General features: G+C 41.5%; 3 protein-coding genes and 1 long non-coding RNA gene across 4 annotated transcripts; 2 read left to right on the plus strand and 2 right to left on the minus strand.

Annotated features, from left to right (window-relative positions):
* Positions 1–1,131: 1,131 nt before the first annotated feature.
* Positions 1,132–24,844, plus strand: CCDC152 (coiled-coil domain containing 152; the record flags this gene model as incomplete). Its single annotated transcript, XM_082650225.1, has 8 exons — positions 1,132–1,218; positions 2,943–3,048; positions 9,775–9,843; positions 13,922–13,986; positions 17,388–17,490; positions 22,110–22,237; positions 24,024–24,107; positions 24,695–24,844. 8 exons carry the CDS (start codon positions 1,132–1,134, stop codon positions 24,842–24,844), a joined length of 792 nt encoding a protein of 263 aa, XP_082506351.1.
* Positions 24,845–24,956: 112 nt separating this feature from the next.
* Positions 24,957–34,405, minus strand: SELENOP (selenoprotein P). The gene is given in 7 exon segments (XM_082650224.1): positions 24,957–26,035; positions 26,037–26,044; positions 26,047–26,383; positions 28,089–28,206; positions 29,827–30,039; positions 30,779–30,994; positions 34,247–34,405. Coding segments are annotated over 6 exon segments (1,074 nt in total). The 5' UTR covers positions 30,982–30,994; positions 34,247–34,405; the 3' UTR covers positions 24,957–25,840.
* Positions 34,406–37,964: 3,559 nt separating this feature from the next.
* On the minus strand, positions 37,965–65,798 carry LOC309820909. The gene is made up of 3 exons (XR_014296560.1): positions 65,721–65,798; positions 65,374–65,464; positions 37,965–39,604 (listed from the first exon to the last, which is right to left on the minus strand). It is a non-coding gene; the product is annotated as an uncharacterized lncRNA (long non-coding RNA).
* A 61,695-nt stretch (positions 65,799–127,493) lies between these two features.
* On the plus strand, positions 127,494–128,003 carry LOC309819809 (annexin-2 receptor-like; the record flags this gene model as incomplete). Its single annotated transcript, XM_082650287.1, has 1 exon — positions 127,494–128,003. One exon carries the CDS (start codon positions 127,494–127,496, stop codon positions 128,001–128,003), a length of 510 nt encoding a protein of 169 aa, XP_082506413.1.
* Between the last annotated feature and the right edge of the window lie 16,176 nt (positions 128,004–144,179).

The following is a 144,179-nucleotide window of genomic DNA, read 5'->3' on the forward strand; positions in this document are numbered from 1 at the left end:
CCTAACTAAATGAGTTTACCTCTGGAATTCTGCAGAATTTCTTGTGATTGGTTCCATAGAACTAAAACTGAAACTCATTCTTCACTTCAACATTAGTTGGCTATATCCCAAAGTATTCTTATACAAAATAAGAGAATAGAAATACTTAGCAATTGCTTTGAGCATATTAATTTCCTTATGTCCTTTATTTACCAAACAGGTTACCATACAAAATATGAAAAATATTCAATAATTGTATTGTCTACTCAGGCTGCTATAACAAAATACTATAGGCTGAGTGGCTTAAACAAGAGAAATTTATTTTCTCACAGTTCTGGAAGCTGGGAAGTCCAAAATTAAGGTGCCAGCAGGCTTGATACCTCACAAGGGCTCTCTCCTTGGGTTTCAGACAACCACCATCTCACTGTGTGCTCACAAGGCCTATCCTCAGTGTGAACATGTGGAGAGAAAACAAGAGCACTCTCTCTCTTCCTCTTCTTATAAGGCCACAGTCCTATTAGATTAGGGCCCCACCTTTATGACTTCATTCCTTAATTATCCTTAATTAACCTGAATTATCTCCTAAAGATTCTATCTCCAAATACAGTCACACTGGAGTTTAGAGCGTCAACATAAGAATTTTGGAGGTGACACAGTTCAATTCCTAGCAACAGGCAGACTACCAAGAAATGCAGCAAAAAATATTTGTGGCATGATAATTAAATATTATAAACATCTTAAATTGAGAACACCTATATTTAAAAGTCATGCATCAGATTTAGTAATGCATCAGATTTTAAGTACAGCCATACTGATGGCAAAGAGATGAGAGTTGAACAGTGGCATAATTTGTTTTTTGTGTAATAGGGACAAATAATTTCTACATATGCACATATCATTGCACTAATTTTAGATTGGTTTAGAGAAAACTTGGCTGGTGTGGGTGTGGAGAGGAGTGGAGAAACCTTAATTCATTTGACCATGGTTAATACTGGGGGTATAATAAAAATTCTCTGAGTGCAATGGAGCTCAAGTAGGTACCCCATGAGTGGAGTACAGAAACTTTAGTATTTGAGCTATTACCACTATTATATGCTTTGTATATTGTTTGTTTGTTTGTTTTAACACTATCTACTCTTCATTAGTTTAGATATGAATCAAAGCAGTGAAGGATGTATGAAAAAGATTAGCAACGTGAATATTGACAAACTTATAAATGACTTCTCACAGATAGAAAAGGTATGTAATGATATCAAACAGTTGTAGAATATAAGGAAAAGTGGAACAGATTTTGCCAATGGAGGGAGTTGGGAAGAAAAAAAATGTACAAAAAAATAAGCAAGGTAAAAATAATGGAAATGCATTTTGCTAAGCCCCTCTCTCTCATTTTTAAAATCTGTATTTAAAACATGTGGTTTTGGCTCGTTTATACTAATATATCAACATGTTTGTGGGGCAAGGGAATTAATAATTGATACACTTTTGCTAAACTTAAAGGGGAAATACGTGTGTAAGTACCCAGGATGTCCATAAATTCAAGAATGGTTTAGTAAGAATTGAAGTAGACTCAATCCTCAATCTCTTGCCATTATGACTAACTCTTAATTTTTTAGTCTTTCCTATTTTATTTGTTCCCTTTTTCTTCTCTTTTGCCTAAAAGCAGACTTGATTAAAATCCCCCTCCCCAACTCTGGACAAATTACATGGTAGACCATACCCACAAGTATATATTAGGCTTTTTCTCTCCTCCTGTGTCTGGGAGAGGAGTAGGAATAGCTGTTGAGAAATGTAGATGGATAAATTAAAGACTTGGGAGGTGGATTTGTGAAACAGGAATAGGAGCGGGAATAATACCTACTTCTATTTTCTCTCCTTTTCTTATCATCCTTCTCTATTCCTTCTTTTCCTCTGTACAATTTAGTATTGCCATAATGCAAGAATTTTCGTGACAATGGGTATTTTGAGATAACATGAGCTTTTTTTTCAACGATGAACCTGGGTTTTCTTAACCAAGTGATTCTGACCAAAGTAAGAGAGAAAGAGAAGGAAATAAGCACTTTGGTGGGAGAAGAATTTGTACAAAGTATTTGAAGATTAATTTGGAATTAGCTCTTATATTCTTAGACATTTTAAATAAGAAATATTGTTCATTTTTTGATGTTATAATGGTACTGTCCTTGTATTTTTGAGTCATCTCTTAGAGATGCATATAAATGATAATATTTATGGATGGAACAATATAATGTCAAGGAGTTGCTTTGAGATAAATTCAAAAGTGGTGAGACTAGGATTGGGTAAAGGTATAGATGATACAGGACAGGTCATGAATTGATGATTTTTGAAGGTGCTTGAAGGATACATGGCAGCTATTTCACTATTCACAAAGATATCAAAGAGATATGTTGAAGAATATTTATTCATTGTCTATAATAGCAAAAAGTGGGAACAGCACAAATCTTCCTCAGTAGGGAACTATTTAAATAAATTATATTCATGAATGAAACAATGCAGCTGTTAAAAAGAATGAGGCAGACCTTTATGTGCTTATGTGACATCATCTCCAAGAAAATAGTACTAAGTGGAACATCCAAGGTACAGAACAGAGTAAATACGACCCTTTCCTATAGTTGTATAGTCACAAAATATTTTGGAAATATTTATAAGGAATTGTTAATCGAAGGACTGGAGGTTGAATAGTTGGAAAGAAGGAGGTTCAAATTAGATCATATTTTTACTTTTTATAACTTTTCATAAGTGTTCATCTGTTTTAACTTTTTATCATCTTACTCTTTAAATTAAAGATAAATTAGAAAGTTGGCTTATTCAAGAATATATGCCAGGCTTAATTATTAGACTCTCAGGTATTAAATGGTTTGTATTTTCATTAGTCTTCATATCTTTAGGTAAAAAATCAAAAGAGCAGCATTGATTTAGTGGTAATATGTATTCTGTTTCTTCTATAGAGGATGATAGAAAACAGTGGAAAGAACAATATATTGGATATGCAGTTGGAAAAAGCTAACTGTTTATTGAAAGCAATGCAAACAAAGGAGGTCGCAATTAAAGAAGGTTAGTTCTCTGCTGCCTATAGAAATAGTAATTCTAATGAGTGTGCTTTTTGCTGTAACAGTGATTTTACATTTGTAAAATATTTTAAATTCACATAGAACTTTCCAGACTATCATTTCATTTTATCCTTAATATAAACCTGAAAGACAGATAGGACTGGTATTACTATTCCACCTTGGTAATGAAGAAACATGAACAAAAGAAGGTAATCTGGGGCTTCCCTGGTGGCGCAGTGGTTGAGAGTCTGCCTGCCGATGCAGGGGATGCGGGTTCGTGCCCCAGTCCGGGAGGATCCCACATGCTGCGGAGCGGCTGGGCCCATGAGCCATGGCTGCTGAGCCTGCGCGTCCAGAGCCTGTGCTCCGCAAGGGGAGAGGCCACAACAGTGAGAGGCCCGCGTACCGCAAAAAAAAAAAAAAAAAAGAAGGTAATCTGTCTGAGTCCAGTCAGCTAAGAAATGGCTAATCCAGGGACTTCCCTGGATTTGGCGGTACAGTGGTTAAGACTTCGCCTTCCAACGCAGGGGATGCAGGTTCAATCCCTGGTCGGGGAGCTAAGATCCCACATGCCTCGCAGCCAAAAAACCAAAAACATAAAACGGAAGCAATATTGTAACAAATTCAATAGACTTTTTAAAAAATGCTCTACATTAAAAAATCTTAAAAAAAAAGAAATGGCAAATCCAAGGCTCAGTCCAGGTCTTCAAACACATGGAAAAAGTACAGTTGAATTCCTGCCTCACAATTACACCAGAAGAAATGTGAGATGGGTCAAAAATTTTAGTGTTAAAAATGGGCTGTCCTAGTCTGAAGCTCTCCCCTCACTTCTTGGACGTCCACGCCATGCGCTCAACTGAGCTCCCAGCAGCTGCCATCCACACTGCCTCTCCTTGCCCTACACCTTCTCTGTGCACCCATCAGCCCTCAGGGAGCCTGGGAGCCTGGGCACCCAGCCTGGCACGGTGCTACTCATTGAGAAAGCGGCATTTCTCTGGGGCACAAAGGTCTGAGACTGCACTCAGATGAACCAGCTGCAGTGGCAACTTTGCCCCAGGCCTGGTAGTGCTGGGCTTCCCATGCAACCAGTTCCAGGCATCAGGAGAACACCAAGTACCAAGAGAGCCTGAATTCCCTCAAGCTCATCAGAGATGGTCACGCTTTTCCAGAAGTGTGTGATGAATGGCACGCAGATGCACCTGCTTTACGTCTTCCTGTGGAAGGCCTTGCCCTAGCCCGCTGACAACCGCTGTTTTCAACAGAGTCCAAGTTCATCACCTGGGCTCTGTGTGCTGCAACGCTGTTGCCTGGAAGTTAGAGAAGTTCCCCAAAGATGCGTCTGTGCCCAGCATGGAAGCCCTGCTGTCCCAGGAGCCCAGCTGTGCCTAGGGCTCCCCTCCTACCTCTGCTGCTTGCCAGTCACAGTGGTGTCCTGTGGGGGGGGGTCTCGTCCATAAGGTATTTCCTCTACACCTGCGTGCAGAAGCCACCTGATAACCAGGAAGATTCCCCTAGACGGATGCTAGTCCTGTCCATCCCAGCCTTCCCTTTGCCAGACCGAGGGTCCTTACTAATAAAGAGCTGGGCATCAGAAAAAGAAAAAAGAAGAAGAAGCTGTATACATATAATTCCTCACTACGTCAACTGAGAGGGCATAAAGTCAGTAGGAACAAACGAACCTAGCACCAAGATCTTGGTTTCTAATACCGTCTTATAATAAAAGGAACCAGGGCTCCTTGAAGAAATGGTTGATTCTAAGACTGGGGCAAGAAATATATAAGATGAGTCTAAAGCATCTTGTAGTACCAGAAAATAAGAAAGTGCTCAAAAAGAAAATAAAAACTCCACAATGATAGGGGTATGTTAAAGGGATAAAGGACCCAGGTGAAAAAGTTCTCAATGACCAAAGCTGGAATGATTTGAGCAACAAAATAGATAAAGTAGTATTGGATTATAACTCAAAGTATATAATAAATATCCATGAGTACATACTGATAAAAATAAATGATTAAATAAATAAATGGGGATGAAGAGATAAATCTCTGCAGAATTCCAAACAACTTATGTAAGTGACTTGGCCTCAAGGAAGTATATCATAACACCCCACTCATCAGGTGCGGGCTGTGTATAGTGACTTTCTTCACTATAGGGAAACATACAGAATGGAAAAGGAGGTGGTGGAGAGTAACTATATAGTGGAAAAATCTGACATACACGACCTAAGGCAAGTAATCAAGGTCAACGTGGTGTAATGTTGATAGTATATACCTTTGCTATGATGTGATGAAGATGGCACTCTACCTCTATGTTCTTCCCCCCCATAACCTCCTCGAATCATGAGATAAGCATCAGACAGATTCACATAGAGGGACATGCTACAGAATACCTGGCCAGTACTCTGCAAAACTGTTAAGGTCATCAAAAACAAGAAAACTCTGAGAATCTATCACAGCAAAGAGGACCCAAGGAAGACATGACATCTAAATGTAATGTGGGGCTTCCCTGGTGGCACAGTGGTTGAGAGTCCGCCTGCCGATGCCGGGGAACACATGTTCGTGCCCCGGTCCGGGAGGATCCCACATGCCGCAGAGCGGCTGGGCCCATGAGCCATGGCTGCTGAGCCTGCGCGTCCGGAGCCTGTGCTCCGCAATGGGAGAGGCCACAACAGTAAGCGGCCCGCGTATGGCAAAATAAATAAATAAACAAATGTAATGTGGTATTGTGGATGGAATCGTAGAACAGAAAAAGGACATTAGGTAAAAATTAAGAAATCAGAATAAAGCATAGATTTTAGTTAATAATAGTGTATCAACATTGGTTCATTAATTATAGCAAATATACTGTACTAAAGTAAGATGTTAATAATAGGGGAAACCAGGTATAGAATATTTGGCAACTCTCTGTAATATCTTCCCAATTTTTCTGTATATCTAAAACTGTTCTAAAAAATAAAGTTAATTAAAGGTCAAAAAATGAAGCCACAAAAAAAAAAAACTAGAAGAGAATATAGGGGGTTTTGTTTTTATGTTTTTAAAAACTGAGAAAGCCTTTCCAAGAGTGACATCTACCAGTGGATATCTGGTTAAATAAATTATGGTATGTTTATTTAACGAAATACTATGTAACTGATAAAAAAATGAACTACCTTTATATGATATAACATAATCTCCCACATATAGTAAATGAAAACAACAATGTACACAACAGTATATTATCATTTTTATAAAAATGTATCTTAATGCACACACAAACACCCTCTCCCCTATATGTTTGTATATCTCTGGAAAGCTAAACAATGGCCCGGTAACAGTGCTTGCTTTGATGGGAAGGAAACTGGCTAGTTTTGGGGCAGAGATTGGCGAGATAGTCACTTTTCACTAAACTTGTGTTTCATGTGTATGTATTACTTGAAATACATAATCAAATACTTCTTTAAAATCCAGTTATACTTATTCTAAATCTAATGGCCTTTTTGCTGAATAATACGCAGTAGAAGTGAAAGAACAAGTGAGAATGATACCTTAGAAAGCAAAATGTGTACTAATTCACTTAGAGAGGAAGAACAAACTACATATAATGATTGGACTTGTTCAACAATAAAGAATGATATCTTGATATTTTATTTTCTTCACTTGATACCAGATAAACAATGTCTTTGCCAGCTCAAGATGGTATAATATTGATATTGAGGATCATATACTATTAAAAAAAAAAACCTTTTCATACATAATTGTATTTAATATTTACAACTGCTTTATGAAATAGATATTAATGCCCAAATTGCTTGTTAATGATAGAGCCTAAATGTGACCTCAAAATAATCACTGATTTACTAAATTATACAGTATAAGCAGTAGCTTAATATTCTGAGCTCTAGTTTTTAAGAATTGGATAGGATAGTATACTTCAAATTACACTGTAAAGTCCAACAGAAATGATAATGCAGGTAAAGATTTGCAAAGAGAATTAAAAGCTATTATTCTAAAATAATGAATGGTATTCTATTGATACCTTTTGAAGAATTCCTTATTGAGCCAGTTTCCTTTGTTTTTTTTTTAAAAAAAAAAAAGGTGTGTTGAGAGAGCCACCTTGTGTTCTAAATTTGAAAATACACATTTTGGGAACATTCAGTATACTTTCAGTTTCAGGGCTCTGTTTTCAATTTGCTGATTACTGAGGTACCATATTTCATAAATGCTGGATTCATGCTTTTAAAGGCACAAAGACAAGTGATGGCAGGATCTATGCCTCCATTTTTAATTGTAGCAGCTAATACAATACCATACATGAAGTAGGTAATGTCAGTTGTCACTTAACCATCATTCTATTACTGAGAAACAGAAAGAGAAAAAAAATGGATGATGGTGGGAACTTTGTCTGAGCTGGTGGTGGGGAAGGTAGAGGGGGAATGGGGAGGAGTAGAACCTTATACTTGCATAAAGATTTTAACTTCTACAAAATACTTTCATTTCTATTAGTGTAGTTGAAAAAAGTACATGGAGACTGAGTGCAAGACCTCTAACTGAAAGGTGAAGTTTTGAATTCTCCCCTCACAGTACTGGTTCTTTCAGTTAGTTAATAAATACAAAAACTATTGAACACCTATGAAATAGTTACCACTTTAGAAGCAAGGAATATCAAAATAAATATCTTTACCTGAAAGAGTTCACTATCTAGTGGGAGAAACCACAAATAACTAAAATGTAATGTGAACAATGGAGAAAAGCAATATATACAAATTGTTATGGGACACAGGAGAGAAATAGTAACAATAACAATGTTGAATATTTGTGAGTGAATTTAGAAAGTATATTTTTTCATTTGTTTGTCAGAACAGTCTAATATATGAGAATAGTAGCTTACCCAGTGTGTCATAGCTACAAAGTAAAGAAAACTCTAATCTGGTTCCTCTGATTCCAAATTTCATGGTTTCATCAGCATATCCTACAATTCCTGAGGAAGTACTGAATTAAGAGCACAGGATTTGAAATGCGAAAAACCTATGTTCAAAACTAGACCTTCCATATACTGTGGAATCTTTGTTAAGTAACCAGACATCTATGGGTGACTTCCTCCCTTTGCAAAATCACAGTAATTATACCAACTTCTCAGTATCAGATGGAATACTGATTATGATGTTTATAATGTACTTAGTGTAATGCCTGGCAGGGTAAACATTCAATAATAGTACTTTATTATACCTAGACAATTTTTATTGTTAGACACAAATGTGGTATTTAATATTTAACCATCAAAACAGATACCCAACTAAAATAGAAACTAGTCAGTGTGTCACACTAATGCATAGTGCCTGAATATCGGCCGTGGGCCTCTAAAACAAAAAGAAAGAGCATAAGGTTCCATATTTATTAGCTGTTAAGCCAAGCACATAAGAATGAAATTGCCCCAATCTTTCTTTTTAAAAATATTGTTATTCTTTATGAAGTTTTCATCATTATATATTTAGCTAGTATAATTATAAACTTAAACTAGTACAACCTGGGTTTCTCAAATTTATAGTAAAAATGTGATAGCAATAACTATCACAGAGTCTGTCTCTGGCTCTGTTCTTGCCCCCTTTCCAGGGCCTCCCACCTACTCAAATTACTCTGAAGAAGTGGTCTTGCGCTGGTCTTCTTGGTGGTAGTAAAGTAGTTAGAATCATTGACTTTGGTGCTGGACTGCTGGAGCTGATGTTGTAGCTCTACCATCTACTATTTATAACTTTGGATAATTTGCTAAACTTCTGCGTATCAATTTCCTCATATGTAAAATGAGGCAAATACTAGGACCAATGTCATAAGGTTAAGAGGGTTAAATGATTTAATATTGGCAAAGCACTTTGAATATCAATACAATATTATTTTCACACCACAGTTTCTCCACTTATTCCTTTCTTACTATGATATTGCCTGTCAATCAATCAATGACTTAACAAATATTTATGGAAAGACTATTATGGACCACAACTGTTCTAAGTACTAAGGAGAAATAGTAAAAAAGAAAATAGTCCCTGCTATCCTGGAGCTTACAGCCAAGTGGACTGATTAAAGTTACAGAAGTTGCTACCATCAGCTGTTGCTGGTGATAACCAAGGGTATACTGAAAGCTTATATGCACATGTCAGGGCACTAATGCTTGCAAAGGAGGTTCCATCTCCCATTATGCAAGAAGACATTGGCACCAAAGTTGCTGATGCCTTGTAACTCAGCACACTGAGTTTTTACTTTTATTGCTACTCCCTTGCTCTAGGACTCAGGCAAAGAGGACAGGTTAGAGAACAGTGAGGAAGAAAAGCATTATTTTCTCCCAAATGACACCTCATCAGCTCTATTTTCGAACAGAACTTAATGTTCCTTGACTCTCTTTCCTTAGAATGTTCTTTTATGGAAAATTCACTTGGATACACACCTCATAGTTCTCCAGACATGTCCAAATGTGCCTTACTTCTAGGGCAGATGTTGCTAAGTCACATGGTGGGGAATCCCTACATACTGGGTTTATCGTGCCTTAGAAAACTCATTACTAAATCCTGGAGTGCATTTGACTTAAAGAGTGCTTAAAGAGTGATTAAAAGGTATTTATTATATAATTTATTTTGAGATATCTGGTTGCTTTATTAGGTCTCATAATTGTCAATTAAATATTATTTTAAGTGTCTCAACTTTGAGATAATAATTCCAAAATGAAAGCAAATAATATTCAAATATATTTATCTTTTATGTTTTAGAATGTGCTACTCTTCATAATATGATAAAAGGGCTACAACAGACCATTGAATATCAACATAATTTGAAAGGTAAGTTAGAAAAAAAAGTAAAATCTAAAAAAATAAGATATATTTAAGCACCTTTAAGAATAGAGAGTTTTCATAAACAAAACGAAAAGACAACCCTCAGAATGGGAGGAAATATTTGCAAATGAAGCAACTGACAAAGGATTAATCTCCAAAATTTACAAGCAGCTCGTGCAGCTCAATATCAAAAAAATAAACAACCCAATCCAAAAATGGGCAGAAGACCTAAAAAGACATTTCTCCAAAGAAGATATACAGATTGCCAACAAACACATGAAAGAATGCTCAACATCACTAATCATTAGAGAAATGCAAATCAAAACTACGAGGTATCACCTCACACATGATCAGAGTGGCCATCATCAAAATATCTACAAACAATAAATGCTGGAGAGGGTGTGGAGAAAAGGGAACACTCTTGCACTGTTGGTGGGAATGTAAATTGATACAGCCACTATGGAGAACAGTATGGAGGTTCCTTAAAAAACTAAAAACAGAACTACCATACGACCCAGCAATCCCACTACTGGGCATATACCCTGAGAAAACCATAAATCAAAAAGAGTCATGGGGGGGTTCCCTGATGGCACAGTGGTTGGGAGTCCGCCTGCCGATGCAGGGGACGCGGGTTCGTGCCCCAGTCCAGGAAGATCCCACATGCCACAGAGCGGCTGGGCCCGTGAGCCATGGCCGCTGAGCCTGCGCATCCGGAGCCTGTGCTCCGCAACGGGAGAAGCCACAGTAGTGAGAGGCCCACGTACCGCAAAAAAATAAAAATAACATCATTATCTACATGGAAAATCTAAAATATTCAACAAAAAAAAACCTTCTAGAACTAAGTGATTACAGCAAGGTTGAGCTATACAAGATTAATATACAAAGGTCAATTGTTTTCCTATATACTAGCAATGAACAAGTGGAATTTGAAATTTAAAACACAGTATTTGGGGCTTCCCTGGTGGTGCAGTGGTTAAGAATCCGCCTGCCAGTGCAGGGGACATGGGTTCAAGCCCTGGTCTGGAAAGATCCCACATACCACGGAGCAACTAAGCCCATGCACTGCAACTACTGAGCCTGTGCTCTAGAGGCTCTGAGCCACAACTACTGAAACCTGCGCACCTAGAGTCCATGCTCTGCAACAAGAGAAGCCACCGCAATGAGAAGCCCGCACACCACAACGAAGAGCAGCCCCCGCTCGCCGCAACTAGAGAAAGCCCACACACAGCAACGAAAACCCAACACAGCCAAAAATAAATAAATAAATTGTTTTAAATTAAAAATTAAAAATAAAACACGATACTATTTACATTAGCACCTCCCAAAATGAAATACTTAGGTATAAATCTAACAAAATATGTATAAGATATATATAAGAAAAACTACAAAACTTTGATACAGTAAGTCAAAGGAGAACTAAATGAAGAGAAAGTCCATGTTCATGGAAAGGAAGATTCAATATTGTCGAGATGTCAGTTCTTTCCAACTTGTTCTATAGATTCAAAGTGATCCCAATCAATATCCCAGCAAGTTACTTTGTGAATATGACAGAGTGTGGATAATACAGAACTTGGAATTATTGTTATCCAGGTCTAATGTCTCATTCAGTCCTGTCACTGATCCCAGTTGGGCACTGAACTCAAGTCCTGACCTCTATCTCATACTGATTCCCAGTTCCAGTCCTGGCTCCAATCCTACTTCTGGCCTAATTTTAGCTCTGAACACCTTTAATATCTGGCTCAGGTAGAGATCCTGACTCTATTTTGAACTCTCACCACGCACTATACCAGGATTGGCTCTTTCCTGATCTAAGTATATCTGATTTTCCTAAAAACACCTAGAGGTTAACAAGAGAGAATACAGAAAACTGTGAAGCACCACTCCTTCTCCATCATCCTTCATCAAGAGAAACATTTTGGTTATATACAAAAAATGTCAATTATGATAGGTGTGAAACAGTAGGACAAATTAAAGATGCAAAACTACATTTTAATTAATTTCATTTTTTCTTATTTAAGTTTTACATGGAAAGGCATTATATAAATACAACTGTGGTTCTTAATAATGTTGCTGAAAGCTAAAACCTCCCTTTCTTTCTAGCTTAGGATATCACTCATCTTCTCTTTTGACAGTAGTTTTGTTTCCCTCACCCATTCTGCAATACAAACTATACTAATCCTCAAATACAGATCAATCCAACCATACACTGTATTACTTACATTGCTACAGCTACTGAAGGCTATTGGTGAAAAATCATACACTGCAGACTACTGAAGGCTATTGGTGAAAAATCATACACTGCAGACTCCTTTTAATTTTTGAGTCCCAGTATCACTTATACCCTTAATTTATCTTGGCTTTTTAAATTTTCATCCTTTAAGCCCCCAACTTCAAATGTTTCTTTCTCTTTCAACCTACTTTACTTTCTATATCACAGAAAAAATTGAAAGCTGTCAGGTATAAACTACCTCATTTCCTGTCATCTACCATCCCTGCTTCCCACTGCACTTCCTCCAATGTATTCATACACAGGCATATCCTTCCTTCCTTCCTCATTAGCTTAGGAAAAAGAAAATCCTTCTTCTTATCCAAAGTTTATTTCTCTGCATGGGTTTAACTTTCATCTCTCTTCACCTCTCTCTTCTGGGATATTGCATCTTCAGTTGTCTCTTCTTTTCTCTCTTTCATTTCCCTCTTTCTATTGGCCATTCTTCTCAGCACTTAAACAACTCAGATCTCTCCCACCTTTTCAACAAACAAGACAAAGTTTTCTTGACTTTGGGTTTATTCCCTCCAATTACCCTCACTCCTTCCTTTTACAATCCAATCTCAAGGGAATAGTCTGCACTCACTCTCTCCATTTCCTTACCTTCACCTAGTCTTCAACTTAGAACAATTGAACATCTCCCAAAGTTTTCAGATTCAAAGTTCTTTCATTTTATCTTTTACTGCATTTATTGCCATTGATTATAACCCCCTTAAACTCTCTTTTCTTAGTAACACCCTCACCTGCGTCTCTGGACACTTCTTCTTAGTCTTCTTTATAGGATAGTCTTCCTTTGGCCACCTCTAAATGTTTCTCAGCCTACAAGAAAGATTCTTCTGGATACCTCAGGCATTTCAAATTTGGTGTGGTAAAGATCTAGATTCATCACTTCACTCGTAAAAATCTTCCTCTTTTAATTTTTCCCAAACCAATGAACAGTTTTCAACCACTCAAATCAGAAAACTAGAAGGCAAACATTCCCTTTTCTCTTTTGCCTCTGCTATCCAATCGGTCACTAAGTCTCCTGTTAATTCTATCATCTAAATAGTTATCTTTATTCTCCTTTTGTCTCCTACTGCCAGTGACCTAATTTAGGCTCCTGTTATTTCTTACTTGATCACTTGTTACTGATATCCATTCCTCTGGGGTCAACCCCCACCCCCATTCATCCTCTGCACTGCCGGATAATCTTTTTAACATGTAACTAATCATTTCACTTCACTGTTCAAAATTCTTTCATGATTCTGTAACCTATAAAATAAAATTCGAAGTTATTCATATAGAATATGTCTACCTCCTATTAGGCTACATCTCCAACCTATTTAACACATTCTCCTTAAAATTTACATTCCAACAATACTGTATTTGAATTGTAATTTTCCCAAATGTGCTATATTCACTCAAGCCCAAAGTCTTCTGTGCAGTTTTCTGTATCTGGAACACATTCCTCCAACTTATCATTTAAGTCTCAGCTCAAGTGGTTCCTCTTCTACAAATCCTTTCCTGACTTCAAGCTGACCTAAGCTTTTCTTCCACAGCTCCCCGCCATATTTCAGACACACTGCCATTACAGAGCAATTATCATAGCATATCATAACTGTTTACACATCTGTCTCGCCACTAGGCTGTAAGTTCTTTGAGGAGAAATAATTTTTTTGTTTCAACATTCCCAATGTCATGCACAGAGCCTGGTGTGTAGTTGATGCTGTATGCATGTGTTGAATACATACATGAATGGAAACTTGAAATGTTAAACATATTCCCATATTAATTTAAAAGTTCTATATATTAGGATATTCACTGATGTTTTTTACACAGGTGAAAATGAACAACTAAAAAGAAATGCTGATCTTATGAAAGAAAAGTTAAAAACTCATGAACAGGTGAGTTTGTGTGTCTTCATATTCAATCAGATCCCTGTGGAGCATTGTCTTTCCAAATTAGAAAAAATAAAGTAGTTTTTTTCATTAATAAAGACAGCCAAGGGCTTCCCTGGTGGCGCAGTGGTTGAGAGTCTGCCTGCCGATGCAGGGGACTCGGGTTCTTGCCCCGGTCTGGGAAGATCCCACATGCCGTGGAGCAGCTGGGCCCATGGGCTGTGGCCGCTGAGCCTGCGCGTCCGGAGCCTGTGCTTCGCAACGGGAGAGGCCTCAACAGTGAGAGGCCCGCGTACCGCCAAAAAAAAAAAAAGACAGCCAAAATTTTTAGAGTAAATATATATGGGAGTGCCAGACTTTTTACTATAGAATATACTCAATTAGCACTTTAAAACATTTTTATAATAAAGTGAATGTGTTCAATATTTATGATTTGAGTAATTTATTGCAATTTTATTGTACCGTCTAAATGAAGACAGCATTTTATGTGGATCACCAATTAATTTTCTCCCAAGGGCCAACATACCCTCTGCTATGTTTTCTTCTCTCCTATAAGAGCAGTGCCATGATGGCAATTATAGAACATAAAACACAGTACCTAGAACATAAAAGGTCCTCAGTAAATGTAAGCTCCCACCCCTCTGCCCTGTGGGAAGTTTATTATGCTAATTTTTTCTCATCTTCTAAGAGCCAACATGTCAAACTCTGGCAGACCTAAGATTTCCAAAACTCAACTTGGATCTGTATCCAGCTTAGAACTTCAACTTGAAGGATCATCTCTATTTCAATCTGGTTCTTCACTTGGGGAGCCTTTGAAGAAATACAGGCTAATTCTGTAACCCTTCCAGGGCTTCTGGGTAATACTCAGGAGTAATGAATGGCATCCGACTGTGCTCTTGGAAAATTTAGCTTCTCATCACCAATTTTGAAATAATTTAAATATCTCTGGATTATATCCCATCCTTTATTTTTCCTTTCCTCTGTTTCCTTTATTTTTCCATCATTTTCATATCTTGCCTCTAGAGTTCAACAATAAATGTGAAGTCAGGGTGTAACTGGGACAGAGTGAAAGGAGGAAAATTTTTGCCTCTTTTCTCTTCTAAAATGTCATCATAGAATACTGCTTTATCTAGAATACTATGAATTTTCAGAGGGATGGGAATTACAGAGAAAAATGCCATGATCCAAGATTCTGAACTTATTAATCGCTGTCCAAAGCAAACTAAAGATCACCTCAATCCAATGAAAATTCTCTAGTACAAAACCTCCAGGCACATCCAAAACATATGGAGAACCACTCCCTAGAAACAAACTTAGGAGTTACTTAACGGCCATATTTATGGAATATGTTAAGAATTATTAAGTTTTATAAGAACAAAAATATAACCAGAAGCTGTCCCTTGGAATTTAAAGTTCCCAGAAAGCAAATGAAAAGAAGGCAACTAAGAATAACTTGTTGGAACTTTGTCCTCTTAAAAAGAAGAAAGGATTGGACTCCTTGGGGCTGGCACAGGCTAAACTAGGGGAGAAGAACCTAATTAGATACAGCCTGGCCCCAGCCCAGACATTTAGGATAGGCTTATGCCTCAAGGCTGCAGTGAAAATCCTGGGTCTTACCAAATTAATGGGAACATTTCAGGTGGCAAAGTCAATGGGGAAAAGATACATAGATTTGTCTCTTGTGGTTTCCCAGGGCAGCAACTGCTTAATGCAACCATCTGAGTCAGGAGAAGTTTATGAAAGGCACTCTATAGTTGCCCATGTAGAAATCTAGATACAAACATAGGAAAAATAGCAGTTTATGAGAGTCACCCCTTTAGTCATCTGCCCAGCTTTAATCAAAGGCAATGGTTGGATATGTTCAGCCATTCCTCCAAGTTGCCTGGCAAAAAAACATAGCCCAAGTAGGACTCCTGACTATATCCCCTTGAATTTTTGATAATCTAGAGGAGCTATTCACTGGGTCTAGGCTAAGAACCTCTGACTTAATTCTTATTTGCCCTCTCATTCATTCAAAAAATATATATCAAGGGATATACACTAGGAGTTAGGAATACAACAGTGAGTAAAAACAAAGTCCCTGCTTTTAGGGTGTTTAGAGATTTTTCTGGGCCTCTTGCCTTGATCGTTGTCTCTTTCTTACTATCCCACCTCACTTTTATTCTTCCTGCTTTCCTTTTCTCCTGCCTGTAAGTGGTTTCTCTATGTAGAAACATACCTCTGGAAAAATTGTAAATTTTATCTTTGGAGGATTTCTCTCTCAACACCTCTCTCAATGCCACTCTCCGTATTAGCATAATAAATAACTTCTATGCTTCAGCAACCTAAGAAACTAACCTCAGGAGGCTGTTGAGCACTTCTCAAACCCCAAATTCATCCTTCTTTAGCCTCCCCATAAAAGTAACCCTTACCATAGGTAATGCTTAACCTCCTTCTGGGAATTAGGAATGTTTATATAATTTTCAGAAACAGAAATTCAGCCCACATTCAAAGGGATTCATCCTACATTAGGGTAAGCGCACAGACCATCAAACAGTGCCTAAAGTTGGCTTTAAAATATAGCTTTGGCGCTTTTTTGACATATTTTAATGCTGTCATGGCATTTATTCATACAATTAAACAAAATATTTTGAGCATCTATGATATGCTCTGAACATAGTGATGAGAATTCAGAGGCAAAGATAAAAAATCATTGTCTCTAGGGCTTCCCTGGTGGCGCAGTGGTTGAGAGTCCGCCTGCCGATGCAGGGGACACGAGTTCGTGCCCCAGTCTGGGAAGATCCCACATGCCGCGGAGAGGCTGGGCCCGTGAGCCATGGCCGCTGAGCCTGCGCGTCCGGAGGCTGTGCTCCGCAACGGGAGAGGCCACAACAGTGAGAGGCCCGCGTACCGAAAAAAAAAAAGGGGGGGGGGGGCTTCCCTGGTGGCGCTGTGGTTGAGAGTCTGCCTGCCGATGCAGGGCACACGGGTTCGAGCCCTGATCTGGGAAGATCCCACATGCCGCGGAGCAACTAAGCCCGTGCGCCACAACTACTGAGCCTGCATGTCTGGAGCCTGTGCACCGCAACAAGAGAGGCCGCGATAGTGAGAGGCCCATGCACCGCGATGAAGAGTGGCCCCCGCTTGCCACAACTAGAGAAAGCCCTCGCACAGAAACGAAGACCCAACACAGCCATAAATAAATAAATTTAAAAAAAAAATCATTGTCTCTAGATGGTCTCTATCTACTTGGACCAGAAATTGGTCCTTCTCAAAGCTGAGCATTCAAACAATGAACAATATCTTTCCCCTCTAGATATGATTATATACCAAAAATTAATATAAACTGAAAATTTCATCTTTCTAATTAATCAAAAGTTGTCTACACATACTCAAATTGAAGGATGAATGTATATTTTAATCTTTAGGAATATAAGAATAGTATTGCCAAACTTATGAGTGAAATGAAAATCAAAGAGGAGGGACATAAGACAGAAATAACAAAACTTTATCAAGATATGCAGAAAAAAGGTAAGTTTTAAAATTTACTGAATTCTAAGATACCATAAAACAATTTACACAGATATATAAACTTTTTTCAGTAATTGCCAGTATTCTGAATAAACATTGCCTTGACACATTTGAATTTAGTTTTTGTTCCTTTATATATATTTATGTGATATAAATTATAACACTTAGAAATTGGACTCATGGAGTTTGCACTTAACATTATTTAATGTGAAATAGTTAATATCATTGTAAAATTAATATAAAATGTATAGTTAACTTTGATATTTATATACTCAGCATATTGAATATAATTTCACTAATGAAATATTCTTCCTTCAGCAAAGTCTCATGAAATTATGTTGAGAGTTAACTGGTTTCATAAAGGTATTTAAAACTTTCTTAATGAGCCTAGATGCACACCGTATGCAAAAATTAACTTGGAATGTATGGTAAGTCTGAATGTAAACCTACATCTATAAGACAAGTAGAAGAAAGCATAGAAGATAATCTTTGTGACCCTGAGTTAGCCACAATTTCTTAGAAAGAAACAAAAAGTACAAAAAATAAAGAAAAAAAGTTCTAAATTGAACTTCTTCAAAACTATTAACTTCTGTCCTTCAACACTGTTAAGAAAATGAAAAGACAGGCCACAGACAGGGAGATAATACTTACAAATGCATAGCTGATTATGTCCAAAATCTATGAAGAACTCTTACAACTCAATAAGAAGTGAAACAACCCAGTAAGGAAATGGGCAAAATATTTGGACACTTCCCCAGAGAAATACGGATGAAAAGTAAGCACATGAAAACACACTCAACATAATTGGTTAGTAGGGAAATGCAAATTAAAACCACAATGAGATACCACATTGCACCTCTTAGAACTGCTAAAATCTTCTATAAAACTATCAATACCAAGTGTTGGTGAGGATGTGGAGCTATTGGAGCCCTCATACATTACTAGTGGGACTACAAAATTATAGTCATTTTAGAAAAGAGTTTTGCAGTTTCTTTGGGTTCTCTGAGAAGCAGATGCCTAGACAGAATTAGACATTCAAGAGGTTTGTTAAGGCAGACATTTGTGAGGGTAGATAGGGAGGGAACTGGGGGAGACGGGGTTAGCCGTGGGTTTATGATACAGGTCTAACCTCTGTGAAGAAGAGAAGAAAGGAAGGTGTGTTGGGCAGAAGTCTTAGACTGTGACACACTTATATGAAAGTTTCAGCAAAGTTGGGCCAAATTTGCCCATCAACCAAGTTCAGCAACTCTCAGGAACAAGTCTGCCTTAGTGTCCCTGCCAAGTTCAGTCACTGGCTAGGAGCAGCTCTTGGGAATCATGAGCTCAGCATAAACATGGTCATGAGGACAATGAGCCAATTATGTTCCCTGAAGCTGGAGATCTGAAAGATGCATTTTCATGGCCACAACTGTCCCCTCCTTATACTACACATACCTACTTCTCCATAGGAGTTCAGGTAGCAGGTTCTCCATGGTTCTTGTGGATGTTTCTTCCTCAGGAGAAACCTACAAGAGGGATTGTTGAAATGTTCTTCCTCCTAGGGACCTAACCGTGTCTTTTCAGCCAGCGGGTTCTAGACCAAAAACGTGGTTCAGACTGGGGAACCGAGCAAAGGATAATAATTTTTAACTGGGGCATGTACCCTCAGCCTCCTGTTCCTCCATTTGGATTCTTTTGTACTAGGTGTTAAGCAGCTTGGTTGCTCATCTATTAACTAACTCTACAACTGTCGAAAATCACGCCCCTTTGGCCGCTCTCTGACCTTCCTGCTCATTATGATAATTGTGGCCTCCTGGGTTTTGGCAGTTAAGCACCATCATCTGGCTTCTACAGCTTGGTGGGGGAGGGGGGACACCATCCGCATAGATATTAATGAGCCCAACTTTATACCCACCTCTTCTGTCAGCCCAAGCTTGCAGATGAGAGCAACCATTGAACTTCTTGGTGGTGCTGGTTTTTCTCTCACCAGCACATTCCTTGTGGTCTTGGTTAATAGTGTGTCTTCTGGGCCCTCCTAAGGAACATGATCTTTTGCTGAGTTATCTTGCCTCACATAACATATCCACTCAAGCATGCCAACTTTCGAGAACCTCCTTATGCCTTTCTCTACTATCTGCCAGGGCATCTCAGGTATTCCCACTTCACTCAGCTTTGGCCAGGGCTTTCTCTAGAGGTCTAAGGCTACTCTAACAGAGTTTGTCCCATATCCTAGGTCCTTGCTAGGGTATTATGTCCCCTGTCCCTAAAGAGTATATATCTTCAAGTCAATGAATTCTTGCTTACCTAGTCTTACTTTCAGTCTTCTTCTATCCAGCACCCTCAAAGTCTGTTCTCAAGGGTATTCACATGGCTCTTTCCAATACAACCTAGCTAATTCTTGCGGCTCTCTGGGGTATAATCACTTTCCCCCCTTATCAGCCCCAGCACTCCCCCAACCAGGTTATACTGCACTTTAACCCTAGTTATTGGCCTAGCAGCCAAAAGAGGAGGGAAGGGCATCTTCTGAGAGGAGCCTCTGCAGCATCTTTCATCAGCTAGGTTAGTGCTAGTTCTTAACAGGAAAAAGTAGGTCTGCAATTTCCGAGCATTTAGGGGAGTTGTCACAGCCAGCATCCTCACAGGTGTTTATCCAGATGTTCCTGTCCTATTTTTCAGGATCTTAGGTGTTCCCAACTAGGACCCTGATTTAGCATAGCAGACCTGTTTTGGCTGAACATTTCAACATCTCTGGAGTTCTGCAACTTTAATGATTAGATTTTCTGTTGCTCAGCTCTACCTGCTCTTCCACTAGAGTTGGTGAGAGTCTGTTTGTAAGCTACCAAAGAGTCCCTCTGGCTCTCACACCTAGTCTTTTTGTTTTGTTTTGTTTTCCTTTTCTCTTTTTTTTTTTTGAGTTTTATTTTTTTTATACAGCAGGTTCTTATTAGTTACCTATTTTATACATATTAGTGTATATATGTCAATCCCAATCTCCCAATTCATCCCACCACCACCATCCCCCCGCCTTGGTGTCCATACGTTTGTTCTTTACATGTGTCTCTATTTCTGCCTTGCAAACCCATTCATCTGTACCATTTTTCTAGATTCCACATATATGCATTAATATACGATATTTGTTTTTCTCTTTCTTTTTTTCTTTTTTTTTTTTGCGGTACACGGGCCTCTCACTGTTGTGGCCTCTCCCGTTGTGGAGCACAGGCTCTGGACGTGCAGGCTCAGCGGCCATGGCTCACGGGCCCAGCTGCTCTGTGGCATGTGGGATCTTCCCGGACCGGGGCACGAACCCGTGTCCCCTGCATCGGCAGGCAGACTCTCAACCACTGTGCCACCAGGGAAGCCCTGTTTTTCTCTTTCTGACTTACTTTACTCTTTACTCTAGACAGTCTCTAGGTCCATCCACGTCTCTGCAAATGCCCCAATTTCATTCCTTTTTATGACTGAGTAATATACCATTGTATATATGTACCACATCTTCTCTATCCATTTGTCTGTCAGTGGGCATTTAGGTTGCTTCCATGACCTGGCTATTGTAAATAGTGCTGCAATGAACACTGGGGTGCATGTGTCTTTTTGAATTATGGTTTTCTCTGGGTATATGCCCAGTAGTGGGATTGCTGGGTCATATGGTAGTTCTATTTTAGTGTTTTAGGACCCTCTATACTGTTCTCCATAGTGGCTGTATCAATTTACATTCCCACCAACAGTGCAAGAGGGTTCACTTTTCTCCACACCCTCTCCAGCATTTATTGTTTGTAGATTTTCTGATGATGCTCATTCTAACCAGTGTGAGGTGATAGCTCATTGTAGTTATGATTTGCATTTCTCTAATAATTAGCCACACCTATTCTTTAAATCGTTAAATTCTTGTTAACAGCTGTTTCTCATTATCCCTCAGTAGGATGTCAATTTAATTTAGCAGTAACTCTCCAACTCTACTGTCTTTGTGGGCATTGTTTCCCTCTATCTTTCAAATGCCTGAACTATTACACCTGCAAGGCATTCACCTCCACCAGGACATTTCCCCCAGATTACTTCTGGTAAAATCTTCAGCAATCAGACCCCCGTTGTGTACTAGGAACTACCAGTACTCCATATACCACTAATGATGGCTTCCTCGTTTCTTACAAAGCAGTAAGTGCCCCATCATACCTGTTTTCTTGTGCTAGCTCAGGTCCTCCAAGGAGCCGACAAGATGGGAGTAGACAGTCAAAGAAATTTATTGGACAAAATGCTTATGAAGGGAAATGGTGAGGGAGCCAGAAAAAGCTGATGTAGTTCTAGTCATCCTGTAATTTGAGGCCTTCTATAACTAGGAACCCAGGATGTGTCCCTCTTTAACCATTAAATCTCCTATTTATTCTCTAGGCATTTAGAGAATATTATTCTCTAGATATTTAAGAGTACAAATTATTCATTCAAAAGCATTCAATGGGCAACCTTTGCGTCGCAAGCATTTTTCAGGGGCTTGTGAAAAATATATAAAAGCTACCCTGCATGTAAACAGTTTCTAAAATACATGTTTTTATTAATAAATTCCACTTTCTTGTAGATTGTTTAAAATTCAAAAAAAATCTTTTAAGATTTTTGAAATGTTAAGATGAATTTATGTTTTTATGCAGTTGAATTAAGTGAAGAAAAGAATAAAGAACTGATAGAGAAAAAGGAGGTGGAAATCTCAGAGTTAAATGCAAAGTTAAGAACTCAAGAAAAGGAAAAACAAAGTGAAATAATCAAACTACAGCTAGAGGTAAGTGTTTAAGGCTCTGCTAGATTTGAGGATGCATCCCTTAGTCTAGGCCATACTTTGGTTATTTGTCATCAGAGTGAGATAAATTTCAGGATTAGAAACAACCCTGTGAGAGGGCTTCACACATGCTCATTCTTCATCCATCACATGCAATGCTTAAACCTGGTACAGACAACTGTTAGCAACACTGCCTTTCAGCACTTGGCCTCAAGGTGGGACTCTTCAGTCATTCAAAAGGTCCTGGTTTCCAGAGAGGGTATTTTCCTCTGACAGCAGAGACAGATAACTCATATTACCTGCATTTTACAGCTGAGTCTATGCAGCCTTTCTAGGACTACCATTCCAGCTGTGGGGAGAGTGTTTCTAATCCTAAACATTACTCTCTCCTCAGCAGAAATTGTGGAACCCTGGTGAACTAACTGGAAATTTCTTTTTCTTTATTTAAAATAAAAAGAGACTAATTTGTTCCCAATAAATATGTAGAAATATAGAGGCAGACAAACCAGATTTTTTTAAAGGGACTTTAAATAGGGCATCTCAAAGGCTGAGGTTCCGGTTCTTGGGTCAAAAGCCTTCTCAGTTGGTTGTTTAATCAGATGTCAGAATCTCAAAGACATTGATATTTTGACAATATATTTGCCCTCTACATTTTTGTCTAGATCCTTCTAATCTCCCTTTCCATCATTCTTCCCTCAGCTTGACTCCCACTTTACCTTACGTTGTTAGAATTCACCTACTTAGTTAAGATAACCTAGTTTTCATGTTCTTTAAAGTTTGGTATCCTGAGGTGCTTGGTGAGATACAGTGTTGAAGATTCTACAATTATTGAGCAAAAGGGGACTGATGTTGACTTTCGAGGCTCTTTGATGCTGTTCCTGCCTTCTGGTCAAGTGTACCCACAAACCACAGTGAGGGATGGATGGCCATCTGATATAAAATAGACTGTGTTTCAAGATTGGCCATCAACTTCTAATCCACTGATTGGGAATGTGCATTTTGTTTGCCATCCTGGCCCTGTCACTGGTCTAGCCCAAGTTTGTTGTTTGATATACAGAACTCTTTGCTATTTATCTTCATTATAACTATAATCCATTTCTCTCCCCAAACCAGAACACAATCTCACAGAGTTTATTCTTAGTTCACAGTGAGGCTACATTAAATTCAACCTGAAGGAAAAATTATAATGGAAGATTTTGCAAAAAATATGACTGTAACAATGGCCCATGAGAATTTTTTTAACCCAATTCACTTTAATGCCAAACCAGCAAGAGTTCAAACTAAATCAATAAAATCATATCCAAATTCTACTATTTAGCCTCAAAGTTTCTGCAGAAGGGTGTATGTTTTTCTCCCATGACTGTTGATTATACTACATATTCTTTACAAAGTACACTCATAGTAACATGAAAATATTTTTATGTATCTTTAAGTTAACTAGATTCTCAACCCTAATTAACTAGATTCTTAATCCTCCATGATAGAATCAACAGATGTCTTGAGAAAAAAATGATGCTGACCCCACCCCAGAATTTCTAAGGTAGTGTCCAGGTATTTGGTTCTTTAAAAAATCTCCCCAGGTAATTTTAAAATGCAGCCAGGGTTAATCTTGTTTGGGTATTCCTTATTCTCTCTTAAAGACTTTTCTATCTTCTGTTATACAGTGAATACACTTGAATTACAGATTATATGTCTAAGGATACAATGGATTATACTTATATTTATAGAAACATTTGTTTCTAATTGTTTAACTAGAATGTTCTCAACTTTCTTTTTAAACTTGATTCAGTTTGATGCCAAACTAGCAAGAGTTCAAACTAAATCAAAATCATATCCAGATTCTACTGTTTTGCCACACAGTATCTACAGAAGGGTATGTGAGTTTTTCTTGCACAGCTGTTGCTTAAAAAAATTAATTCTCTTAGTGTGTTTTCATAAAGGTTATATTTACTAACAACATACTTAACAGTTTTCCTTAAAATATATCATAAAGATATTAGATTTTTAATAATCTTTATAAGTCTCTTTCAATTTAAACTAGTAAATCTTAGTAGTAAATTAAAACATTAGAGAAGTCCTCTGACTCTTTGGACCATCTAAGGAATTCCATAATGTACTTTGAACTAAGGCTGATTTACTATTCTGAAGTTATTTAGGTACTCAGATACAGATTACTTCTTGTTCAACTCCTTTATTTATGGTTTATAATTTCAAGCTAAATAGGGAGAATGGAACAAACTAAAACAAATGGTGCTAATGTGTGTTTTTGTATCCTTGTACCAGTTTTACCCCATTAAATCCCACAAAAGCAAAATTATAGACCTTTCAAAATATGGTATCTTTTTTAATACCTACTTCTACTTAAACCAGAAGCATAGTTTTTGCTGTTGTTCTGTTGTTCCTTGTACTTAATCTTATTACTTATGAACTGCAATAACAAAATTTTTCTGCTCTCTTTAGAAGCTTCAGCATCTTCAAGAAGAAAAAAACAAGGAGATTGCAGTTCTTCGTAATACCATTCACGATTTAGAGCAACGCCTCTCTGTTAGCAAAGATTCTCAATTTAAACTTGCTGGCAAAGATTCTTACTTTAAGCGTAGACGGTTTTGAGTATGGAAGTAAATTCATTAGTTGCTATTTAATTTCTTTAAAAGCAATTGAAAATTCACTTCTATTGTCAATATAACATACTAAGTAATTACAATGAAAACAAAAAGACAGCTTTAAACTTCATTGAGTTTATTTAAACAAATGCACACTTTTGCCAATCGTGTTCTGCATTCTTGCTCAATAGTATCAGCCATAAAAAAGTTCAGGTTTATAGGACTTAGTTTACCTATTGAACCATCATTGACTATGGAAATACTTTCTAAGCAATCAAGAGATGGACAACATTCTTTTATCATTTCCCATCTATCTTTCAAGACTGGCAATCTTAAATTTTAAAGAGTACGATACAATGCTAGACAAAGAAAGCAAGATATAAAGACTTCATTCATATGTGATAGTAAAAATCAAGATATGAGTCTTGGATGTAAAAAAAGTATAAATGGATATCTAAAATGTAATCATAGCAAAATATTCATGTATGAGTACTTCTGGATCTGAAAAGACAGAAATCACTTCTTTCTTTAAAGGTTTAATTTGTTAAAAACGTAAGATTAAAAAGACAAAGATAATATTGTTTGAGAAATAAGTAAAGAAAAAAATGGAAAACATGTCTTTGTTGTTCTTCCTCCATTCTAAGTTGCCAACTATCCAACAGAAACCCCTAGGTCATAGTTTATGTTTCTGTTCTCATGAATGCAAGTAGAATGCTGGAGAAAGAAAAAGAAAAACATATGAACCAAATGCTGCAACCACCTTTCAGCTGCCCTGTAATAAAGATATGGTTGGGGGTAAACATTTTTTGACTTAAATTTTAAAATGTGGAAGCCAATTTCTCCATGTGTACACAAATCCAATTCCTATTTTTGGATCACTATTAATTAGGTAGCTTATAAAAATGCTGGAGATATAATTGTCTAGACTGACTTAGGCAGTACATCCGATTGTAAATGTTTAATCTGAAGGTCATTTTCACATTTCTGCCTTCTTCTCTCAGCTTCATTTGGTGCTGGCTTCTGTAGGCTTGAGCTGCTGACTTGCGTGGCAGGCAGCTGGAGGCAAACGTCACTGTCAAGATTCAGTGACGTGCTCCTCCGCCAGAAGGCCCTGTCAGCTACATAAAGAGGGGAGGTTGTCTTTACACTGTCAGGTGACTGCAGACCCTGTTTTTTCAAATATCAGATGTCGGCAGTGTCATCATCAGCTACTCAGAGCTGATTCTGAATCTTTGGGAAATTTTCAGAGTAACTGATTTATGCATCCACTTCGTCAGAGCTTCTTTTGTGGAAAAGAAAGTTGTAATGCATCTCAGTTCTCTGAGTGACCCTGTCTTTGGTGACCCCTGTGCCTATGGTGGCGATGAAGACCTGAAGGAGGGGGATGCTCAGGGTTATCTGGTGCTTCTGGTTTTGGATACTCTGAAAGATGACCGTTCTCAAGATGGTGATGGTGATGGTGATGGTGATGGGGCTGTGGAGCCTCGGTTGTTTTTTCCACAGTAGCCAAAGATACATTTTTACAGAAGTCTTCATATTCCAGTGTCTGGAATAAATTTATAAATCACTTACCAGCAAATTTATAGATTTAGCAGGAATGCGTGAAAAAATGATTTTTAAAGGTAACATATAAGAAATTCAAACACTCACTAAGTGATATGATTTGGTATTTTGAAGGTTTTGAAAAGTTATAAATTCCACTGGATTTTAGCATACAACTAATAAATGGTACATTTTTTGGTTGTTTCTGAATTACTTTTGAGAACTTAATAGTGTTTTATTAAAAACAAACAATTTGATATACGTATTGGTTCCAAAAAACCAATTATTATATTTCATTGATTCTACAATGTATTTTTTTCACATTTTAATATCTTTAAAATTAGAATGCATCCTACTAGTGATAGTTTTATAGTATTGTATCCTACTCTAACTGACAGCAGTTTTTAATAACACATAAATAATGTGTCATATAATTGGTGGCATCTAGGATGCAATGAAATAGAAAAACTCCAATTTGATTTGACATATCAGATAATACGATATATTATTTCTATTTACAGATGTTTGTAAACTTTACACATGTTATGAGAATTGTTTCTACCTTTGTTTCAATATACCTAGGTATATTTACAACTATTAGGCATTTGTGAAAATGCAGAATGCTGAAAAAAAAGTCCCAAAAAATGAGGAATCAATATTGCTAACATTCATTAAGCACTTAGTATAAGTTAGACATTGAGTTAATACTTTATTTGCATTACTTCAGTCTCCTCATCTGTAAAAGCAGTAAAATAACCCTCACGGTATTATTATGAAGATTAAAATGTGAAAAATGACATAACTAGAGTAATTAAACTGTTGAGCTTCTTAACAACTTAAGTGATTCATTAAAATCTGCATGGCTTTCTTTAGAGTTGGGAAAAATATAAAGGAAGCAGAGCTTCCTTTATTTTAGAAATAAAAATTCAAGATTATTTTTAAACCTGAGTTCGAATTTTGCCCACTTGCTCTGTCAAGGAAACACTGGAATTATTTTCCTTCTCAGTTTGAGAGGAAAAGAAGTTTAGTTAATACAAGTTAAAATCAATTCCTTGAGTATCTTTTTTATAAACCACTTGTAAATATAGTGTCTCTCATGACAAGGAATAAATATTCTCATGGTTGTTAAGAGAGAAATATCAGTAATGAGTAAAAAAGTTATTCCATTGTGAAATAAATGCAGTAATTCCAAGTGCACTGTGTAAGGGCTTCACAGAAAAGCTGACAGTTTTTTTTTTTTTTTTTTTTTAAAGCTGACAGTTTTACATTCTTGGTAAATTAAGTAGTTATCTGGGCCCCAATTCCACTTCAGGTAATGCCATGCATAATCTTTGCTATCACTATGCTCTTATATGAGCACATTCAGAATATTGCAATAATGTATTTTATGTTGGCTGAATTCTTTAAGTACTTATATTCATGCAATAGCATTCGGTGGTAATTGAAATACGTAATCTACGTTGATTTTTTTGTTTTCTAAACTTCTTCTAGATAAAAGCAGCAATATGGATCTTGAAAAGACGTTTTAAAGTATATGTTACATAAAAGGAAGCATATGTAGTTATATTAATAAAAATTACTGTTGTAGTTTATTTTTAGTACACCAACAGAAACATTGACTAGCTAATTAGTCATGAAACACTAACTTACTTAAATAGTTCTTAAAAGATTTCCTCTTTTCTCCACGTAAAAATAATTGAGAAAAATACCTTGAGAGAGCAGTTTCCACATTTACTTTCACAGTAAACAGACTTAATGGAGTCTTCTACATATGAGAAAGTTAGGAAGGAATAAGGCAAACCAAGATGATATACAAGGCGGCCACATCTGAAAAAAATAACAAAGTCATTACAATATTTTCTGTATCATGATCATACTCATGCACCATCTGGGATAGGTACTGTAGGTTCAATGGTCTTATAACTAAGACCCTTTCATAACTTCAGTAAATTTCCTTGAATGGGGTCTCAAACAACCTCCCTGGCACTGTATACCAGGTCAGGTCATGACAAGACTATAGTGAGTCTGATTTTGAAATGTGAAATAGATATGTCACAAGAAATAATGTCAAAACTATGCAATCTAGTTATTGTGACTTGGTCAAATACAATTTTGTAATTGACTTGTAAATTCTATCAATGCTCAAACCACTGACATCATAAATTGGGCTCTGCAAATCACACGATCCTTTCATAACTGCTAAAGCAGCACAAATTCCACACAATAAGAAACCACAGCATAACAAAAAGATCCTCAAGTCTTGGCCAGTAGCCCACTGATTTAAAAAAATATCTGATGCAACAAAAATTTCAGTACAGTGAAAGAAATGGAAATACAACGCCTGGCATTTTCAGAAATAGTGGAGTTGAAATGTTCTTCTTACCCCTATTTTACCCTGTATATACAATTTTATATGACTATCAAAGGGTTATACTTTGCAACAGAATAAGAAGTTTGCAATCCTAAAAGAATGACATGTAATATTAAAAATATTTAAAGTAAGACCAAGTAGGTCTTAGGCCTTGGCAGAGTCTGGCTTACCATTCCTGAAGAGCCAAAAAAAAAAACCAGCACCAACTAGAAATGTTGGTGATGTCAAATTTATTTATTTATTTATGTATTTTTTGGCTGCATTGGGTCTTTGTTGCTGAGCGCGGGCTTTCTCTAGTTGCGACCAGTGGGGGCTACTCTTCCTTGTGGTGCTCAGGCTTCTCATTGCGGTGGCTTCTCTTGTTGCAGAGCACAGGCTCTAGGCACGCAGGCTCAGTAGTTGTGGGTCGTGGGCTCTAGAGCGCAGGCTCAGTAGTTGTGGCACACGGGCTTAGTTGCTCCGCGGCACGTGGGATCTTCCCGGACCAGGGCTCGAACCCATGTCCCCTGCACTGGCAGGCAGATTCTTAACCACTGCACCACCAAGGAAGTCCCAGTGATATCAAATAATGTATGCGTTGAGGTTCCTTGAAAATACAAACGTTTTACTCATTCATGGAATGAAAAGCAGATTCATGCCGATTATACCTAAATAATTAACATATTTTATAGTTCAGAAATGCAGGCATGTAAACTTAAAATTTAGTAATTAGATTAGAGATAAGCAAGTGGCCTGCAAAGTATGGTTATTCATCTGCAAAATTTTTAAGTTAGAATTGTATGTGAGGTACAAATTGATTCTTTTTTTAATTTAATCAGAATGCTAATTTACAGGGGAAAAAAGTATAGTCAATTTTCTTTATTTCCCTACTGGAGTGGTGAATTCCCTTGTGTGAAAAGAAGTCATTTCAAAAATACTAAAACCAAACATTTGAACGGGCTCACTTTGAAACTGAGTATTTGGTAATAAAAGCAGATGTGTTATTTTAAATTACTTATTAAATTAAATACAAAGCAGGTATCTTTTAATTGGGGGGGTGGGTGTGTATGCATATATGTATACATGTGTGTACACACCTGTCATATATGAGGAAGTCATCTTTATTTCCATTTAAGAGAGTCCAGACATCTGTTTGGTTTTCTTCTTGTTGGTAAACAGGAATATGTTCTGAAACCTTATTTTTAAGATGCACATAGCTTAATCGAGAAGAGATTCCTTGATGATTAACAACAACATAAGAGATGTTCGAATATCCTTCTTTCTCCAGTTTTACTCGCAGGTCTTCCAATCTAAAATATTTGGAAAAAATACAAAAAAAGGAATAATTTCATTTAATTTTATTTTAGTGACTACTCCCTTTTTCCTCACTCTATTTTCCTAAATGAAACTCTTGTTATTTTTTACTTAACTCATACCTCTTTTTTGCATTGTTTTAGAAGACTAAAACTTTTGTTTTTCTAATTATTTATTGAGCACTTATGCTCAGTTAAAACAATATGCTAAGCGCTTGCACAAACATCAGCTCATTTAGTCCGCAAATTAATGCTGTGAAGGGTATATTTTTAAGCCATCTCGCAGTTACAGAGAATTGTACCCAATAAATATTTGGCAAATAACCCAAAAAATATATATTTATAAATTTGTTAAATGACTCAAGACCTTTGGTGGCAAGTCTAGTGTTCATTCTACTCTAGCAAAGCTCTCGTCTCTGCTTCCTATATTGAAACAACTAATCCATTTCCAACAGTACAATTTAGAACATTTTCATTACACAAGTAGTACATATTTAGTAGGGTACTATAAAATACAGGTACACAAAAAGAAGAAGAAGCTTCCATAGCCCCAGGAAAACAACTGTAAACACCCTCCTAGTCTTCTTTCCTCTAACATATTCTAGGCAAACTTGTATAGTTTTTCAAAAATGCAATTTAATAAAAATATCTTTTCTATTTTTATTTTATTTTATGTATGTATGTATTTAATAGCTATCCCCTTAAGAAATGCTAGACCACAGAAAGACTACCTTACCTAGATGCCTGCAATATGCACAGGTATCAGCTGGCTTGAAGAAGAGCAACCACCGTCACTGAACCATAGGAGTTCAGCATGGGGTCTTGATCCTTTATGCTCCAGGCTGGAGGTTGCTTACAAAAGGAGCTCTGCCCCTGGCTCTCTGTTCCTCCCGTGGGGAGGAGACAAAGAGCCAGGGCCAGCCCCAGGCCTCTCCACATTGCTGGGGCTGTTCTGTAAAAGAGAAAACCTTTCTGTCATCTTCACAGTCATAACAAGGAATTTCTATAAACCCAGCAGGTACAATTCTACTTTGTACAAATATCTAGCCAGTGGATTCTGTCTCCATGTTGTTGGACTCACTACGTTGGGCCTCTTAGCCCCAAATCTCCCTGTAAAGGGGAAAAGATCAGCCAGAGTCAGGGAAGCTGTCAAAGTACCTCTTAACTATCTGGCTTAGCAAGATACTTTAGTAAGCATGCAGTGGAGATCTGCCTGAACAGGCAGCCAAGTACTTCTCTAGTAGAAGATATATGTCTAGGAGAAAATACATGTCCAAGGAAATTTTGAGAATGTGGCCTCTACAACCAAGTAACATTCTGCAAACATGATTTGATTTTTATTTGAGACACACCAAGTTCTGCCTGCTTCTCTCTATCCTCCACCAATCTAAGAAAGGAAAGGGTAAGTAGGGGATTCTCCACAGAAATGAAAAGACAGCACGGAAAGAGAACCCAGGAAGAAAGAAGGTGGCAGTGAGGGCAGTCTACCAACATGAAGAGATTCAGATGTTACTGCCTACCAAAATGTTGCTATCACATCCAAGACAAACACCAACCAATGAAAAAACACCAGACCAGGAAGAAGTACTGCAAATCACTGGCCCCTGTACCATTTAAGATTCACTGGAATCTACACTCGATTAGTCTACTTCTTGGCTACCACTACATTCAGGAAGTTCCTGTGACTAGATAGCACATTCTTGGGTAAAAAAGATGACCCCTCTGAGTAGGAAATACTCAGACAAGAAATGTACAAGTATTAAATACATGACAAGAAATATTCCCAAAACAAGGGCTAGCGCTCTCTGCAGAGAGGTACAAATAAAACACGTGATCTGTAGACAGGTGGTGGAAAAAAGAGCATATTCAGCAGAGATAAGCAGAGAAAGAAAAATCCATACATTTATGCAAACATGATTTAATTTTTATTTAAGACACACTAAGTGAATCAGATAAAGTAATCAGGCTCATTTTGATATAAAAGTCAGAGGGGCTTCTCCGGTGGCGCAGTGGTTGAGAGTCCGCCTGCCGAAGCATGGGACGCGGGTTCGTGCCCCGGTCCGGGAAGATCCCACATGCCGCGGAGCGGCTGGGCCCGTGAGCCATGGCCGCTAAGCCTGCGCGTCCAGAGCCTGTGCCCCGCAACGGGAGACGCCACAACAGTGAAAGGCCCGCGTACCGCAAAAAAAAAAAAAGTCTGAGGGAGAGAGATCAGGACAAAATTCCAGAACTAGGAAGTTGGCACATTTTCAGGCACTGATCTGGGATTAAAAAAGTAAAAGTACTTGGGCAGGGGGGAGGGTGGGCAGCTAACGATAAGTTACCTAGAGTGAGCCCAGGGTTAAGAGGGGAGTAGAAAGGCTAAAATCAGATTGATTTGGGCTCTAATGCACTGGTAGCTATAGAGAGAACTTTTAAAAACCTGCTTATCTTTCACATTATTTGACACCACAAAATTCCTAGCTATATAGAATATCTTGGTAAGAGCCTAACTAAAGGAAGAGAAATAAAGGGGGGGTGTTAAGAGAGGATAAATTAAATAATTTATTAAGGCCATCCCAACTATTCTAATATCTTTAAAATTCCAATACTTAAAAAAAGGAGAGGATATATCTGGACTAAATCTAGGGAATTTCTTTAGGATAGTACTTATACTGATGATACAATTATCCTTCTTATAGCTACCATTTATCGAGCATTTATACAACTATTTGCAGGTAGCACAAAGCACTTTTTTAATATCATGTCAGTTAATCTTTACAACTATGTGACCATTATCTCCTTTTGCAGTTGAGAAAACTATGGCTAAGTGACAGCTTAGGCATCTTGCCCAAGTCCACACAGGTACTAAGTCACAGGGAAACTGGATTCAAACTGGTTCTACTTATTCCAACACATGACCTCTTAGCTACTGCAATATATTGACCGTTTTTAGCTGGGTCACCTTTAGTAACTATAGTAGCCAGGATCTGGGTTTTTTTAATGCCCTAAGATGACAAAGAAAACATCAAAATTATTCAAGGATTTTGTTTCTTACTAGAATGGCTAGATCTTCCCTACTTTCTAGAATATAAATTCAGTAGTTATAGACCCCAGCATAAACTCAGCGCCTGGCGCCCTTACTTTGCATACCATTCCAATTGGCTGGAGAGTGAATACAAATGAAAAGGTTATCTCACCCATTGCTCTCATTTACTTTTTTGATGAAAAAATAACAGAAGCCATTGGCAGAGTGGATTACAGAGTTCACACTTTCAGATTTTCCTCTGTTACTATAATCAATAGGCTGTTCTACTTTGTTTCCTTAAAATCACTTTTTACATAATAAACTTCTGATTAATTACAGCTGTCAGACAACTATATAAAATAATGTAGATAAATAACAAAACTAGATTTACTGGAAGCTGATGCAATAACCGTTAAAATGTAGTTATGAATTTCACTAATCTCACCACTTTCAATCACAAAACCTAGATTCACTGGCCACATACAGAGCTACATTTGTTTAAAATTTCCCATCAAAAGGCAAAACACGCAGAAACTTCTTCCACCCTCTTCCCCTAACCTTCAGACCCGCATCTGAGGGTCCCCCCTCATTCTCCTGAAAGCACCCATCACCACGTAAACTGCGAGGCATTGCGTTTAATCGCAGATCACCCGATTCTGACATGGGTTTTAACTCTTTCAAGGATGATCACTTCCGCACAGTGGACCAAACCTGCTCTCCCTTCCTTTTTTTTTTTTTTTAACCTTGAAACTGCTCACAATATCCCTGGCCATTTCTACAGCACTGTAGAAAGGCCATATCTCAGTCTCTGCTCTTCAAACCCACAGGCTGTTTTGCCCCTAGAGCTCTCACTCTGCATTTCGGCAGGAAATATTTAAGCTTGAATATATAATGTTGCCTATGTAACATCACAACTTTCTGCAGAGGAAAAGAATTCAATTTCTCCAGCCTCCTCTGCCCGCATCTTCATCCTCAGCTGTGCAGAAAGCAGGGCAAAAATCAGCAAGAATTGTTAGTGTCCCCACTGCACTCGGCGTTTAGACTCTTTTGTTCTTTCTTTTGTATTACTTTTCTTTACCCATCTCTTTTCTTCAAATCTATTCTAAGGACAGAAACATTTTATCAAGACTCAAAAATCAAATCATTTACCAAACTGTCAAGGAATCAAGTTTGGAAAAACACGAAGTTTCTACTTACACAAGCCCTTCCGACTAGCTTGCTGCTTCCTTTCTCTCGCTCAGCTGGGGCAGCTCCACAAAGCCACAGCCAGAAACTCGCATATTTATAGTCCCTGTTGTCTACCTCGCCCCTCAGCTATAGTCCAAAGTTCAATGCCCACTCAGGCTGTGACCTGGCTAGCAGAGACAACCTCTGACTGATTATTGCAACCAACTTTTAAAAAGTAGCAAGTGCTGGCATGCACAAAATGGGGGCGGGGGGGAGTTTTTGCAATTACTGATTTATTCCCTATCCTTTTTAGACACCCCAGTAGCTAGGATTTAATGGTACAGTCGGGGGCGGGAGGAAGGGCTAAGGGTAAGAAGGCCTGCAAGTTATGCTCTTTTCCAAACTATAATAGGGAAAAACATTTGCTGAGCCAGCGAGGTAAGCTGTCTTTTTAAAAAAAGAAAAAAAATTTTTTTTCTTTTACTTTGTAGTGGTCAGGTGCTAGCCTAACCCAAACTGTGTGAACTTTGTTAGAAAAGTCACCTGGTGTTTCAAATCTTTCCTGCTGTTACAGACCTACTTAGATTATTTTGCAGTGGTTAAAACCTGAATCTCTGTGGGATCTCACAGGACTTCTGCTCTTTTCTTTTTCATTTAAGGAAAGGAATAAGGAAAGAGACCTCTTCTCTGAGAGATGCCAGGTCTCATTTTTCTCATCACAGAAGTCCCACTCCCAGGAAGACCTAGGTATCCCACAGAAGCTTTTAACAATCTATTGTAAATTCTTTACAAATTTAAGTACCATACAAATAAGTTAGCTGTGATAGTAGCTGAACATGGAAAAGGATATGGAAATTTCAAAATGTACAAATAAAATGGAAAATTCCTACCCTTTCAGAAAGGGATACATTCTCTCCACTAACTGCTACAAATGAGCACACGCATGATAGGTAAGGCAAGCAGCAATTTCAAATGACAGCAGCCCTGGATAGTGATGGTTTTCAAGTAAGCCTCGCTTTCACTACCGATGCATTTTGTCCAAACAAACCCCTATTGATGGCTGTGGGCTGAGTACTGCTGTACAAGGTGCAGAAAGTACAAAGAGGCTCTGATGTTATCTTTCCTGTAAAGAAATTATCCAAGTAGAAACTTGGACTTCCCTGGTGGTCCAGTGGTTAAGATTCCACGCTCCCAATGCAGGGGACACGGGTTCATCCCTGGTTGGGGAACTACGATTCTACATGCCACGTGGCGCTGACAAAAAAAAAAAAGAATCCTTCCACATTTGGCTCCATAAAGTGGGTTGGTTCTAAATTCCTCTGCCACTTAAAGCACTATTGAATAAAGCAGCAACTTTCTTTTAAAAAAAAAAAAAAGGAAAAGCTTGACATTTGAAAGCCAAATTCTATTTACTCACACCAAGCAGTAGGTATTAACCTTTTGGGGTCCCAGATCTCTTTGAGAATCTAGTGAAATGCTTAGTTTTTCTGCAGGAAAAGAAAAATGCATATATACATACTTGTTTTTTAAAAGAACCGTGTGAAAAAAATTTGTATGAAGCAGATAATCCCCCTATAGTTCATTTTCTTCACAAATGTAAATAGTCATGTTGGGTCTGTCTGCAGCAGGAAACTGAGTATTTCACCATCACCACCTTCCTTTACATGTGGCTTAGCAGCTGCCTCCTGTGCCAGAGAATTCCCTGCAAATGTGCAGCTAGCTCCAAAGCAAAGCGCCTGGGAGTGTTTGTGTCTAGGTCAGTTTATAGCTAAAACCCCCAGATGGCAAAAAGAGATGATGGGGAGCTTGCAATGTTTGAAGGGAATCCATGGGTTTCTTTTAATTGAAGTATAGTGGATTTTACAACATTGTGTTAGTTTCAGATATACAGCAAAATGATTCAGATATATATTTTTTAGATTATTTTCCATTATAGGTTATTACAAGGTATTGAATACAGTTCCCAATTTTTAAAAAAATTTTACCTATTTATTTTTTGTCTGCATTGGGTCTTCGTTGCTGCACGCGAGCTTTCTCTAGCTGCGGCGAGCGGGGGCTACTCTTCGTTGCGGTACACGGGCTCTAGGCGCACGGCCTTCAGTAGTTGCAGCATGCGGGCTCAATAGTTGCAGCGAGTGGGCTCAGTAGTTGTGGTGCATTGGCTTAGTTGCTCCCCGGCATGTGGGATCTTCCCGGACAAGGGATCAAACTGGTGTCTCCTGCACTGGCAGGCAGATTCTTCACTGCGCCACCAGGGAGTCCTACAGTTCCCAGTGTTACACAGTAAATCCTTGTTGTTTATTTACTTATGTACAGTTGTTTGTATCTGTTAATCCCATACTCCTAATTTATCCCTCCCCTTCTTTACCCTTTGGTAAACATGTTTGTTTTCTATGTCTGTGAGTCTGTTTCTGTTTTGTATGTAGATTCATTTGTATTATTTTTTATATTCCACATATAAGTGATATCCTATAATATTTGTCTTTCTCTGTCTGACTTACTTCACTTAGTATGACAAATGGCAGTATTTCATTCTTTTTTATAGCCAAGTAATATTCCATTGTAAATATATACCACATCTTCTTAAACCAGTCATCTGTTGATGGACACTTAGGTTGCTTCCATGTCTTGGCTATTATAAATAGTGCTGCTATGAACACTGGGGTGCGTGTATATTTTCAAATTAGTTATATTTTCAATATTTTCAAATTTGCCTTTTCTGGATATATGCCCAGGAGTGGGATTGCTGGATCATATGGTAACTCTATTTTTAGTTTTTTAAGAAACCTCCATACTGTTTTCCATAGTGGCTGCACCAATCTACATTCCCACCAACAGTGGAGGAGGGTTTGAAGGGAATCCATTCTTTTTTTTTTTTTTTTTTTTTTTTTTTTGCGGTACGCGGGCCTCTCACTGCTGTGGCCTCTCCCGTTGCGGAGCACAGGCTCTGGACGCGCAGGCTCAGCGGCCATGGCTCACGGGCCCAGCCGCTCCGCAGCATGTGGGATCTTCCCGGACTGGGGCACGAACCCGCATCCCCTGCATTGGCAGGCGGACTCTCAACCACTGCGCCACCAGGGAAGCCCGGGAATCCATTCTTAACAGCCCCTTCTGTGCTGGGCAATCTGGGTCTAGTCAGCATACTTAAGAAAGCAGAGTTTTCAAACAAACCTTTATTGACTAGTAAATCAAATTACATTAAATTGAACAAGATCAAACATTTATTAGGTGCTTATGCTAGGCACAATGCTGAGTTCCCTGTTCTTAAGGACCTCAAAATCTAATAGAAGAGACAGACATGTAAGCAGTGAAAACACATTGCAAAGTGAGACAATGTCTAGGATGGCTGTAAGCACAAGGTTCTGTAGGAACCCTGGATATGAAAAGAGGAGCGTTTTAACCCAGCCTGGAGATAGGGCCAGCAGGGTAGGTTAGCACAAGTTCAACAGGCACTTTACCTTAGGTTTCACACTCTTACCTCCAAAGCCCCCAGCAAAGCTGATCATAGTGCTGTCTAGAAAAATATTTTCTTTCAATTTTTATGAATGACTAAAATCTCCTGATAGGTTGTTCCAGGCACCACCATACAATGAACCTTAAGATTACTGACTGTAGGGGCCTTCCCTGGTGGCACAGTGGTTGAGAGTCCGCCTGCCGATGCAGGAGACACGGGTTCGTGCCCTGGTCCGGGAAGATCCCACATGCCGCGGAGCGGCTGGGCTCATGAGCCATGGCCGCTGGGCCTGCACGTCGGAGCCTGTACTCCGCAACGGGAGAGGCCGCAAAGTGAGAGGCCCGCGTACCGCCAAAAAAAAAAAAAAAAGATTACTGACTATATCCTATCAAATTGAACTTTATCCTAATGATCTCATCTCCCGCAACTTCCAGCCCTGGAGTAAAGAATCTTTCTTCGTACTGTCTCATTCTTCCACATCCTTATCATTTTCCCCCAGAAGGTTTATGCATCTATTTAATCCCTGTTTTTAATAAGCATTCTCAGGTTCTTAGGGGTCTTGGTGACTTCCATGGAGAATAGGGCCCTAAGAACCTGTGAGTTCATTATATACTTAAAAGAGAAAAAGACTATGAACTGTGATTTTAGAAATCAGTTTATTAGCTACAGCAGGTGATGATATGACATTGATCCATTAACATTTGTAAAACATTGATATCTCAAATTATTAAAAAGCGTCATTACCATATGAAGGGCGTATATAAAATATTAACCCCCTTAACTTGGTTGTTAGGTGGTGTTTTACATACAAAGGGAAATGAAGACTTTTCCAATATTTTGGGAAATGGACCCTTTGATCTAAATTATTCTTCCTCCACTTTCATGTACAAGAAGGTGCCCTAGACCTCACCTTATACATCGTACCCAGTATAAGATTGTTTGAGCATCCATGTTTAAAGGTAAGCCGTTGACTATGCAAGGGGTACCCAGGAAAAAAATGAGATGCTTTCAAAGTAAGCAGGCAAACTAAGAACAATGGCCAGAGGAAGGCATGGACCAGCAGTTTGGATTAGGTAAGGAGTAATGTGAGCCTTTGAGATTCATATGAAATATGCTTTGCGGGGAGCTCTTCTTCAAGCTCTCAAGTTGACAGATCGGAGAACTGTTTGATATATCAAACATGAATGCAATTAAGGGAGTAACTACATAGAGTGCCAAATTTCATGCAGGACTGAGCACAGAGAGTAACAGACATCAGAAGAATTTTTCTTTGAATTAGGATGTTATTAATTTTTTTTTAATTTTAAAAAAACTTGTCTAAACCAGAGCCAGCACCTGCAGCTCCTCACAGGACAGAGAATTGGCACCAACATACAAGAAGCAAGGGGGCATCACATAGCCTCCAGATGACATGTAAGGGAGGAAAAATAATTTCCCTCTGCCCTTCTAGGTTCTTGGCTGAAACACCCCCTGTAGTACAAGATAGAGCAACAAGAGAAAAACAAACGGAGGTTTAATAACAAGTGTACCTCCTGTATACATGGGAGATACTCAGAAAAACTGAGTAACTCCCAGAAACGGCTCAAGTCACCACCTTAAATACCACCTCCAGCTAAAGGCAAAAGAAGGTGTTGGGAGCTAGTTATGGGAGGCTACTGGGGAAAGCACAGTAAACGAGGGTAAGGTTATTACACAGATTTAGGTCATTGTCTTCTCCATTGATAAGTTTCTAGATTCGGTTATCCTCCCCCTCTTGTTACAGAGAGGGAGATACCCTTACAGAAGTTTTCCCTTATAAATGTAAATATCCCTTACAAAAGAATAACTTCTCAGTTTTCAGAGCTTCTCCTGTGTCTGCAGTTTCTCCAAAATACAGCCCAAAGTAATTCTTATTGCCAATGCAGCTCAAGTGAATATTCATTTCTTCACATATCCTAGACATGGAAAACATAGGTCAGTCTGATGAATTCCTTCTCAACACTAATAATGCCTTAGACTAGCTGCTAAAAACCTTTTACGCCCATTTTCCTTAAAACTTAGAGAGCTTTCTGTTGTGCGTGTACCATGCTATCCATTTTGCAAAGAGGCCAGTTTTGTATAGTTGAAACATTTCAACTGTACAAAAAGATAATAAATAAAACATTTCAACTCTACAAAAACTGAAATATCTCAGTTAGATGGATATTTCAAGACAATCTACATTAATTTTCTGGTGGTCTTAATTTGCCACTTCAGTTTACATAATACCAAAAAGTCTTCCAGGACTTGTGTTGATGATTTCTCAAATATTAAGAGTTTTATCATAGAATCTTAAAGCAAATATTTTGAATTTTCTGAAAGAATAGCCAAGTAAGTGTAATAATTTCAGACCAGGTAGTTTTGTATAATGCTCATTAAAAATAATTCAACTGGGGCTTCCCTGGTGGCGCAGTGGTTGAGAGTCCACCTGCCGATGCAGGGGACACGGGTTCCTGCCCTGGTTCGGGAAGATCCCACATGCCGTGGAGCTGCTAGGCCCGTGAGCCATGGCCGCTGAGCCTGCGCGTCTGGAGCCTGTGCTCCGCAACGGGAGAGGCCACAACAGTGAGAGGCCCGCGTACCGCAAAAAAAAAAAAAAAAAATTTAATTGACCATATTTTTATATGTATCTTTGTGAATGACACATAATTTCTGCTTGAAGTAAAATTGCTGGTGAAAGGGAATGCATATTTCAAATTTTGAATGCTATTACCAAATTGCCCTTCCAAGTATACCAAATCATACTCCCACCCAAAAGTACATGGCAGTACTTATTTCCACTGTCAAATTATTGTTTAATTTGAGTTTATTTCATTATTTGTAAGTTTATTGATTGTGTTACTTCGCTAGGGCTGCCATCACAAAGTACCACATATTGGGCAGCTTAAATAACAGAAATTTATTTCCTCACAGTTCTGGAAGCTAGAGGTCCAAGATCAAGGTGTCAGCAGGGCTGGTTTCATTTGAAGCCTCTCTCCTTGGCTTGTAGATGGCCATTTTCTCTCTGTGTCTTCATATGGTCTTCCTCTATGTGTGCCTCTTTCCTAATCTCCACTTCTCATGAGGACACCAGTCATATCGCACTAGAACCATCCATATGACCTCATTTGACCTTAACTACCTCTTTCAAGGCCCCATCTCCAAATACAGTCACATTCTGAGGTACTGGGGTTAGGACGTCAATATACAAATTTGGGAGAAGACAATTCAGCCTCTAGCGTTGACCATTCGTACTCTCTTATCTGTGAAATGCCAGTTCATGCCATTTGTCTATTTTACTATTAATCTTTTTAAATTTATTACAAACATTATTTGTATATTAAGGAACGTATTCCTGCTCTATGTTTTTCTTTGCTGTTTTATGTATCAACATACATGAATGCATCTTTTAAATTCTGGTTTATTAGCAATATAAGCCTAAGTGCAGAAGGGATTTTACTTTTCTCACATCCTTAAATCACCACCTAGAAGCATGGCACCTCAGTTTCCCTTGGCATTTTCAGACTAGGTTTTGCTACAACTTATTTTCAATGTAATGCTGATAGCATGGGACCATCCTAGCTGTTAAAGGCCAACACTCATATTTAGCGCTAAATTCTCCTTTATTGCCCCATTATTAACCCTCTAGTGCTGGTACAAGCAGTCATGTCATTCTAAAAAAATTATTTTATAAAGCAGTTGTTTTCGGAACCAGCTGTCTTTGTAGACAGGTAATTAATCATCTATATGGTTTAGTTTGAAGGGCACAAAAATCACTTCCTCTGTGCCTTAAGTCCTCCCAATAAAATCTTCCTTGTCTCCAGAAAGGCCTGGGATAAAGCAAATGGTTATCAGAGAGGGAAGGGGGCCATTCCCAGTTACTCAGTGCTGCAGCAAGGTCGGCGCCGAAGGAAATGAGGCCTGGAGGGTCAGATGATGAAACTTAGGACTGAGAACTGTGGAGAATATAAATAGCCATGCTGTCATCATCACACATCATCTACCATGTACTTATGGGGTGACGTTTTTCACTGATGAGACATATGGCCTCTGGGCCTGTGGGAATCATCATGTGATGAAGTGAAGAAACTGGGTAGAGAATGTTCCTTCTGGAGGACAGAGAGCAAACAGGAGACATACCCACTCCTAGTTCTCCCTGGAAACTGGGACTTTATCACCCTCTGTTCCAGCTTTCTGATCTGTATAACAGTATCTATGGTTCTTTACCGCATTCTAGGAGCCTAAAATCACAAACTGTCAGAGAAGGGAGAGATCACCCCTCTCAAAGATAAACAAGTAAGCAGAGGCCCACCTGACTTCTCTACATGGAGAAGGAAAGTGAGGACAACAGAAGCAGAACAAGGTGGGAAAAGGGACGTGTTAGCTCCTTGAAAAACTATTGGCAATTCACCGAGAATTCATAATTACAGCTGGTGATACACTCACTTTCCCTTTTGAAATGAAACACGGGTTGTATAAATGAGGCATGTTTCAGTTCTAAGGTCTTTCATGTTTATGTAACTCAAATATATACTCAACAAAGCAGCCAATAGTAGGACACACACTTTCCTCGATTTGAGGATTAATGGAAAAATGGCAAAATATTTGTTCTTTTTGAAACATGACTCCATAATAACTTTTAAAGTAAGTTTTGATCTTTTAGTGCATAGCTTAATCCTGAATGCATACTTGTGCAGGGTTATTTAACCATGAAAGCACATAGTCTAATCTTTGCAAGAAGCATAAAAAGGTGTGAGTGTGCGTATATGCCTGTGTGTGCACGCGTCTGTGTGTGCAGGCCCACATGCCCTGGAACCCTGGACACTGGAGTGTGACTCGAGTGACAGTAAACAGAAGGCGAGCACGTGAAAGAAGACTGGGAACATAGAATTAACAGTGGTTCTCCTTTAGTATAAGGGTGTTTTAGTTCTTCTTTGTGCTTATGTCCTTTTTTCTAAGTAGTCTATAGTAATGATGGCTAAGAAGTCTATAGTAGTGGTGGCTAAAAAGTCTACTGTAATGATGGCTAAGAAGTCTACAATAACAGAATGGCTATCATTTATTGTGTGCCTGTCACTGTCCTAAGGCTTTTCAAGGTAATAGCTCATGTAATCCTCTCAACAGCCTATTACCCTTGCTTTATAGTTGAGGAAACTGAAGCAAATGGAGGTTAAGTAACTCTCCCCAGATTCAGATCTGGAAAAGCAGAGGAGCTGGGATTCAAACTCAACAGTTCCAGTGTTCAAGAGCTTAACTGCTACAATAAACATGAATTCACTTTTCTTCATAGATGCGTATGGATGTATATATGTGTATACATATACGTGTTTTTACTAGGCACATACATGCGGAGGCTTGGTGCATTTAAACAAATGCATAGCACCTGTAGCTGAATTCCACGCTCTTGTTTGCTGGAGAATAGTCATCATAACTATTTTCCAAAATACTTTAACTGCTAGGTTTTTCTATTGGAGGAAGAAGAATCTGGTACCAGGCAGAAGGCGGCTCTGCAATCCCTCCTACCGTTTGGTTGCCACCTGACTCAGGACAGAAGCGCTCTCAGATTACCACGTGGAGTCTAAAAATCAGATTAGTTTCAGAGGAGCATATGCTGTACAGTGATAGAAATGCAGATTTGAAACCCTCAAACTCCATCCTCACACTCCATACAAGGAACACTTCTGAAACCTCTCTCTTCAGCAGTCTTCCAGCCTCTCCGCAAACATTTGTAGAATGAAGAGCTCACCCCTCCGAGAGCTCGCCCCTCCATGTTCTCTCATGGAGCCTCCCACATTGTAAGTGAAGTCTCCCCACATGAACCTGAACTCTCGCGGTACAAGCTCTGCACTCAGGAACTGCACAGAAAAGTACATAGTCTAAAGCTGATGAGGTTACCATTTTGCCCAGCTCCCTCCTTCTGAATTCTACCTTTCTCTTTGGGTTCCCACTCCAGTTACCCTGGGAGATAACACAGGTGAAGCTAATATCTGAAAGTAATACATTTCAATGGAAAACACTTCCCTCTGCCGTGCTCTGGTGCTGTCACAGTCTGGGGTCATCACAGCCTCTTGAATGTTGTGTTTAACTAGAGGGGCTGAAAGTTAGTGCTGAGTAACGTGCCAACAATGTTGCAAAGGTGCAGGAATGGACAAATATTGCCATAAAATGAATCAGGCCTTAGGTATGTAATATACCAGGGCTCCAGTTCTTCAACCCTCTGACCCCAAACCATCAGACCCAGACCCTGGCCTCCAGCTCCTATATCTTTAAGACCATGAGGCATCTGAACCTTCAGAACATGGCTGGACCTAACCTTGGCTGCCGCTTCTCAGCGTGTTCCAGCTTCAACCTTGGATTTGCCACAAACCGTGGGTTCTGGCTCTGCCCACATTTGGCATCTCCCAATGTACTGACCCTGGTCATAGTCACTGACCTGGATTTTGCCTTCTGGACAAGGTTTTCACTTCTTGCCAACACTTGCCTATTTATGTCATCATTATTTCAATCTCAGGACTGACGAGGCTCATGACCCTGAAGGCTTAACCAGGCAGACGGAATGAAGCCAAACCACTTCTCTCACCTTATTTGCCACCACTCCTGGGTGCGGCTCCCCTATCCAGCTCTACAGCTTCACCTGGTCCTCCCCACTTTGTCAACACCGTCCCCCTGCCCCACAGGCCCTTTCCCTCTACTCCCCAGTTCAAATCCTAGCACGGGGTTAAAAATTCAGGCTCTGGGGCTTCCCTGGTGGCGCAAGTGGTTGGGAGTCTGCCTGCTGATGCAGGGGACACGGGTTCCTGCCCCGGTCCGGGAAGATCCCACATGCCGCGGAGCGGCTGGGCCCGTGAGCCATGGCCACTGAGCCTGCGCATCCGGAGCCTGCGCTCCGCAACGGGAGAGGCCACAACAGTGAGGCCCGCGTACCGCAAAAAAAAAAAAAAAAAATTCAGGCTCTGGAATCAGACTGCCTGGGTTTGGGTCCAGTTTCTCTACTTATTAACTAGGGGCCTTGGGCAACTGTGACTTAACTCTCAATACTTAGGGTTTTTCCATGTGTAAAATGAGAATTGTAGCAGCACCAGCTATGCGGGTACCACTACCTGCCGATCCGACATCCAGGTCCTTCCTCCTCCTTCGGGTCTGTCCTTAGGCTGCTCTGTGCTCAGACTGACAGACAGAAACCAAAGAAAGCCTCCATTTCTCAGCCAATCCTGCCACTGGGGTGTCTGTATGACACAGTTCTAACCAATGAGATGGAGGGGAAGTCTGAAGTCGGCTGGGGATCCCTAGGGAAGTTTTTCTTTCCATTTATTAGCATTCATTGTTTTCTTTATCCTTCTGCTGGGATGCCAATGAACAGCCTGCAGTGGATCGGCCCTTTTGTACCCTGGGGATAACGACACCCAGAGCCCGGAGCAAGAAGCTAGAAGGAGCTGGAAACCTGATGATTTCTCAAGCACCCACATCAGCCCAGACTGCCTACTCCTGGACTTCTTATATGTGAGGAAAAATAAGTCTCCACCTGATTACGCCACTATGGCCAGTTTTCTGTTGCCTAACAACTTTGTAAAAAGAACTCATGACACATAGCCTTCTGTCTGTCTTATCAAATGACACAATATCTTAACAAGCTACCCTCACCTCAGGAACTGGACTATGGATGCCCTAAGGCTGGGAGAGAAAATGCACTGTCCACAGTGACCTTCATGTCTTGCCTCTTCTTCACGTGCCTAGGCTGGCCCGCATGACCCCCTCCATCCTGGGATTGATGCAGGAATTGGCAGACCAGGAAATCCTTCCCTCCTTAGATCCTTCACAGCACTATTTTGACACCTTCCGCTCTTGGTGTTAAAACCATATTCTGCCTCTACTCCAGCTATTTGTTTATTTTTTGGTCACCCTTCCAGATTATGAACTCCTAAGGGCCAAAAGTGTGTCTTACTCAGTTTGTATCCTCTGCAGCCACCATCCCAATACCTGGCACATAAAAGTTCCTCAGTAAGTATCTACTATGTTTCATTAAGCTAAACTGCTTTGAAACTGACCAGTAAAAAGGACCAGAAATAATTAGTCAGACACCTGGTTTCCTGTCACTTGTTGGTTGGGTGCAATTTGCTTTCTTTATAGCTCTGCTCACAAAACAAATAAGATTTGTTTCCCTCTACTACCCAGAAATGGCATTTTTTTTTTTGTAAAGTATGTCAAAAATTCCAGGGAATCCCAAGAAGGGAAGACACCATGTTTGTAGTATCTTGGTCACTGTCCTTACAATGTGTTTTTTGTTCATTCAACAAACAGTTATTGAGCATCCAAGTGCTGACATTGTTCCTATGTACTGGATATACAAGCAAGCAAAAAAGATAAAAGCAGAAGAAAACCCATTCCTACCCTTATAGAGCTTATAGTCGGATGGCAGAACAAATGTCAAGTGCTCAGTAGCAGACAGTAGAAAACAGGGAAAGGAGCTGGTCCGTAGGGTTGGCGAAGGCTTCCCTGAGGAGGTAGCAACTGAGCTGCAGTCCAAATGAGGCACAGGAGTGGGGCAGAGACAGCTGGAGGAAGACAGAAGAGCAGTGCAAAGACCGTCAATGGGAGGGAGCACGGCTGACGGAAGGAACTGAGTCTGGATAGCCGGAGCGGAGGGTAAGTGATGAAACAGGAGACGTGCACGGGGGCCAGGCCATGCCAGGCTGTGTAGACCTGTGGGAGTTTGTGTGTAACATGATCAGATTTGGATTTTCAAAAATCACTTTAGTGCACAGTGATTGGAAGGCAGCAAGAGGGGCAGTGTGCAGCCTAGACAGTGCAGAAAAGCTTCTCCAAAGGTCAATCTCTGCCTTTTCAACCATCAGCCCTCTTCTTGCAGGAGCCCAAGGGCTCAAAAAGGACCTGGGACAGGCCACTGATCCACTTGGCCAGCAAAGTTTGAAAGTGGAAGATGGGTCAAACTCAACTGAAAATGTTGTAAGGTTGTTGCCAGACTCACAGCTACCCTCCTAGCTTTCAAGGGAGACTTAAAACTCACACCTTGCCGTCTTGGTGACCATAATTACTTACTATGTGTGGGTTGTTGTCTTGAGAAAAGGGAGAGTTGTTTTTCCTAAAGTAATGCAATTTAGGGTCACTATGAAAAGTAAAGAAGTGACTGATAAAAGGAGTCAAGAGTCTTAGCAAGATTCTGTGTTTGTGTCAGGGAAAGATATTTAAATTAAGGAATTTGTGAGTTGGCGTGACAGCCTGGGGGAAAACAGATACATAACTGACTTTCTGGCAGGTTCTCAGCAGGCTCCTATCTTTCTGGGTTTCCACTGGCAGAGCCCAGACACAGCCCCTCAGGCCCGAGGCCAGGTAATCATGTGTTTTGATAAAAGTGAACAGAGTATTCCTTGGAGCTGAAGAGTTCAGTCAAAATCTTACTTGCATTTACTCCAAGAAAAGCCTGGAGTTTTCTTTTTTTTCATCTTAGTCCAAGGGCGAGGTTTTCCAGAAAGTCTGAGAAGAAATTTATGCCTAGCAGTTAGAGGCCTATAGGGAAAGAAAACAATACGTTCCTTTTTTTCTGAAGAAAAGTCCAGCAAACAGCCTTGCAATCAATTTCTCTGGCATTCCTAAGCCCTTGGAGGATGCACATTGGCCATTTTGTACCTACACACAAAATATCATTTAGTCCAATACTGATACCACAAGAGCTGAGTCTATATACAATGGTAAACGTTGCTTAGCAAAAAAACTGGCTGTATTCCTTCATTTACTTATATGTTTCTAAATAGCTGAGCATCAATTAAGTAGCCACACACTGCTACATATTGGGGTTTGCAGTGGTATGTCCAGCATCTCTGATTTCACTAGGGTGCCACCAGGGCAAATGTCTCATGAGTTCTGAGATTTGAGTCCCCACGAGTGAAGGCCTTGTTGTGAGCAATCAGGTTAGAATTCCCATCCTGCAAACTCCTGCAAAATATGTGTTGTGGGTCACAACAATGTGAATATACTTAACAATACTGAACTGTACATTTAAACGTGGTTAAAATGGTAAATTTTATATTATATCCAGACGAAACTATAACTCAAAAAGATACATGCGCCCCTATATTCACAGCAGCATTATTTACAATAACCAAGACATGGGAACAACCTAAATATCCACTGACTGATGAGTGGATAAAGAAGTGGTGCATATATACAATGGAATATTACTCAGCCACAAAAAAGAACAAAATAATGCCATTTGCAGCAACATGGATGGACCTAAAGATGATCATACTAAGTGAAGGAAGTCAGACAGAGAAGGACAAATACCCTATGATATCACTTAAATGTGGAACCTAAAATATGACACAAATGAACTTATCTATGAAACAGAAACACACTCAGACGTAGAGAACAGACTTGTGGTTGCCAAAGGCAGGGGGGTTGGAGTGGGAGTTTAGGGTTAGCAGATGTAAGATTTTATATATATATACAGAATGGATAAACAACAAGGTCCTACTGTATAGCACATAGGGAACTATATTCAATATTCTGTGATAAACCATAATGGAAAAAATATAAAAAGGATATATATATACACACACACCTATATATCTGAATATATGTGTGTGGATATATATATACACATATATATATCTGAATATGTGTGTGTATATATATATATGTGAATCACTTTGCTGTACAGCAGAAAATTAACACAACATTGTAAATCAACTATACTTCAATAAATTTAAAAAATAAACTTAAATATATACAAAAAATAAATAAATAACTGTCCAGTTACCCATCACCTCATCTTATTTTAATCCATGGGACAGCTCATACTCTGGATTTTTCTAGGTATTTATTTATGTGTTTGTTTATTATCTGTCTCCCCACTAAAATCAGGGATCATGGCCGTCTTATTTACTTCTGCAGCCTCAGTACCTAGGAAAGTGGCTGGCACATAGCAAACACTCAATAACAATTTGTTCATTAATATTACTAAATTGCATCATTATACAAGGCAACATAGCAAATACATTAAAAACACATATTCTGAGTCCAAACCAATGTTTGGGTTCCATCCCTTCCACATTGCTATTGGCAAAATGACAATTTAACCTCTGTCTGTTTCTACACCCTGAAAATGGGAATAGTAACTACTTCACAAGATTGACATGAGAATTAGATAATGTCTTACCTTTACATGTGTATAATATGTGTTAGCTATTAATATTACAGAAAATTAAAAAGCACAAATGACATATAGCCTAACTATAGCCCCTCCAAATTTACTTCTATTGTTTGCCTAAAGGCTTGCACTCACATATTGTTGTAATTCATATGCACATAAGAAAATTAATTTTTATTGAGAACTTACTATGTACCAGTTACCATTTTAAGCACTTTATATCTGACTTATTTAACCTCTATTGATCATATGAGAAAGTTACTATTACTATCCCATTTTACAGGTGAGAAAAATTGAAGCCTAGAGGGTTTGAGTAATTTGCCCAAAGTTATACAACTAGAAAGTTGGCTCAAACTTGAAAGTTGTGCTCTGTAGACTCTGTTCTTAACCATTAGTAGCATGGGCCTCTCCATATTTTGATTAACTTTTTCAAAAACTTAACATTATAAACAGCAAGGTCCTACTCTATAGCACAGAGAACTATATGTGTGTGTGTGTGTGTGTGTGTGTGTGTGTGTGTGTGTGTATAACTGAATCACTTTGCTGTACAGAAGAAATTAACACGTAAATCAACTATAGTTTAATAAAATAAAATTTAAAAATAAAAACATTAGTTCATGCCACTAGTTTCATATATCAAAAAAGTCAACATGATTGTCATCTTTTAAAAATAGATTATCCAATTGTGATGACGGAAAGCAGTTTTTTTAAACTGTTGGTGGATATAAATTATATACTGTAAGCTCACTATTATTAGCTTCACTTTATATAGGGACTCCAAGGCAGAAGTTTCAATGATTCTCCTAACATCACACAGCAAGTTTAAGAGCCAAGTCTTCAACGTCCAGTTCTAGTACTTTTGGTCCTTTTGTAAGAGCTGCTAACTGTCTACATTAATGGAATATTACATGTTTAATATGGCAGACCCTGTTCAGTTTTGAATTAACAACTGGTGGTCGGAATTTGATATTTGGAGCATAAGTATTTCTTACCCCGACTCTAAAAATCCTCTCAACCTAAATCAAGATCATGCAATGGCATTCTACAAAATCAAAGTTTTCTCCTTTTGGTTTCTGGATGGACTTTAAAAGTTTGGTCAGTCTGAAACCATAATGGCCTTCATAGTGACATGGTGGGAGAAATCCTACAAGGGTAATGGATCAACAAGAAACCCAGAATTATAGTTCGGCCTATAATTCTGTAAAGAGTAAAGAAAGCGAAAAATCCAGGCCAATCACTCAAGATAAGGCCCAGTCAATGCCACGAAAATGAAAGAGGAGCAGGAGCAAATGTCTGGATCTTTCTGAGGCCTTTTTAAATTAAAGGAACAGTCATTCATTCAGACTTTGCATTTATAAACCTAGCCCGGAGCTGGGTCCCCCAGAAGCCTGTTTTATGGGGTTAAAACTCACTGCCTAGAGGGAAAAGTACCAAGTGCAGCAAGTAAAAATGCCTGTTGAGAGTGGAACTGGGACAGGCAGCTGCTAAGCAGGCCCCAATGATCCCTTCCTCCTGGATCTCATGGCCTTGTGTAATTTACCTTCCCTTGAGTGCTGGTGGGACAGGGATAAAATATGGCAAAAGTGATGGGATGTTACTTCCAATGTTAGGTTACAAAAAGACTCTGGTTTCCATTTTTCTTCCCTCTCTCACTGGTTCCCTAGCTCTGAGGGAAGCCAGCTGATATGCTGCGAGCTTTCCTGTGGAAAAGTCCATGTAGCAAGAAACTGGGGGAGACCCTCAGTGCAATGGCCAGCGAAGAAATGAATCCTGCCAACAACTGCATGAGCCAGCTTGGGACCAGATCCTCCCCCTGTTGAACTTTCAGATGAGGCTGCAGCCCCAGCTGTCACTTTGACTGCAACCTTGAGAGAGACCTTGAGGGAGAGGTATTCACATAAACTGTTCCCAGCTTCCTAACTCCAGAAACTGAGAAAAAATAAATGTTTGTTATGTTAAGTGACCAAGTTTTGGGGTCATTTGTCATATAGCAATATATTTCTAATACAGAAACTTTGCCAAAAGCAAAGGCCCCATTATCTGAGGCTCACTCATTTATTCATTCTCTTAGTACCTATTTATTGAGCATTACTAAGATAAAGTCATATTAGGGACAAGAAGAGTTCCTTGTCTTCAAGGAGCTACGTTCTAGACAAGTCTACAAATATCTAAGAAAGGCAGTAATATTGAAGGTCCAGTCCAGGAAGGCATTCCCAAAGAAATGAATTCCCAAAGAGGTTCTTGACCAGACCTTGCTGGATAGACAGTACTCAACTGGCAGGCAGAGATGGCGATAGGAAAAGCCAGAGAGTGAAGTGGATGGTGGCAGGTAGGAAGCAGGTCTAGACCTCTGAGAGTGTACAAGCTAGTGGAAAAGGCATGAGGAAAAGCCACAGGGGAAAAAGAACAAGGTTCATTCAGAGTTTCCTTTCTGGCCAGTCACCACCAGCATCAGGGACTCTGGAGAAAGAGCCCATCCTCTGCCTGGTCCTAATACTGTATACACAATTTGTTGATCTTGTCAAAGATGGGGGCAGGGAGTGGAATTTCTTCCCTTCAGTTTGTACCATCTCTGAGGTCATTGCTATACTGTTCCATTGTTCCTAAGCTTGAATGAACCATTCATCACTGCAAACGACTAGGGGAAAACAAAATGCACGAAAGGCATTTTCAGATACAGCAGCCTGAGAATTTATGTCTCATCACTTGGAGGTTAGAAATGTAGCTAAAATGATGCATATGTCTCATGAAATGTGGAAGAGAGAAATTTCAGAGTCACAAGTTCAGACCACTAATAAAGATGATTTAATGATGATTGTTGTAGGAGTTTGAATTCCTATTGTATGACAATTGCACATCTGTATTATCATCATTAGACCTTTCTTTGGCTCTTTTTGGAGTCTTTGGGAAAGTCTTATAAGGTTTACTCTAAAAATATTATTTCACAAATGAAGTATTTGAGTAAAAGACACAGGATACCCTCAAACTTCGGCTAATGTTGTTTTCATCACTGGTGTTAATTTAATTTCTTGAGTTATTTAGGTCAAACATTTCTATCATGGAAGTTGTTACAAGCGGAACTGTGTAACCCCAAAATTCATATGTTGAAGTCCTAACCTCCAGCACAACAGAATGTGGCTGTGTTGGAAGACAGGGCCTTTAAAGGGATACTTAAAGTAAAATGAGGTGATGTGGGTGACGGGTACTAATTCAGTATGACTGGTGTCCTTATAAGAAGAGGAGATTATGACACACGCACACAGGGGAAAGAGCACGTGAAGACACAGGAAGAAGACTGCCATCTGTTAGCCAAAGACAATGACCCTCAGAAGAAACCAACCCTGCCAATACGCTGATCTCAGACTTCTAGCTTCCAGAACTGTGGGAAAATAAATTTCTATTGTTTAAGGCACCCAGCCTGTGTGGTACGTTGTTATGGAAGCCCTAGCAAACTAATAACTAGAAGTCTTTATAGTTTCATGAAAGGAATAAAGAGAATTCTCCCAAAAATTTTTAATCATCCTTTCACAGTAAATATATTTAACTCATCTATAAACTATTTGGTATTTGGTATAAGTTATTCATTTAAAAAAAAAACTTTCTGTTAAGAAAAGATGTTCATTGGAGATAAATTAGAAAATATACATAAGCAAAATGAAGAAAATAAAAATCATTCATCCTTTATCAACCAATATTATGATTTATCACCAATGATTTATCCTTGCAGATATATATAGTAATGGTTCAAAATATTCTGATGGAGCATGGACTTTTCCCACAAGACTTTGGTCAAGTTTGGGCAAGCTGGAACCTTCATGAGCTTCCATTTTCTCATCTATAAAACGGGGATAATAAGAACTGCCTTCCTGGGTTTTTGTCAGTTAATAAAGTACAGTATATAAGCACTTAACAAAGTGCCTGGCACATAGTAAACAAACAATAAATGGTCTGTATATTTTATATAGCCTGTATTTTACTATAACAAGTCATTCTGCACATGCTATTTTTACAGTCTGCTTTTTTTTTTTCATGCTTGGTATAGTTTCATTACTAGCTGTTTATGAAGTTCTGTTTCTGGGTATTTAAGCACCCCACATATAAGAATATTGTTTTCGGGCTTCCCTGGTGGCGCAGTGGTTGCGAGTCCGCCTGCCGATGCAGGGGACACGGGTTCGCGCCCCGGTCCGGGAAGATCCCACATGCCACGGAGCGGCTGGGCCCGTGAGCCATGGCCGCTGAGCCTGCGCGTCCAGAGCCTGTGCTCCGCAATGGGAGAGGCCACAGCAGTGCGAGGCCCGCGTACCGCAAAAAAAAAAAAAAAAAAGAATATTGTTTTCTGGTTTCATGGTGTTTTCACTTGAATACCTTTCTTCAGGCCTCTTGGTGTAGAATTTCATGCCGCTTTAAGACTCTTGGTCTTTTAGCAGCCTCCCTGCGTTTGGAAGACTTCCAAAAGCACAGTTGGGGATTGAGAACTCGTTCAAGTTTGAGACGGTGCCAGTGGCAAAGAGAAAACAGAACTGTTCCTGCTGACTCTGCACTGCAGCTGCCAGATGCCTTGGTTAGCTTGCAGAAAGGGAAACAAAATGGAATGGCGAAACGAAATGCTTTGGAGACGACATGGTGGTGGCAGAACAGGGGTTTCCTCCGCTGGTGCTCTTAGCAGTGGTTCTAAGGGTCAGGATGCCCCAGGCCCACATGTCTTGAGTCAGAGCCAGGCCACCCCATGATGCGGTCAGCCTATAGCCTACAGGAGGGGACTCCAACCAGACTGCCAAGGGTACCGGAAGTCACTGCCTCAGTGCCCCTGTACCACCACTACCCCCAAAAGCGACCTCCTCCACCTGAAGCTTTGCTCACTGAGGTTCTTAAAGTGCAAAAACTCAGGACGGTATTTAAACCCAAAGTTCTTAGAATGAATGAGTTTCAAGCCCCTTCCTAAAGCAGGGGAGGTAAACAGCTTGAGAGAATACACAGCATGTGTGGGTAAGAAAGATATCAATTCCAAAGCGGAGGCTGGAGGCTGAAGTTAAGTCCTGTTTATCTCCAACTGTGCAACGGTCATCGGAAGCCGTGCAGGGGGATGGGAGGGCGCCATAGGTACTCAAGGTCTCTTACAAATACTCTACAGCTATCACAAAGAAAAGACTCCATCCTAACCTGGCATCAGGATGTTTCCTAAGGACACGCAGTCCAAGGCTGCTTCCATATAGAAAAGAACTGCTTTTATCCATAAAGTGGCACTTTATGGAAGAGCCTTGGGCTCTACGGAAAACAGGGAGGGAGGGCGGTGAGCTCCCACCGGTTAGCAGCAGTTCTTTCTTCCCGTAGTTCCATTATCACCTCAGGTCAACTCAACAAATATTTGCCAGGCGTCCAGCGTGAGCAGGACATTGCATTAAGGCGGATGTACCGAATGAAGGCTGCTCCAGGGAGCTGGAGCTTGTTCGTGCAGCAGCTTTGGCGCTGGAGGCTGTGAGGAACCCACCCCGCCGTACTCCAAGGTCAGCTGCTGGGCTCCCTGCACTGGAACGGAAGGGTCACTATAATACCACCCACTGGGGCTTTCCTGACAACCAGCTTTTCTAAAGACAAAGTGAGAATCTCTCTAATCAAGAAAAACAATTTAACACGGATCTTGGAATCACCCTGAGAAACACATGTGACTGTTTATTTCATAAGAGAGCGATTTTGTGGAAGTTCATGTTCAGGACTGTGTGTCAATGGCAATACATTGCTGCAGCTGGCTATGTATATTTTAATGTCTTTTTTTCTGCTGGTTTTTCTACCAGAGTTTGGAAGCACAGAAGGTCACCAACATAAACTTTATGCTATAAAGATGCCTCAGCAGAACCCCTAAAATGACACAGTTCCCAATTACAGCTAAGCAATTCCACCCATTTTGGGGGGATGCCTGAAGACACGGGGTCTTCATTTCTTCATGTGAAAAATGCGCACTGTGCTGGCCAGATGAATCCCAGTGCCTCCCAGGCCTACAGTCACCTTGCAAAGGAAACCGCCACTTGGAGCCCTGTGGAGGAAAACTGCTCCAGGCCAGCAGTCCCAGCTCTGGCTGCACATTAGAATCACTGGAGAGCTTTTAAAACATGCCACTATCCAGGCTCACCCCACAGATTCTAATTTCAGGGTTCCGATTAATCCTGGATGGGGTCTAATTTCTAAGTCATCACAGAAGATTCTGTTTTGCAGCCTGGGTTGAGAACCACTGCTTCAGACCATTCCATAAGCTGGAGAGATCAAGCACGACTCCACCCCCCCTCCCCCATATGCAATTAATGGGACCAATGTCGAACTCTTAACCCAAGGACAGTCAAGACCTAAGTTGGCCTGGGTCCTCTGAGGTGGCCTGTGTTGGGATCTCCAAGGCAATCCCCATATTCAGAGATGTGCTACAGGGACTCATCACATAGTTGGACTCATGGTTAAGATTTATTACAGTGATGGAGTAAGGATACACAGCCAGATCCTAATGGAAAAAGACAGGCAGAATCTAGAGAAATCCATGCACAGGCTTCCTATGCTCTCTTTCTATGAAGGGACACACTTGAACACATTACTTTCTCCAGCAATGAAGAATGTAGTAATATGTGTGCAATGTTTCTTCCAGGAAAGCCCAGTAGAGACAGAACATTCAACATGTTTACTGGGGACTGGTCACATCTGTACTCTCTGCCTAGCATGCATCAAAATTCCAGACTCCCAGAAGGAAAGCAGGTGCTCAGCATAAATATCCTCGTTTGCACACAGTCTAGGCACAGAGGACCACCCTTCTCAGTTTTGAGAACGGCAGAAACACCCACATACCAGCCAAAGGCCAATCTTGCAAGCAGGCCTTTCCAAAGAGAGCAGTCTCAGGCCTGCTGTGTTAACTCTTTTCTGCACACGGCCCAAAACAGAGATGCTGATTATCAGTTAGATGGGTAGATTCTGTCTCAGGAATTTGCCTTGGGAAATAAGAACAGCCTGAGGAAGTTGTTTTGAGAGGAGAAGCGACCACACACAAAGAGAAGCAAAGATAAGAACATGACCCAGTCACACGATGGCGATGCTCCAGTGAAGGGCACAAGCTCCAGTGCTGAGGATTCAGCAAGGCAGCTCAGCTAGCAGATCTCTGTCGGCTCTTCTGCCTCCCAAATCCTGTTGTTCTTCCTTCCCTGAAACCTGTCACCCCAGCCGTTCCTGGGTTTCCATGAATATTCTGTGGAGCCACTTCAGAAGTCTGTCCTCCCTATATGTAGCTTATCCTCGCTCCAAACCTCCATCGCTCAGCCAGAGTACGTCTCAATATCTTTTAACGAAAAGAGCTCACAAGCTCGCTCATCACACGATACTGACCCAGGACCCTCAGAGGTAGGCAGAGAAAGAGCAACCAACCACAACCTCAAAAAAAGGAAAAAAGGCGTGTGAGTCGTCAGCCAGACTAGGCTTCACAAAGCCACAGTTATTCTTAGCCACACACTGCCCTCCACATCAAGTGGACTTTTGGCTGAATTGGGTGATACCTTTGCAGAAATGATTACAAAGTTTTGGTGATGGAGACCATGAAGATGTGGTCTTTGTGGTCCCGGAATACAAAACAACTAATGGAGAATTAGTTGGAAAAGTTCCCAGCTCTATGAAACTCATCCAGTTATAACTTGGTCTCACTCATTTAATGTTTAGCTGGACGTATCTATGGACTTCAAAATCATTTTAAACAGTGAAATAACCACATAAATATTCAGTTCAGATGCTGTGAAATTCAAACTTTTAGGTTGAAGGATTAAGACCCTCCTCTATCAAAAGAGCACGAGTTTATTCCTCTCCATTCTACAACCCATCTTTCCAGTGCTAACACTATCACCATTACATGTTCTTCCTATCACAATGGTTGTTGATTCAAATAAATCAGAGAATGTTAGAACTGGAAGAGACATTACCAATCACCTGAAATTCAAGCCTCTGGTTTCAGAGAGGAGAAGCTATAGGCCCAGCAAGATTTATAGGCTTATCCAAGGTCTCACAGCTGGCTTGAACCAGAGCAGAACTAGAACTCTTAATCTCCTGACTCCCAGGCTAATTTATTGCCACTCTGGGCTCTTCGTGCTGGTCTTTTCCTGTGCGAGAGAATTCAGGCTCCAAAACTGTGGATGACTTCTGACTATTTTTGCAGCCGTTATCTTTCCAAAGTCTATTATCATTCCCAGAAAATATTAACATTCGCAAGGCTGTGGATTTGTGATTGTGCAATAAGTAAATAATACATCGTTCTCAAATGTGCTAATCTTTGCAAACCAAGATCACGTGTTTGTGAATACCAGGGAGCTACACTCAAAACATGTACTTCTGAGTCTCGAAGAACAAGTCAGCACGATGTGCTTTTCGCTGCAGTTCCACTTAAAAGAGAATTTAACCTTCACTCACTCATTTACTTTTAAAACCACGCCACATGACAGTATTCAATTCAAAAAAGGTAAATGTTACCTGTGTAACAACTTTACTCGGACATTAGGCATCAGTGAATCTATCAGTGATCAATGAACAATAACTTCGTTAACCATTATTAGAATCCCAGCTGTTCCAGGATTGGGGGTGGTGAAGGGAGACAAAGCAACACAAAGTAAGATACTCTCAGAGCATCTAATGTGCAGAAGACAAAATGCAGAGAGATATGAAAAATGTGCAGAAAAATATTAAAAACAATAAGCACTAGATCATACAGTATATCTTACAATAATACCCCAAGAACTCAAGGACAAGAGAATAGCAGAGACAGGATGGGTCCAATTAATAGTTTTCTGACTGGGCATTTGTGATTGGACGTGGTTAAAATAGAGCATTTTTGCTCCGAGGCAGAGTAGAAAAGCAGGACAACTTTGATGTCAATCTGATTTTTATTTCTAATTTTTTCATCCACATAATGAGTATTTATTGAGCACATTTTTATGTGCCTAACACTTTGCTGGCCATTGCAAAGGATCCAACTATGGGAGCATCGCTTAAATTCTCAAGGCCTCAGATTCCTTACCACTGAAATATGAAAAGTGTATCAGATAATATTAGGTCCCTTCTAGTTCTTACTTTCTATGAGTCTAACATCTCCAAGATGAAGAAGGAATTCCTGATAAGCTCTTATAATATTAGGTCCCTTCCAGTTCTTACTTTCTATGAGTCTAACCTCTCCAAGATGAAGAAGGAATTCCTGATGAGCTCTTACAATCTGTTTGAAACAACAAAATTTGTGTGCGTGGAAACAGGCATACACAATACCTGATTTTCAGGGGTTCTAAAGTTTTTTGCCCTCCTAACACACAGGAGATTTATAACACGTTTCTTTCAGTGGCTCAGTCAGTACACTTGGAGAACATGCCCCATAGAGGGGAGAATCAAAATGGCAGTGGAAAACTAAATAGGTTTGAAAAGTTCTCCCAGGTGATCCAGACATGAGCCCCTCTTCTCAGAGGGGCTCTGCCACCTCTTTGCTCAAGTAAGAATCATTGGATTAAATGTTCAAACGAATGGAATAGTTCTGATGAAATGTGCTGAAATGGTAAAGAATAAAAACTTTCTTCTTTCATTCAAGATAAATTCAAATACCTACTGTGTTCCAGTCATTGTGCTAGGTATTACAAATTAACAATAAAGAAGCAAACCAGAGACCCAGCCCTTCAAGGACTTAGAGCATGGTAGCCTAGGTCAACTACAGGACACTACAGGCTACAAATATCAGAAAACCTGACAGGCTTAAACACTAAGGACTGTGATTGGATGATGTAGCTGGAATCCTAAAAGTAGGGCAGGCATCACAGTTGGCTTCATCTAGTGATTCCAATTAGTTGGTTTCAAGGAACCTTGGCTTCAAGTCCCAGCTCCTCACTTACTAGCAACATGACTCCGGCGAGTTGTTCAGTTTCTCTAAATCTCAAGTTCAACATCTGTAGAACAGGAATAATAATTGTTCCTGCCTCAAAGCATTGCTATGAGGATTAAATGGGACAATGGTAATGAAGCACTTAGCCTGATGCCCAGAAAAAAGCAAAGTCTCAAAACAGTTATTATCTCTATCATCATAATTAAAGTGGCTGACTATGTGCAAAAGTGAGACTTAAAAAAAAATACAGAATTTTACAACCCACAGCTAAGCTTGTGAAAAAAGACAAAAAGTTGGTTGAAAAGTGATTTGGGGGCTTCCCTGGTGGTGCAGTGGTTGAGAGTCTGCCTGCCAATGCAGGAGAAGTGGGTTCGTGCCCCGGTCCGGGAAGATCCCACATGTCGCAGAGTGGCTGGGCCCGTGAGCCACGGCCGCTGAGCCTGCAAGTCCAGAGCCTGTGCTCCGCAACGGGAGAGGCCACAACAGTGAGAGGCCCGCGTACCGCAAAAAAAAAAAAAAAAAAAAGTGATTTGGGAAGGATAATTTGCAGAATGTAGCAGAAGCCCTTTCGGAGAAAGGAAGATAAAAGGGTGGTAACTGGAGGGAGATCTCAGGATGGAGATAGAACTCGTTATTTTGGAAGTAAAGAAACCTGGGTATTTTTATAGTCTGTGAGGTGGGATCTAGTAGAGGTGAAGAAGCTGAAAATACTAGAGAAAAAGAGAATATTGCAAATTGCAGAGGAGATGGACACCAAACACAGGTGTAGGGATTTGCCTTGAGCAGGTGATATGATGACAATTTTTAAATTATTCCATTTTATTAAACGCTTACTATGCCAGGCACCAGCCTAAGTACTACGCATGTTATCTTATGTTAGCCTCACAACAACGTTAAGAAGTACATACTTTTTATCTCCATTGAGCACCTCTGTTCAAATCTAAAACTGAGGTTTGGAAATTGTTAAATAACACCTAGGGCTTCCCTGGTGGCGCAGTGGTTGAGAGTCCGCCTGCCGATGCAGGGGACGCGGGTTCGTGCCCCGGTCGGGGAAGATCCCACATGCCGCGGAGCGGCTGGGCCCGTGAGTCATGGCCGTTGAGCCTGTGCGTCCAGAGCCTGTGCTCTGCAGCAGGGGAGGCCACAACAGTGAGAGGCCCGCGTACAGCAAAAAAAAAAATAATGAAATTTTTAAAAATTAAAAAAAAATAACACCTAGTAAAAATGGAACACAGATATGAACTTGACTTTCACACCAAAACCTGTGTCTTGATACCTAAGTTAAATTGAGGTAACGAAATGAGAAGAGGTGCATATATTACATATACTAAAACATCTGTAGCTTGGGGATAGCAATCAGTGGGAGTCTGTACTGGATAGAATCCGTATTCTCCAGGAAGTATACAAAATTAACTACTGAGATAGAGGAGTTCAGACAATGTCTAGAAGTCACAAAAGAAGGAAAAGAATTACTGGGGAGAGGCAACAGTCACATAAGAATTTTCCAGAATCAATGAAAGACTTAAATGTTCAGATTTAAGAATCACAATGAATACTAAGCTAAACAAGTAAAAATTAAGGCACACTTAGATTCACCCGGGTAAGACTGCAGAACACCATTGAAAATAAGAAAATTTTAGTATTCAGAACAAAAAAAACCAGAGTACCTACAAAGTAACAATTAGACTAAAGCAGACTTCTCAACAGGAAAAAACAAAGACCACAAAATAATAGAAAGTGCTGAGGAAAAATATCTGCTAGTATCATTCAAGAGGAGAGATAAAGTTTGAGCGTGTATGTTTTCAAACAGTCCCTGAAAGAACTACTAAAGAACGTACTTTAGAAAGAGGAAATTGAACAGAAAAGGAATGAGTGGAGAGCAAAAACCAGTATGGATCAAAGAACTTGGTAAGTATTGATACTTTGGTAAATATTCATTCACTGTTTGAAATAACAACAATAATAATGACAACTGAAGAGAGGAATTTAAATGAAGTAAAACTAAGATACTTAAAAAATAGAAGAAGGGGAAGGTGATTTAAATTAAAGAATTCTAAAGTCATTATTTTGTTCAGAAATAGTGTAGGCATATCAATTTTTGACTTTTTAGAGTATGTTTCTTTTTGTAACAGTAACCGCTATCAAATTACAATCTCTACTTTTTTTTTTTTTTTTTTTTTTTTTGCGGTACACGGGCCTCTCACTGTTGTGGCCTCTCCCGTTGCGGAGCACAGGCTCCGGACGCGCAGGCTCAGCGGCCATGGCTCACGGGCCTAGCCGCTCCATGGCATGTGGGATCTTCCCGGACCGGGGCACGAACCCGTGTCCCCTGCATCGGCAGGCGGACTCTCAACCACTGCGCCACCAGGGAAGCCCACAATCTCTACTTTTAAAGGCAGAGAACTTCAAACTCATGGTTTTAGAGTGAACATAGGAATGGGTGTGACTAACTGTAGGTGTAATTAATTTCTATAGAGAAAAGGATCTAAAGGAAATAGGACCAAATGTTAGTATTTGTTAGTATCTATTATTTTCTGTATTTTTGAAATATTTTGCAATTAATTTTTTTTTAAAAAAAGAAGAAGCTTCTGGTGCTTTTAACTGACAGGTTTTGCTTGATCACATATCAAGCCACAATCGCTGAACCTTCACTAAACAAAGAAGAAGCTGAACCAGCGAAGCTCATATTTGTCTAGCTAGGGCCTCACCACCTGCAGAAGCAGAAGTACATGATATGTTCCTTTCTGTTTCTGTAAGCAATGTGTCCCTGTGAGGCATCTGGACTTTGAGCACGTGAGTCAGGCTCATAGTTACAGCCTGTCTCACCAGGTCACAGTGACCTTTGTGATTATCACTTAGATGCTTCTGGAAGGATAATCTTAGTAGTCTTTCAAAGTCCTTTCCAAGTCTCTGTCAGTCTATGTTTATCATTTTCATGGTCTAATTGGGCAGTTTTCATAAACTGATACAAAGTGTCTTCTGCATGAGCACAGTCAACCTTTACAGCTGTTGTAAAGAGAGTATCACTCTAACTCTGCCTAGCTAGAGTTGGTTGGTTGGTTTTTTAATGGGATATGAGTCCTTTAATAGCAGTCTAATCCCTTCAATTTACAAGAAAGTGAGGGCTAGAGAAATCAGTCTTCTTGCCCAATATCTTACAACTAATAAATGAGAAAGCTGAAAATCAAATTTTGGACCCATCACTATCATCATTCTCTAAGATAATGCCTACATTCCTAAGCTGTTACAGGAAGAAGTATGATATCTGTGAAGATCCTGAAAGTATCGATCACAATGACATCATGATTTATGGATTTAACCCCACCTGATTTAACCCCAGTAGAACAGCAAAGTGCAGTGCCTCTGGCATTCGAGGCCACACCCCCGGGCTATTCATGTCTAGCCTGTGCCTATCCAATGCAGCCAGGCTTCTGGGATCTTCAGAGGTAAGTCCTCCTGCATGACCCCAAGTTGTGAATCCAAGTTGTGAAGAGTTTGAGGAAGACACATTTGCTGACAACACAACCTTAACAACAGCCATAATGTTGCTAACATGGTTAGACACACCTCACTGGAATGATCAAAACTGCCCAGGTCACCTGCTGTTGGGTTAAAGAACCACTACCCTGGAGAGGACTCTGAGAAGTCACAAAGGACACCGAGATCTAACCACAGCACTTTTCAAACTTTCACGTGCACATGAATCATGCAGGTATCTTATGAAAATACAGATTCTGATTGAGTGGGCTGGGGTAGGGCCTGATATTCTACATTTCTAGCAGACTTCCAGGTGGTACCCATACTGCTGGTCCCACGGGTACCCTTCAAGTAGCCAGGCTTTTCCCGGTGCACAAAATTCTCACAGGGTCTGTGATGAGACTGTGCTTCTCTAAGGCAGGACTTTGGCGGCCAGGGAGGGTTGGAAGCAGGTGGACTGTGTGAGCAGTATGCACAGAACTAGTCACGTGCCGCCAGAGTTACGGGGGTGAACACATGACCGTGAATGATTAATGAACCTGAAGGAGGAGCCTTCTGGGAGAGAAAGGTTTCTGGGAGAGAAAGGTTTCTGGGAGAGAAAGGTTTCTGAAGGCTTCTGGGAGAGAAAGGTTTCCTTTTTTTGAGAGAGGTTTTGAAAGTGGCTCTTGATGGTTCATTCACCTTCCAGCCAAGATGGAGTAGCCAGCACCAGTACCCTCCTGCCGGAAACTACTAAAACACAGGGTAAAAATATATAAAACAATGATTTTCGGACATTGGACACCAGGTTGTGCAGGACAGTAATCCCTGGGAAAGGGGAAAAACTGAAAAAAATAAAACAGAGTGTCAGTGACCTGTGCAACAACTTCAAGCAACATAATTTTATGTTATTGGATTAACTGGGGTGGAGTGGTGATAGAAGAAAATATTGGAAGAGATAACGGTTGAAATTTTTCCAAATTTGATTTAAAAAAAAAGAAACTCAAGATTTAAGAATCTCAATGAGCCCCAAGCACAAGATAAAAGAAGAAAAGAAAGGAAAGAAAGAAAGGGAGAAAGACCAGATCATTATAGTAAAGATAATTTGTCAGTGGTGGAAATCTATAAAATATTTTCCCTTAAAAAGAAGTCTGTATGTTAACCAGTTTTGAAGAACCTGTTTTAAATGAATTGCTGTTCTCCTTTAAGTCAGTACTGCAATGATGATAGTTTGATTTCTGTTTCTGCAGAACTCAAAACTAGCTTGGATATGTGAACAGATCTCATTGTTCTGCTAATGTATTATGCATCTTGGTCACATGTTCAGGCCAGACCAGGCTCAAAAGGCAGCCACAAATTCTGCGCCCATGAAATTATCTGTTTCACCACAGCTACGAATCCTATACTCCTTTCATGTGTGTACTTAGGGGCTCGATTTCCATCCCATTCTTCATTTAGATATACTGAAGGCCGACATGGTCTATACGACCTCCTGCAAACTATTGTGAGTGAAAATATGATGATGATTTTTTCTTACTTAATTGTTCCAAGTTTCACATACCCTTCATGTCTGCCATGTCCTCTCAAGCACTGCTTGCTCCCCCTCTCACAGTTTCACAATACACACCACTTACTGTCCAAGAGCACAAGGAGTGTCCAAGAATCCAATGATGAAAGAGGGAGAGAGGGAACTGGACGCTGTCATCAGCCGCCTAGCACCACTGTCACTCTTGGCCCTGCTCTAGCTAACGATTGCTTGTCCCTGCTCTGGGTTATAGTTCCAAGGTTTCAGCTCTTCCACCCTTTGATGCTTAGCCACTTTTTCTGCAAAGGCTTGAAATCATGCCAGAGTGAATGTGTCATCTAGGAGGGGTTCCCGCCTTCAACACACTCTGCCCTGAAACCAGTCTTTACCCAAAATCCTTAGACCCCTGCACTGAGTCTTGAATCCCTTGTCCTCCTGGTAAGGTCTGCTTTAGGGTCCATGCTGTCCTTCCCTGTCAGCAGACTCCAGTTCAGCCTAAAGGTTTCTCTAATCTACCTTTAGCAGGTCCAGGGCATTCCCATTTCTTCCTCATAGGAAGGCCTGATCTCTTTATGTAATTGGTCTCCCCTTCTCCGGAACTCTGCCTACCAAGCGAAGGGCTTGGATAAGGGCTTGTATCATCAGATACAAAACGTTCTGTCCCCTTTCTCAGGATATCAGCTCATTCGAGTCTCATCTTTGATAACTGAGAGAAGGCTACTCATCCTTCTCTTAAGGAGGACTTCATGCATAAAAGTGAAACAAATGTCAATGCTTAGGTGATTTTTTTATCTCTTTCTATAAATATGGAAATTGCTCACACGATATTTTAGAATTCTGCTTCAGCCCCTCACCCCATTATTCAGAATCTCCACCATACTAAGAAAGCAGAAAGAATTCCAAAGGACATATATCTATAGGTGGAAAAGAATCGCACTGCTTTTGTTTGCTTATTTTAATACCAATGATCATTTTTAGACATCAAGACCTTCTAACAGATTCTAATTCCAAGGAATCCCAAGCTCCCTCTAAGTCCTCCCGGCTCCTATCTTGCCTATCTTAACATAAATGAGTCCTTTCCTACCGACTTGGGTGCACAAGAATTTCCTGTCCTCCCTGCTCCCAGGCCAGGGCCTCTCTACCAGGGAGTTGTCTCCACTTGTGCCACAAAGGGTAAGCTCAGACGCTTGTAGTTTGGAACTCTTCCCTTGCCCTTCCTGGGTGTGATTGAGGAACAAAAACTAGGAAGGAGACATCCCAGAGAGTGGATGTTTCTCACTTAGATCTAAAAAATCTCTATCCCAATCAACAAGCCCTTCACAAACGACCAATCAGAAAAACTGTTAGTACCTCTAGCATCTAGCCATTGCCTAGGACGTAGTAGGCACCTGTTCAATACTGAATAAATAAATGAACAAATCTGTGCCTTTTCATGTGTCTCTGACTGCAGCAAATATCATGAATTTCAATCACTTAATATAGTATACTTCTATATTCGCACTTTAACAGGAACCTCCCAAAATCTTAAGGCAAAAGAAATTATTATTGCTCCAAAACACCATGGTTACTCTAATAATAGGATTCCAATATTGGCTATTTTTGCTGTCTGAGGATCATTAACACTAGCTTCTACAACAACCAACCCTAAAACTTCATCAAGCCACAGCTGTTTTATTTCTAGTCCACTCACATTCTGATGTTCATTGGGTGGCTCTCCCAGGTGGATTTCTTCTAAGCTTTAACTCAGGGATCCAGGCTCCTTCCATCTGTGGCTCTGCCTCCTGGAAAGGAAAAAGAAGAGTAGAAGATCCAGGAAACGTGAGTGGCTGTATCACTTCTACTAATATTCTATTGTCCAGAACTAGTCTTGTGGTCCCAGCTAGATGCAAGAGCATCTGGTGGGAAATGTGATTTTCTTGTTTGCTCAGGAATTGAATGCATACAGTTTGGTGAACACGTTGCACTATCTTTGCCATAGGGGCTAAAGGAGAATTTCATGTTGGGGGGCCAGGACCTCACTAACATTGTAACCTTTACCCTATTTCTCCTATGCCTTTCTCTTCGGTGCAGTTTCATCATGCATATCCCCTCAATCAGTCACTTAGAGTATAAAAGCTTTCACTATGATCTGAAAAATTAAACACATTATACAAGTAGGGTTGTTCCATGTAAACAATTTGGTTTCAAAGTCCATGAGTGTGTTGCTTATGAGACAAAAATTGTCTAGAGAGTCAGCAAATATTTGCTATTGATGGTGAAAGTGACAGCAATGATTTTCTCTGCCTGATCTCTGGCCTTAACCCTTTCCATCTCAAAACTCTCCCTACAAAGTCCTGCAACTCTTCCCAGTTTCACTCTGTTCAGTTCCCAGTTCTCCTGGGGGAAGTAAAGTCATTTCTACAGCCTCAGGTCAAGCCAAAATGAAGTCTTCTCAAGTCACGATTTTTGGTGCTAATCCTAACCTTCTATAGCTATTCCCTCACTGTCTAGTGCTGTTCATTATATGTACTTCTCTCTGCATCTAGGTAACTTCTTTCTTACCTATCATCCTCTACAGATCTGTGGGCCTAAGTACCACCTCTGTGTGGCACGATCAACAGCATACATTGAAACAAGGGTCCCTTATCACTACATCCTCAATGCTTACTATGGTCTCCTAATCAGCTGTTGTCACTGACCTTCTCACCAGCTTCCAGAAAGGAGAGGATTCTGTTGACAAATTCTTCTTCTCCACTTCCCAGTTAGCTGTTTGTACCCAGGATCGCCTCACCCTCAAGCCAGTGATCAAAGGGCCTCGGGGAAATCAAAAGGGCTTCGCAGCAGAAGGAGCCCTGATTTCTATCGGCATTGGCTGAGAACCTACTGTTTTCTACACAGTTCTAAGAGCTTTCAATGCATTGTCTCAAGGAATCCTCAGAATGCCTAAAGACTATTATGACTTCCCTTTCACAGGAAGTTCCGTAACTTGCCCAAGGCACACACTAATGGCGGAGCAGCACCCAGGCATCGTGGATCATGAAGCAGCATCATGGTGTGGATGTGTGTGGAGAGAAACAGGAAGGCGGGGAGGGGATTCCCTCCTCTGTGCTAACGGTGGGACTACATGTGAAGAAAATCTGGGCCCTGCTTCTCCCCCTCCCCCTCCCCCAGCTGCTGCACCCAGAGCCAGGGGCTCCCAGCCGTCCTCCCTCTCTGGCAGGCCCAGCTGCAGTTTCAAATGGCTCATTTTTCAACTCTCAGTACCTAAATGGGTCAACTCCATTCAAAGGGGAAAAGAGAAGGAAGCTGTGTTTTGGCATTTAACCCCAAAAGCATTCTTCCAGCCAGTTTTTCCATTAATAACACCGGCCCTTTAAACCTCCAGTTTTCAGAAAACTTGTACCATTTACACAGTCACGGAAAGACAATCAGGAAGCCTCATACTCTCAGCACGCCGCCTCTGACTGCTTGATAAGGAACCGCAGAAGACAAACTGCAGATGGGTTCACTGCACTCTTTCCTCGGAAACACAGAGCACCTCGTTCCTGTCACGTCCCTGGTGACAAGGAGGAACCACAGCTCTCCTCACACGGAGCAGCCGGGACGGAAGCTGAGCAGAGGCTTCATCTGCCCCAAGAACCCACGCTGTCACCCTTCATGCTCCTGGCCGTGCTGGCTCAGCTGCTGAACCGCGTGTACACTGTTGCCACCTCCTGGGGCTCCTTTCCCCTCCCCACTCCCAGCCGGATCACTTTTCTCTTGTGCACGTTTAAAAAGCACAGTCAGGTGAACAGAAACACAGCAGCTTCTGAGAACAAAGTCAGACTAGAACAGTCTATGTACCAAACTGAACTTTCTGATCTTTTTGTCTTACTTGCTGTTCAGAAAGGAACTTGCAAACGCCATCCCTGTCCGGTTTTGCTTTGCAAAGGGAGCCAACGAAGTTCACTGAAACCTCCCCACCTTCCCAGGGTCTCAGGCACGGAGGGACGTTGCCAAAATAGGTGTGAGCTCCCTTTTCCTTAAAGAGCTGACTCTTAGAGAAGGTCAGTTAACCACCTTCCTATCGCAACGAAATGACTTAGTTTCAAATTCTTACAAAAATCACATCAGAATCATGGACTCTCGGAGTCTTTTTTGGATGCTTTGGCCACAAGTTTGCTGGCATTTAAAAAAATCAACAAATCTTTTCTGAAGAAAAACAATTCTTTTCATCCCTCTATTTGAGAATTTATTTCAATTTTTCCTAACAATCCCAGTGGAGTTTATTTTTTTTTAACTTTTTATCTTCTATTGGAGTATATCCGATTAACAATGTTGTGACAGTTTCAGGTGCACAGCAAAGTGACTCAGCCATGCATATCCATGTATCCATTCTCCCCCAGACTCCCCTCCCATCCAGGCTACCACATAACATTGAGCAGAGTTCCTTGTGCTGTACAGTAGGTCCTTGTTGGTTATCCTTTTTAAATATAGCAATTGAAACCAGTGGAGTTTCAATTTGAGAATGAGCAACAATATTTAGGATGAAACTTCTTGTCCACTCTTGCCGGGCAGGTGCTCCCACAGGGGGTCAGGGAACTGGCAGATCCCCTGGGCTTCTTGGCATCTGCCTTCTGACAGTCACTGCAGGACAGGGGCAACCAGTGCTTGGGTGGGGTGACAGGAGCCCTACCTCACCCACCTCCACATCTACTCCCATCATGATGGAGACGCACTGAGATGAGAAGGGAATCATCTAATGCAGGAGGGAATCCATACAACCACATAGTTTATCTTCGTTTTCAGTTGTTCAAAATCTCATACCACACCACACCACACACACACACACACACGGCCACCCCATGTGTGCCAAACCCACTGAGCTGCGGCTTAGGTTCCACAATTTAAGTAGCAGATGTCACGTACTACCTTGCTTCGTGGTTTATCACGTGTTGCACAGCTGCAGCTGCTCTGAGCCGACAGGACGTCATGAGCTGCTGTGGCACGTGGGTGGGGTGCAGTGGGGGGATGCCCCTCCTCCTTACTACTACGTTATCGAGGACACCTTTTAATGCTATTAGTACAACAGTTTTTAATGACCAGGAGGCCAGGTTGCTGAGTATCTAAGGATCACTGTCTGCATCTCCCTGAGAGGACCCTGTCAGGAAAAAAAAAAAAAAGACAAGAACGGTATCGCATATCAATATCAGGTTTTTGGTTCAGAGGCTACTGTTGCGTAGAAGCCATATTATGTGTAAGGATCCCCACTTCTAGACTCTTTTTGAGCTGTCATTTGATCTTCATCTAGACCGTGATTCTAAGCCGGCACAAGTCTTCATCACGCTCCCCTGGAGTTACTGACTTGCATTCTAGAACGGGGCTGCGGCTCGCCTGTTTCGTATCTGCAGCACCTTGCACACGCAGGGCACACCACAGGGCACTGTCACAGGTGTTCTCCGTTCGCCCCACCCTGCTCTGTGCCTGCATCAGGAGGGGTTCCTTGCCTCCAGCTTCTGGATGGATTCCACCCGTGGAGCGCATTGGCAGGAGACTGGACGGAGGGAGGATGCAGCGATAGAGCCCCTTCCGACCAGGCTTCAGTCTGGCAGCAGGTACATCCCTCTGCCGAAGCCACAGTGGCCACGGGCAGCCTTTCCTTTGGCGGCGGCTCTCACTAGCTCTCACTGATGATTACTCCCTGCCTTTGCCCTGCAGGCCCAGGGTAAAGGCTCCCTCTGCTCTCGTCTTAGCCAGCATAGGGGGTCTGGGTGGACCTACCCACACAGTATTCGCCAAATCGGGAGTCACTGTGTTCTCACACGCTAAGTGCATGTGAAGAAATTTCTAGAAGTAGTTCTCAAACAGTGCTCCCAAAGTTCACTGGAAACTGGGGCTGGAAGAAGTCCCTGCTCTTAATTCCTTTTTATTTATTTTACATAGTGGACTTGCAGGTATGGTTATAATTGCATCTAACTTTTAAATTTTTTTAAAAAAATATTGAAAACCACAGATGCATTATGGAATGTAAGTGGTTTGACATCAGAGTCCTCGTCTATCTTGTTCACTGAGAACCCCCAAACTCTGGAGGAGGGTGGACACAGAGTAGGCTTTTGATAAATATCTGTTGAAAAAAACATAAATGAACAATCTGTTAACCCACTGAATCCTCACAACAGCTGTACGTGAAAGATGAGGCGGGTATTTTCTTCCACACTTTCCTAGGAGGAAACTCAGCTTCAGAGACTTGACCAAAGGCAAAGTCGCCTGTGCCCACCATGAGTTTGGTCTCGGTGGTTTATTAAGAATAAATATGCCTGTGCATGGGGGCTGTGATGTGTTCACACCCTTTCTCCCATCCATGTTAAAAGGTGCCCAGAAATGAACAAACAGCAAAGATGACAGAAAATTCGAATATTTTGTGCAGTGGAAGATTAACAAATCTAAAGTTAGTAACTTGGTATAAAATAAAAAGTCTTTCATCTGATGTGAGGGCACCCTCATGGTCGCCCTCCTCACCCCCTTCACTAGGTCTGGGACACTGGTCCCCTAATTGCAGTGCTGGGACCTCTTTTACCAGATCCTTTTGGTCTGATGGATTTCTTCTTTTCTCCCGTACCCTTTCTTCTACCCTCAGATTCCTAAATATTTAAGATCCAGAATCTACCCTCAGAATGTCCACTCCCTACCTCAGTGAGAACGGCTGAGCCAGTCACCTAAGCCCCTAGACTCTGCAGAGCTTCTGTTTCCTCCAGGGCAACACCCTTCCTTTTCCCATGCTTCCTCTTCCTCAAGCCGCAGAGCAGAAGCAAGAGCCCAGGGGTCAGAGCTGAACACGGGAAGTGGAGGGGCACAGGTCTCAGCCTGCAGCGGTAAGAGACCAGGAGTCAGTCCAGGGATGGCAGTCTTGGTGAGCAGACCATCAAGCTATTACTTTAAGACACCTCAGGGCCTGGGCCACCTGCCTCAGGTATAAACCAAAAGATAACTGAGTGGGGGTGGAGAGGTCCCAGCATCCCTGGGTCTATCATCTCCTCCCCCACTGGGAAGCTCACCAGCTCTCCTTAAGCCCAGGACTCACTTTACTCACTCCTAGAGCAGGTGGATGCCCACCTGGTGTGTGATTTCAGAGGAATCAGAAAACCCTCTCAGCCAGAAACCCCACCAACTCGAGGTTTCTTTCGGGTTAATCACCTTCCTTTAAGTCTATTATTAAAGAGGAGAAAGAAGTGAACAGGCAACCACATGGTGCTGTACTAAGAAGAGTGCAGACAGAGGTAGGCTTTGAATCTGCTGGAATATTGGGCCTTTGGGTCCTTGCTCAGGAAGAAAGAGGAAAAGAAAGAGTGTCTGTCAAATTAGCAATCACATATGCTGACATTCCACCTAAAAACAGTAACAGGAAAACCAAAACAATTCTCGAGCTACTCCACGATTTGAGGCCCTCCCCTGTTCACCCCACAGAGGAAAACAAAACACAACCAACACAGCAGCCTGACTGGGATGACTTATTTCATCATGTTGTTTCCTTCCTAATGACTGGTTGATACCCACCCACCGAACTGGGGCGTGTGGGAGATGGGACAAGAGGTCAGTGTGAATTATGAGTATGAACACATCTCCCAGTTCATTTGGGACAATAATGACCTCAGATATTCTATGAGAGGGTCCCGGTGTACACTGTATCTGATCAGAATGTGTGTTTTAACTTTTAGCTAAGAAAGCAAGGTCATGATAAATAGCCTTGGGAAGGCAATGTTTTTCTTTCAATCAGGAAAACCGGTTTGCCTTTTACTAGCTGGGTAACTGAGCAACAGTTTTCCCACAAGCAAATGGGGTAATGCTAGTTGACTCACAGGGTGGTGAGGAATAAATCAAGTTAGATAACGTACCTAAGGCTGCTATTAAAATGCCTGGGACTTAGACCTTCAACAAATGGTAGCTTTGAAATGGACGGTAATTATCAGTTAGAATCCATTAAACCTGTAACCTGCCTTCACTGACCAAGCTCGCTTTAGTTGTCGCTACAAAAAACTTGCAAAACACTCCAAGTGTCACATAGCCTAAACAATAAGATGTTTGTTTGCCCAAGTTGCTCTTCAGCAACTTGGAATCAACCGTGTCCAATTTGAGCTCGAGCCAGTTAGGACTGGTTAAGACCACCAACCCTCCAACTGGGCATTCACGAGCCTCCGTTCCATGACCTTTTGACATCAGAGGGCCCAAAACTCACCCTCAGAAGGTGCTAACACCACCGTTTTCTGAACATGTAGCCCATGAGAAAAGCCTGTAGCTTAGTTGCACCTGCACAGGACAATGATTACCTCACCTTTTCTTATTTCCAATCACCTTCCCTCACACTCCCCACGCCTCAGCTTTATCCCATGAATATCCCAAGCTCCTCGCCTTCAGGGAGGCCGATTTGAGATTTGTTTTCCCGTTTTCCCACTTGGCTGTCTCATGAATAAACCCTTTCTCTGCTGCAAACCTCAGCATCTCAATGTCTGGCTTGTTGCACATGGGGCAAATGAACCTAGTTTGGTAACAGTTTTATTGTTACTTGGGTGTTCAGAGCGCAACCTGTAGGCATGGGACACAGGCTTTGGGAAAAAGTTCTTCTTGGTGAGTTATATGGATGGATGCAGAAAGCTTAGGTACAGGACTTCCCTGGTGGTGCAGTGGTTAAGAATCTGCCCGCCAATGCAGGGGACACGGGTTTGAGCCCTGGGCCGGGAAGATCCCACATGCCGCGGAGCAACTAAGCCTGTGCGCCACAACTACTGAGCCTGCGCTCTAGATCCCATAAGCCACAGCTACTGAGCCCGCGGGCCACAACTACTGAAGCCCATGCACCTAGAGCCCATGCTCCGCAACAAGAGAAGCCACCGCAATGAGAAGCCCATGCACTGCAACAAAGAGTAGCCCCCGCTCGTTGCAACTAGAGAAAGCCCACGCCCAGCAACAAAGACCCAGCGCAGCCAAAAATAAAAATAAATTAATTTAAAAAAAAGAAAGCTTAGGTACAGGTAAGTCCCTTGCACTGCCAGGAGCGCTGGGAAGAGTGGGAAGAGGACTTCATTAGCACAGGAACATGAGGTTCCAGGTAGCAGAAGGCTCTGGTTCCCAATGGCAAGTAGGGGAATCCATTTGTGTGGAGCCCAGATCCCAATCAGTTCCTTCCTTCCCCACCTACACCCTGCCCCTGGCATTGTCGACTCCCACATGAGGGGTACAGAGGCCTCTGGGGACCTCAGGTCAAGGCCAGGTGCACTAAAGGGGAGGAGAAGGACATAGGGAGGGAGTGCCCTGAGGGCTCAGAACAAGGCCTCCAGCTCTCACTCCACCAACTAGAGCCCAAAGGACAACGATCCCTGGAGATTCGCTCAGACTTGTCCCCAGCCTGCGTCAGGCACACATCTTTCATCTACACGAGCAGGTTATCCGAGTCCAGCCTGCATCTAAGCCTTCAAGAATGCAGGAAAACCTGGTCAGCCTTCCCTCCACTACTTAATCCTCGCCTGGCCCAGGAGCTTACTGATGCAATGCTTCCTTCCTTCCTGTGTCTAGACTTGGGGGACACCAGAGCCTTGGCACAGCAGGGGCCTGAGATGTGGCTGAACCCCTCACCTGTAGAGGAGGACGCTGGTGTTCTAAGAGTTAGGAGACTTGCCCAGTCACACACCTAAGTGATGGTACAGCCTGGATCGAAGGCGGTATCTCAGTCGCCTCTTAATTATGCTGCATGCGGGTACTTGTCCTGCAGCCCCCGAGAAATGTGATCATTCTCACGGTGTCCTGCAGGGAACACACTTCAAAGTCTGGAGTCAAATCCAGGCTCTAATGGCTGAATGATCTTAGACAAGCCACTGAACCTCACAGAACCTCAGCCTCATCATCCACAAATTAACATAATAATCTGCACTGGTTTCCTTGAGGATTAAATGAGACAGTATCTAACATAGTGAGTGCGTGCGCCCAACACCAGAGCTACTCAGCGCTGCTTACTACTATCATTAATTAAGCTGTGATCAGTCACTGAACTTCAGATTCCTGGAGAAAGCTAGAGGGTCAGGAACCTGGGGAAAGAAGACTCTTCTGAGAAGGAGAAAGCAAAGGCCGGTTAGCTTCACGTCTTTGGCAATTCTCAGGCCTGCTAAACTCAAGATCCTACAGGGGAACTGGGTCCAAGGCCAGAGAACAGAGAGCTCAAAACTTTAAGTTTCTCTAGGCTGTTTTATCACGTTCTTTCTCAAGCATTTAACCTTGGAACATAGGGGACTCAGGGTCAGTAGGAAGAGCACTGAAAGTGACAGGCACAGTGCAGCAGAGCTGTCCTTGGGATGGAAGCAGAATCCCTGGGACGGCGGCGTCCTCACTGGGATGACGTATCTAATAATCCTCCTACAATGACTTCAAACTTTAAAAAAAAAAAATGAGAGACAAAAGGAAGAAAATTAACCCTGAAAATTATTCAGTATCAAATTACAGCAACTGATTCTTTGTCAACAGCCATAGAGCTAACAAAACAAAACAAAAGCTGCTGAAACAAGATGGCGTCTGCCCCACTGACGAGTTTTATGCTGGAATTCCAGCTGCTGCCCTATTGACCAAGATACAGTCACACGTTTTTTGAATTATTATTGTCCTAAATTTAACTACCCAAAATGCAAAAATAATCTTTCTTATGGATATTTTTTAAAGGGAGGATTGGAAGGGAAAAAAACTCAAATTTTAAGGACCAAGGCCAACTACTTAAAAATCTGAGTGTTTGATCTAGAGAAAGATAACCTGGCTTCACTCTAAAAATTGTGTTTCCCACTTAGAGAAGTTTCTTTAGTGTTTGTTGTAGAGCTGGTTTGGTGGTGCTGAATTCTCTTCGCTTCTGCTTGTCTGAAAAGCTTTTGACTTCTCCATCGAATCTGAGTGAGATCCTTGTTGGGTAGAGTAACCTTGGTTGTAGGTTTTTCTCTTTCATCACTTTAAGTATATCCTGCCACTCCCTTCTGGCCTGCAGAGTTTGTGCTTTGTGATGACCTAGAGGGGTAGGATAGGGAGGATGGGAGGGAGGCTCAAGAGGGAGGGGATATGAGGACTTGTGTATGCATATGGCTGAATCGCTTTGTTGTGCAACAGAAACTAACAGAGTATTGTGACGCAATTATACTCCAATAAAGATCTATTTTAAAAAAAATAAAAAATAAAAATTGTGAATTCAACATTTAGCCCTTTCAATGAGAAAGAAAAGATCAGAAAAGGAAGGGAGCACGTTTGTTCTAATATTTAGCTCTTCTCAAGGTATAACCCACATCTGGAATCATTAGATGTCAAAAATGAGAAAGCGCTTTGTAGACATGGGCTTAGCAAACCATGTCCTTGGTCCATTCCTGCTCCTAAGGACAAACAGTGTGAGTGCGTGTGTGTTGAGAGAGAAAGAAGCTGAGGACTGCATTCAGGGCTCTTCTGATGTCTTACTTCCCTCTACTGGAGAGAGGCCCGAATATGCGTGTGGTGTGTACATGGTGGGGCTGGAGGTGCAGGTGGGAGCATGGGAAGATGGGGGAAGGGAGAGTGTAAAAGCGGAAAGACTAAAACTTATCTGTCTCAGGCTTGAAGAAAAGCTTCCTTATGACCTACTGCCGGCTTATGATCAGGCCCCAGCATAGGCAGGAGCAGCAGACAGGCCAACTCTGACCTCACAAACGGGAACTTCAGTCTAAAAATGCTAATCAAACATTTTCTCTGCAGAATCTGCTGGTAAAGAGTTACCTCCAGCATGGACTCAACTATGAACTCATCTCCCAATGGTCAGGGCCCTCTCTCTGAGACTATTTTATGATCTTAGGTTACAAGATAGGCATTGAAAGGGTGATAATTTTGAATTACCAGGGCCCTAGCCTTGATTGGCACCAAATGACCCAGAGAGACTTCCAAGAAATAGAAAAGTGATCTAAACCAGTTAGCCTTAATCTGGGGTCTTCAGATACTCCTTGAAAGTAGTAAAGAAAGTCTGAGAAATTTCTTTAAGACTGTAGTTCAAAAAAAAATGTATCTTTGGATTCCATATATATGTGTTAGCATACAGTATTTGCTTTTCTCTTTCAGACTTACTTTACTCTGTATGACAGACTCTAGGGGCAGGGCAGGAATAAAGATGCAGACATAGAGAATGGACTTGAGGATACGGGGAGGGGGAAAGGGGAAGCTGGGACAAAGTGAGAGAGTGGCGTGGACATATATATACTACCAAATGTAAAACCTATAGCTAGTGGGAAGCAGCCGCATAGCACAGGGAGATAAGCTCAGTGCTTTGTGATCACCTAGAGGGGTGGGATAGGGAGGGTGGGAGGGAGACGCAAGAGGGAGGGGATATGGGGATATGTGTATATGTATAGCTGATTCACTCTGTTATACAGCAGGAACTGACACAACATTATAAAGCAATTATACTCCAATAAAGATTAAAAAAGAAAAACAGGGGCTTCCCTGGTGGCGCAGTGGTTGAGAGTCCGCCTGCCGATGCAGGGGACACGGGTTCGTGCCCCGGTCCGGGAAGATCCCACATGCCGCGCAGCAGCTGGGCCCGTGAGCCATGGTCGCTGAGCCTGCGCATCCGGAGCCTGTGCTCCGCAACGGGAGAGGCCACAACAGTGAGAGGCCCGCGTACCGAAAACACACACACACACACACAAATAAATTTTGATCAGCCATGCAAAAAAAAAAAAAACATATCTTTGGGACTTCCCTGGTGGTCCAGCGGTACGACTCCACACTCCCAATGCAGGGGACCCAGGTTCGACCCCTAGTCAAGGATCTAGATCCCGCATGCTGCAACTAAAAGATCCTGCACACCACAACAAAGATCCCACATGTGGCAACGAAGATCCCTCGTGCAGCAACTAAGACCTGGCACAGTCAAATAAATAAATATATATATATATTTTAAAAACTGTATCTTCCCTTGCCTACTCTAATGCTAACTTACTAGACTCCCAAGGTTTTTTTGCTTTTAGCTAAAATTATGTGAATTCATTTCAGTAATAGAGATACTAACAGTGACTCACCATGTAATCCAATATTTTAAAAATCCAAGCAGAAATTAGAGGGGTTCCTTACATGATAGATTTTTCACTTCACCAAAATATTCAGCGCTTAAAAATTAGCGTTTGTATATGCATTTCACCTTAACCTTTCAATATACATTGAGTCACAGTAAATTTATAATTACAGTTCTACCAAGTCCCTTGGGAACTGTATTTTCAGTTTAGTTCTGACACAAATATTTTAACTGACAGCTGTTCTGGGTGACTGGCTAGCATCCTTTCTGAATGTTGAGAATTTTAATGAGGATAAAATCTAAATCTGAAACTATCCCGTCTCTGCACGAGTAAATGGACATCCTCTTCCTTCTCCTCCATTTTTACAGTGATGTTAAAAAAGTTTTTACATACAAAAATCTGTGCATAATTAATGTGTACCATTTGCGTTTAGAGATAAGCAGAGTGACTTTAAACAGTGATAACATGTTGACGAACTCAGAATTTTTTCATGTAGATTTCTATTGCATAAAGTAAGGTATAGCCATAATTTCTAAAGACATGTACAAAGAGGACAAAGGGCATTGATGGAACAGATGTCTTCCCTCCCCTTCTCCCATATGCCCAGGGTAATTGAGATTTGTTCTAAAGTCACTCCTCAAGCAATTAGATTCTACGTAAACTTGTAAGGGTTGATACATGGTCAGCCCAGGAGACGTCAGATTGTTCTTTGTACTTTGTTGACACATCAGCAAGCTGGAAATTGTCCTGAGTAGTAGCTTTGGCATGTTCTAGGTCTGGGCCAATGAGGACCGCAGCCAGGGTAAACCCTTCTTGTTTAAATGGCGGTATCTCATTCCCTAATGACCTTGCCTGCCAAAGGAGCTAGAGGCCTTGATTTCTCAAGAGAGAAGATGCTACATATGGCGGATCTAAGCTACTTTCTTTTTCTTGGAGGAAAATCCTTGTGAATTTTGAAACACATAGCTCAGAAAACTCCTATCTGGGAAGTAATGTTTGCTATTAGCATCTATTACGTAGCCTGTTGTAATGTGTTAAGTAAAGGAAATGAGGAAATGATGGTTCTTAATCCAAAAGCATAATAAGACAAAGAATGTATACAATGTCCCACATATTTCATAGAATAGCAAAGAATCCTTGGTCTTTTCTGGGACTTCACAGTTAATTCAACAGGATGATTGCTATATAATTATAAAACTCTGCTGATTTATTTAGTATTCTCTTGAAATCAGACCTTGAGTTAAGCACTTGGTGCAAGGAGTTTATCTGAGAGGTGATGCCAGAAAGCAGGAACCAGTGATCTGGGAGAGTGAGACAGAGAAGGAGGGAGAGTTCAGGTGAGGGTGCATTATCTGTCTCCCTGTCTCTGTCTCTCTGTCTCTCTCCCCTCCCCTCTTTTCTCTCTCCTCTTTTAGATCACTCTACAACCGATGGCCATGTGAGTGAGCTTGGAAGAGGAGTCGCCAATCCCAGTCAAGTTTTCGAGAGCTGCAGCTCCAGCTGACAGCTTGACTGCAACCTCATGACAGACCCTGGGCCAGAACTACCCAGCTAAGCCACTCAAGGGTTCCTGAGATTCAGACACTGCGTGAGATAATAAATTTGTTGTTTTAAGCTGCTAAATTCTGAGGTAATTTGTATTGCAGCGAAAGATAACTAATACAGTGTTAGTATTAAGTAGAATATTAAGTGGTAATCAGATATCCGATTTTCAAAGAATACTTGATGACATGAAAAAGTGATGAGTATATATTAGGTGGAAGCAGCAGGAAGCAGAACCTGTGTAGTGTAGTGTGCAGTGTGCTGCATAAATGCGGTTTTTGTCTGATTAGCCCATGTCCATCTCCTCTTTCTTCCACTAACAGAATTTCCCTTTCTCATAGGAAAACAACTCCACGTGTTTCAAGCGGTGCTGACTCCAAACTGCGTAGGCCAAACAAGTGAATCAGACCAATTTTAAGTTCCTCATTCCCTTGACACCTGGACTTTTTCTTCCTAGAGTCGTTAAGGGAGAGAAGGGCCTTAACTTCCAAAAAAATTAAAGATGGCAAAGGTAGCAGATGCCCTGGATTGAGTGGTTCTCCAAGTCAGAACCAACCTTAGAACTTTCAGGAGCCAGTAAACTCTTTTTGCTTAACTGGGATTGGGGTTCTGTTGTAATATACAATATTAGCCCAAATTTTTATAAAAATAAATAAAATTACTTGCAAACAGAGAAAGTGGTAGAATCTACAAAATCAATGAACTTGCTGCACCAGAATTTCTAAAACACAGATTCTCAGGCTTCACACTTGGGAACTTCGACTCAGTAGTTCTGGATTAGAGACAAGAAGTGGGGATTCTTAACAAGCTCTCCGTATAATAGTGATCAACAAACAGCAGTGGAAACAACTGAGCCTACAAGACTAGATTATAGTGAATATTTCTTTTCCTCTACACGTATTTTCCAATTTTATAACGAACAAGTATTATTTGTGTAACTAGTACATTTCTTAAAAGGACAACTGTAACTTAATAATGTTTAATTTTTGACCTGAAACTTTTATTGTGAGGAATCACATACCCCATTGGTTAATAGATCAGCAGACACAAAATACTCAGACATGTATTCATTGTGATAGTAAACATTTTCTTGTCTCTGATAAAGAGTACGGTCCAGCTATTGGGGCAAAGTATACAGCAGAAGGGAGAGAGAACCCAGCTCCCCAGGGCCTTTCTTATCTCTCAAAACGTGGATGAGGGTCACACCAGATCAGGGGAGTCTTGAATCTCCTCCCACTCAGGCTTCTATTTCCTGCTAATGCCAGAAGCACATCATTAATATCCTAACTCCAGCCCCTTCCCTACAAGACAAAGAAACTTCCCCATGACTGTCACACAGACTTACTATCCGTCCTGGTCAGATTTCTTCTTTTTAAGAACCCTCAAGAGTTCTGCTGCTGCCCAAGGGACTTCTTGCTAAGGGCTGACCAAGGCAGCAGACCTAACCAACGCCCATCTCCACGATGTTTAAATCTGTGTTTTGTCTACATGTTGATTTTAAAAATTGAAAACAAATAAGGAACACTTATGTCGTTATGCCTATGTAATATTGATCACTACAAGGCCAAGCCATGTCCTGGGATTGCAATTCCTTCTCTCACGTCCAAATGATCCTGAAGTTTAGATCTAATGGCTTCTCCCTTCTTACAGGCTATTCATTCCTCAAAAATCATCAGCATTTTTGTCTGTTTGTTTGCTTCAAATTTGGACCTTGGCTTTAGGATGTACATTTTTTTTTTTCCCCACAGAGTTTCTAAATACTCTCTTCGTTGATCTAGAGTTCCAGTCTCCCTTATATCCCACATATGCTGCCTACATGCTTCTCATATCCATTTCCTTCTAGGACATCCTCAAGTAACTTCTCCAGAAATAGTGCATAAGAAAAATGTCTGAGCCACTGAATGTCTGAAAAGTCTTCGTTTTTGTTGACAATGATTCATATTTTGTCTGGCTATAAAAGTATAACTTCGAAATAATTTTACCACTAGTTTTCTCTTGAATAGGAGGACTGAGTAAAAGCTCTGTGTATATATAGCAGAGTTTATCCATTAACGAGATTTTAGAAGGAAGGATGAAAAACATAACTGATTGCTCAGCCATAAAAAGGAACAAAATTGGGTCATTTGCAGAGATGTGGATGGACCTAGAGACTGTCATGCAAAGTGAAGTTAAGTCAGAGAAAGACAAGTATCATATATTAACGCATATATGTGGCATCTAGAAAAATGGTACAGATGAACCGGTTTGCAAGGCAGAAATAAAGACACAGAGGTAGAGAACAAATGTATGGACACCAAGGGGGGAAAGCGGGGCAGGGGGATGAATTGGAAGATGGGATAGACATATATACACTACTGATACTATGTATAAAATAGATAACTCATGAGAACCTAACGGTATAGCACAAGGATCTACTCAGTGCTCTGTGGTGACCTAAATGAGAATGAAATCCAAAAACGAGGGGATATATGTATACATATAGCTGATTCACTTTGCTGTACAGTAGAAACTAACACAATATTGTAAAGCAACTATACTCCAATAAAAATTTTAAAAAAAGAAAAAGAAGAAAAACATAACTGAAAAGCATTGACACACATGTTAGTAGCCCCCAGTTTTCCTTGCATGCTCAAATTCTTTAGGGAAAAAACCTCTCAGTTTTTATTCAGGACGTAAATTACAGCTACCTGCTCTCAAATGGAGACATAAGAGAGGGAATGGGAAGCCAGTGGGCACAGGCTTTTATAGGCAGACTTTTAAGTAAACACTGTGCTTCAGCACCCCCTTCTCTACCTGCTAACAAGGTCACAACTTTTGGGGGTTTGCCATGGCAGAAAACTCCCTCTTTCACTGCATTTTCCCACCTTGGGTTGCAAATTCCTCCTCTCTTATCTTTCCCAACTTGCAATAGTAATTGAAATATCTCATCTATTGATACCTCCATTCCATTATCTTTACTTTTTTTTTTTTACATATGCTTGTTGCTTATCTATTTTTTAAAATTTATTTACTTATTTATTTATTTATGGCTGCATTGGGTCTTCATTGCTGGGCACGGGCTTTCTCTAGTTGCAGCGAGCGGGGGCTACTCTTCCTTGTGGTGCACGGGTTTCTCATTGCAGCGGCTTCTCTTGTTGCGGAGCACGGGCTCTAGACATGTGGGCTTCACTAGTTGTGGCACGTGGGCTCAGTAGTTGTGACTCACGGGCTCTAGAGTGCAGACTCAGTAGTTGTGGTGCACGGGCTTAGTTGCTCCACAGCATGTGGGATCTTCCCGGACCAGGGCTTGAACCCGTGTCCCCTGCATTGGCAGGTGGATTCTTAACCACTGCACCACCAGGGAAGTCCCTTTACTTTTATTTATTTGATTTTTTAAATTATTTGTTGGCTACTAGTTTAATGAAGCAATGAAAAGAGACAAACATATATCCTCAGTTTGCCATCTTGAGTAAGAATCTGCCTTCTTTAAGGAAGAGCTTTTAAGGTTGGCAAGAAATGGGGCAACTACTGTATAGATTCTAGTGACACATCTTTTAATCAAGGGCAAAACTCACATGATTTGGAGCAAAGATGAGACATCCTTTTAAGATGAAGATGGAGATGAAGACCAGCGATTAGCTAATATCTAGGCTCATACATATCTACTCAAGAGGTATTAGACAGTTCCAGCTATCCTGGTCTATCTGAGAGCCTGGGGCCTCCCAATTCCAGCTTGGATGACCAACCAGCCACCACACAGACCTCTTTGACTCCTTTAATAAGGAAGAGGGGGAGTTTAAGATATTTGAGGATTTTCTCTACAGTTTATAAATTATTTCTATTAAAAAATAAACGTTATCAGCTTTAAAAAGACAGTTATAACTATAAGATGTTTTAGATAAGCTTCATGGAAATCACGAAGGGAAAACCTGTAGTATTTGAACAAAAGATAGAGGAAGGAATAAAAGCATACCACCAGAAAAACAAATCAAATCACAAAGGAAGACAGCAAGAGAGGAAGAAACAAAAGAACTATCAAATAGTCAGAAAATAATTAATAAAATGACAATAGTAAGTCTTAACCTATCAACAATTACTTTAAATGCAAATGGATTAAATTCTCCAGCCAAAAGAATAGAATGGCTGAATGGATTTTAAAAACAAGGCCCAACTATATGTGCCTATAAGGGACTGGCTTTAGCTTTAAGGACACACATAGGCTGAAAGCAAAGAAATGGATAAAGATATTCTATACAAACGGTAACCAGAAGAGAGGAGGGGTGGCTATACTTATAGCAGACAAAATAGACTTTAAGTCAAAAACTGTCACAGGAGACAAAGAAGGTCATTATATAATGATAAAGGGGTCAATTCATCAAGAGGGCATAACAATCGTAACTGTATATGTACCCAACATAGGAGCACCTAAATGTATGAAGCAAATATTAACAGAAATGAAGAGAGAAATACACAGCAATGCAATAATAGTAAGGAACTTCAATACCCCACTTTCAACAATGGATAGATCATCCGGACAGAGAATCAATAAGGCAACAGTGGACTTGAGCAACACTACAGACCAAATGGACCTGACAGACACATAAAGAACATTTTACCCAACAGCAGCAGAATACACATTCTTCTCAAGTGCAACACAGTACATTCTCTAAGCTAGATCATATGTGTTAGGCCACAAAATAAGTCTTAACAAACTTAAGATTGAAATCCTATCAAGTATCTTCTCTCACCACCATGCTGAGAAACTAGAAATCAATCACAGGAGGAAAATTGGAAAATTCACAAATTTGTGAAAATTAAACAACATACTCCTGCACAACATATGGATCAAAGAAGACATCAAAAGAAAAGCAAAAAAATATCTTGAGACAAACAAAAATGGAAGCACAACACATGAAAACTCATGGAATGCAGCAAAAGCAGTTTTCTAAAAGACAAGTTTATAGCATTGGAAAACAGAATGAATGTTCCTCAAAAAATTAAAAATAGAACTATTATATGATCCAGCAATCCCACTTCTAGGTATTTATGTAAAGAAATTCAGATTAGGATATTGAAGAGACACATACACGCCCATGATCATTGCAGCATTATTCCAAATAACTAAGATATGGATATAACCTAAATGTCCATCAACAGATGAATAAAGAAAATGTGGTATATATTCTACATATGTGGAACATTACTCAGCCTTAAAAAAACAAAAGAAAAATGAAATCCTGCCATCTGTGACAACATGTATGGATGTGGAGGACATTATGTTAAGTGAAACAAGCCAGACACAGAAAGACAAATGCTCTATGATCTCACTTACTTGTGGAATGCAAAATAGTCAAATTCACAGAAGGAGAGAGTAAAATGGTGGTGGCGGGGGGGGGGGGGGGGGGGCGGGGGGGAAATGAGGAGGTGATGGTCAAAGGGTACAGAGTTCCAGTTATATGAGATAAATAAGTCCTTGAGACCTACTAAACAGCATAGTACCTACAGCTAACAATACTATATGGTATGCTTAAAATTTGCTAAGAAGGTAAATCTTAAACTATTCTCACCCCCCAAAATAATGATGATGATAATAATAATAATAATAAAGAGGGCGAGAGAAAACTTTGGGAAGTGATACATACGCTTATAGACTTGATGGTGATGGTTCCAGAAATGTACACTTATCCCCAGACACATCAAGTTGTATATATTAAATACGTTTGGAGTTTTACATGTTAATCATACCTTAATAAAAAATGTTAATACATAAATAGGTAATAAACAAGAGTTTTTTGCGGATTCATCTGTTATGGTTACTGGATCGTCTAAAACAAAGGGGATGACTCTAGCCCTGAGGAAGGAGGGTGCAGGGGGTTACATTCCTAAATGAAGTTTTAAAGAGACCTCTGTCTTCAAAAGTCCACCCACTGCTCCCTGCTTCTATGAGCATGTCCAGATTTAAATAATTCTTAACTCGGCATTCTATTCAGTTAAATCATTCTGGATAAAACCAAATGAAGTCCTACTGACTTTGCTTTAGAAAGAAAACTATAACCCCACGAACTGATCTGGGAATAATTCTAGAACTCTAGATAGGAAGCATTTAAGTGTAATTTGTCCTGATGAGATTATCACATCTTAGAGTTGAATTTCCCTCTCATTTTGATGCCTAAGTTTAATCTTCTTTGGCTGTAATACTGAGTGGTGAACATTAAACACTGTTTACTCTTTCAGTATTTTTAGATCACATATACCGAGTGATAATTGCTGATTTTATGCATATGTATCTTATATTCACAAATCAGAGGAAGCTACTTCATGCCTCCATTGTTAGGGAAATTAGTGAAGTATTAGAAGAACATTCCCTTTTTCTAAAATTTTCTTTAATATTTTAATTTGAAAGTAAAGTTTAAAGTTATATATGGAAAATAAAACAAAAAATTCTAAAATACGACATCTGAAGTGTAAATGGATGCTGCAGATTTTATAGAAAATGCGGATGATAACATTTACATTGTAGGGTTGTTGTAACCTTTAGAATAATTATAGACGTAAACATGCTTCTTCAGTCGTAAAGTGCGACACAAATGGAGAACATTATTGTTAACTGCACAGTGACTGGGCTTCTATGGAAGGAAAATTTTTGTAAATGACTGCAGTGTACCAAGCATCACTGGGTTCAGATGGAGGTAAGAAACCTAGGGAGAGGCTGAGCAGAGAGGCAGCACCCCTAGTTTTAGAGGTAAAACCCATTTACCCCTCACTTTTCCCTGGTCTACTTACCTTTGCAAGTAAAACTCATCACACTCAAAGCCAATGGGATGGGAAACCACAATCAAGTATCAGAAGGGCTTCCACTGGTTTAATCCATTTCTTGGAGGGGTCAGTCAGGTGGAGGGGTGAAGCACAGGCTACCGATTAATATACAGTAAGAGCCTTCAAGAGACTGTTCTCACAAAGTTCAGTTAAGGCTGTGGGCAGTGTAAAGACAAAAGCAAATTAAAAATAAGAGGCTTACAATGAGGTATCTCCTCACATCGGTCAGAATGGCCATCATCAAAAAATCTACAAACAGTAAATGCTGGAGAGGGTGTGGAGAAAAGGGAAGCCTCCTGCACTCTTAGTGGGAATGTAAATTGATACAGCCACTATGGAGAACAGTATGGAGGTTCCTTAAAAAACTAAAAGGAGAACTACCATATGACCCAGCAATCCCACTACTGGGCATATACCCTGAGAAAACCATACTTCAAAAAGAGTCATGTACCACAATGTTCATTGCAGCTCTATTTACAATAGCCAGGACATGGAAGCAACCTAAGTGTCCATCAACAGATGAATGGATAAAGAAGATGTGGCACATATATATACAATGCAATATTACTCAGCCATAAAAAAGAATGAAAATGCCATTTGCAGCAATATGGATGGACCTAAGTGAAGTAAGTCAGACAAAGACAAATATATGATATCACTTACAGGTGAAATCTTAAAAAGTGAAACAAATTGACTTATTTACAAAACAGAAATAGACTCACAGATATAGAAAACAAACCTACAGTTACCAAAGGGGGTAGAGAGGAGATAAATTAGGAGATTGGGATTAACATATACACACTACTATATATAAAAATAGGTAAATGACAAGGACCTACTGTATAGCACAGGGAACTACACTCAATATCTTGTAATAACCTATAATGGAAAAGAATATAAAAAAGAATATATATGTGTGTGTATATATATATATACATATATGTATATATAAACTGAATCACTTTGCTGTACACTTGAAACCAACACGACATTGTAACTTAACTATACTTCAATTAAAAAAATAACAAGAAGCTTAATTCTCCCAGTTGAAAAGAAGGGAAGAGACATCTTCTCCTTCCCTTCTCTTAGAACATGTACTTTAGAAAACTTATCATTGTAAGTTCTTTCTCTCTTTGTAATGTGTACAAATTTTTAAAAGCTAAATAAGCCTCTTGTCAGTTTTCCGACCCAGGAATGTCTTTCTCAAGGACCTCTTGGAAATGGAAACATCAAGAAAGATAGGGCCCCCGTCCCTGTGAGAGGCTAGGAGCCCAACTTGAGCTGGTGCCTTGCTTTAAATTGTAAAACTTCATGTCATAAAGTTTGTTTCTCCTTTAGGTAAAGCCAGTTAGCTAACACAGATGGTCATCCCAATTACCAGGTAAATTTAGGATGAACTGTGTGTGGCAAATGGTGTTAATTCCTCTTTCTGAGGACTAGTGTTATTTTTTTTTAATTTAACATCTTTATTGGAGTATAATTGCTTTACAATGTTGGGTTAGTTTCTGCTGTATAACAAAGTGAATCAGGACTAGTTACTGTTTACCTAGAAAACATTTATGTAACAGGTTGTATCCACTTGACTATTCAAGAGGGTAAGATTTCCTTCTGTCTTGGCAATCTCTTAGTGGATTGCCTGGGATGCTCACTGAATTCTGGTTTAATGCTTATTCAATAATAAAACTGTTTTCTTTCTCTTCTACCTTTGTGGAGAGGTTTTCTAGCTTGAGAGAAGATTTTGTTTTTAATTACATTTCCTGAACAGCAATTATGTCTGTACACGTGAGCAGTAATTACTTAGCCTCCCTCAGAAAATCACATAACACAAGATAGCCATTACTATGAACTGCTGAGGCAGAAATTGATCTGGAGAGAATTCAAATGGTGGCATGAGTCTCACAGAGCCACATAAACAAGCCGTAACTGTTATCATGTAGCCATCATGTTATATGATTGTGTTTTCCTCTATCAGATTTCTGTGAAATTTAGGGATAAGGGGCAGGAGATTAAAATGTTTCAGGTAAGTGGGCTGTGGACAATTCATGAAGACCAGAGGGCAGGAGGTTTTTTTTTTAAAGTTACAAATTCTGGGTTGTTCAAGGGGATGGGTTAAATTATAAAAGAACATTTATTTTAGAAACATTTTGAAAATAGAAAAGTGTCTACTACTCATGGAAAACTGTTAACATTTAGACGCATATCTTTTCAGTCTTTTCTCCTTGCATAGTCTTGAGCTTGTTTTTGTTTTGTTTTTGTTGTATAGTTGTCATCAGACTGTGTATACAAGTATATACCTTGCTCTCCATTTTTCTTAACTAAACATTGACATGGGTCTTGTTTCATGTTTCCAAAACTTCATTGTACCTGCTTGAAAATCAACTGAGTGAATGTAGTAATAATTTATTTAACTATTCCCCCATTGGGAACACTCGAGTTATTTTTAATTTTGGTATTTTTCAATACCAGAAATTAAACTGGAAAGAAAATCTGCATGCAGAAAGCTAAATCTTAGAATATACTTACAGAAGTCAGGTGCTTTCACCAGCAATTTTCATTCTTTTCTAGTAAAAGGAATGAGTTTACTATGTGTCTTGTAGTCACGATTTACTCATAAGGGAATGATCATGCATTTCTTGGGTATTGTTCTCCGGGTTCACAAAGCTGGTTCTTCACAAATTTGACTTACTAAAGTGACATCTGGCATTTTGATTTGATTTAACAATTCATTCCAGGGAAATCTTAAAATTTGCTGTCTCCAGTGGATGTCAGCAAAGCCCTAAAGCAGCCTCTCCAACCCTCCAGTGCATGCAAATCACGTGGGAATCCTGATAAAATGCAAATTCTAATTCAGTAGGTCCAAGTGTCTAACCAGCTGCCAGGCGATGCCTGTGTTGGTGATCATGGCTCTAACGTGGTCCTGCTCCCTCGCCTGCTGCATACTGGGATCACCGGGGAGGCTTAGGAATTTTTAAAGCTCCCCTGGATGATTCTAACGTGCAGCCAAGGTTGAGAACCACAGCTCTACTCACACCGCAACCGCAAAACGTATACGTCACAGAGCTCCAGCCTGATGAGCCAGCGAGACTCTAGATACTGTCTTGTCCTCCCCAAACTTTCATTTGGTAGGTGAAGAAACTTAGCCCAAAGATGATAACACACTTGATCAAGGTCATACCATGGTTTTAGTTTAGTACAATGTCCACTAAAACATAAGATAACTGGGATATTCTATTCTCATCCGTATGCTTTAATCACACTCTCTAATGGGATTCTTATGGCTAGTACCTCAGCTGAGGTCAGTCCACGTTAATTTACTTTTCTTGTGGAATGGAGATGTAGAGGGTGTGCTTGAGACTCTCCTTCACAAACAGGGCAGAGAAGGTAAAGAGGGAGAGAGAGAACAACTCCAGTAGATCCTCCCTTGTTAACCCCATCTTGAGAAGGAAGCACGTGGATGTGTCCTTTGCCCTTGAACTCTCACCCAGAACACGGCCCCACTACTGGTAATAGTCCATAGATCTCAAAAACGACACATCAGCTGCTTAGATTGTTACACCAATAACTGGGGCGGGGGGGTGGGGTACACATGTGGAGCTCCTGAAGGCTGCATGACCAGGCCAACCAATTAGAAGTTCACAGTGAAACTTCAGGACAAAATGGGGATCTGAAGACCAGCCCAATCTGCCCAGCAGAGTTGTTATGCTGGACCCAGTCAATGGGCTCCATTGCTTCTATCCAAGCTAAGTTCTCAGGCAAAAGTCAGTCCCTTCTGAGTGCCCCTGCTGGGAGCAGGGAGCAAGCTCTGTCCTCCAAGCCCTGTATCTTTGCTCTTAAAAATGAATTCTGAAAGCAGAACCATTCTGCAATATCTCTCAACGTTAGCAAGCGAAGATGCCTCTTTAGGCCCTTCATCTCCCTCCAAGTGCTACTTCATTTCTCAGCTCAACAGAGTTGTCTATACTTGTATCTTCATTTCTTTACTTCTCATTGTGGTTTCAACCCACACTGATTAAGTGTTCACCCCTACCACTTCCCTGAACTTGATCTTGTCCACAAACCGGTGGTCTCGGTCTTAATTGACCTATTGAAGCATTGCTGAAGCAGATAATCACCCCCCTTCTCTTGAAAACTCTTCAGATATGACCCCTCCTCCTTCTTCCAACATCTCAGGGCTCAGCCTTCAGCTCTCTTACGTATATGCTTTTCTCCCCTTGGATGGTCTCACTCACATCCAGGACTTTAAATGCATCTAGACACTCAAGAATCTCAAATCCACACCTTTATCTCCGGTCTCTCCCCTAAATTCCCAGGCCATATCTCTAGCTGTCTATGTTTGGTGAGCGCCTCACCCTCATCAGCCCTCCCTCCAGCCTTCCTCATTTCAATAAACATTCCCCTGCTTTGTCAGACTCAAAATATAGGAGACTCTTTTTCCCTTTCCGCCCACATCCAATTCATCAAATTGGATTCAAACTTCCAAACCCACCACCTTTCACCACTTCCATTGCCACCATCTAGACCAAAGCAACCACCACAGTCCACCTACATCACTGCAATAGTCCTACACCTGGACTCCCTGATTCCTTTTTCACTCCTCAATGGTCAGGTCTCCAGAGAGCAGCCAGAATGCTCTTCCTAAAACATAAATCAGATCTGTCTCACCCCTGCTTCGATGGCCTCTCATAATACTTTAAATAAACCCCAAACACCTTATCACATCCGATAAGGTCTAAAACATCTGGCTCTTGCCTATTTCTCCAGCTGCAACTCCTTTCATTCTCCACCTCATTCCCTTCAGTTTGGCCAAACTATCCTGCTTGCTTTTCCTAGAACGAGCCAAGGGACTTCCCTGGTGGCGCAGTGGTTAAGAATCCACCTGCCGATGCAGGGGACACAGGTTCGAGCCCTGGTCCAGGAAGATCCCACATGCCGCAGAGCAACTAAGCCCATGTGCCACAACTACTGAGCCTGTGCTCTAGAGCCTGCAAACCACAACTACTGAAGCCCACATGCCACAACTACTGAAGACCGCGTGCCTACAGCCCATGCTCTGCAACAAGAGAAGCCACTGCAATGAGAAGCCTGTGCACCACAACAAAGAGTAGCCCCTGTTCACTGCAACTAGAAAAAGCCCGTAAGCAGCAATGAAGACCCAAAGCACACAAAAATAAATAAGTAAATAAATTAAAAACAAAAAAAAAATGGCCAAAAAAAAAAAAAAGAACGAGCCAAGCTGATTCTTGTGTTGGTTGGCCTTTCTGTCTGGAACATCCTTCTCCCTAGACATTCACAGGTTTCATAGTCTCCCACGGTCCCAATCTGCTCAAATGTCACCTTCCCAAAGAGACTGTCCCTAACTCCTCTCTTAAATCACCACCCACTCTTGTCTCCTTACTCTCCATCCCACTTAATGTTTTTATATTCCTTCTTACATATATAATATGTCAGGAAAAGTATTTATTTATTGCTCTTTCTCCATTACTAGAATGCAAGCTCCATGAGGGCACAGAGATATTGAATTATGAAATTCTATACGCCCAGCACCTAGAACTGGGCCTGGCACCTAGTATGTGCTCAGTAAGTGTGAGGTGAATGAATGTATGGAGGGTAGGTGACTGATTGGAAGACAGTCAGCAGGTGAAGGTGGGGACTTGGAAGGTAGGTCCCACGAGAAATGAACTCCCAGGCGACAAGTCTCCATCTCAGGAACTGACCTCCCCCTCTGATTTTCAGACGTATTAAGTCCTTTTACTGAAATTTCACTTGGGGATTTCCAGTGACATGTGCATTAAACCAGTCTGAAAAACGGCCGAAAGCCAAGATTTCACATACCGTTTTCAGAGAAAAACAGGAAGTAGAAGCAGCAGTCAGGCGACCAGCTCAGTAGCAAAGGGCATGCAGGAAAGGGGACCTGGTATGTTTCAATTTGAGTTCATCCACGGACTTAACAAAACAAAGCAATCTGCACCGGAAACTAGCAACAGATCACAAAGGGAAAACAAAAGCCCACTCCACACGGAGGGACTGTCCCAGAGAGCAATAGATAAAAACAAACGCAAGTCTAACTTTTTTAAATTTTTAAACTTACATTAATATTTTAAGCAGTAAGGCTGACGACTTTGGGCATCCCCGTTACATGCTGTTGTATGTTATCCACGTGGGGGGTAAGTCAGATTGTTACTGAGCAAAATATGAGGGCACAGAATGGTGTCTCTGCTGCTGAACAGTCACAGGTGACATGCTGGCTGCTGTCAGTGAGGATGCAAGAGACAGGCCTGCCATCAGAGTATCTCTGCACAGCCAAGGTGTGAACTAACCCGAATGGAGACCAGACCGTTAGGAGGCACTGACGTGACTGCCGATGCTGGATCGGATGCCCCACCTCCAGCTCCAGGGACCCCTCCTCACCACGTCCCCTGCCTCTCCCTGCCAGGAACCTCTGCCTTCTGATGTAATATCTAGCCCGTATCTTCCTTCCAATTCCCCTGACTTCTTCAATGCCATGATTCCCCACACAAAGGCACAAAAGTCTCTGCTGATTTTTCTAGTAAGATGTCTCTTCCATAAAGTAATGAATACCTCCTGGTCTAGATCTGGGCTGCCCAATATAGTAACCACTAGCCACACGTGGCTATTTAAATCTGACTTAAATAGAATTTAAAGCGTAGTTCCTGTCGGGGAGTTCCCTGGCAGTCCAGTGGTTAGGACTCAGCGCTTTCACTGAGGTGGCCCAGGTTCAATCCCTTGTCGGGGAACTAAGATCTCGCTAGCTGCGTGGCATGGCCAAAAAATAATATTAAAAAAATTTTTAAATATACAGTTCCTCTGTCACACTACCCACATTTCAAGTCCTTACTCTCCATGTATGGCTGGTGGCTACTGTCCTGCACAGACACAGAATATCTCCACCATCTCAGAAAATTCCATTAGACAGCCCTGGTCTGGATTAAATGGCAGTAAATGTATGGAGTAAAAAGGACCAAAAAAATGTTATTTAAAAAATGTTATTCTGCTACAGTGAGGGATTAAAAAGAACTGAAGGCATTATCCTGAAGAATGCCAGAATTTAAGGAGTAGACCAGAAACCCGACATTAGTGAATGACAAAGGATAGCTAGTGGGGCAGAAAGAAAAGCATGACAATGTGATATCACAGACACTAGGGAAAGAAGACATTTCCAGAAAGAGAGAGAGTGCTCAATAGTTCCCATGCTGTTGAGAAGTCAAGCAAGATAATGATTGAAAAGTAGACGCTGGACACAGTGACTAGGAAAGGATTTTGGTGGCATTGGAAATAGAATTTTCTGAGAAGTTTGGGGGGGCGGGTGTAAGCCAGACTGCAATGGGCAGAAATGTGACTAGGAAAGGGAGAAAAAAGATGAGAGCAAATATAGACAACTATTTTAAAAAACTGGTTATGAATTACAGGAGAAATGGGAAAGTTAGAGGGTGATATGCAGTCCAGGGCAATTTTTTAGGGAAAGAATGTAAGTATGTTACAAGTTAATGGGAGAACTCTGCTTCTAAGCAGAGCATGGTAAATCTTGCAGGCCAATGTTTCCACCGTAAGAATTGGAAAAAGCTGGAAATATAAAAGTATTTGCAGGGGATTCACAGAGCTGTAGAATCGAAGAAAACTACACAAGCTAAAATTCCAGGGAAAAAAGAAGTGTTCTGAGATGAGCTTACAAGCGTCAGCCACAACCCTCAAAACACACACACACTCACACCCCACAGGGAAATTTATCAATTCCAGGTGGAGCAAACAGACTCAATCTTGGCTCAGGCCAAGGGCCTCTGCAGGGAAAATAGGGGGACTAAAATGACAAATGGAAAATTTGATGTGCCTCAAATACATAGGGTTTTCTTTCGAGGTGACAGTTGCCAAGTTCTGGGGCTGAACGAGAGGTTGGGGAGTTGGCCAGAAAGCTTCTAAAGGGCAGAATGACTTATGCCATTTAGGCAACGAGACTCATGAGCAGGGAAGCCCATTCTCAAGCACATGGCTACTCTCCCCCTCAGGACATCTGACAGGAGCTGCACAGAGCAGGGGGCGCTGGAGCAGGGGTGGGAACTTCTGAAGAACAGACCTGGGTCTCCCTCAGTCTTTAGGGCTGCAGATGGAGACGAGCATGGCTCTTAATGTAAAGGACAGAATGGCCTTCTGTCCATTCTGTCCGTTTCTGGGGCCTTCTGTGCCCCAGAAAATGGGGCACAGACAGACTGCAACCCAGCTTCAATTTTCCTCAAACCCTGATAAGCCCTCATTCCCTCTGCCTAAGAAAGGAGAAGGGGAACCCTCTCTGGTGGAGGCTCTACTTACCTTTTCTTTTTCTGTGCTATTTGGTACACAATCAACTGATATGTAACAAGGCAAGAAAATATCTATAATTAAGTGGAAAAAAACAGATAATAGAACTAAACCCACAGATGACCTAGATACTGATGTTAATAGAAAAAAGGAAAACAGTAAAATCAATATATATCATATTAAATAAGTCCAGTTTGTTTTCATCCCTAGTGTAATCACTAAAAATATATAAATAACATATGTAATAACCAATATACAATAATATATAACCAATAATCTGTAATAACCAAAATATAATAGATAGCCAATAAGTCAATAAAGAAAATAATGGAAAAATATTTGGATATTCCAAAGGAAGATAAGAAATGAAGAGAAATGGAACATAAAACCTATGGGCCAAATAGAAAACAAACAGTAAGCTGGTAGATATAAACCCAATTATATCAAATTATGTCAGTTCATCACCAAGGCCTGAATATTTTATGTGCTATATACGCCTGTGGCTTCTTCTCTACTCCCACCACTAATGCCCAAGTTCAAATCTGCATAACCAGTCACTTAGACGATTTCGATAAGCCCCTAACAACTGTCCATGCTTCTCCTATGGCCTCTTCCAATACACCCTCCTTAGAAACACCACCATAACTTTTCTGATGTGAATGTGACCATGTCCCCCTTCTGCTTAAAATGTTTCCGTGGTTCCCATCAACTAAAGGAAGACATCACAAATTGAAGATTCCCTGAATATTCTGCCTTTCTGGAAAAAATAAAAGGGTCCAAGAATACTTGTGTTGAATTATTCTGTGACAACAATTTCCCAAAGAACTGTGCTTTTAGAGCAGGGGGTTTCCAGTTTGCTCTTCCCCATTAGTCCCCATTTCCTGCCTAGCTCCAGAGCCAAGTATCAGTTGCTTTTTAGCATCACCCTCATACAGTTTTTTAGGGCCTATGAATGAGGGGAAAAATATTGCTCTGGATTTCTGTTCCTAATAAAAGTGATAAAAAGAGAGGGCAGTGTGTTTTGAGAACAAAGGGAAGTGAACCTATTCCTTCAAAAGACCCCTTCCTGCAGGTGTAATGTGTAAACTGTCAGCCTGCTTTCCTCCTTGGAAACATTGTCTGCCTGCCCCTATGGGCACGGCTCCTTAATAGAGCACACAAGGCTCTTAGAAACTGGACTTCCACCTCAGTCCCCATCTTTGTCCTCTGCCACTCCCAGCCTGGGTCCTTATGCTCCCTAAAATGATGAACTTATCATAGGAGGTCACCTACCCATCCACGTTGCTCTGTTACTTTGTGCCTTTCCCACGCTGCTCTCCTTAATTAAATGATAATCAGTTCGGCTGTCATCTGCTCCGAGAATCTTCCTTGAGTGTTCTCCCTGAAGCTGGGTCCTTCTCCATCTTCCCCAACATCTATTTAACATCTTTGTCTTTATATTTAGCAGAATATACTGTAATCGCCTTTGTGTTTTCTTCCCTGCTGGTTTATGAGTGCCTTGATATCTGTCTTGTCTTTGTAGCTCCAAGGCCCAGCACAGGGAAGGACACTTAATCTTCTAATAAGTGTTGTTGAAATGACATGAAAAGAAATCATTTGTACTCAAAATGTTTTGTCCCTGTCTCACCCACCACAAAACCTAAAGATTTTGAAAGTAGATACCGTCTTAATAACACTTTACTAATTAGTATACTTTGTCCCCTGCATCAGCAGGCGGACTCTCAACCACTGCGCCACCAGGGAAGCCCTAATTAGTGTACTTTTAATTGGAAACATTTTCCAAAGTTTTCTTATACCAGTTATCTCATAACGTACACTTGCTACGTATCCACCATCCTTACTCAGGGCATTAGGAATCCGGCCTGGTCCAATGGCTCCACCTGGTGGCAACATCGAGGAACTGTTCGACTGCCTTGAAAGCAGCCACAGAACTGGGGAACGTTACTTGATTTAACTCTTGCCTTCCTCTTCTAGGAAACCATGATCAGCTGCCTTGAAGAAGAATCTGTGGCAAGTTGGACCTGAACCTCTCCTTACAGGCAAAGAGTGAGGACATTTTTGTTCCCAAGGAAGAAAAGGGAATCCCCATATTGTGGTTTGGGAGCTGGATATATTGGGAAGGTGTGAGTGGATCTTAAGTGGGAAAAATTTTAAGACACAAACTTAAGCATTTTCTTAGATGCCCTCAACTACCCTCCCTCCTCCTCCTTAGTTGGCATGCCACTTTGGGTCTTGGGTGAAACACAAGCCCACCAAGTATGGAATCTAACATCCTGAAAAGCCTGGAAGACTGGGACGAAACAACCCCAGTGCAAGAGAGTTAGCTTCCTGAAAGGGAAAATTTGACCAATGAGAAATGGAGACATCATTCTATCTTCGGCATACCATCCAAGGTGCTGTTTCTCCCCACAGTCCAGCCGGAGAAGTCCTAAGCCAAGTCCCCCAACCTGCTGGGTCATCTGCTGTGTGTCTTCCCCACTCCTGGTGAAGGCAGAGGCAGCAATGATAACATCCCATCACCTTGCTTACTGTCTTCCCTTTCCTCTCTTTCTTCCCTCATAATCACCAGAGCTTGCACAACCCAAATGAACTGTTGGCATCTTAATTCTTGCTTCAGCCTCTACTTTCTAGGGAACCCAGGTTAGGACAGTCAGTGTGTTTCTTAACTCTCTGTATCCCTCTCTTTAAATCTGTAACAGCTTTTTTCTCTTTTATGTTGATATTTACTAAAGAAATTCCATTATAATTTCCTGTGAAATACTCCACATTCTTCATTTGGCTAATTGCATTCCCAGGGTGCCATTTTCTAAATCAGTAGTTAGATCTGAAGTTGGATTCGACTCAGGTTTGAGTTTGAGTTTTTTGGCAAGACTGCCTAATAAATCGTGCTGCATACACCTATTGTATTACTTCAAGAGGTACATGTTGTCTGGTTGTCCCCTTTGGGTAAAGTTAAAATTGATTAGCGGTTTCAGGCCAACCCATTTATTCCAAAGTTCCCCATTAGACTTTCACCTAATGGCTTTAGGAGCTGTTGATTGATATTATCTAGATCCGTTACTGAAAAATTACAAAATGGCAATATTGTAATTTTAACATTCCACCTTTACTAGTTGGACTTCTTATAAAAGAAGGAACACTTCCTTATCACTATATGTTTACCCTGAAATTTGGCTTGTGAAGAAAAATCAGGACAAACATTTATTTACCAGTTTCCTAATAATTATTTGGTGTGTTTAAAAACTTCCAATTTTGTGCAATGAGTTATTTTGTAATATCATTATGAATTTTCACATATTCGATATGTTTCAACCCATTGGCAGGTAGATAAAGAGGAATCAGCGGGGGATATTGAACTGAAGAGCCATCAGAAAGCTGATGGGAAAGCTGGGTATACAAATGAAAACATTTCAAGGAGGAAAAAGTAAACAGCTGGGTCAAATGCTACAGAGAGGCCAAGTAAGATGAGAACTTGAAGCTGGTAGTCATGAATTTAAAGTTAGGTCAGTGAGCATGGTGGTGTGTTTTTCTTCAGGCATTTTTGGCTGTGAAGATACAGGCATGATTAGAGAGATGAACTTAACCAGGGTCGTGGTTTCACCAAGTACAAGGTGGTAAAGGGGCAAAGATGTTGAGGGTTTATGCAAGAGTGCAGATATAATAATTAAACATGGAATTTAAGTTGGGTAAAGAGAAGACATGAGGGGAGAAATTAAAAAGGTGTAGAATTAAGAAATTAAAGGCCCTGGTGGGGTCGAAACTGTAGGAGTTCAGGTACTTGAGAAAAACGAGCTGGAAAAACAGAAGGAGATGGCCAGAGGGTGAGATGTTTAAAAGTAAGAGTATGGAAGCGAAGTTATCGAGAGTCTTAGAAACAGCCAAAGGTATGACTGATACACAATTATGAGAGAAGGGAATGTCAAGGAACAGACCAGGTAGATTAGTTTCCAGTTGCTGGTGTGACAAAAAAATACCACAAACTTCGTGGCTTAAAACAACATGAATTTATCACCTTACGGTTCTAGAGATCAGAAGTCTTAAATCCAGGTATCAATAGGGCTGCATTTCTCCTGGAGGCTCTAGGGGAGAATCCGTTTATTTGTTTTTTCCAGTTTCTAGAGGTCACCTGCATTCCTTAGCTCCTGACCACTTCCCCCATTGTCAAGGCCAACAGCAAGCATCTTCAGATCTCTCTGATCCTTTCAACTTCCTCTTATAAGGACTCTTGTGATTACGTTGAGCCTATCAGATAATCCAGGATGTTCTATTCTCAAGTTCCTTAATATAATCATATGTACAAAGTCCCTTTTTGCCACGTAACATTCACAGGCCCTGAGGATCAGTACATGGACATCTTTGGAGGCCATTATTCTGTCTACCACACAGGGTGTCACAGCTCATGACACATTAATACAGGTAAGACTGCTACACCAGTACTTGTGGAGATAATTCTCTCTCCTGCCCTCTTCCCAAAAGATGCTGCCTGGATCTAGAATTCTAAATGAAATAAGTTTTATTAATATGGTCTCTGAAATTTCATTTCTGTCAGTACAGTCATATACATTTTAAACTCTTGATATGGAAAGTTTTTAGACTAGTGAATGTAACTTTTTAAAAAACCATTTAATTGAGGTATGATTGACATACAAAAACCGACACATATTTAATATATGCAACTTGATCAGTTTGGAGATAAGTGTACAGTGGTAAAACCACAATCTATGCCACAAATATATCACCTCCAAAAGTTTCCTCTCACTCCCTTATTTTTTGCATGTGACAAGGACACAAAGTAAGATCTTGCTTAGCAAAATTTTAAGTATAAACCAGTATTGTTAACTACAAGCACGAGGGAGGACCGGAAGCAGGGATGAGAGAGAAAGGAAAGCAGAAGATACGGGGGCTTCTCAGGGTCACCCTGAGCTTTGCGTTTTACTCTAAAACCACTCCCTTCCCCATCAGGGCATTCTAGTTCCTTCTCTCTTTCTCTCTCCCCAGCACCTCTTTTACAGCCGCATCTTTTGAAATCCTCCTTCACATACAATCTTAGCTCCAAAGACTCCAGCCAAAGGCGCATCAAGATTTTGTGGAGCAGAAAGCTTATATAACGGTGGCGGGGGGGGGGGGGGGCGGCGGGCGGCGAGGGGAGGTCCTTTAAGAAAAACAGGGGGAAATAATCTCAATTTTGCAAATTTTACACTCCCTGAAAGCTACAGTCTCATTAGCTTCAAGGTGAACGTTCCTCACACTCCAACCTATGAATGTTAAAGGATCTGAATGTTCCTTTCCCGCGGCATCCTTTTCGGGGGAGGATGGAAAACGCCAAGGAGGGCGACCCGAGAAAGGAACATGCGCTGGAAGAGAATAAAGGAGACGGTGGGGAAGGAAGAAGGTGAATATTCCAACCTCTCGCAGAGCTCAATTTCTTCCGAAAGCCGCCCCTACGAGGAGCTGCCCCTTTCTAGATAAGCTTCTGCCCTCCGGCTTCACCCGCTCACCCTAGCTCAGGCCCGCCGGTGCTCCGACGCTCGCTGTCCACTAGGTGGCCCCTCGTGGCCGCCAATCCCCGGCGACTTTCGGGAATAGCGCGGAGCCCACCCCGTCCCCACCCTCGCCCCCCGCACCCTGAGCCAGCGCAGCCCCCGGGCGGCCCCAAAGAGACAAGAACCCTCGCTCTCTTCCTGCGGCGCTGCTAATGCTTCCGTGGGCCCCTGGAGGAGAGAGGCCAGCGGCTCCAGCCATCTGGGTGGGTGGTAAACGGAAGCCGAGGGACCGGGGACGGACGAAGAGCGGGAGAAACCAGGAGACACGCTGCGCTGGGGCGTCGAGTGCGCAGGGGCCGGAGCGGCTGACACTCAGCCCGCTCCGCGACCCGCGCGCCCTGGGCGTGCCCAATCCTGAGCGCGGCCCGGCCACCTCCCGGTTCCAGCTGCTCGTGGCTAAAGCCCTCTGAGAGGAGGAACTTTTCCAGCCCTTATAGGCCTCTTAGCGTCGGGCACCCCCCCCCCCACCGACCCCGAGGCTTCCTGCTACAGTTCCGGGCAGCCCACCCCGCGCCCCAGCCCCCGCCCTGCATGCCTTCCCCGCCACCCCGGGAGCGTGGAGGGCGCCATCCGCCTCCCAGTTACCCGCTGCGGATCCCGGTCTCCCACCTGTACCCACCGAGAACTCGCGGAGCCTGGGGAAGAGACTGCACCTCATCCTTCCGAGGCCGGCGGGGAGAAAGCATCACCCCAACAACCAAGGTGCAGAAGCGAAAGGAGGCAGCGGCACAGGCCGGCGCAGGAGCAGCCGCCTGGGCCCCACGCCCCACCCCTCTCCAGCGCGGAAGGCGCGGTTACAGCTACACAGCCTTAGATTAAGGGTTGGACTCCTAGGTCGGTTCGCTAACGAAAGAAAGAATCATTATTGAATGTGCCTGAGTCCCTACAGGTGGTATCATTTAATCCTCACTAGGAAGAAATTTATGATCCATGTGTATCAAGTAAGAAAACCTGCTAGGAGAGGTTAGATTATTTTAATTTACCCAAAGTCCTACAGCTGGTGAGAGGCAGAGTTGGAATTTGCAGGACTATTTCCAGAAGTTATTTGTTATATTTAATGCATATTAATCCCTGTGGTAACCCTTTTTAGTATTACAAAAATAATATGTACTCATTGTGAAAAACATGTAAAATGAAAACATACTAACGAAAAAAGTAAATGACCTATAATTTCAACAGGTACTAACACCACTGTTGGTTGACATTTTCATATATTTGTCTCACATATATGAATATTTGTGGAAATGCATGTAATACATACATATTTTAAAATTAAGCTCATTCTCTATATTTTGTACCATTAGCACTTAACATTAAAGGGTCAGTTTTGATATTTTTCTAGGAATCTTTTATTTCAAATCTACTGACAGTAAATTTATTTCAAAATTAAAAACAGTTGAGGGCTTTCCTGGTGGCGCAGTGGTTGGGAGGCCTCCTGCTGATGCTGGGGGCGCGGGTTCGTGCCCCGGTCCGGGAGGATCACACATGCCGCGAAGCGGCTAGTCCCGTGAGCCATGGCCGCTGAGCCTGCGCGTCCGGAGCCTGTGCTCCGCAGCGGGAGAGGCCACAACAGTGAGACCCGCGTACAGCAAAAAAAAAAAAAAAAAAATACAGTTGAGACAGACACAAGTTCAGTATTCTTTAAAATGTTGATAAGAATAGTCAATGAAAACTGCTCAGGAAGCTAAAGGATTAAAAGAAGCAAGTAAATATGGCAAATTGGCTTCCAGCAAGCTATTTAGCAGATTGATTATTTAATGATTTGCCTTTCATTATGCAAATTGAGCTAGAGGAAAAGAATAAGTAGAAGGTGGATACTTTTAAATGAGTGTTTTTCAGCTATATAAAGGGGTACTGGAGACAAATCTTGGACAGTGTAACCCACATTTTGATTTTTAATTTTCTATTTTTGGTTTTCCCTATGAAAGCAACTCCAGGAATTGCAACTAGTAAGAATGATTCCATAATGGAATGGCCCAATTACCCCCTCAATTCCATCAATTCTGCCATTTTTAAATCAATGTCACCAGAGAGCAATGTCAACACCCACCATGACAGCCCACAAAAACAGTGGAGTAAGTCCAAGAAGAATTCAGGGCTGTGGCTGAAGAGGATCACCCAGCTTGGGGTAATAATGCAGTGCCCACTGGCCCAGAAGATTCCTGGGATAGGGCTAATGATGCCTGAGGCTCTGCCTCCTCAACTGCAGAATTCCAAGCCTGGTGTCTACAGGAAAAGCACAGCTGTACCATAGCTTTGTCTCCAGGCCTAAAGAAGCAGTGTGTCTGGGCTAAGAGATAAAATGAAGTTTGTTCCAGGCCTCTTAAAGTGTCAGAAATCAAAAAAGGGCAGAATGGTGGGAAATTGGACCATCCTAGATGATATTTTTCAAAGTTGAATTGACTGTAGTATGGGCTGGAACAGAAGCAGAGTTGGACAGGGCCTGGTAAAAAGAAAGGTCATTTGGGCGCAGTTATTCACAGCTTCTAATCATGCTATAAGTCTGCTCCAGACTATTCATGGTGTCTACTTCTCATGGCGTCTCTTCCAGGTAGCACTTGTCTGATTTTTTGCACGAAGTTCAATTCACAGTACTAGTTAATGCTGGGGCAAGAGTGGAATTCAAGTCTCCAAGCAGCCTTATTCTAGGAAGAGGGAGCAACCTGGTATTTAGGTTGGGCAGTGGGGAGAGGTAAGAGAAAGGCAGGTGGAAAAACACTAACCCCTCTCTCTCTAAGATGGACTTACATCTACCTATTTTCATTTTCTACTTCTGAACATCCCAATAAAAGGGCACAGTTTTGTTTTTTTTTTTAAGTGCAAGTGAGCAAAATTACAAGATCCTGAGCTCTGGGATTCAAACTATCTGAGTGCAAGTATGGATCCCAGATCTTCCTCAACTTATGATGGGATTCCAGTCTGAGAAACCCATTGCAAGTTGAAAATACTGTGAGTCAAAAATACACTTAATACATGTCACCTACCAAACATCATAGCCTAGCCCAGCCTACTTTAAATGTGCTCAAAACACTTACATTGACCTACAGTTGAGCAAAATCATATAACACAAAGCCTATTTTATAATAAAGTTGTTGAACAGCTGGTGCAATCTATTGAATGCTGTACTGAAAGTGAAAAACAGAATGGTTGTAAGGGTACAGGATGGTTGTAAGTGCATTGGTTGTTCACCCGCATGATCGCATGACTCGGAGCTGTGCTGCCACTGCCCAGCATCATAAGGGTATCGTGTGGCATATTGCTGTCCCAGGAAAAGATCAAAATTTGAAATCTGAATTGTGGTTTCTAAAGCATGTGTAACGCTTTTGCACCTTTATAAAGTCAAAAAATTGTGTCATACCATCGTAAGTCTGAACCTGCCTCAGAGAGTTAACAGGTAAATTGCTTTCCAAAATGCCAGCTACAAAGAAAGTGCTCAATAAAGTATCTCTTGTTATTTTTTGTTTGTTTGTTTGTTTGTTTGTTTTTGCTGTACACCGGCCTCTCAGTGTTGTGGCCTCTCCCGTTGTGGAGCACAGGCTACGGGCGCGCAGGCTCAGCGGCCATGGCTCACGGGCCCAGCCGCTCCGCGGCATGTGGGATCTTCCCGGATCGGGGCATGAACCCGTGTCCCCCTGCATCAGCAGGCGGACTCTCAACCACTGCGCCACCAGGGAAGCCCTCTTGTTATTTTTTAAGGTAGAAACTTAGCATCAATGAAGAATAAATGCCCCCCCAAAAAGAGTAGCTGTTAAAGAGTTTTAGTGTGTTCCTGCTGTGAAAGGATAACTTTGACTTTTTAAATCAAATATACCGTGAAATTACTTTATAATTCTTATGTTGATAATTTCTAATCCTCTGCTTTCAGGAACATTGATGGAAAAAAATATAGTTTTCCTCCCTTTTGCGTATAGATTGATCATGCCTTTTTTCTAATGGACTAATTCTGTCCATTAAACATAGTCAAATTCAAGTAACAGACATAGAGATTAACAGACATACAGTATCTACTTTATCCTGGGCACCGAAAAAATGAGTGCAGCCTGGTTCCCATCCTCCTTACACTCCCAGTCTAGTTGGAGAGCCAGACAAGAAACACCAGGACCCCATAGGGTTGACTTAAAGACCAAAAAGACCATACTGAATGCTCATGAAATCTTCTATAATGGCTCATATTTTATGATGTGTATTGAGGATGAAATAATAAAAGATGTTTTTTAACCTAAGAATTTAGAAGAAGGAATCCAAGAAGGCAGTTTAGACCCCCACAAAGTGGCAGCAATGAGAAGCTTAGGCAACAGGACAGGGAGGTGGCCCAAGATGGTGCAGTAGGAAGACCCTGAACTCACCTCCTCCCATGGACACACAGACATATCTACTTACAGAGCTGCTATCTATGAGAACAACCTGAAGGCTAATAGAAAAAACTTTTCCAACTAAAGATATAAAGAAGGAACCACAATGAGATGGATAGCAGGCACAGAGACAAGGTATAATCAGGACCCACACCCCTGGGTCAGCAACCCACAAATGGGAGGATAATTACAATCATAAAGTTCTTCCCCAAGGAGTGAGGGGACCAAGCCCCACATCAGGCTCCCCAGCCCAGGGGTTCTGCACTAACAAGTCCCCCAGAAGGTCTAGCTTTGAAAACCAGTGGGGCTTACATTCAGGAGAACCAGATGGCTAAGGAAGCAGACTCTGCTCTTAAAGGGCGCACACAAAATCTCACATGTTCCAAGTCCCCATGCGGAGGCAGTAATTTGAAAGGTGCCTGGGTCAGACCCATTTGCTGATCTTGAAGAGCCCCCCGGAGAGCCAGGAGGCAACAGGGACTACCCCTGTGGATGGAGATGCTGGTGGCAACCATTTTGGGGAGCTCCACCAGTGCTAGCAAGCACCATTTGGAATGCTCCCTCTAGCCTATTAGCAATATATTCTTTGACATCAGTCTTAGCAATATGTTTTTGGATTTACTCAGGCAAGGGAAATAAAAGCAAGATTAAACAAATGGAACTATATTAAACCAAAAAGCTTCTGCAAAGTGAAGGAAACTGTCAACAAAATGAAAAGGCCACCTATGAATGGGAGAAGTTATTTGCAAATGATATATCTGACAAGGGGTTAATATCCAAAAATATACAAAGAACTAATACCACTCAACATCCAAACAACAATCCAATTTAAAAATGGGCAGAGGGCCTGAATAGACTTTTTTCCAAAGATATATAAATGGCCAACAGACACAGGAAAAAATGCTCAACATCACTAATCACCAAGGAAATGCAAATCAAAACCACAGTGAGATTCCACTCACACCTGTCAGAATGGCAATCATCAAAAAGACAAGAAATAAGTGTTGACAAGGATGTGAAAAACGGGAACCCTTGTGCACTGTTGGTGAGACTGTATATTAGTGCAACCACTGCAGAGAACAGTATGGAGGTTCCTCAAAAAAATTAAAAATAGTTACCATCTGATCCAACAATTTCACTTCTGGGCATTTACCTGAAGAAAACAAAAGATATAAGCAAAAAAACCCAAAAGATATAAGCAAACCAATGTTCATTGCAGTATTATTTAAAATAGCCAAGATATGGAAGCAACCTAAGTGTTCACTGATAAACAGATAAACATGATGTGATATATATATACACATATGGATTATTACTCGGTGATTAAAAAATGAAATCTTGCCATTTTCAACAACACGGATGGATCCAGAGGGTTATGCTAAGTCAGAGAGAGAGACAAATACTGCATGATCTCACTTATATGTGGAATTTTAAAAAACAAAACATATAAACAAAACAAAACCAGACTCAGCCGCATAGATACAGAGAACAAACAGGTATTTGCCAGAGGGGAGATGGGGGAGCAAAATAGGTGAAGGAGATTAAGAGGTACAAACCTCCAGTTATAAAATAAATAAACCATGGGTATGTGATATAAGCATAAGGAATATGGTAAGTAATGTTGCAATAACTTTGTATGGGGTCAGATGGTTACTAGACTTATTGTGATGATCATTTCAAAATATATGCAAATGTCAAATCACTATGTAGTACACCTGAAACTAACATAATATTATACATCAACTATATATCAATAAAAATAAAATACAAGTATCTTTAAACATGTAAGAAATCAGAGAAACCATTTGTTGCCAATTAAATTAGCAAAAAATTGTAAACACTACTATGCAGTGCTGCCCAAACCTGAGCTGAGGTAAGCATTATTACATACTATTGAGGTTATAACTTAATAGAACCTTTCTGGAGAACAATTTAGAAATAGGTATCAAGAGCTCTAAAAAATGTTCACACCCAGTAATTTCAATCAATTGTAAGAAATAATTTGAAATGTGGAAAAATCATTGTACAAACATTTCTCAAAGTTTGCTGTGATTAAGAAACAATGACCTGGAGATTATACTAAGTGAAGTAAGTCAGACAGAGAAAGACAAATATCATATGATATTGCTTATATGCAGAATCTAAAAAAAAAGATACAAATGAACTTATTTACAAAACAGAAACAGACTCACAGACTTAGAGAACAAATTTATAGTTACCAGGTGGAAAGGGTGGCAGGGAGGGATAGATTGGGAGTTTGGGATTGACATGTACACACTGCTATACTTAAAATAGATAACCAGGACTTCCCTGGTAGTCCAGTGGTTAAGACTCCTCGCTTCAACTACAGAGGATGCGGGTTCATTTCCCGGGAGGGGAAGTTCCACAGGCCGCACAGTGTGGCCAATAAAAAAAAAAAGATTAGATAACCAACAAGGACCTACTGTATAGCACAAGGAACTCGCTCAATATTCGGTAATAACCTAAATGGGAAAAGAATTTGAAAAGAATAGATACACGTATATGTATAACTGAATCACTTTTCTGTACACCTGAAACTAACACAACACTGTTAACTATACTTCAATATAAAATAAAAATTCTTTTAAATTAAAAAAAGAAACAACCTATAAGTCCAGCATTACGGAAAGTGATTAAATAATTTTATAATCCATAAAATAATATATTATGCAGCCATTAAAATATTTGAAACAACCAAATACAATGTGTAACCCTGGATTGGATCCTGAATTAAATATATATATATAATACATATTATATATAGAGAGAGAAAATATATATATACACATATATATTGAGAGAGAGAGAGAGAGAGAATGAATTGGGGATTAAAAAAAGAAGCTTAGGCAATAGCAGCAGATGGTAGATACAAAGGAAATGGGAACAACAGGCTATTCACACAGCTGAGCTGAGGCTGGGGATGAGATATTTGTGATAAAACAGTTCTGCTGGGGCAGGAGGGGATCATAGAGACCCATGTACAGCAAAATGTAGTCTTGATGACCCAGCCATAGAGATCCTCTCTGCCGAGTAGGTGTGGATACCAAAGGACTGGGTGTATCCGAATGCTGGTATATCACTCATCTGAATTCAAGGCCAGGAAGAACCGGCGGGGGATGGGGGCGGTCAGAAAGGGATGGCTATAAACAGAACAAGGTGGCACATCTATCAAATGGTTCAAGGATTACAGAAGAGGAGCATTAAGAGAAGGAGAAGATGATGAAGAAAGAAGCTAAAAGGGATCATTTATAAAGAAGGGAAGACAGGCTAGGCCTGGAAGGGAAACCATGCCTAGGCCCATCTCTAGCCAGTTTCCATTTGCCTAAAGACCATTTTCCTTTGAGGCAATGATTTTCAAACTTAGTGGCCATACAAATCAATTTAGGATCTTGTTTAAATGCAGACCGTGATCCAGTAGATCTGGGACCAAAGAGTCTGCATTTCTAATGAGCTCCAGGTGATGGTAATGCTGTTTGTACTCAACTTTGGTTGCACATTAGAACCACCTGTGCAGTTTTAAAGACAACACCAGTGCTCAGTCCTCACACTAACAATGATTGAATCTTGGAGTGTGGTGCCCGGGCATCAATGTTTTAAAAGCTCCCCAGATGATTCTAGCCCCAGCTAGAGCTGAGAAACACCACTCTAAGGAAATAGAGTGATTCCTGAGTCTCAGTACTTCCAGTAGAAATGCTCACCAACCTCCTTTCTCTTCCTTTACCATTTGTATCTATGCTAGTTCTCCCAGAAGCCCCTCCATCTCCCCCCAAGATTAATCTCTCTCCCTCTGTCCTCAAGCCATCAAGGTTGGAAACGGGCTGGGAGCCAAGACAGCTGCAGTGCCTTACTGCCTCCTCCACCCCAGGCCTCCCCAACTTCAATGGTGTTTGTTTTTTTTTTTTTTCTCGGTACTCGGGCCTCTCACCGTTGTGGCCTCTCCCACTGCGGAGCACAGGCTCCAGACGCACAGGCTCAGCGGCCATGGCTCACGGGCCCAGCCGCTCCGCGGCATGTGGGATCTTCCCGGACCGGGGCACGAACCCGTGTCCCCTGCATTGGCAGGCAGACTCTCAACCACTGCGCCACCAGGGAAGCCCTCAATGGTTTTAATTAAGCTCCCACCACCTGTCAGGATTACCAGGGATGGGTGCCCAGCGTCGACCTCAGCTCCCAATTTGCTCTTGCATCTCAGGTCCCTCTGCCATCTGCTCCTTGATGGAGGATAATAAGTGCCACAGGTAAGTTCCCAATCACTTGAGCCCCAGTCCTAATAACCTGGTCTTATTCCAGTTCTTCACCTAATTCCTAAGTTCTTTCCAGGATTTGATTTGGTGCTCAAAGAGTGAGATAATGAATGAGCAACAAAGTGGTGTAGTATATACCAAGGATCTAGGGAACTTCATCTTCTGCTCCCAAAGAAGCCACCAGAAAAAAGCACTGAGAAAGCATCGGGGTCCCTTTCCGGTAAATCCAGATGAATTACAAGGGATGGTGGTTGACAAAAGAGTAAGCTACCAAAGGCCGGAACCGGACTTCCCTCGTGGTGCAGTGTTTCAGAATCCACCTGCCAGTGCAGGGTACACGGGTTCGAGCCCTGGTTTATAGGGCTTGGTTTTAAATATCGTTGCTTTTTGGTGTTATGATTATTATGATAAAAACACAATGTATTCAGGAAAAGAGTAAATACTGAATTTGCATAAAATTTCCAAGTACGACACTTTCTAAGTTTTGACAGATTTGACAGTTATCTAGTATCAGTAAAGTTATATTATAACTCATTCTTGTTGGTAGAGGAAAAAAGACTTTTCATTGAAAAAAAACTGAATTCACTGTGCAAGAATTCTATTTAAGCCACAAAGTGTATTACAAGACCATGGTTTTGATGTTTCATAACATTACAGAATTAGCCATGGTGACATTCATGGTTCAGAATGTATCCATCCCTACCCCGGCAAGATCTGGGGGCTGGGGTCCAACCAAGCCTTGTTATTTACCATGATTGATTGCCCTCAACATCATCCCTCCAGGAAGCTAACTTTTTAAAAGAACAAATAAGTCTACACTTGCACAAGCTTCCAAAGACTGGAGAAAGGGAACATTTCCCAACTCGTTTTTTTTGTTGTTGTTCTTCTTTTTGGTACGCGGGCCTCTCACTGTTGTGGCCTCTCCCGTTGCGGAGCACAGGCTCCGGACGCGCAGGCTCAGCGGCCATGGCTCACGGGCCCAGCCACTCCACGGCATGTGGGATCTTCCTGGACCGGGGCATGAACCTGTGTCCCCTGAATCGGCAGGCAGACTCTCAACCACTGCACCACCAGGGAAGCCCCCCAACTCGTTTTGTAAGGCCAGAATAACTTTGATTAAAAAACTGAAAAGAATATTGCAAAAAAGGAAAACCACTAGCCAATTTCATTTATGAAAAATAATGCAAATATTTTAAACAAAATATCAGGAAATTAAAACCAGCCATATATACGTGTGTGCATATATATACACACAGACATATATATACATACATATATGTATGTAATATCAAGACCAAATTGGGTGTATCTTAGGGACAGATTGACCAATATAACTCAAGTTGACCATATAACATGTATTAAAAGAATAAAAGAAAAAATCTCAACAGATATGGAAAACTCATTTGACAAAAATTCAATATCCATTCATGCTCATTTATTTTTATCCACTCATAAGGATCTTTCCATCTGCCTCTGGATTCAACCTCTAAGTCAATCTGTCCAACAAGAATCAAACGATTTTAATTTGTATGTAAACTATCGCAGACTAGCAGTCCCACAGTAATTCTCAAAAACACAAAGGTAACTGTCCTCACGTTTAGAGCCAGGGGAAGAGGAGGGGAAAGAGGAGAGAGATACCGTGGTACTTGTTGCCTGAGGTGTCCCCTTCTCTAGGAGCCGACTCTGGCTTCAGCTGGCTCGGAATCACGCAGGCAGTTCGGCCGCTGCTCAGCAGGAGGCAAACGACAGCTCTCAGGAGCCATGGTTGTGGGCTGAGCAGCGAGGCGCCATCCGCGTTCCAGCCGGCGCCCGAGGATCGGACGACCACATCCTCCTCTGCGTCCCCGGGGCCTCTTACAAGGAGCTGGTTCCCAAACTCTCAGCACCCAGTCTTGTAGAGTGCTTCTCAGCTGTAACGTGAACACGAATCACCTGCCAGGGACTTTAAAACGAGCTGCGGATTCAGTACAGCTCCCAGGCGAGGCCCACGCTCCTTCTGCGGACCGCACTTTGAGAAGCAAGGCCGACTACAAATCCCAGCTTACATCCGGCCCAATAGGAGGACAAGGCGGGAAGCGGGGGCGGGGGGTCGGGGGGAGGGAAAGCCTCTTCTGTTTTCCATTAACCAATCAGGCCCTCCTGCTGGCTGTTGCAGCAGCACTGACTTACCTGTGCAAAGGAGGGAAGGAAAGCTCCGCCTCGGGAGGTATGAATGGACGTGTTTTGAGTGTGGCAGTTGGGCATGGGGAGGTGGATAATATCTAGGTATTAACAAAGTTCTGCACTGTGTCTGCTATGAATCGGTCACAAACACTCATCTCCCAGACTGTGGTCCAGAGACAGCAGTCAGACTGCAGTTTCAAATTTCTGAATGACTCTGAGGTTTTGATGATGCTGGAAAACAAAGAGTTTTATTTTAGGCAGTGAAAACCGTTTTTAGATCTCATGCCTTTACATTTTAGGTTCAATGATCTCTAGAGTGATTAATAATAGATTTTATGAATTACCACTATCTCCTACCCCAGCCATGTTTTAAGTATTTTCTCTATTTTCTAAAACATTTTTTCACAAACCTCAAAATAACTATAAACAATGGGAGATGAGAAGAGTCTTTATCTTTTCACATCTATTGGTAGGAAACCAGAAGAGTAGAATCCATTTATTCAAATGCTGTCAATTATGAATCAAAATTAAGTAGCTTTAATCCTGAGAGGGAATGCCTTTTCTCCTGTTCCACCCTCTACCTTTATTTCCCCCCCCCTCTCGTTTTCTCACTCTAAATCAATAAGAAATGTGGGAAGGAAGAGGAGGAAATTTCAGTTTTCCATCACAAATTATGTCCTTTACCAATAAGATGTAGTGAGAGCTCCCTTATGGAATCCCGAAAGATGGGGGAAGGATTGTAGCCAAAGGAGAAGAAGCCAGGCTCTCTCTCTCCTTATATATATCATGTAGATAGAAGCTAAACACCTCTGACTATAATTTGTAGATTTTGGTTTGGGAAAAGTTTGAATACTTTAAAAATTGCTTATAATTATGTAAAATAATTCTTAAAATTGAAACCAAAGTGGATAAAAAAGATCCTAAATGTGTAACAAGTTGGCACCACAACCACACAAAGCAGAACTGTTTCAAGTGACTTTAAAAGGCAGTGATGTTACAATTTCTCTCTAGTGGGATAGACCTAAGATTTGAAACACTGCCCCCAAATTATAATGATTTGGGTTATCACATTATTGGTGTTGGAATTGTTAGAATAATTGACAAGGCTGTGTGTGCATTGTGTTTGTGTGGTCAGAAGTGATTGGGTGATAGGAGGGGAGAGAACAGGGAGGAAATTTGTTTCATCTGGAGGAAGTGTCTCTCTCTGGTTCAAACTTCTTTCTGTGCTCCCATTCTTTTTTTTTAATTTATTTTTTAAGATGTACAACACAATGACTTAACATACTGTATATGTTTGTGAAATGATTACCATAATCAAGTTAACACATCCTTCACCTCACAAAGTCGTGTGTGTGTGTGTGTGTGTGTGTTGAAAATAGTTAAGATCTACTCTCTTTATGTTTCCCATTCTTCCGCTAGGTTTAAGCTTTTTTCCTTTAATAGCTACTAGTCACTTGCTCATTTTTAATGTGAATGTCTTTTGTTTCTTATCATTACCTAATAATGTTGCACAGTTGGGTCACTAGTCTTATTTTAAGCAAACTTAAATTTGAAACGCAAGCTAATAGTTGCAAATACATGTCAGGGCTTAACATGAAAGGCAAACAGATGAGCGCTAAGGATTTGCACTTTCCCATCTAACTGAGTTTTTTGTTCTCCTCCTTAACATCTAAACGAATAAATCAACGAAATTACTTGCTTTAGGGCTGGGGGGTAAATTATCATTGAAAAACATTCCCTCACAGTCTATAAAACCTGTACGGACAAATCTTGTTCGTTATTATTGACCAAATGCGGGTGATTTAAATTCGGAAAACTTTAAAAATACGTAGAAAATGAAGGGCCCCGAAAGGAAACGGCCCCGGCCCTTAAGCCCTCGGATCGCTGTGTATCCCAGGCTCACGACCTCGCTCAGCTCTGCACCCGCCTTCCAGCCTGCTCCGAGCGTTCCCCCGAGGAGAAATCCCGCAGCGCCTGATGCGGTTCAGGCTGCAGCCCTGAGGCTGCAGAATTCTGCACCTGCTTCAGGCAGGAGAGGGGAAACGGGCCTTAGTTGTCTTTGTATGTGTAGCTCTCTTCATAAAACCTGGCAAAAGGCAGGCTCTCAATTAAGGCTTGTTAAATTAATGATTATGCTAAGTTTATAACACTGAAGAGTAAACTTTGGTCGTGGAAGGTGCCAAGTGGAAGGTGGCTATACTTGTTACAATTTTATTTTGGGTCCCTATAAGAATGTAAAAATCTATCTAGGGATATTTTTTAAAGCCATTTGTTCTTCATTGGGATTATCCTTCTATCATAATAGTATTGATCAAATAATAATGATTATACCTTTACTAAGGTTATTAATTATATTGTGTCAGAAGCTATCACCTTACCTATATAATTTTATGAAATCATCAAAGCTATTTTTTATGTATTTTTTAAAATTGTTTGGCCAAACCGCGCAGCATGTGGGATCTTAGTTCCCAAAACTCACGCCCTCTGCGTGGGAAGCGTGGAGTCTTAACCACTGCACTACCAGGGAAGCCCTAAATAACTTATTTAATTCTTAATGGAAGGGCTTATAAGAAAGGAAAACTAAATTTTTAAGATGAAATATTGAGAAGAATTTGGGGGTTTTGTTTTACATTTCCCTTTTTCTCATCTAAAAATCATGAACAGGGGCTTCCCTGGTGGCAGAGTGGTTAAGAATCCACCTGCCAATGCAGGGGACACGGGTTCGAGCCCTGGTCCAGGAAGATCCCACATGCAGCAGAGCAACTAAGCGCATGTGCCACAACTACTGAGCCTGCACTCTAGAGCCTGCAAGCCACAACTACTGAGCCTGCGCACCACAACTACTGCAGAGCGCGTGCCTAGAGCAGTGCTCCACAACAAGAGAAGCCACCACAATGAGAAGCTTGCGCACTGCTACCAGGGGTAGCCCCCCGCTCACGGCAACTAGAGAAAAGCACACGAACAGCAACGAAGACCCAGCACAGCCAAAAATAAAATTAATTAATTAAAATAAAATTAAAAAAAAACTAACCACTCCATATTTTGGGGCCACTCGCCTTCAAAAATAAATAAATAAATAAATAAATAAAAATGAACAACGTCAAACCAATATTCTCAAAATATCCTGAAAACGGGGAAAAAAACTTGAATACTTGAATATGTTCTGAGGAAAATCTAGATTCATTCTATCAAGGTCATTAAAAGGTAAAGAGACTGCAACAAGCTTTAAAAAGTGTAAAGTTGAATGTTTTGTCATTGTTGTTTCTTTTTCTGGTGTTTAGCAACAAAAAAAAAGAATGCACTTAATAGTTTAAGCAGAAAAGGATTTATTAGGAGATAAAGATAACTTAAAATCTAGAAGAAAGGTGAACAGAGATTTTAGACTGAAAATTGGAGAATAACTCTCAGCACACTGCAGGCTGATGCACAAAGAGAGATTCTGCCAAAAATCAGAAAATACTGCGTCTGTGGCCACCAACCCACAGCTGCTCTCTCAGGAACTATGCAGCCCCTGGCAAATGTTAGAATTTGGGGTCATTCCAAGTGTTTGTGTGGAATGTGCGCATCAAGTAATCCTCATGCACTATTGTTAGAGGGTAAATGCTTCATTCGGTCTAAAGAACAACCTGGCAAAAGTCAGTAAAATTAGGTCTATGCATTTTCCATGGCACAATTCTGCTCATGGGTACATATCCTAGAGAAATTTTCTCACAGGTCCTATAAGGGACTATTACACATGGTGATGGTGACTAAGTGGCTATCTGAGCACCCACTGGGGACGGTAGATAGGTAAAGTGGCAGAGACACATCAGAGGCTAACGTGCCAGACTTGGAAGCAGCAGATCAAATGTCCATGTAAAGATCTTGGGAAATTGCAACTGAGTGGGAAATATTAAGTAAAATCACATGTATAACCTAATACTTTTTACATGGATTGAAAATATAAGCACACAAAAGAATAAACAACATATTACAAGACTGACACAAGAAGAGACTTTTTAAATAAAATATTCATGGCAAGAATTTCAGTAGAAGAAGGGAAAGCATATAAGGGGAATAAATAAGAATAGAATACACACAATTACATAAAAGAGGATAGGGATCAGCAAAAAACATTCTTGAAAATGTGACATCCCAACCCAGTGGCCCCTTAGATTTGAAATTCATAACAATTTTTTTTTCTTTTTTTTTTGCGGTACGCAGGCCTCCCACCGCTGTGGCCTCTCCCGTTGCGGAGCGCAGGCTCCGGACGCGCAGGCTCAGCGGCCATGGCTCACGGGCCTAGCCGCTCCGTGGCATGTGGGATCTTCCCGGACCGGGGCACGAACCCGTGTCCCCTGCATCGGCAGGCGGACTCTCAACCACTGCGCCACCAGGGAAGCCCCTGAAATTCATAACAATTTTGAATATTCCTTTGATTGAGGTAATCTAGTGTAGAGAAAAATAGAAAAATTACAATTCTAAGTAGTCATGAGACTTTCCTTTTCCCAACCTAACATAATGATTCCTTTGCTAATTCCCCTGCCTGATACATATGCTTGAAGACCTAGGTTCTCAGTCCAGTGACAGCACGAACTAGCAGCTTTGTGACCTTGAATTATGATCTAACCTCATGGAATCTATTCTCTACAATCAGGCAATGCCTTTCTGATATGGGAAGAAAATTAGTGAGAGGAATTTGTCTAGGCTTGTCTGAAACGTGGAGCGGCTTTCTATAGTCTATGGAAATTGTCAATAACTGGACACTTCTCACCTCACTGCTCTACCTCTGCCTGCCAAAACCCACAGAATTTCAGTAGTGACTTCCAGAAGTGAGCCGATCCCTTCTGCTTTATTTTCCTCACTAAGAAAATGGAGGATAATTATGGAACCCACCATATCAATGTTTAATGGCCACACTCCCTTAGGCATACACCTAACACAATGTAAACTCAAAAATGTTAACTAGAATTTTATTCTAACTGCTCCCTTCTAGAAATTTTGGGGAGTAAGATTTTCACCAGCACTAGTTCTGTGGCTCTTCAAAGTTTACACTTTCTCCCCTGTGAGTTATTTCCTAAACCCTTTGCCTCTCCCCTCTTCACCTTCTAAGATACCACACCACCCTTTCCATCATTTCCTGTTGAGAGATTTTCTGGGCCACCTTCACTGGAGCTGAGGCTGTAACTTACTCAGGCCTTTCCAAGGAACATTGAAAAAGTATTGTCTGTGTCCATTTGTTGGACCACAGGCTGATATTCTTATTATTTCAATCAATTCTGAGTCCTTCAGTTGGGGTTAGCCTGTGAAACATAAATTATACCACCTGAGAAATTGGGGTATGTTGCAGACACTGCTGTGCCTTTACTTAAATACTTCAATTTTTTTTGTTTGATCTTTACTTCTAAGAAGTGCACATAAAAAAGAGAAATTGTTGAAGATAAAAGATTGCCAGAAATTCTATCTTTACTTTTAACTCTACCATTTGTTTCTTTTTTCCAAGCTAATAACTGATCACTGGGAGAGAGGAGATGAAAAGTGAATACATAGTCCCTCAATGTACTTAGAGAGGACAGTATTCTACAATCCTCCCGGCCAATAACACAGAGATTGCAGTACAATTTCTTAGCAATAGTTCTAAAGTCCAATATAATCTACAATATAATCTTATAATCTACTCTTTGTAGATCACAGTTTGGCCCCCAAACTATGTGATATCAAAACAGATCTGATCTTAGGTGAATGTATATTATGCTCTTTCTTTACTCCAGTTAGCATGAATACTCATTCTTTCCACACCATGAGTATCAATGACATGCTACAGAATGCTACCCCAAACCGGGATGGTCACAGTTATATTATCTCAAGATATGCACCTTCTAATCTGTCTAAAATCCTCTACATTCTGAATCCTAAAGTACATCTACCCTAGTATTTCGTAAAAGATATTGAGGACTTGTATTTTTCCTAGTTACATGTTAATATGAAATCATGATATACACATTATTATGTAACTAACTCTCTCCTCTTAATATCCTGGCCAATTTTTTAAATGACTATGTAATGAAATTCTCTCTTTCAACAACTACACATACCCTTTTTGGTGGGTGTAAAAATATTCTATTTCAAATTTCCTATATTAGACATTTCCTTGTTTTTACTTTTTGGCTCAAATAATCTCCATTCTATGGAGGTTTTTTTTGGTGGAATACATTGCTAGAAGTGAAATTTTTATGTTGTATAACGTTCTGTGCATAATAAACTTAACTTATATAATTTAATGTTCTTCAAAATATAGCAGCCATAATTTTCTACTTGAATTATATGTCTACTGCCCTACTCTCGATAGCAGTGCTTATAACCAACTTAAAATACCTATGGTAGGCAAACTATGTATATCCCAGTTTTTTCCACTTCTTTGATTTTGGGGAATGTGAGCATAGTTTTTCAATTTCTTCATAGGTGCTTTTGCAGCGTTAATGGTATTATCTATCACCCTTGAGAATTATGTTGCAACTACATTTTCTTCCTTTGGACTAAACTTTAAAGTGACTTCATAGCCAGCCTCTAAGATGACCAACAATGATACCTGCCTCCTAGTATTCACAGCCTTGGGCAGTCCCCTCCCACATTGTTCCAGGGTTGGTCTGTGTGATCCATAGAATATGGTAGAAATGATAATGTCTCTCCTGAGATTGGGTTACAAAAGATGCTACTGGTTCCATTTTGATCACTCTACCATGCTACCTCCTCCCTCTTAGATCATCCCCTTTGGAGGCAGCCAGCTGCCACATCATGAATAGCTCTGTGGGGAGGCCCTTGTGTTAAGCAATTGAGACCTCTTGTCAAGAAGGAGCTTAGAAGGTGATCCTCCAGCCCAAGGCAAAGCTTCAGACTGCACCTTCATGAGGAACTCTGAGCAAGACCACCCAGCTAAGCTATTCCAGACTCCTGATTCTCAGAAACCGTGAGATAATAAATATTTTTGGTAAGCTGCTAAATTTTGGAGTCGTTCGTTACAGAGCAAGAGATAACTAATTGAATTAGTGGATTTTAAATGTAATTATGTGTCTCCATATATAATTTATATTGAGTGTATGAATGCATTTTAATGTATTTAATGGTACGCTGACACATGTCTCTTTCTGTTTAATTTTTCACTAATGATTATAATTTTAAGATTAATCAATATAGCTATATATATAAAACTTGTTTATTTCATCTAAGTGCTGCAGAATATTTTATAGAATGAATACACAGCCTTTTACATACACATCATGGATGCCTCCAACTCCCCTTTATCACAAACAAAAATGAGATAAACACCATTATGTGTGTACTTTAGGGACCTGTATGAGATGTTTTCTGGGATATAGATGCTGGAGGGGGTTTAGAGGGACAATGAACAAAAGCCTACATAACTTCCACAAATACTGCCATATTGCTTTTCAGAATTAATAGTAACACCAGGCCTCTTGAGAGGTCAGTTCACAGCAAATCCTCACCAGCTCTTTGCATAATCTACATTTCTAATTTTTTCCCTTTCGATGCTTTCACAGTTTTAATTAATATTTACCTTACATATAATGATTTTCAGACTCCATTTAAGTTTTAGACATTCTGTGTTGATCAAATATGGAGTGACTGTTGCTACCTTCTTTCACATTTTTCCTCTGCGTTGCCTGCTTTATCATTTTGATTTGCAGAGCTGACATTGCTTGTACATAGATATTCAGTACTTCTGAATTTTAGACTTTGATATTACGGTCTCCCAGTCTGTAATCTAATGAATAGAAATTTTTCTTGTTTCCGTGTACTATCCTTCCTAACAACCATTTTTGGTAGCGTACTATGTGAATATTTTCAGGACATATAACGATCACATATTAGAGTGCCCAGATACCTCTTCATTCCTGCCCTGCTATTATTGTCGTATACTTTGCACCTTGTTGGTTGTTGATACTGAGCATCTGCAGACGAACGCCATTGCTGGATCTCAACTGCAGTGACTTCTTCTGGGTGTACCCACACCACAAACTAGCTGTGCCTCCCCTCTGCCTTGGATTTCAGCTTTGACTAGGTTCAAACAATTCTGAGTTGGCCTCATCCTCCATCCACCAAGGCAGAGCTCTTCTATTCTGAGTATCTTTGTCTGAATCTTCACCTCAGCTACGAGTGTCCTAAACTGCCCTCATAAAACTTTCAACTAGTTGAGCTTTCAGTCATCTGCCATCTTTACTGTCTGTTCTGTTGTTTGATTTTTCTGTTTTGTTACTTAGCATTTATTATTTCTACTATGGTCTTTTTCCTCCTGAAGTTAACAATAAAAATCTGGCTTTCAGAAACAGAAATATAGATCAATGGAACAAGATAGAAATCCCAGAGATAAACCCACGCACCTATGGTCAATCAATCTATGACAAAGGAGGCAAAAATATACAATGGAGAAAAGACAGTCTCTTCAATAAATTGTGCTGGGAAAACTGGACAGCGACATGTAAAAGAATGAAATTAGAACATTCTCTAACACCATACACAAAAATAAACTCAAAATGGACTAAAGACCTAAGTGTAAGACCAGATACTGTAAAACTCTTAAAGGAAGACATAGGCAGAACACTCTTTGACATAAATCGCAGCAATATCTTTTTGGATCCACCTCTTAGAGTAAAGAAAATAAAAACAAAAGTAAATAAATGGGACCTAATTAAACTTAAAACCTTTTGCACAGCAAAGGGAACCATAAACAAAACGAAAAGATAACCCACAGAATGGGAGAATATATTTGCAAATGAAGCGGCAGACAAGGGATTAATCTCCAAAACATACAAACAGCTCATGCAGTTCAATATCAAAAACAAAACAAAACAAACAAGCAACCCAGTCAAAAACTGGACAGATCTAAATAGACATTTCTCCAAAGAAGACATACAGATGGCCAAAAAACACATGAAAAGATGCTCAATATCGCTAATTATTAGAGAAATGCAAATCCGAACTGCATTGAGGTATCACCTCACATTGGTCAGCATGGCCATCATCAAAAAGTCTACAAACAATAAATGCTGGAGAGGGTGTGGAGAAAAGGGAACCTTCCTACGCTGTTGGTGGGAATGTAAATTGGTACAGCCACTATGGAGAACAGTATGAAGGTTCCTTAAAAAACTAAAAATAGAACTACCATATGACCCAGCAATCCCACTCCTGGGCATAGGTACAGAGAAAACCATACTTTGAAAATATACATGCACCCCTATGTTCACTGCAACACTGTTTACACTAGCCAAGACACGGAAGCAAACTAAATGTCCATCAACAGACGAATGGATAAAGAAGATGTATATATATATGGAATACTACTACAATGGAATACTACTCAACCATATAGACGAATGAAATAATGCTATTTGAAACAACATGGATGGACCTAGAGATTATCATACTAAGTGAAGTCAGAGAAAGACAAATATCATATGATATCACTTATATGTGAAATCTAAAAAAATGATACCAATGAACTTCTTTACAAAACAGAAACAGACTCACAGACTTCAAAAACAAACTTATGGTTACTAAAGGGGAAAGCCTGGAGGGGAGGGATAAATTAGGAGTTTGGGATTACCATATGCACACTACTATACATAAAATTGATATTCAACAAGGACCTACTGTATAGGACAGGGAACAAAAAAAATCTGGCTTTGAAGGGAGGCATCACATTTAGATTGTTTCTCTCTGGTCATCAAATCAGCTATGGCAATGCTCATGGACTTGGCTGTATTCTTTTTTTTTAAATTTATTTATTTATTTATTTTTGGCTGCATTGGGTATTCGATGCTGAGCGCGGGCTTTCTCTAGTTGCGGCGAGCGGGGGCTACTCTTCCATGTGGTGCTTGGACTTCTCATTGCGGTGGCTTCTCTTATTGCAGAGCACAGGCTCTAGGTGCGCAGTCTTCAGTAGTTGTGGCACACGGGATCAGTAGTTGTGGCTCGCGGGCTCCAGAGTGCAGGCTCAGTAGTCGTGTCACAGGGCTTAGTTGCTCCACAGTATGTAGGATCTTCCAGGACCAGGGCTCAAACCTGTGTCCCCTGCATCGGCAGGTGGACACTTCACCACCAGGGAAGTCCCTTTGCTGTATTCTTGAATGGTTTCTTGACTGCCATTTTGCTCTCTCATTAAGATGTAAGGACTGAAAAGTGTAGCCAGATTTTCATCATTTTTTTAAAATTTATTTATTTTATTTATTTATTTTTGGCTGCATTGGTTCCTCATTGCTGCGCAGGCTTTCCCTGGTTGCGGCGAGCAGGGGCTACTCTTCGTTGCAGTGCGTGGGCTTCTCATTGCAGTGGCTTCTCTTGTTGCGGAGCACGGGCTCTAGGCATGCGGGCTTCAGTAGTTGTGGCACGTGGGCTCAGTAGTTGTGCCTCACAGACTCTAGAGCGCAGGCTCAGTAGTTGTGGCACAAGGGCTTAGTTGCTCCATGGCATGTGGGATCTTCCCGGACCAGGGCTCGAACCCGTGTCTCCCGCATTGGCAGGCGGATTCTTACCCACTGCGCCACCAGGGAAGCCCCCAGATTTTCATCTTTTTGTGTGTGGCTCCAATCACAGCACCCGGTACAGGGAAGAACACCAAAATGTGCTTCCTAAGTCTTAGGAATGACTATAATTTATCACAGTAAAATAAATTCCTAGTCAAGGAAATCTACAATGTATCCACTTATACTTCTCTCAACAGGTTGAAAAGGATGCATTACAGTGCAATACACCATAGATATGATATGCCTAGGAAAAAATCCATTTACAAGGAAAAAACTCCCCTCAAAAGGCAGTGTTTAACATTTATTCTCATTAAGATTGGAATTGTATCCATGATGATATCGTTAATATGATAATGGTAATAATTGGGCAAATAAATTTCTGCCAGGTAAACCTATTTACTTTTATGATTGGATACATTCATGAAAGCTGCTTTGTAATGCCTTCCATTTCAGAGATGACAAAAGGAGGCCTAGAGAGAGGAGATAATCTGCTGAGAGTCACTCATTCAGAGACGGGTGGAACTGCCCCTGCACCCAAGCAGTCCATTTCTGGGGCTTCTTGTCATGACACTGGTCTGAACACAGTCTTAATTCCTTTGAATTGAGCAATTTACCAGGAGAAGACAACATTAGGAGAGTGAAAGTTCAAGTTTAGAATTGGGTCACCACCCTTGCCCTTCTTTCACTTGGAAAATCTGCCTTTGGCATTCGGCCCCCTTCTCCGCCACACGCCTCCTTCTCCCCGAAAGCATTCTTCTGCTTGGAGATCTGGGTTTCGGTTTCTGTTCCAAGAAAGCAATTTGGAGCTTTCTACACCCCAGTGTCCGCCCAAACATTTTCCCCCTCCAGTGTGCTAATACTTTTCCTTTTCAACCGGAATCTGTATCTTGAAGAGATTTGACCATGAATCATTTTATCCAAGATGATTGGTTTTTGTATTAATATTATCAGGTCTTCTGATGCAATTATCTTGTAGGATTAATGTCACCACCCAAACTCCCCCTATCTGGCCAGGAGGCCAAAAGAGCATAAAAACTCGCGGGCTGGGGGCTTCCGAATCCCAGACACTCGGTATCGCCCGGTGTGAGACCCACGCGATGGTGCAGCCCTTTCCCGGCTGTGGGCGCCGGAGCCCCAGACGTCGCCAGCCCCGAGCTCAGCCGACTCTGAGCCCTGGACGCTCCCTTTCTACCACGCCCCGTGCGAGCTCTCCTGGGACGGCCCAGACTTCGACTGGGAAATGCTTTCCAGTCCCTGCGGCGGGCTTCTGCGCTGGGACCCTTAGCGAAACAGACACTTTGCTGGAGGCCGAAGCCCTCGCGACGGGACGCAGAGCCACCTGCCCCGGACCAGAGGCCCGCGACCCACCCGGACCCAGAGGCGCCCCAGGAGAGGCGGCCGCCGCCCCCGCAGCCTCCCTCGGCGGGTGGCACCTCTTCCCGGACGGACAAGCGGAGCCCGAGAACGCTGACGGCGGGGACCCTATGGAGCGTCGCCCGGCTCCTGCCCCCGGGACCCGCCGCACGTCCCAAGGCTGGTGGCAGCGGATCCGACGCGCAGTGGCCCGGAAGACCCAGGGCTGCCAGGAGCCCCGAGATTTGCGCTGAGTCTCTCATCTCCGCGGACCAATTATGTTACAGCATCGTCTCTGCCTTTGCTCCACAAGGATGGAAGCTCTTTGTCTTCAGAGCCCTTTCCTGTAATTTTCCTTTCGCTAGTCAGTAAAGATGACGAAAAACGATGTCACAGTCTGTTATTTGTCCCGTGAGTCCCTGGTTTGTCTATTTGGGAAGACAAGGCTCACGGGCAGCGGTGGCCGCTGCCGGTTCCCGGGCGGGATACTGGGTCACCGGCTTTGCTGGGCGCCGGCGGATGCTGGGGTCGCCTGTGCACACGGAGCCGGGGATGGTGGAGCGTGGCCTGTCGTGTGACTCCCGGATACAGGCTGGGCCTCCAAGAACAGCAGAGGGGCCGCCCGCAGCCCCGAGGACTTCACTCGCCCGGGAAGCGTCCCTCCTCCGTGGCCCTGGCCCTTTTTGGCCCCGAGTCCATCTCAGGGCTCTCCAGGCATCTGCAGGCAGCTCTGGCGCCGCCTCCACCGCATTCCCCCCACACCCTCCCCGAACTTGCCCAGAAGTTCAGGCTTCCTCAGGCGCTAACCAAATCCCAGCAAGTGTCCCTTACCCCTCCGACCCTCTGCAACCCCCTTGCCCAGTGCCTGCCAGCGACTGGCCGAGCTGACCTGCTGTGAGATTGCTGGCGTGGAAGCCAAGGGGATAACGACCCTGGACTAGTGGCCGGGGAGACCAGCCACCCTGCCCTGATAGGATGGACTGAGCGCTCTCGGATTCGGGAGGGGCGTGATCGCTGCACTCCCCACTCCAACCCAGTGACTTTGCTTAGGTGTGCCTCCCAAGCAGAGAGTGAATGGAAACCACCAGGAATGCGCCTCTCTCCACAGGGATCTTCCTCTCCTCCCATCCCTCTCCTTTAACTCAATCAGCAAAACCACTAGGAATTTCCAAACCCCTCCCAGCAAGATGCAGTTTTCTCCTTAATCTCGCGAGGCTCCGAGGCAATTTGCAAGGCAAATGAGTGTCTATCTCCACTTATCTGGGCTTGGGTTTCCGATCTTCTGTACTAGACAGACCCTATAAAAGGCACACTCAGCATGGGGCTGAATCATTCGCCCCTTTGCTTGGACCCGCTACGCGTCTGGCCCGGGAGGAGGCTGAAGCCATGGAACCGCACGCATACTACACCTGGGAAGAGCTGTCCTGGAGGAGGGCGCATCCAGAGCCCCACATGCCACCGGGCCTCAACCGAGAACAGGCCTGGGCCTGGGCTCTGGATAACTTCCCTGCGCTGAGCCGCCCCTTCTGCCAAAGCCCCCAGTTCTGCGAGGACGCGCACTACTGTGCATGTGGGCTGCCGCGGCGCGCTTGCCCCGGACACGCAGACGGTCGCCAGGCGGAGAGCGGCCACAAACGCTGGCGAGACCCACAAGCCCAGGAGCCAACGGCTAACCCGGGGTGGAGGGACAGTCCCGTCAAGAAGAGGCCGAAGCCACACACCGCAGGGCACAATCGGGCCTGAACAGCCAGGAGATGCCCGCAGCAGCGGAGGCCGACAGACACGCGGCCTCCAGGCCTCCAGATGGCCTCCAGGAGCCCAGGAGCCTCCAGGAGCCCAGGACGATCCCCATCGCCTACCCCGAAGCTGTGGAAGCCCTGTGGAGGCTTGAAACCCTGTGGAGCTCGGCAAGGAAAGGAGTCGCATTCTTCTGTCCGGCCCACGGCGCCCCTTCAACCCATGCCCTGGCCTGGACTTCTCCCCTGGGCCCCGCCTTGCTCTGGGATGAGCCTGGAGGACTCTGTGGGGCAGACCAGTCCTTATTTGTCCCTCCTTTCCTGGATTACTGACAGCTCTCTCAATTAGAAATCTCTCTTCAGGGGATCCATACTGTCTTAAGGAGCTTTCTTGTACTCAGAGTCTTGTACTCATGCTTCTTATGTATTCCAATTGTGCACAATGATTAAAGCCTGTTTCCTTATTTTCTGCCTGTGGAATTGATTTGGGTGTGTGGAGTCAGGACTGGAAGTGGTACAGGTGGGCCTGTGCCTGAAAGGAGAGCCGAGACCCAGGTCAGGGCTCATTAACATCAACGAAATGCAAAGTGAAACCATGACATAACTCTGACTACCTTAGTGACCTATATTAAACTTTTTCATTTGATCCAATGTTGGTAAAGTAGTAACTCCACAACACAGCCTTTGGGAATGAATCTGAAAGGGTTTTTGGAAAGGCAATACTGTATGCAGATACACATCAAGCATCTCACTGTGTATTCTTTGGCCCAGAATTCCACTTCTTACAAGCAAGGAATCATACTTTAAAAAACAAATGTGCTTTTCGGTAAGGGATTGGAAAAAAATAAATTATGATATATCTGCAGGAAACCCTCTCCCATTTTAAAAACTACTCCCCACTTCCCCATCCATGTCTGCAGCAGTAGGCAAGTTAAGGCTTAACCTTTCTGCTAACTGGCTATTGGTTGATGGTCTAGGTCTTGGCATCTTACCCAAGCCAAGTCAGAAGTCCCTACCAAGGAATGTGCAACTGGGACTTAGAATTTGATCTGAACATGTACTCCAGGTGCCAATTTCCCTCCCAATTTCTTGTTATCTTTCTCAAGTCTACGTGTAAAGGGATTTTCTCATGTCTCTTCCTGGATCATTCACACAGCCATTACATCACAGTCGGCACTGTGGTCCACTCCACTATTCCCAGCTCCTGTATAAGAAAACTTTGCATCACTGCTTCTCTCCCCCTGGATGCCAGGACATGGTCACCCTAATAGCACACTGCTTGCTGTCTGTGCACTGGTACCAAAAAAGGGTTACTCTGTTTCAGGATGTATTTCCTCTACTGCCCATTCTTTAATCATCACACATCACACTGCCCAAGTATCATCACACAAGGTTGAACAGCTGTATCGATTTTTACAGAAGGATGGAGGTAACTGAAAGAAATTACACATCAAGAGAGAGAAAATTAAACTAAATATTGATTTCCTTTTTAAAGTTATCATTACTGAAAGTACCCTATGACTCACTATAGAAAATGAACCTCTTTAGAATTCCACTTACAGGGCACAATTACGGTTCAAAAATAGAATCAGAATATTTACTGACCTCGCACACCAAAAAGTGCCAACCAGGTTTCCCAGGCTCTCCAGATCATACTGCTTCCTTACATCACGTGGGCCCACAGCTATCACCTACTTGTGTTACTAGGGCTGAAAGACATAACTGGTTCCTCCTTCAGGAGCCTACATTTTGTTCCACTTCTTTCTCAAAAGCATAAAGATTACCAATATACAGGCAGTCAATAGGCAAGGCATCCTCACCCCCAAACTGGAATCCTAACCCCCAAGAAAAGGAACCCACTTTTTGAACCATATACTTAGGATCCCTGGGAATATTTGCCTCACACTAAGACTGTCCCTGACTCTCTCACCAGAAGGCAATCCCTGCCTACAAATGTCCCTGTTAACTCTTCTCACAGATCTATCTATATTCTTTCATGACACCCTTTTCCCTAACAATAGACCAAAACTTATTTTTGGTATAGGTGGGAAAAGAAATGGACATATTATTCTAATGTCCATCTATACATTATTTCACATCCACTTCAATGATTATTTGTGGAATCTATAAAATACTCTTTCTGCCTTCCCTTCTTGAAATCACCTCGTTCCTGTCTTGAGAAAATAGCTACCTGGTAGATATCTTGCTATTTCACGTGCCCAGTATTGAAGGGTTAGTTTGCTTCACGCTGGCTTACAGGGTCAGTGGAACTTTCCCATTCTTGATGCTCAGAAAAGTCATCTATGAATGAAACTTTAAAAAACAGGTAGGACATAGTACTTGACATACCGTTTTCTGCAAAAATTGAAAGGGAAAAAATAAGAGAATGGGAACTTTTATAGATTAAAAGAGATATTAAGACACCCCAACTACATGTAACAATGGGTAGACACTGTCTGAAATCAGGTGATCCCCACTTCATTGGTGACTGATATAGACCATCCACAGTCTGACCACATTGCTGGTTCTCACTGTAGTGGCTTCTTGCTATGCATCTATGACACAGGCTAGCTGTCCCTAACCTCTCTGGGGGAAATTACACGGGGGTTCAAACAACTCTCTGGGAAGGTTCTACACCACCAGAGCTAAATAGCTCCATGTCTTCAAAGGAATAGTGTTGTTGTCCCTTCCTTAAACCTGGCCAGCAGAGCTTTCTGTCTTTATTAGATTCTCCCAAGTCAGCGGCAAAAATTCCATGTTGCTCCAATAAACCCCTTCAATTTACCACTGCCTGACTAGAGCTTCCAACCCTCTACTTCTTCTGTTGTCCATACTTTCATCCACTTTATTTCCTTGCTTCTCATTTTTATTTCACTTTGATTGTCTTCCTGCTTTTCTCTGTTTCCTTTCCTCATATTTATCCTACCATTGTCTTTTTTCCTCAACTCATGCAAAAAGACTGGCTTTGGTGGGAGTCATCTCAAACCTTAGCGTTTTCTTTCCAGGCAGAGAATTAGCTACCATAGGGAACAAGATTTGGCTGTGTCCTCATGGTCTCTTGACTGTGACTTTGCTCTCCCCTTAAAATTCCGCTCTGCCAAAGCAGGAGCCAGTTCTACAGCTCTGTATGTGCAGAAACCATCACAGCACATTGCTCATGGCAGGTTGTCAAAACATGCTTGTTAAAAACTTTGAATTAAACTAACTTTGTTACATTGAAGATAAATGACTGATAGAGGAAATCTGTGCTTGGATGCACTGACATGTTTGCCAACAGAAAGTCTGAAACATCTGAGGAAGGATGTAAAGGGATGAAATTTCACTATAGATCTGACACAGAAGGAAAAAGCAATCCACTCAGATTAAACACACACAAAAGGACAACATTTTTAGTTTGCTGTTCATTGATGTTATGTTTAATATTCATGATCATATCACTAAGAATGAAATAATAATAATTGTAAATGAATAACATGTTTTCTGCCAGAGATATCTAATTACTCGACTTTGTTATTCAATTTAATCATAAAAGATACTTTGTAAAATGTTAAAGTTTAGCTATCATCCAGGCAAAAATATGAGGACAAGAGAGGTTAGGTAACTAGCTGAGTCATATAGAAATAATAGAACTTGTACCCAAACAGTCTGCATCTAGGTCCCTAGACCTGACCCCTCCCCTCCTACATGTTGGCTGAAATTCTGAAACTATTTTAACTTATAAATTGACAAACAGAAGACCAGGATGGGAGTCTGACTTCTGTCACTGACCAGCAGCGTGATTTCATGCAAAGATGACTAACTTTTCATTCTGATCATCTGGGTAAAATCTGATGGTACTTTTCAAGCAGAGGGGCTCTGAGAATCAATGAACTTACAGTTACCTAAAAGTGTCACCACACAAGATACTTTTCATAAAGGAGTAACCTTCTAAAATAGCTTGTCTTGACAGAGCCCTGTATCTGTTGTTCCTTTAAAAACAAACAACACAAAAACTTTAATTCTCTGAATCTACAAAATCAACTTAAATAACTTTATCAAAGATGATTGGATTTTCCCTTAATCTCCTCAGGTCCTGCCTTCGGAACCAATTTGAAACCTGAGAAAAACACCACCCATCCTAATATCCTCTGATTGGACAGCTAAAAAGTTGGACGGGAAGGTATAAATTCGCAGGGAAGGGATCCCTGAAAACTTCTCCTCCTCTCAGGGGCTGAAGCGATGGAGCCGAACTTCCCCCGCTGCATGCGCGAGGCCTGGGATTCCGCAGAGGAGTCCCAGGAACCAGAGATGCTGCAAATCTTGAGCTTAGCGGACCCTGAGGAATGGCAGCTCCCTTTCTATCCTACGCTGGGCCAGCTCTCTGGGGACGACGAGGACTTCAATGGGGAACAACTTTCTACCGCCTGCGGGCGTCTGCACCCACACTGCCCGAAACACCGACCCCGAGCGCAGAGCACCTGCAGGCTGGGCGTTGGGCCGCCCGCCCCGGACAAGACGCCCACGACCCGCCAGGAGCCACAGTCGTCCTCAGGAGGTGGGGCCGCCGCCCACCCGCAAAGCTTCCCTGGGCGGGTCTTGCGGCATCGGGAACCCAACATCTGGAACCCGCGACCTCTGACCGCGGTGACCCTTCCGGAGCATCGCCCTCCTCCTGGCCTGGAGAGACACCACCGGACGTCCCAAGGCTGGTGCCCGCGGACCTACACGCAGTGGCCGGGAAGACCCTAGGCTGCCTCTCCCGCTGCCTTTGGACCCAGGAGCCCTCATCTCCGCTGAGACCCTTCATTGGATGATCCCTTGCGACAGATGTTATTACAATAACACCTCTCTGTTCAGCAATCATGGAAGAATTCGTCTTCAGAGACATTTGTGAAGTTTTCTTTCGCTTACTTAATAAATTATACCAAATTCCAACGCCTTTCTCTCTCTTACTTTGGCTTTTGGGGAAGGACCCGACGCAGGGGCGGGGTGGCCGGTGCCACTTCTCACCAGGGACCCTCAGTCCCCTGATTTGCTGGGCGGGGGGAGGCCGGTGGGGTCTCTTGGGCACACCGGGCGGCCAGGGGTCCAGCATAGGCGTTGCCAAACTGGGTCACACGTGCTGGGCTCCGAGACATCCAGCAAAGAGCAGCCAGCAGCCCTGAGAACTCCACTTTGCCCGACGAACGCTCCTGCGCCCTCGCCCTGACCCTGGCCCTTCCAGTCCATCTGTGGGGCCGTCCAGTCACCTTCACGTTGCTCCACGGCCCCCAGCGCCTGTCGCCGCTCCAAACGTATCTAGAAGCATTGGCCTCGGGTAGCGCAGAGCTTCCGTCTCCCTCAGGCACTCTCCTGGGCGTGTCCCTTCTTCCTGCTCGCCCCAAAGCCGACTTCCAGCCCCCACCTCAGAGCTGACCTGCAGCCAGAGCGCTGGGGCCCCGGACAGGAGAAAACTAGGGATTGTCTTTTGCGGCGGGGCGTTTCTGCGGCCAGATTCTCGAGCGGTTAGGCTCGCGTCACTTCCCAACTCCAACCTGGAGACTTCCCAAGGCGCCTGACTTCTCATTACCATTCGGAGTTGAACTAGAGTGTCCACCCAGTCCGGGGTTTGAAACGGGGCCTGAGAGAGCAATGGCAGGCAAAGTGTAAGTGCTTAATAAATGTTAATACAATTATACTGAGAATTTCTCAACTGCTGTGATTTCTCTGGGGGCAAAATCCTTCACTGGGATTAATCTCACAGGAGTCTGAATGTGGGGACTCCCTGCCTCGGGAGCAGTTTCCTGGAAACCCTTCACCTCATCGCTCTGGTTTCTGGCATCCCACCCAACCTCACCCTTTCTCTCCTTTCCCTGCCAGGATTCCATGGGCCACCTGTGCAGCCTGGATGCTGTGGCTCAACCAGTATGTAACCCTGGCCGGTCCCCAGGGAATGCAAAAATTATCCTTTTCACCCATCTGTTAGACCACAGGGTGATACTTTACTTTTTTAGACTCAAACGGAACTTTTCCATTGAGGCCTGAGCATGGGAAACATACAGCTCATAACAAGAGGATGCGATGACATGGGTGTGTGTTATAGACACTGCTATGTCTTTATTAATGTACTTTAATTTCCTACTTTGTCCTTTAATTCTCTTTTTTTTTGTCCTTTAATTCTTAAAGAGTGTATGTGAGAAATGAAATCAGTGAGAACTGGAAATAAAGAAATACATTATTTTAAAATTTCATCCTCACTTTTTCAGTAGTCATTTCAAATCTTCAACTCTTAGACAAATAAATGAAATAGGTCTTGAATTCATGGAAAGACAGAGTTCTCTATAAATTCACTTGTCAGGAGTCACTAGCAGTATTTGGAGTACAGTTCTACAGTTCCTTTAGCGATTCTAAAATCCAAAATTTTATGGAATCTACCCTTTTGTGTGTAAATTTCTGTGCAAAACTCATTTGACAGCAAACTATGGCATAGATTGATGTGAGGCCATAGTGTTCTCTCTCCAAAGTAACACAAGTATTCATAGGAATGACTGATTACTGGGACTGTCCTAGACTATGTGGACAGGTACACTCTACCAGGCAAGCTCTTATTATCACTTTATAACTTCTTGCATTTTAAATTATAGCATACATCTAGACCCTAGTATTTTATTAAATATATTAGAATATCTTTAATATTAAATAGTGTATTTGCAATATGTAAAATTATAAATTTAGGTTGTTTTTGGTTATGAAAATGACAAGCAATGCTGAATGCTATAGAAGTGCCCTTTGCTGGTGGAAAGCTGGAGTTATTGCAGTATATGATCATCTATTTCATTGTTAGAGAAAATTCTTTTCTGGCATAGATGGCTGCTGCCTTTACCTGTAAATATTTCTAGTAATGGGGTTTATGTGTTCCTTTTTTTTTTATTTTATTTTTCTTTTCTTTTTTTCCTTTTCCTTTTCTTTTATTTTTAACTATCTTGAACCTGAATGGCACCAGCCACCCCTGCCTGGGCTCCTTGTCCTTCCACAACAACCAAAGCAGGAACCCATGGGATAAAGAAGGACGTTGGAATTTTTGTAGAATTTATTAAGCAAGCAAAAGGAATTTTCACAAATGTCTGTGATGGCAATATTTCTTGCATGATTGCTAATTCATGTAATTCAATATTGGGAATGTGAAACAGCAACGTATCTACCAGGTAGCTATTTTTTCAAGTCTAGAAATGGAATGATTTCAAGAGGGGAAGGTAGGCAGGGAAAACAAAAGCAAAAATAAACTAGTGGGACTACATCAAACTAAAAACTTCTGCACTGCCATAGAAACTATCATCAAAATGAGAAGGCAACTGGGATTTTCCTGGTTGTCCAGTGGTTAAGAATCTGCCTTTGGGCTTCCCTGGTGGTGCAGTGGTTGAAAGTCCGCCTGCCGATGCAGGGGACACGGGTTCGTGCCCCAGTCCGGGAAGATCCCACATGCCGCGGAGCAGCTGGGCCCATGAGCCATGGCCGCTGAGCCTGCGCATCCGGAGCCTGTGCTACGCAACGGGAGAGGCCACAACAGTGAGAGGCCCGGAAAAAAAAAAAAGAATCTGGCTTCCAATGCAGGGGACTCGAGTTTGATCCCTGGTCAGGGAACTAAGATCCCACACGCTGCAGTGCAACTAAGCCCCCTGCCCTGCAACTACTGAGCCCGCGTGCTCTGGAGCCCGCCTGCCACAACTAGAGAGAAGGCCACACACCACAATGAAGAGCCCATGTGCCACAATTAAGACCCGATGCAGCCAAATAAATAAATAATTTTTAAAAAACATGAGAAGGCAACCTACTGAATGAGAGAAGATATTTGCAAATCACATATCCATCAAGGGGTTAATATTCAAAATATATAAAGAACGCATACAACTTGACAACAACAAAACCCCCAAACAACCTGATTTTTCAAATATGCAGAGGACCCAATAGACACATGAAAGATGATCAACATCACTAACTATTAGGGAAATGCAAAGCAAAACCACAATGAGATATCACTTCATACCTATCAGAATGGCTATTCTCAAAAAGACAAGAAATAACAGGTGTTGGTGAAGATGTGAAGAAAATTGTACCCTCATACACTGTTGCTGGGAATGTAAATTGGTGCAGCCACTTTGGAAAACAGTATGGAGATTCCTCAAGAAGTTAAGAATAGAACTACAGTTCAGCTATTCCACTTCTGGGTATTCATCTGAAGAATACAAGAACACTAATTTGAAACACTAATTTGAACACTAATTTGAAAGGATAGATGCACCTCAATGTTCTCAGCAGTGTTATTTACAACAGTTGAGATATGGAAATGAACTCATAGACACAGAGAACAGATTGGTGGTTACCAGAGGGGATGGGAGCTGTGGGTGGTTGAAATGGATGAAGAGGGTCAGGTGTATGGTGATGGATAGTAACTAAACTTTTGGGGATGATCACTTTGTAATGAACATAGATGTTGAATGATAATGTTGTACACCTGAAACTTATATACCAATTTTACCTCCATAAAAAAAGAAGGAAAGGCAGAAAGGATATTTTGTAGATTTCCCAAATGATCATTGAAATTGATGTGAAATAAATGTAGATGGATTTTTGAATAAAATAAGCTCCATTTCTTTATCCATTCTTCCCACCTAGAGAGACATATCCAAATTTATATAGCTAATGAGTGCCCACATAATCTATTCCATTTGTTTTTTTCAGTAAAGAAAGATAAAAATGATGTACATTTCCTGTAAGATATGGAGAAAATAATGTGACTTCAAAAGAGTCCCCATCTAGTGACAAATCCAGAAAAATAAGCCTCCACACTTCACTGCAGTATCTAATCTAGAGAACTGATGAGGAAAAAAATAAATTTCTCTATGGCAGGACAAACTAGGTCAGAATTGAAACCCACATAACATGTCCCCATTTGGGATGGGGTTTTCCCAGTTTGCAATGTGCCTCTGCATAATACATTAACCAGACCTCCTCAAGGCAGGAGGATGCAATCAACCTTTGAGAAAAATGGTCCCTTTTTCTGACACCAGCACTGTAATTTTTTTGTTTTTGTTTTTTGTTTTTGTGGTACTCAAAACACACATTGACCTAACAACTCACTGTATGCATGCACAACTGACCAAAACATCCCTGATGAACTTTATGTATAATGTTAACCTCTCAATATGAGACATAATTATTTGTCTCAAAAATGTATAAAACTGCACATCTAGTTCCTGGCAGGTGGAACAGTCCTCAGAACTTTTGACAGTCTGTCTCCTGGGTTGTAATCCTCAGTTTGACTCAAATAAAATTCTCTTTTTTCTTCTTAGCTTGATTATTAATTGAATTTTCATCAACAGAAGCAAGAGGTAAATAAATTTACATTAGAAACCAGAATGGGAACACTCTTGAGACCAGAAATGTAAAGCACCTCCATAAGTGGACTCTTGGTGTCTAGATGATGCATGCTGAGAGCAGGAACAGGTAACTGACAGGTGATTATTGGGTAACATCAGCAGCGATCCCCACAAGCTGACTGCAGCATTGCTTTGCCAAGTAGTAGAGATACGTCTGCGTATCTCTTTCTGACTTACTTCACTCGGTATGACAGCCTCTAGGTCCATCCACATCACTGCAAATAACTCAGTTTCATTTCTTTTTATGGCGGAGTAATATTCCATTGTATATATGTGCCACATCTTCTTTATCCATTCATCTGTCGATGGACACTTAGGTTGCTTCCATGTCCTGGCTATTGTAAACAGAGCTTAAATGGTGCTTTTTCTAATGCTACTAAGAATGCCAACACATTTGCCCCAAGTCTAGTAGGAAGCTCAAAGGTATGATGTTACACGATGGCTTTAAAGTGAAAATGAGGACTTTTCTTAACCCTAGCAAAGGTTGGTAGCTACAGTGGGGGTGTCCAGACTGCAGGGTTTGATTAAAAGGGATTACCTTGTACCATTTTTGTAGGATGACATTTGTTTTATGGATTTCAGAGGCATTTACAAGAAATGCGCTAAATTAAGTCTCGCTTATGTTCCTGAAGTAGGATAGATTTAGTTTTGCTTAGGGGGCTTAAATACTTTCGCTTGGGGGATTTTCAAGCATGGTCTATTTTATTTTAATTTATCATATTTTATTTAAAATTTTTAAAATTTTAATATTTTATATGCAACTTCAGGAATTTTAATTTTTACTATTTTATTTCATTTAAATTTATTTTTTATTTTATAGTGTTATTTTATTTTTTAAATATTTAAATCTTTACATTTTTTTCTTGGTTTATTTGAAGAAAACAAAAACACTGAATAGAAAAGATATATGCACTCCTATGTTCACTGCAGCATTATTCACAACAGCCAAGATATGGAAGCAACCTGAGTGCCTATCAATAGTTGAATGGATAAAGAAGATTTGGTATAACTATGCAATGGAATATTACTCAGAAACAAAAAATGAAATCTTGCCCTTTGGGGCAACATGAATGGACCTAGAGGATATTGTGCTAAGTGAAATAAGTGAGACAGAGAAAGACAAATATTGTATGATTTCACTTATATGTGGAATCTAAAAAAACAAAGGAACAAACATAACAAAACAGACCATCTGTATGTCTTCTTTGGAGAAATGTCTATTTAGATCTTCTGCCCATTTTTTGATTGGGTTATTTGTTTTTTTCTTATTGAACTGCATGAGCTATTTGTATGTTTTGGAGATTAATCCCCTGTCGGTTGCTTCATTTGCAAATATTTTCTCCCATTCTGTGAGTTGTCTTTTCGTTTTGTTTATGGTTTCCTTTGCTGTGCAAAAGCTTTTAAGTTTAATTAGATCCCATTAGTTTATTATTGCCTTTATTTTCATTACTCTAGGACAAGGGTCTCCAACCCCTGGGCCACGGATAACCGGTCTGTGGCCTATTAGGAACTAGGCCGCACAGCAGGAGGTGAGCAGCAGGCGAGCAAGCGAAGCTTCATCTGTATTTATAGCCGCTCCCCATCACTTGCGTTACTGCCTGAGCTCCTCCTCCTGTCAAATCAGCGGAGGCATTAGATTCTCATAGAAGCGGAAACCCTACTGTGAACTGCACATGCAAGGGATCTAGGCTGTACACCCCTTATGAGAATCTAATGCCTGATGATCTGAGGTGGAGCTGAGGCAGTGATGCTAGTGCTGGGGAGCGGCTGCAAATACAAATCATCATTAGCAGAGAGATAATAAATAAATCAATTGCTTGCAGACTCATCAAAACCCTATCAGTGAGTGGCAAGTGACAATTAAGGTGCATCTGGTGGCAGGCTTTATAGTGGCAAGTGAGTTGATGTACTTCAGTTGTACAGCTGCATCTGGTGGCAGGCTTTAAGTCAGAATCCGACACTTATTTTATTCTGCGCACAGCCCACCCATTATTTTATTTGCCACTTCCATCCATGCCTCTTTCCCACACTGCACACTTTTCTCAGTCACAGTTTTGGTAAGCCCACAAGCTAGCCCTAGACAAGATGAGTAAAAAACAAACGTTGCTGGAGAGCTTCTTTGAAAGGGGGGAAAGACCCAATGATGAGACAACAGAAGACTCTAAGACTGCCAACAGAAAGAAAGCTTTAACAGGAGGGCTGCTGATGTGTGTTGTGGACACTGATATGCCTTTATTCTAAAATACTTTCATTTTCTACTTTGGCCTTTGTTTCTTTTGGAAGAAAACCATATTTAAGGATTGTGCACTTGCACAAGCTCAAGGATACCTTGAGAATCTCCTTTATATTGATTCTGTTTTGCTGGAAACCATGACTATTGCAGCCGGTAACCACTGAAGGACCAGATGAAGAAACCATCTACAGAACTAGCCAAAGCCTTAAATCATGTAAGACATAATGATGAACCATGCTGGGTGCATTTGACTTAACTTCTGTAAGAATCAAGGTGCTGGAATCTTCTTAAACATTTAAGGATAAGGACTTAGGTAAATTTCTTTCTGCTGAATCTATTCATTGTTTTGATATATAATTGGGATTCTAGTAAATATTTTAGAGTGTCTTTAATATTTAGATAGTGTGTTAGAGCATACATAATCACCATCATAGGCTCTTTCAATTATGAAGCTGAATAGTAATGCTGGATACTGTAGAAGTGCACTTTGCTCAGTGTAATCCTGGAGTCATTGCAATATTTGATCATCCATTTGACTGTTACAGGAGATTCTTTTCTGGAATAGATCAAGGTTGCCATCACCTACAATTCAACCTCTAGCAGTGAGCCCTTTGCGCTAGACTTTTATATGCTTGAGCTTGTGCAAGTGCACAAGTCTGTTAACCAAAAATTCCAAGAACACAGGGGATATATGTATACGTATAGCTGATTCACTTTGTTATAAAGCAGAAACTAACACAACATTGTAAAGCAATTATACTCCAATAAAGATGTTAAAAAAAACTTGTATTTGGGGTTTGTTAGGACTGCAGTAGGGGATGCATAGATTCAGGAAAGCACTTGAATTGTGTTCTGATGAACTAGAAAATGGGGGAAGCTTAAAAACAGAGCAAGGTTACATGAATTATTTTTTGATAATTAGGATTGGCCTTGGCAAGAAGTAAGAATGCTTGCTAAGCAGGGTTTGGTTGGTGTTGGAAATCTTTACATAGTTGTGAAGGGGAGGAACTTTGAAACTACAAGGTTGGGCTAGCAGCTGCTAGCAGGTATTGTTTTGAAAAGGACTGGTGGTGTCCTTGAATTTAACACAGTTCAGAAAGTTCAGGTTCTCAGTGATGCAGAAAGGTGCCTGAAACCATATCCACAATGCCCACTTGGCTCCATTTTGGAGGTCTGAACCATAGTTACTTCATTTTTATTTTCTAAACGATCATAAATATGTCATCAAGTCCATAATTATAGTATTCTTCCAAAAGAATTAAATTACATGGTTCTATCCAGAGGAACAAAGGTATCCTCACTTATTCCAATCATCTTCTATGACATAAAGTATTAGGATTTAAATATTTACTCCATAGATGTCACGTATTAATATTGCATTTTTCATTTGAAACTCAAGATCACATAGCTAGCAAGTACAAGGGCTTTGAATAAAACCCAGATACATAAGCAAAGACATAGTGGTGGATGAGAATGTAAGAATATTTGAGAGGAGGGTTCATAAAACAGTAATTGCATAATGTAACTAGTGGATTTTGTCCCAACATTTATATCAATTAGAAGTTGACTGTAGTTAAAAATTTCGTTCATTTTATTTATAACTAAATTGGCCATTCTTCTCACTTTCACCTACAGTTTTTTGGGAATAGGGTAAAATGAAGTCTATTTAAACCTAATCCAAAAAAATAGCTATAAAATATCTGTTGAAAGCATAATGCAATAAAATAGCATGAACTTCTTTTAAAATAGAGTAAAATGATGTTCAAACTCACCAAAATTTAAAAACAAAATATTAAACAAACATATAAATTCAAAACATACTTTATTACACCAATGATCATGACATTGTAGGGCAATATACATTTTCTGTAATGCAGTGAAAGTACATTTGGTACAGTAATTTAAAGGAGAATATAAAGATATGAATTAAATTCACAACGAACATATTCTTGACACATAATGTTAACTTTTGGTCACTGTAGTACACACACAAACAAAATTCCCACAAGTTGAGGATGATCAAATCCAAAACATGGATGTTGGGAAATCTGTAACAATAAGATATTAGAAATTTTAAAAATTGAATCCAAAATGGAATATATACACTTGAAAAATGCAATGTTATTATGTAGATACAAGATATTAAGTAAAAAAGAGCTAGTTACATAATGGTATGTATATCATGATTCCATTTCTGTTTTTCATTTCTATATAACTAGAAAAATTACAGGTCCACAAAATCATCTCAGAAATTATTTTGGTTGGAATTCAGAATGTGTAAATCATGAAGTGATGATATGTGCTTGCCCTGCAAGACAGTAACCCTGCCTGTGGGGTCAGGACATTACCCAGTAATCACCCATTCCTATTAATATTCATGTTAACTGGATATAGAGTACACTTTAACCTCTTAGATTAAACTCAAAGGGGTATGTCTGCAGAAAATTTTGGATTTTAGAATTGCTCAAAATAACTGTAGAATTGTACTGCAAATACTACCAGTAATAATGGCAAACAAGTTAATACAGATAAATCACTCTCACCACGATTCAAGGGATAGTTCATTTATTCTCCCCAAATTAAGTATTTTGAAATACTAACTGGAAATGTTGAGGATTAAATGAAAATTTTATTAAATTCAAGAATGTCATTTATTTCCCGTGCTTTCTGATTCCATTCCTCATGTATACAAAGGACAGGTAGAAACCCAAAGTATTCTAATAAAGGCCTATCAGTGTCTACAACACACATCAGCAGCCCTCCTGTTAAAGCTGTATGTTCCACAAGCTAGCCCTTACTGGAAAAATTCTTTGAGTCTGAAAAAGTAAACTATCACCCCGTGGTCCAACAGATTATAAAAATAATATGTTTGCAATTCCCAGTTAACAGGCCAGGGTTTCTGTAACAGCTGAGTCACAGCACCCACGTCTACAGCGGCGGCACATGGAATCCTGGCAGGGAAACGAGGGGGAGGGTGCGGTTGGGTTGCGGTGCCGTAAACTAGTAAAGCAAGGTGAGAAGATTATACGGGATAGCTCCCAGGGAAGATAGTACAAATTTTCAGACACCGCCGAGTTCAATCCTCTTGAACTTTGCTGCCCCTGAGAAATCGCAGTAGGAGAACAATTATAAGTAGAACTGTAGTTAACCTTAACCGAGCGTTTATACCGTGCTGGACATGGTTCTAACTCAGTGCTGTGGCGAGACACATTGTCCCAGAACTTATAGTTTAGATTGTGATGCCTGGAATCAATGGTGGAATGCTTTGGTTTAAAACTGTTTGTACTGAGACTGCTTTTATTGCTAACCGCGTGACAGCCTCTGGGAAAATTGAGCTTTGCTTGCCAAGCATATTGTGAACAGGAAAGTTCTGAGTTCCAGGTGGCCGACCCGAGATGTTAAGATTAGCACGAACATCCTGTTTACCCTGCGGTATAAAACAGCACCTGTGTGAAGGCTCGGGGTCTCACCCTTCTTTTGGGAGAGGCCCCGATCGATCGGTTTGTGTTTCTGTGCTTAATAAACGCCTATTACTAATATACTTTTGATCTACACTGGCTCTTGGTGTGCTTCCTTGGTGCTGGTTCCTCTCCGGGGGAGTTCGCAGGTGTGTGCGGGACCGCAACATTTGGGGGCTCGTCCGGGATCGGACAGTGGAGGTTAAAGATCTGAAACAGGGTCCCTCCCTGTCTTTGGAAGCTCCGAAGCGGAGATTAAAGATCTGAAACAGGGTCCCTCCCTTCGACGACCACGCCTGCATCTCCAACGGGTGAGTTATCAGACTTGGGCTGCCGGCAACATTTCTAAGACTCATAGGGACTTGCCGGACGCGGCTATAAGTCCGGAGTCAGGGGAGATCACGGGACGCCGTGATCCCCCGCTGGGGTTTCAACGTCGGGTTCGTTATTCTAACTTCCCGACCTTGAACTGGGACCTTCTTTTGTCAGGTCACTGGTCTTCCTATTTGCTTTCCGCTACTACTGTGTTCGCTTTTATCTTTGTTTGGATTTTGTGGTTCTCTGTTCTAACTTTTCATCCAACAGTAAGCATGGGTCAAGGTAAGAGTAAGACCCCAGCACCCTTGGGACTCGTCCTAAGTCACTTCGGAGACTTTCGGCAGGTCGCCAAGGGCTATGGAAGTCAAGTAAGTCCGGGAAAATTACGTACTTTCTGTGAACTCGAATGGCCTACATTTGGTGTGGGATGGCCATCCGAAGGTACGTTTTTCCCTTCCTACTCTTGTAGCCACTGAGGCAATTGTGTTTAAGGTTCATGATGATCAGATTCCATATATCGAAAGTTGGCGAGTTTTGGTGGAGGAGCCACCAACATGGCTAAAACCCTGGCTCCCCCCCCAAAACTGCACCAAAAACAAAAATAAGATTTGTTCTGCAAAACTTACTAGAGATAAAAAGGATGATTCAAACGATCCAAAAGGACTTTCAGCCCCACTCATGGAGGCCGAAGAAGAGGAAACCTTTCCTCCTGAAGTTTCCGCACCTCCCCCTCCTTATGTTTCCCCAAATGCAGATTCTAGTTCCACGGAGTCCACTCCGCGGAACCAAACAAAGAGACATCATACTCGCTCTAGGAGACAAATCAAGGAATCAGCCCAAACCATCCTCCCCTTGCGTCAGCGGCCTTCCCGACCGGGGGAAGCTCGACCCTTTCTTACATACAGGCCATTTTCTACTACTGATCTTTATAATTGTAAATTGCAAAATCCTCCCTTTTCAGAGAAACCACAGGCCTTGATTTCTCTCCTGGAGACAGTTTTTGTTACAACCCACTTGGGATGATTGTCAACAGCTGTTACAAGTTTTATTTACTACCGAGGAGAGGGAAAAGATTCGGAGGGAAGCCCGAAAACAGGTTTTGGGACCAGATGGGCGACCAACTGAGAATCTAAACCTCATTGAGACTGTCCTCCCGACAATCAGGCCAGACTGGCACCCCAATACAGAGCGGGGGGGGGACAGGCCCTTGCCCGTTTTCGCCAGGCTCTGTTGACAGGACTTCGGGCGGCGGCACGGAGGCCAACTAACATGTCTAAGGTCACTGAAGTTACTCAGGGACAAATGGAGTCCCCATCAGCCTTTTTAGAGAGGCTCATGGAAACCTACCGATTATGGACTCCTATCAATCCCGAGGCCCCTGAGAATAGACGGGCTGTTAACTTGGCCTTCGTGGCCCAATCCGCCCCAGATATTAGGAAGAAATTACAAAAACTAGATGGATTTGAAGGGAAAAATTTGTCAGAATTGGTGGAAATAGCTTTAAAATTTTATAACAATCGAGATAACACCGAAATAAGACAATTGAGGCAGGTATCTAAGGTAATGGCGGCAGTCCTAAATGATAGGCCTAACGATAGGAAATGGTCAGGCTTCCAACCCAAAAGAGAGAAAAGGACCCCCGGCCCTCGTGTGCCTTTAAAGAAAGATCAATGTGCTTATTGCAAGAAAGAAGGCCACTGGAAAAATAAATGCCCAGACTTGGTGACCAAGAAAGAACAGTCACCAGCTGCCCCTAAGATTTTGGAAATAGATTCAGACTGAAGGGGTCAGGGCTCTAACCACCCCCCAACCCCGAGCCCTTGATAAACCTTAAAGTGGGGGGAAAATCCAAGACCTTCCTCATAGACACAGGAGCCACCTTTTCGGTTTTACAAACTGACTCTGGACCAAAATTGCCCGGTACCACCCTTGTACAGGGGGCTACTGGAACCCAGCAATGCTCCTGGACTACTAACCGCAAGGTGGACTTAGGCAGACAAACAGTCACCCACTCCTTCCTGGTCATGCCTGACTGCCCATATGAAGGCCTCTTGGGACGAGACTTATTGCAGCTGTTAAAAGCCAGTATCAAGTTTGACAAAGGCGGCTTCAAATTTGCTTTCGGACCAGACAGGATACCCACAATTTTAATTACGGTCCCTTTGCAAGAAAAAGGACTGCTATTGGGGCCGGACTGCCCCCTTATTGCTGAATTAAAACAGGAATTCCCCACAGTATGGGCTGAAAACCATCCCTTTGGGGGAACGGCACATAGAGTGCCTGTGGTCATCGAACTGAAGGCGGGAGCCTGCCCCATTCAGTTACGGCAGTATCCTATGAATGACCGAGCCAGGAGGGGAATTACCCCTCACATCGAACGGCTCTTGAAGGAAGGAATCCTAGACGCCTGCCATTCCCCCATGGAATACCCCCCTTCTCCCTGTGAAGAAACCTGATAGTAATGACTATAGACCTGTTCAAGATTTGCGGGCAGTAAATGACAGGGTGGCTGACATACACCCTACGGTTCCAAATCCATATACGCTTTTAAGCCTACTTCTTCCACAACGCAAAGTGTACTCTGTGCTTGATTTGAAAGATGCCTTCTTTTCCATTCCTGTGAGCTAACCGCTATTTGCATTTGAATGGACAAATGAAAAGGGACAACCAACCCAATTGACTTGGACTCGACTACCCCAAGGATTTAAAAACTCCCCTACCCTTTTTAGTACGGCTTTACGATGTGACTTACAGCCTTTCCACAACCAATTCCCTGAGGTGACTCTTTTGCAATACGTGGATGATTTACTCTTAGCAGGGGAGACATTTAAGAAATGTTGAAAGGGGACAAAAGGACTAATAAAATTGCTACAGGAACTTGGTTATAAAATCTCTACGAGAAAAGCTCAGATTTGCCGAAATCGGGTGACTTATTTGGGGTATATTTTGAAGGACGGACAGAGATGGCTGGGGAAATCACGGACACAGGCCATATTGGCACTCCCTGAGCCTAAGACCAGGAGAGAACTCGGGGAATTCCTGGGCACAGCCGGATGCTGCCGTCTATGGATACTACGCTTTACCGAATTGGCCAAGCCCTTATATGAAGCATTAAAAGGAACCACTATGGAGATTGGACAGAAAAGCGGGCCGCTGCCTTTAGGAACATCAAGGAGGCTTTGACCTCACCCCCAGCCCTAGCACTCCTAAATCCAAATAAACCATTTGAACTTTTCACCGACGAGCGGTCGGGAGTAGCTAGAGGGGTGCTAACCCAAAGACTAGGCTCCTGGCGCAGACCCATAGCATATCTCTCTAAACAGCTGGATCCTGTGACCTCCGGCTGGCCACCCTGTGTAAGGCAGATAGCCGCCACTGCCTTGCTGGTGCGAGATACTAATAAACTGACTATGGGACAGAACTTAAACGTCTTTACTCCTCACGCAGTTGAAACTTTGCTGCGTATCCCACCTGAGCGCTGGCTCTCTAATGCTCGAATAGTACAATATCAGGCATTACTCCTGGACCAACCCAGGATAACTCTGGAAATTACATCAACATTGAATCCAGCAACTCTCTTGCCGACCACGGTTCAATCATCAGAAGAAAAAGATTTCCAGCCCCACGAATGCTTATCAGCCCTCCAGACCTACACTACCCTGTGATCTGATTTGACTGACATTCCCCTCCAAAATCCTCAATTGACTCTTTTCACTGCCGGTAGCAGCTTAATAGATGCAGGGACGCGCAAAGCTGGAGCAGCCGTCACCACAATTTCAGAAATTCTTTGGCAACAGTCCCTTCCCATCGGAACTTCAGCCCAACGGGCGGAACTGATTGCACTTACAAAAGTCTTACAACTGGCAAAAGACAAAACCGCTAACATATACACAGACAGCCGATATGCTTTTGCCACAACCCATGTACATGGACAGATATACCAGGAGAGGGGCCTCCTGACTGCAGAAGGTAAGACCATTAAAAATAAACAAGAAATACTGAATCTTTTGGCAGCAATATGGGAACCAAAAAGACTTGCTATAGTACATTGTCCCGGACATCAAAGAGATGAAACCCCAATAGCCAAAGGAAATAGACTCGCTGACCAGGCAGCCCGACAGGCAGCCATGGGAACTCCTACTAAGGTCTTAACTCAAAAGCCCAAGCTTACCAATTTACTTCCAGATCCATCGCTGCCTCGGTTTCCTAAATATTCCCCCAAAGATTTGGACTGGATTACAAAAAAAGGGGGGGGATTAACGGAGGCAGAAGGGAAGAATTGGATCCAAGATGAATAGCAGCGAGTATTCATACCGGAAACTTTGGGAAAAGCATTGATTCATCGTCTACATGAAGGGACCCACCGGGGTTCCACCAAATTATATGAATTAATAAAACAACATTTTCGAATAGCAGGACTAAAGGAGAAGATACAACAGATTACAAGATGATGCGTGACTTGTGCTCAAGTGAACCAAGGAGCCAACATCTCACACCAGGATTTGAAGAGGTACCGGGGAAATGAGGTTGCCCGATTTTGGGAGATGGACTTTACAGAAATTAAGCCGGGAAAATATGGATATAAATATTTACTTACTGCCATAGACACTTTTTCTGGATGGGTGGAAGCCTGGCCGGTAAAACAAGAGACAGCCTCAATAGTAGTAAGGAAATTGTTGCAGGAAATTTTACCAAGGTTTGGACTGCCGCTTCAGGTAGGGACAGATAATGGACCAGCGTTTACAGCGCAGGTCACACAGCGAGTTAGTAAGGCCCTGGGGATAAGATGGAAATTACACTGTGCTTATAGGCCCCAGAGCTCAGGACAGATAGAAAGAATGAATAGGACTTTGAAGGAGACATTGACAAAATTAATTACAGAGACTGGCCAAAATTGGGTAGATGTCCTCCCACTGGCCCTCTTGAGGGTCCGATGCACCCCTTATATGAAGGGATTCTCCCCTTTTGAAATTATGTTTGGTGTTCCTCCTCCTCTTCTGCCTAGGATTAGGGAAGAGCTCCATCTGCTGGCAGAGAGGGAAAATTTAATCACTTCTCTTCTAGCTTTGCAAACGGTTTCAAGACTTTATTAAACCTTTGTTAAAAGACGCTTTTACATCACCCCCTGCTGTACCCCATGCCTTACAGCCTGGAGGCTTGGTCTGGGTGAAAAAAACATAACCCCCAGACATTGGAGACCAAGTGAACAGGACCTCACCTCATTGTGCTGACCACCCCGACCGCAGTCAAGGTTGACGGCGTGCGGACTTGGATCCATTACAGCAGGATAAAGAAGGACCACACAGCGGGAGAGCCAGAAGGAGAACCTTCAACATGGAAAGCCCAGGCTCATCCGCAGGATCCATTGAAGCTGCGCATTATTCGCAAGTCTTGTTAATATGGAAACTATTGAAAATTTTGGGGGGAGGACCAAATGGAGGAGGAATCATATTGTTAGCAGAAGGGTACCCTTATGTCTGGGAATTGAGAGATGGAATTA

The sequence above is a fragment of the Grampus griseus genome, assembly GCF_964374135.1.
Source record: "Grampus griseus genome assembly, chromosome: 3".
Classification (NCBI taxonomy): domain Eukaryota; kingdom Metazoa; phylum Chordata; class Mammalia; order Artiodactyla; family Delphinidae; genus Grampus; species Grampus griseus.